Raw genomic sequence first — 137,892 nt, forward strand, 5'->3', positions numbered from 1 at the left:
ACAATTGAATCTGCTCATAAAGGGTTAATCTATTCACACACTTACAATATTGGGCGAGCGTCCAATAAACACAAAATCACCATATTGACTGTCAGAATAAGCAGCACCAATAAAATCAAATAAAATAAATACTAGCAAGCTGGAACAATGACACAATCGACGCAAAATAAATTCCCCCCATGACGCCTCTTCCTCGTTTACGAGGAGGGCTTATAGGAACACAAGAGAAAAAAACATTTATCTCTAATTTAATTAAAGCTCAACACATGACATCTTAGTTACTTGAATGGGACTAACAAAACTAATATACAAGGTAAAATTGGATATGGTCTCTCTTTACTTTAAGTCACAAAGGGAGATGATAATTTGTCCGTAGAAAAGATCACGTCCATAACTCTCACTCCCGACATCAATCATTGTGCAAGAGAAACACTACAGGACCATTCTACCTCGAAAGCTTTAAGACCTTAATCATAACCAAAATTCCTTTTACAAACATAAATAATATACGACGAATCAAGTCGAATTCAAGTCAACCACCGACATCCACATATGATGAAGCAATGTTGATGACCTAACATACATAATTTCTTTATATGAGGCATTATTATATACAGTCAAAAAAAGTGTGAATGGATATATATATATGACGATTACTGAAAAATATAATTTTTTTTTATAATAATGGTACTTGGGAAACAAAATTTAAAAGAAAAACCTCTCACTCGTTCTCTCTCGTACTACCTTTAATTTTTTTTATCAATAACATTACATCTAATTCTAATTTATATTCTTTACACTATTATATTCCACGAATTTTCGACTTTTTTGTTTCTGAATTTCACAGAATTTCGTAAACGAAAATGTATCAGTTCTTCGTTACAGGAAAACGCCAAACTTAAGTGAAGGAAAAATTACAAAGATACCATAAAAGAACTCATTCCGGGTTTTCGCGTCTACTTGTGGTCACCACACCATCATGCTATTGCAAAGGCAGGAATGTGCACGTTAATTGCCCGCTGCAGCGCATTGAAGCCTCCCCCGTCTTAATCTTTCCTGGGGCGACAAAGAAGACAAGCTTTAGACCGTAGTAGCAGAGTTAGGATTGGCATTGGTGTTCTGAAGCATTAGCTGCTGCTCGGCGGAGGAGGAGACGCCACCGCCACCGCCGCCGCTGCCTCCCTGTATGAGCTCGAGCTCTCTTTGTCGGAGCAGCAGCGCCATGCGGTCGTTCTCAAGGCGGAGGCGTTCGTTCTCCAGCTTCATGCGCTCCATCTCGCGTTCCTTGTTAGTGCTGAAGCGGAGCCATTTGAAGCGCTGGCGCTCCAGTTGGAAGGCCCGGCATTGGTACGCCACCCGCTGCTCCTCCAGCTCCGCTGCCTTCCTCTTCAGCCACTGCCGTTGCGGCTGCTCACCCCCGCCGGACATGGCCACCATCTCGGACCGCAACTGCTGCACGGAGCTGGATGGCGACGACAGCGTCAGTGAGAGCGGAGGGGAGGCTGACGTCTGAGACGCCGTCTTCCTGTGCTTCTTGGTGTCCTCGTCCTCCCCCACCTCGTCGTGCTTGTGTTGGTGGTGGTGCCCGAAGCGCTTATGGTTGTGTCCTTCCATGTCGTCGTCATCATCATCATCCTCGTCATCGTAGTCGTCATCGTCCTCGCTGTCCACATCATCGTCATCGTCCATATCTTCCGCCATTCCCTCCTCGTCGGCGACGATGGCGGCCCTGCTACCTCCTGCGACCTTCCTCGTGGACAGTGCCGTGTCAGCTCGGCCAGGCGGGTGGTGGAAGCAGTGCTGCTGCTGATCTGAGGAATGGGGCGGCGGCATCTGCGGAGGGGGAGGGGCGGCGCAGGCGGAGTAAGCTCCAGCGTTGTGGTAGGCGCACATCTCGCGGAAGAAGAGGTGCTTGGAGTTGAGGAGCTTGCGGGCTTCCTCCTTAGCCTTGGGGGAGAGGTCCATGGTCTCGAGGAGAGCCTGGTTCTCCACCACCCGGCAGGCCGTTCCCTTGCCAAGGAGGTCGTTCACCCGCTTGTATCGCTTGTTCAGGTCGTTGAACTTGTCCTCGCACTGCTGCGGCGACACGAAGAACCCCTTGTCCATCATTGCCCGCGACACCGACTTCCACTTCCCCTTCTTCTGCAGCAGCGCCGACGCCGATGCCGATGCCGCCGCCGCCGCCGCCGCCGCGGACGACGACTTCTTGCCCTTTGCAACCGAGCCCTGGGGTTGCTGCTGCTCCCCCTCCGCCCCACCGCCGTCGTCCCCCACGCGGTAGACCACCTGGATGAGGAGCCGGACCATACCGTCGGTCCACTTCATCCGCTGCCACGGAGAGGCCGACGGCGACGGGTGCGACATCCCTCCCCGCCGCACCTGGTCATCGACCTCGTCCCCGTATCTGGGCTCCTCCTCGGAACTCATGGCCGGCTGCTGTTTATCCCTGACGTGGCCAAACGGGGGCACGTACTGGGCGTGCCTCACGGGGTGCTGCTCGGCCTGGCGGTCGCCGTCACTGGCTGTCGGAGCCTGGAACGGCAGCATGTGGTGCGTCTGCTGGAGCTGGTGATGAAGCAGCGGCTGCTGTTGCTGCTGCATCTGTTGGTGAGGGTGGAGAGACATGTCCAGGCCTAGCAATCCTCCAGAGCCCATGCTGGTGGGCAGCATTCCCCCGGGCACGCCATTCCCTCCATCCATCTTCATCATTCACTTCCTACAAGTATCAATTACGACACTAATGCTCTCGCTGTTCTTCCCTTCGCTGCCCTACCTTTTCATGGGGCGGCCGCCGAGCCGGTAAAGCGCGCGAGACAACGAAACCCCGAGGGTCGCAAAGTCTCCGAAGCACCCAGGAGCGTGAAGATCATATAGCTCAGTTCTCTGAAAGGTGCGTCTACTGCTGCGTCACGACTTCTACTCCTACGTCGCAGCTCTTCGTTGGCGGACCGCAGAAATCACATAAAAGAAATGTCAGAAAACGAAAGGGAAACGGAGGATACCATGAGCAGAGCGCCGCCCGCTTCGATGGGCATCGCTCCCATGTCCTTCTGCGGGGCGTGGAGCTGTGAGTGCCGCCGGTTTTTGAGGTGGTAAAGTACGTACGTGGTTTTCGGAATCGGAGGGACGGGGAGGGATCACAACCTCGCATTCCATCGGTTTCAGTCGCATGTTTTCCAACTTCCTGTGGGTGAAGTTGGTGGACTCGGCTGCGTCTACCTCCGACAGCGAACAGACGGCCGTCATGTCCAATTGGCTCGAAGAAGTGACGGGCATCCCCCGTGCGAGGTCCAATGACATCCCGATTTCGGTGGTCCGTGGCGGAGAGCATGCAGCAAAAGGTCGTCTCGCAATAAGAAAGTTGGGGTCCAAGCAGCAATGCGTAACTCCTGTTACCCGAAACCGCCGCGGAAAAATGCCCATGGTTTTCCCTGCCCGCGGACTGTTTCGAAATCCACAGGTTTCTCGAGGCAGGGTTTTTTATTGGATCGATGGGATCGATCATATAACCCTAGGAAAAGCCACACACCGTATGCATATTTGTATATCCACACACGTCCTGGTGTTGAGATACTGACAGTGTAAACAGAACTAGAGTTTGGTTTGTGGCTTACTTGTCTCGGTGGAGCCGCCTGGTATCGTGCTGAGGCGAGAGAGACAACCATTCATTCCACTGAGGATTATTCCAGTCGATCTGGATGCATTGTAGGAGTGCATGAGAGTATGCCAACATGATGTGTTCATCCTAACCAAGTGTCGTATTACCTGGTGGTCATAATCTCGATGCAGATACATGTAGGGCCACGAAGGTTGAGTTGCAGATTCGGTTGCACCTAAAAGCAATTGAAATCAAGAGTGTCACTTCTCTAATGAGACATCAAGAGTGGTACTTTACCTGCAAATGTGCATATGCTTCACCTTATTTTTTGGATAATCAAGCAAAGTATTTGACCAGTATCAGCTATACTTATCCTCATCATTTGCGGGGAAGAAAAAGACAAAAGAAGCTGAACAAATGCGTAAGCTACAATTCTTTATTCTCACATATCTAGTAAAGAAATGGCAACAACTCACAAATCAAGTAAATCCCTCGGCCTCTCCTGTTGTAGCCAGATGAGCTCACAACATCCAACAGTTAGCAAATAGGTAAAATTAAACTAGTAGTTGTGTATGTAGTAGTATGTTCTTAAAAGGTCAACAGCAAGACAAGCACAGTTCAAAAACGCAAGCCTTTAGCAAACTTGGGCATGACCATCATATTTAGTGACTTCGAAAGGAAACAGCTAAAGTTATGCATATACTCAATGATTAAAAAGGAGATATGGATCGAAGTTAGACGCACCTAAGTGGACGCGGTAGATTTTGCCATTGTCCACCTGGTAGGTAAGAGTCAACTCGAGCAAGTTCCACAGTGATATCTTGGATTCCAACCTACGTTTACATTTTACATATTCATATAGGACACCTAAACTAAAATAAAGCGTATATGGAGAATACCAAGTTGTTTATTGAGAATAGTCATGCTGACAATCCGTTTGTCAGTGTCATCATTCCCTTCACCCTTCACGGTAGAATTCGCTGTCAACGCACGATGTTCCTGAGGGTGAAGTCGAATTCTTTTCATTTCCTTTGTTATAAAAAGTCAGAAAAAGACACCGAGAAACTAGAAAAGGACATACGATCATTAAGAGAACAACGTCGATGGCATATTTAATATGGTTTCAGAGGTTCCTATACCAACATCCTCTTTAGGTACATACAGCTCTGACTTCAGTACCAACATGCATGGTAACTATTAGTGGAGATAGAATACAAGAAATATTAACCCAAAGTACTTGAAAGTCATGATTATCACAGAGCAAAAGAGGTTGAAGATCTGGCTAATGCAACACACAAAAAATATGCTACAAAAGAAAAGGAACAAGTCGAATGACAAGATAGACACAACGCGTATGAAAATAGAAAACGGATGCATTCTTTCAGGTAATCAGTGAACACTATTTTCTGATGCAATAGCATGCTATTTTGCCCGTAAACAACAACCAGTAGGTATGGCATCCGTAAACAAATAGGGATGAAGATCACCAAAATCTATTGAATATCAATGGGAGAGATATATTAACAAATTAACTTTAGATTGTAACAAATTAAGTAGGTAGTATGGCATATACAACTAGCTTTTGCATGCTGATGTCTTGAAAAGAGCATGTAGATAGTGACCTTCAAAATTCAAACAGAAGGTAAAGGAATTAGCCACTAGCTGTGCAAAACCTGGGTAACAGGGCATCTTCAAGATTCACACAGAAGAAAACAATAAGAAGGAACAAGCAACTAGTGCCACAACTAGTAGCTGGCCAATTAGAACCATGAAATGCTAGAGATGACCTTTTATAGTCCGACTTAGACAACAATAAGAGTAACATGAGCCTTGGACTTAGCAACGGGGTTGTTGTCTTAACAGATCTTTGAGCAATCTATGCCAGTGTCTAGTCATGCTCACTCGGTAAGTGGTAAACCCCCCACAGAAGCAAGTTCTTGTGAACTCTAATGTATCTAAGACAACCAACCATATGGTTAATAGATCCAATGGTGAAAAATATATCTAATTCTAGGTTGAGCCATCAATGGGCCTACGCTATTGCTACTGATAAAATTAAAGCCATCGTTTTCCCAAAATAGGCAATGCTCTAGGAATTGGACAAGAATGGTCATTATCGATTAGCAGAATTCATACTCTAGAAGAAGAGTTAAATAGTTCTTTCAAATAGGTGCTGGAAACTAATGATCCCATCATACCTTCACTTTAGGTCCTTAGCTTTTAGGTAATCCACAGACTGCAATACCTGATGAAAGATGAGTAATCTTATCAGTTGGGCAGCAACACAAATCTTATCAACAAAAGTGTTATCATCCCCTTCCAACCAAAACACATTTCTCATGTGAAGGCCAAAAGTCAACTACCCAAATTTGGCAAGCATTAAACAACCCCAATTGTATTGCAAGTGAGAGGAATGCTATGAAACCTTGTTGTTGCTCATCCCCTACTAAAATAAGCAAGAAAGGGTATCAAAGGACTCTCTATTGTGAAGGTTCATCAATCAAAGTGAGATTTCTTTAATGTTTACATTCTCGTAGGGATCCATTACTTTTAGCCGATCATTTATGGGATGACACTCTATTATCAACTGTTCTGCTATGATGATAAAACTAGAACATTCTGCATTCCGTATGTGATTCTAAACCGTACATAATTATCAGCAGCATCCAACTGAAGGGGCATAAGGGCAGGTACCTGTCTACGGGTGAGCCTTTGGAAGGACGCTCCTAATTATTGTTCCATAGACTTTACAAGTGGAGAAGTGAGTGAGCCGCTTATTCTCTGAGCAACACCTAATCAGCAACAAAATTGAAGAAAAAGATATCAGCGGCAATTGGACAGTCAAACTGAGGAAGTGCAAGTGACTCTTAAATTTGGAAGCGTCGACGAAATTGCTGAGATGGCATCAAGCGGACGAGTGTTGTGATATGCCGGCGTGCAGATCGCATGATCGTCTGTGCAGCAAAAAGGAAAAGAACAAACCCGCAAAAGGGCATCAGATTCTTCTCTCGTTGTTTAAGGAGAAACACCAAGAACACACAGCGAGCATACATGCAGATCTTAAGAAAAAAATCAGGGCAAGAGGAGGCTAAGGTGGGGTGGTGGTGGATGGGAGACGAACCACATCGGACATCCTGATGAGGACCCCGAGCCTGGAGTTGTACTTGATGTTGAGGCGGTGGAAGTGGATTCGACCGACCCAGGGGTGTCCGGAGATGCTGCTGCTGCTGCTCTGCCTGGCGGGCCGGCTCCAAGATGTGCTTGATCTCGTCGCTGTAGGCGTTCACCGCGAACTCGGTGAGGAGGGTCTCCCCCATCTGCTTCTCGCAGAGTTGGGATCCGATGAAGCCCTCCGCCCCGATCATGAAGATCACCATGGGCCGGATGGGATTCCGCTGCAGATCCACCGTCCTCCCTCATCATCGCGATTCCCCTTCCAGCGACTTTCACCTCACCTCATCATCCCTCGCATCGCGGAAGACGGAAAAAGAGAGAAATCCGGAACGAAGTGCTGCAAGCAAGATCAAGGTAGGAGCGCGATTACCTCCTCTGGCTGACTTCCTTTCGTCAGGGAAAGAGAGGGAAGCCGGGCGGGATATCGAGCGTGCACCAGCACGAAGCGTACCTGTCTATTTGAACGCAATTGCTGGTGGGTCCCCAAGACTGTTATCAAGGTGAATGAACGACCCCTGAAAAGCTTAAGGGCCGACGTCACCCCTGGCAGGCCCTATAGTAACCCATGATGTCTTCCACTTCCTCGTTATAGGCCTCAGAAGTTGCACATACCATAATTGGCCTCCATCGGAGGAGATGTTGCGAGCGGGGCGAATGGCGATGGCGGAGATTAGAACGAACCGACAGGATAACCCCGATGTTTAGGTATCCAAAGCTCATGAACCTGTGTTGTAGAAGATATATGTCGAATAAGTTCTGTAATCTCGTTCCTGAGCAAGAAACAATGAATGCTGCAAAGCCCTACGAGATGATGATGGAAGGATGAATATTATTGAGCAATAAAATGCACATCTAAACTTCACAGCTTCGGTTCAAGCATCGATTCACTAACAGCAGGAACTATTTTTCCTGCATCCAAAATAAAGCTCTCGATGAGTAAATAGACAAACAAAAACAATAGTATGAAAATGATAGATTTTCATGGGCATCTGTATCGTGGGTCCAATATTTACATACTAAACCATATAAAAACGAGAAAAGAGAGGCAAAATTGGCCATGGCTGGTGATGACAAACAGCCTTTTACACGAGCCAAAAGCTTACCCCAAGAGAGACAAAAGGAAGCCAAGAATAGGAACATGATCTTTTTGCGCATTACTGCCAAAACATCCAAGTAAAACCACAACTCAAGATGCAATGCCTTGGGGTAGCCCTCAGAAGAACTGCCGAAGCCATGGAGAGTTGGCTGCATCTTTCTCCAGTTCATTCCTCAGTTTACAAACATGTTCCATGGCCTGTTTCAAGTCCATCTTATCTAAAGGCAAGGCAGAGAACTCCTCCAGAAAGCGATGAGCTCGAGCTGCACCACTAGACATGTCATCAGGATTACATACTCGCTTACGTTTACACCCGACCTGGAAATTAAAAAGAGATTGATCAGTATAAAAATTCAGTCACAACATGACACATTTATGCTAGCAGCATAATAGTATCATGTGGTAATTTTATTGATGACTCACTACGTATGCCAACAGGGAAAAGATCAACTTTGTTCTCTGTTTTGGGGTTCACTCAGATCAGATGAAATATTTTAAACATGAATGATGGGTCATGGAATACACTTATGAGAGACTGCTTTCACCATAGAACTAGATTCGGGAGTAGGTAGCTGATATTGTAAAAATTGGTCTAAATTGACTTGAAAGGAAACATTAACAAGATGGTCAAGAAATGCATTTATATTTATAGTCCATGGTTTCGGTTCATGAGTCAGCTGTCTGTAACTCAAGACTCAAAGTCACATGCCTAACTGGAAACTAATGTGCTCCACAAAGATAAGATTGAAAGGTCAAGCTCATGAATGTTGGAAGAGGTATATAGGTACATATATGTCAAGAAGGTGACTCTTTTTCTCTTGGGAGGGGATGAAGCTTCTCAAAGAAAAGCAACTCATACTGTAGTATAAAAAGCTATTTGAAGGGCGATCAGACAGTTGATACACTGTCGTCAAACAATTCAAAGAGAAGAAAGCTATTCAACGTGTTTGTGCAGTATTCGTAACTTGAAAAAAAAATTGATATTGAAAAAACAATGATATTCATTATCAATTTATATTGAAAGGTCTTGATTGTCATGATATTGAAAAAAAAATTTGATATTCATCATCAGATGTTGATGAGTGAAGCATTAAAAAATATGTTTACAACTTTTAACTTCCATGATCAAAAGAGCAGTTCCTTCACATAAATGCAATAGACAAGAGAATGAGCAATGTGAATAACGACACAATATTATGTCTCACAAAAGTAAAGTTGAGTCAAATTGAGTCAGATTCTTATCTTAGTCCTATTATGCACGTAGATTATGTTAAAAAAGTTCAAGTTGACAAGAACTAAATTTTTAGATCTGGATGTCAATGTAGGTAGATGTTCTAAGTTCATGAATTTTACTGCATTCGAATTGTTGCAATATGGTTTTATGGTCTTCCTGCATAAAAATGAACCTTACTGATACATAATAATAAAAAATATTGAAAAAGGTCCCTTTGGAATATAGTTTAGATCATTGAATCTCCCCATGCACGAGACACGTGGAGACTTATTCCAGAATGAGTCTGACCACAATCTCCAATCTTTCTTCAACTTTTTGCTAATTACTTTTTCTTCTTCTGGTTAATTTAATTATTCAACAAAACTTTTGCCATTTGCCTTGTTGCATGATCTTTTTATACTAATTGATGCGACTCACTGGTAAAGTTGGATTCTTACGGTTACACACTGACCTTATCTAATTCAACAAAATTAGGTAATGTGATATAAGAACATTGGTCAACGATCAGGAAACATGCAGGCTCATGCAATCAAAAGTACATGCTGTCAGTGAAAATTTCTTTCTGTGGCAAACCTCTTTCTCTGAACCATCACTAATGTTAGATGGCTGAGAAAAATCTTCCAGTTCCTCAGCTTTCCTTCTAGCAAGATTTACAACGTCTTCAGGAAAATTTGCAAGTTCTGCCACATGAATACCAAAACTTTGATCACAAGCACCAGGTTCAACCTGAAAAATTGGAAAAGTTCACAGAAGATAAACAAACAAAATTGAAAACAATCAACGACTAAATTCAGTATGATGGTAGATAAAAGTCATTTGAAATGATTTAAAATAAATAAATAATTGAGTCAATCTCCTCCCTTGAACTTATAATCAGCCATGATATGCAGAGGGCATCAAGGTACTTTTGAGTTTTGACTGTGGTCCTCAATGGGGAGGTAACTGCTCATAATTTCATCAATCAATTTAGAACCTTTTTCATAACAATTATATATCACACTGAGAATAAAATGGGTGGGTGATGCTTATAATAGGATGCATTATAGGCATGAACATGATATGTGATTCTTAACTCGTCAGAGTATAAACATGTTCATTCGTCATTCATTCTAACACCATAAGATATAGTTGAGATTTAGAAAAAGAGATTATAAAAGTAAGGGCCAAGGAATGATAATTAAACTCTATCCCCACTAGATAATCTAAAAGCAACTTGTGTTGCAGATCTAAAGCTTTAATGTGTGTCAAACCAAGTTATTGTCAAAGTTGAACACTAAATTCTTTCAAAAGTTCTGGATATATGGATATATGAGACCTATGGATAGAACAGAATTTACAAGTCAACTTAATGGACTTTAAACTAAAGATTTTTCTTGAGCTCATGCATCATTTGTCAGCTACAAGGACTCCTAAAATTTGTATAACCTAGATAAGTGTATGATTTTTTTTTTTAAATAAGTGTATTGATCAACTAACATGGGAGATGCTTCAACAATTTAAAAGTTTCTTAACATTATAGATCGAACATATCATGAACTAATGTACCAGAAAAATGATGAACATAGTTTTTAGCTATATATATTACCACAGAAAGATAGAAAGTATCTTCATTGCTTGATATTAAACCACTGCAAGCTAATCATTCACCTTGTACATCATAGTCAACTTCCGACTTGATGGATCTATGTGCGCTCCAACATGATAATTTGCTACTCCAACGGAGGACAGATTTGGACAATCATGAGCATTTGCATGAGCTAGTGATGTGAGTTCATGGAAGTGAGTTGCAAACAGAGTTGGCGCCCTAGTAACCTCCACAAGATGCTCACAAATAGCCCAAGCCAAGCCTGAATTAAGATTAACTAAATCAAGACAAATCCAGAGAGAATCCAAGGATCAAATGTTACATTTCGTAAAACCAGTCTCTGAATTTCATGCAAATCTTCAGCTCCAGTATGACATGATGTGATAAACATGAATGGAAGAACATACCATGGCAAAGATAATGATCAAACTTGTCCCCTAAAGCAGTATAAATTTAGCAATTTGAAGGGATAAATATCACATTATCATAAACAAGAGAAACAAACAGACAAATGTCTTTCCTTCACATTAACTAAAAAGGCAATCCATTGTAGCCCCAACTCCCAAGAATTTTTGACTTGACACAAAGTAGTCAATTTCAGCCCATCTTGAGTTTTGAGCTTTAGGTTAATAAATTATTGCTGCAAATTTGCTGTCCCAGAATTAAATATCATACAAATCAAAATGTGAGTAGTTCACTGGTCTGCTAATGTTGACTTGGAATGACACTTTAATATGGACTATTGTATTCCCAAATAACTTGACAATTCACATGATCATGTCTAGGACTCAAATATTGCATTTAAAAATTTGTGGAGTCATAGATGATGGATAGTACAATAACTATTCTATCAACTTCAGTAAAGACGAGGGAACTAAAGCGTGTAATCTGTGTAACAATTCCTGACAGTAGCCGTGCTACAGCCATAGTTCAACTTTAGAAAACCTACCTAAAAGGTTGGCTCCAAGAAGAGACAACTATGGAGACCATGGTCTTAGTTTTCCTCCGCACACGTCATATGATGGTCACATGTCAACAAGATACAGCATGGATATGTGACAATCAACACATGCCAACACACTAATGGTATGATAGACTCCAATGCCAATACATGTAGACATGGTGCCACTGTATTGGAAGTTGGAACTCTCCAAAACTACATGACAGATACTCCCAACCGATATGGTAGGATGATGGCACTTGGGAGATTATGTACCAAAGTTAGTTTTATGTTAGGCAGGGACTTCAACTTGATTTATCTCAGCACCCATGCATGGTTACGGAATCACCCATACATGCAGAGTTGATGATAGGATCATTTGGGAACTTTTATATCCTTTATGCTCAATTTGCTATCAACTAGGCTTTTATATCCAGCAGCTTGATTATACTGTGCTCTAAAAACATCAGATTTGACCTCATTAGTGTTTGGGTATCTTTAAGCTATCATAGGTTATCTTGGGTTCATTTACGTCAACCAAGCATGCAATCACATTGACGTACAAAGAAAAGAATTGAAGATCAAGAAATAGAAATGTGATTTCAAATGTCAAGTTGGTGCACCAAGCAGCATTAAATAGGTGCATGATAGGAAGCAACAAGATCAGAGGAACCTTGAAACTTTTGGCATCCAAGAGAAACCTGAAATTTCAGAGCAAACTTTTGAGTTCCTGAATGTCCTTTTTTCTTTTGAAGTTGTATATCAAGCTTGGGATATAAGATCTTTAGGGCAAGGGTCACCATTTTGGGTACTGGACCTGTTTCGGTGACCTAGTCAAACCGATACATACCGATAAGTACTGTATGGACCGTCATTTCAAAGAGGAAGAAAAAGAAGGATAAGAGGAAGGGAGGGTTGAGGAAGAGAAGGAAGGAGAGGAAGTGGAGGAAGAAGAGGAAGCAGTAGAGAAGGCAGAAGAAGAAGAAATAAGAGAAAGAGAAGAGGTGGAAGTATACCTAGGAGATAGACACTAGCAAGATGAAAGAAGAGGCAACAGTGGAGCACCACAAGAAGATGGCAGCAGCAAGAACTTGCCAAGCAATGACAACGACAGTAGCATTGCAAGAAGAGGGCTCATGAGTTGCTATTTAAGGTTTTTTTCTTTTTTAATACTATAATGGACGGGCCCCACTGCTATTTTAGGCTTCTTTTTTATTTTTCCCTAAGTTGGATCAGACCACCCGAAACGAAGGTGGTCTGTACTGGTCCACATCCAGACCAATAAGTAACGCCCAAGTCCACATACCAGTCTTCGTACGAACCAATACATAACACTCATTTTGTACCCTTTCAGGCGATACAACAATCACTGTGATAATATGACATAGTGCTTTTAAAAATTGACAACTACACACGAGTAAACAATGTATTGACACATTAATCAACTAAGAATGTTGCATAACATATGAGTAAACATTAATCAACTTCATCACTTGGTTAGCCCCATGATTGAAAATTAGTGCCAAATACATCCATTCACATACAATGAATGATTGCTATGAAAACGCAATAGAACTCCAAAAACAACAAGAAAGAAAAAAAAGAAGAAGGGGAAATGTAAATATCAACTCAACCAATACAAGAAAATGATAAACGGGCAGAATAAGCAACAGATAATGATATAATATAGTAAAGATGAGATAAAGAAACGGACAAACCAAATCCATCGTAAGTTGATGTTCCACGGCCTAACTCATCAATAATTATTAGTGACTTCTCAGATGCGCCCTTTAAGATTGAAGCAGTCTCCAGCATTTCTTGCATGAAGGTGGAAACGCCACGAAGCTGCAAAACCAACACAAACTTTCAATATTTGAAAGAAAAAAATATATCTGAAGCACCACCTATTAGTCATAATCATAACCTTAACTGTAAGATCCCACAAGGGATATGAGCTATGGTGTACATACTACATACTATATGTCATCATGCACACTTAATATGTGAAGTGCCTTGTGAGCACTCTAATTAACAGCAAATAATGACAAATATGGCAGTTGAGTATAATAAGTTAGTGGTGTATAGGCCATGCTCTGACCTAATGTGCATCCAAATGAACATTAATCACAGGAGAGATGGAGCACTAAAGATGATGGCATTAGCATGCTTAGAGTGATGGCCTCTCTGGAATCACTACATCACCATTAGGGTTCCCTGGTGATTCAATATGCAATAGTGAGGACACTGGGGGCATAAATTGTGAAGATTGTGGTAATCCCAATCAGTCTCATGTGATTGTAGGTTATGATGTAAATAGTATATTAATGATTATTCAGTCTTGAAAAATACTTCCAAGTGCTTCTTTTTGAAACAAGATCCATGTAATTTCATGCATGAATCATGATGTTAACTAAAGCCAATAGACAGCTCTGAAACCCTTGGTTCATAGTTTATACCACAGATGTTTTAGAATGTTAAGCATGTTTTATTGAAACACATTGGAAGATGGAGCAAAGAAATTGAATTGTACTATTGGAACTTGGTGTAAACAGATATGGAGAGAAATTGCAATTGTATTCATTTTATAAACTTAAAATTGGCTGATTACCTTAGTCCTAATACACCAACAAATAACTTTTCCACAACTCATTACCCTAAGCTTTTGGAATGTTCCTTATACTAATTCCTTCTGATTGTGATAAGAAAAAGTAACATATGTATCATTTCATAACAACTCATAACTCCTACCCCTTAACAAGCCATATAAGAGCCAAACATAGTCCCAACAATTTTGTACATACTATCACTGCTCAATTCTCAAAAAAAAAACACAATAGGCATTAAAAGGATTCTACCGATACTCATCCACCTAGAATATTTGGCTCAATCCAGAGCATAAGTCCAGATGAATTCAATTTGTATATTTTGGGAAAATAAACAATGTCAGATTCATCGAAATCCTAAAGTCTACCATTTAATACATCAATTACTATTAGTAATTTAATATGTTCATTAGTTGTCAGTCGGTGACTGATTCTTTTACTCAAAAGTTGACTGTTAAGTTCCATCTTAATTCTTATAGAATCAGCTCCAAAATCTACAGTGAAGTCAATATACGGTTCTCAGTTGCCAGAACTTACATCATATGCTCATACTTCATATATTTATCAGGAATTCTGCTTTTCTGCACATAAGACTAAGAACTTTAAGGATTTGTAACAAACTTACCTGGCAATCACCAGCCCCAACACGAGCAAAGATACAATCACGTATGCTTATGGTTGCCCTCTCACATGGAACAAAGCAACCAACTTGTGCCATCAATACATTGACACCAACCTGGATATTGACAAGTTGAAGAAAAGAGTGCAAACATCAGATGCATTTCAAGTTTATGTACAACAAGAACTCATAAGGACTTTATAAATTTGTATATAAGAAAATGTGTTACGTCAAATTCATAACTGAAAAGGAAGTTATTCTTGATATCAAAAACTTGTCATTGGGTAAGACAGCCATGAATATAATCCACCCTCTCAAGTACAATTAAGAAAACCATTAGTTCAGTGAAGTACATACAATCTAAAATACAAAGGACTCAAAAAAGGAATATCCTTATTAATGAAATTTACAGAGAATTCCAGCACACGAGATCTTTTTTAGAAAGAACATTACTAATGATTATCTAAATTCCACAATTGAAAGGCTTCAAGTAGCCTTTTAGGATGTTTTTGAAGGAAGATCAGGAAAGATGACAGGAAAAATAAACTCAATAAAATGGTGAAATAATGTAGGAAAAAGTTAATGAAGCCTGTTGTACAAGAGAAAAGGTATGAAAGAAAACATGTTCATATGACTGGTGAGGATTGGGATTTTTCCACATGACGATTAAAAAGAAAAGTTGGAAAGTCAAACAAAATCCCAACTATTGAAAACTGATACACTATTTTAAATTTAAAAATAAGAATCATCACAGGTCAGTATGGCTTGAAATGTACCAATGACAAGAAGGTACTAGCACATGACATTATAACAAATGTCAGTTCGGCTGGCATATGGCTTGGCCAATTTTTGGCTTGCGCCAACCAGTTTGACATGAGATGGCATCATACCAAAAAAGGTGCTGCCACACACCCAAACCACGATACAAGAGATTGGTTTTTGGCTTGTTCTGACCAGTATGTAGCTTTTGTTTCCTTTAAAACAAAAGCTGCATAGATAAAGGACTATTGTTCCACTCCTAAAATATTTAGATGGTAATTAGCATTAGGTATATTCAATTTTGTGTCTTTTTTTTTCTGTGGGGAACTTTATGAGGTAGGTGGCCTTTTTTCTCTATGATATCCCAACTGTGAAATTCTCAATCAAGCATTTTGTGAACAACTATTCCGAAAGAAAGTTGCTCGTAGAGGCCAGCCACAAAGATTTTTGGTTTAAAGAGGGATTCAGGAGCCTCTCCATATAGGAGCAAAAGGTATTTATTACTGTCAAAAGTCGAAGAAGACAAACAGAATGGTCTAATGGGTCCATCTAAGCTAATTTTCCAACCAATGTAATGCTAAACAATACAAAGAGCTGATGCATCTATTTCATGTTCAAGGTTACAGAGTGCTAATGCCAGACTTTGCATGCATGACAAGGAAAAAATTTGATTACAGACAGACACCAATCACCAATTAGCCAATACATCTACTTCACATTTTGTGAACACCTATTCCGAAAGAAAGTTGCTTGTAGAGGCCAAGAAAGTTGCTCGTAGAGGCCAGCCACAGAGATTTTTGTTTTAAAGAGGGATTCAGGAGCTTCTCCATAAAGGAGCAAAAGTTATTTATTACAGACAGACACAAATCACCGATTAGCCAATACATCTACTTCATAGTTGTTACTGCTCAACTGATGACACTGAATGGTGTCTTAAATCTAATTAATTCATATGTTCTATCTGACCCATAATCACACTTTTAGCATCCAACATTCCAAAAAGTACTTGCATTGTAATGTCAAAAACATCCAAGAATATTGCAATTATCCTAGACAATGCTAGGATTACATTTTTCACATCCGTGGCTTCAGATTCCATACTACCTGATGTAGATCAGTCATGTAAGATGTAATTTTAAGCTTGAAAAGCAACCATTAAGGTTGTTGACTCAGCTAAAGATAAACTGGTCCAACACATGAAAAAGTTGTAAATGCATTCCACCAATTCTAATAATGATTATGGCAGCAAAATGTCATACCTGCCGTATAAATGTTGATTTACCACCCATATTAGGTCCTGTTATGATCTGAAACCAGCTCTTTCCACGGACCTACATATAACAAACCAGAGAAAATAGAGTTATGAGAAAAATCAATTAATAAATTGGGTAAGGATATTCTGCAGGTATATGGAGCGCTTACGAGTTTACAATCATTAGGAATGAAATTCACACCATCCTGAGCCTCCACACAAGGATGTCTGCTTCCTTCTAGTATAATATCCCCTTGATCCTGCAGGTATGTTATAACAATATCATCACATGTCCCTTTTAAGGGACATAAACAGAATCAGAGCAAAAATGTCTCACCGAGGGAGTAATATCCGGTCTAACATATGGAATAGGACAACTGGTTGCCAAATCAGCAAAGCTCAGCAGAACATCTATCTCAGCTAGAATTGCTGCAACAGCTTCAAATACCTTTCAAAAAAGGTCAAACAATTCAAACTGCGATACTTTACTTATGATAAACTTTGAAATATCAGCTTAAGTACCTCAGAAAAAGTAGCTGAAGTATCAACTACTCGAGCAACAATCCCTTTCTGGCAACTCGTGTAATCACTCAGTAATTTTTGGTACTGATCTCCCAACTTCTTTAACTTGGAATTTGTAAATTTTATACCATCCTTCCGTGTTTCTAGGACAATATAATGGTTAGTAAGCTTTTTTCTTACCTTTTGTTCCTCTTTCTTTGTGATCCTAAAAGCATGTCCAAACTGTGTTCCTTTCTCCAACTTCAATGCCTTATCAAGAGAAAGATCAAGATCATTTGCTGCTTGTTTATGCAAGTCAGTTATTTGTTGTTCTATGGCAGTGAGCTCATTCTTCAGTGCAGCTAAGTTTGGATCATAACCAGGTGATATCATGTATTCGCCATTCTCAAGTTGATCAAGATCAACAGAGACTTCAACAAGAGCAATGAACTTATTTAGCCTTTCCTCATCCATCCAAAAATTTAAGGGCTCTGAATACCTTTTCCTTATCAGTGATGAAAATTGTCCTTCATAATGCTCCAGCACATCTCGGATGTATGGCAGTCTGATGCTTGACTAGTCATGGAAGACAATTTGACACAAGAGATAGTTATATAATAGATACAAACCGAAAAGTAAATAAAAAATAGTAGAGCCAATAACCAAATATTCATCTTAAATAGGGTATTTTCAAAGAAATCAAAGGCATGATAAATATTTACCTGATACAATTTTATGACTGGTGGCAAATTAGCTGTTTTTTTCTTCAGAGCATGTGTCAATCGTTCAATATCTGAAATTCTCTTCAGATGTTGCCTTAACCCTTGGCGAAGCTCTGCATCCTCCACAAATGCCTGAACCAAATCTAACCTATGAATGATCTCATGTACATCAAGCAATGGTTGCTTGAGCCACCTATTAAGCAACCGTTTGCCCATGCCAGCAGTACATGTTCTATTCATCAGACCAAACAAACTAAAGTTTTTATTTAAATCTGTTTTGCTCTCAAGGACATTTAGTGCTCTCACGGCAGCATAATCTAATCTCATGTAATTATCTAAATTGTACTTTTCAATGGTAAAGTTTCCATAGTTGCTATCATCTGCAAGCAATTCCACATAGGATATCAATGCCCCTAGGGCACCCAGTGCATAATCAAATCCAGAAAGCAAATCTCGAACAGGTTCAACTGACCCTCTGATGATCCTACCAAGATCCTGCACCAAATCTCTTGACTTGAACTCAGATTTCTTTCTCTCTGTAAGAAGAACATTACATCTGGACAGTGAATTATAAAGAGGTTTAAGTTCTGTTGATCTTCCACATTCCACGGGTAAAAGGCATTCCTTACAACCAAGAGCAATCAAAACTGATTCAGTATTTGTAAATTGGCTATCATCAAGGAACTCAACTGTACCGAGTTTCCTTTTGGTCATATCCACAAAACCTAGTCCCACAGTGCACTGATTTTCACGGAAGACAGGAAACAATGCAACTGTAACTGGGGAATCCTGCATGTCATTGTTGGCAAACAAAATATCTTCAAAACTACCAACATTTCCAGGTGTTCCTGTTTTCGTCAAATTCCAGTTTGATCCACTTCCTTCATATAGCTCTAATGTGTGATCTGTCCTCTCCAGCAAAAGATCACGAGCAATAGCCTCAAACATGTTTTTATTTACACTAACACTAGAAATTCCCTCTGAACCACTACCTAATTGTCTCAAAGCAGTAGTTGTGTGGTAATATGTCCTTGCAATAAATGTAGCATTTTCACCATGAACAGTATAATAATCCTGGTAAAGTACAGCTCAAAAATTAAAGGTGGAGTTATAACAAATCTTCTGACAAAATAATCTAAATAGCTCAAGTAGTTCCGAAATAGTACACTAGATTCCTATGCCAATATAAAATGCACACGTAGTAATATGTGAGACTTGGTTGACAAACTAGAGAATCTTGTATCATTTGTGAGTACAAAAATTATATATATAATATTATATATTATTATTATATATAATATATTATATGTATATTATATATATACATATATATATATATATATTATATATCCATCAACACCATCCAAGACAGTTATACAACATGATGCATGACACAAAGTAAAGAAGGTTCCATTGGAGTCTGAATAAAGTTTTTTAACTGGCTGCCAATTTGACATTAAGGTTGATGCTTATTTAGAATAAAGCAAAGATATTTAAGTGCCATGTTGAGGTAAACCAAGCATAGACTGATATGACACATATGCCCTAACCGAATGTGGTTAAGACCAAATCTGAGATCCAAGACACAAAGGTGGCCTTTGTTAAGTGTATGATACGATTCACACAGGGCTTGTGGTCAATATGAATGATTCCTTGGATTACCAAACAACAATATGAAAGATTTTGTTTTCCTAGTTCTCTTCTTCCCTTGAAGTGGAATTTAAATAATTCCTTATTGCCTCAGATACCAATGGGTTGAAACATCAATTAATACCTTTGTTTGTCATGCCTCACCCTCCATTACAAGTTTTTGTCCATGCTGATGATTGTGGCTCACTCCACTAGTCAACTTGAGGAAGAATTTATCGAAGTGGTAACTAATAAGGGATGAACATCAAGCATTCCATTGATCAAATCAGGGTCAATCTTCCTGATTTATCAAGTATCTTATCTCCTTCAGGTTGTCTTGATTTGGTACCGTTACATCAGAGAAACTAAATGAATTCTTTCAATACAGTAGTTGATAACTTGACAATGGTATAACATGTATGGGAATAAACAGTAGCTGTGTATGAAGTCAACCATTGTTTAAGGACCTAAGTTTCCTTGTACATGAAGATAACACTGTGATTAAGGGTTGCCTTCAATCTATGCAACACATATCAAGTGGTCTGATGACTTCTATGGCAGTGAGTGAGACTTGAAAAACACAAAAGTCCTAACCTGTTATAAAGTTGATGCCATGGTTTTAGTAATGTTGAACTAGTTGGTTTCATCATTGAAATACTAATTTCCACCTGTACCCCAATCTGTTCAACCCTCTCTCTCTCTCTCTCTCTCTCTCTCTCTCTCTCTCTTCTTGAATGTGTATGCTAGCTTAGTTGGTAAAGACTTTAACAGTTTATAGCAATAGATCGAATCTCGCATTCGCTATTTACCCTTTAAAAAAAAAAGTTGTTGAAGAGTAATGATATGGAATATAAAATGTCGTCACACGTACTAACTAAAGAGGTATATTGGTAAATTGATGATGAATGAAAGTTTCTAAGTAATCCTTTGGTATTTTAAAGATAGGAAAAACTATGCTCCATTTATGCACTTACCTGATTGGACAGTCCGATCATGGTGTTTTGTCCATAGACATTTACATTTTGCTAAAAATTAATCCAGATATATGGTGTCTACTATTCATTCAGGTTTCAAGGTGTGACCAGATAGACTTATTTGCACATGAGAAAGTGTGACTTCCATCCATGTAGTAAGAGAATGAAAGTGGTATGGAGACTTCGCATTATTATCACAGAGAAACATGTCAAGTTTATTTTCAGATGTTCCTTGCTGTGTCACTTACTGTTACATGAAAATAGTGGCTACAAAAGATACTAAATAAAGCACTAGAAGAGAGCGTTATCTGAATCCAACAAATTGCAAAAACAATTGGCTAAGGCAAGGTCCACACAACAAGTAACGAGAAGAGCATAGCAATGAGGAGTAAGAACTCGTCAAAACAGGAAACAAGTTAAAGCTCGCGATTTGGAAGGAACAGCCTCCAGATGTCTCATCCCTGAGTGAAAAGATGTAAAGGCTCATGTTGTTCGAATAGGCAAACGAACTCACCCGGCGATCAAAGAAGCGCACGGCCCTGGGATCCTACAAGAACAAGAACCGGCCCATGTTCAGTTGGCTAATAGGGTTTAGCAAAAAAGCCAGATGAAGGACAACAAGGCAAGAAAGCGTACAGCGGGAAGGGCTTTGAAGAAAGATATGAAACCCTGCGCCTGCCTGGCATCTGAAGCCCGAGAACCAATAAACCATCAAAAGCAAAGAAGAAAGAGGATGAAAGGGGGATCAAGAACCCGCAGAAAAGAAATACCTAATTTGAGCTCGGGCAATTTGTTGGCTGCCGGCGAATCGCTAGCCGTCATTTTTCTCTGGCAAAGAAGCGAGCAGTTTGGGGGCACAGAGAAGCGGGGCGGGGGGTGGTGGTTTCCTCAGGCCGTCATTGGCAACATATATCTAGCAATCGACGAGGCACCGATGGGAAATCGCGCTGTGGCGGGAAAGCTTGGCGGAGAGGGGACGAGAGAGATGGCATTGGGATTCGCGTTGAGTCCGGCCCGTCCGAGGCGGCCAGGCTTTTAATGGGCCATTTCGAAAGTCCGTGGGCCGAGGCCAGAATGGGCTGCTTTGCCGGGCTAGCAAAGAAGAACCTGAAACTATGTAGTGGCAAACTTGCAATATACAGATAAACTAATATGGATTATTACTGGATTGTGATTTTTATTTTTATTTTTCCATAAATGGATAAGTGGTAATACGATAAAGTCTTTACGAGCTAACCTAACTCACACGTTCAAGATTTAAATTCTGATAAATCCTTATATACATTGTGATCGGATTAATATTTTAGATATAAAAATTTATCGAATGAATTTTCAAACCATCCATCGTGATAAATGAGTCTAATACATCGCTGTTTCGGATTGATGGTGAAAACAAACAAATAGAATATACAAGGAATAGATATTGATCGTCGACGAGAGAGTAGTCATAATACAAACCCAAAGGCTTCAAACGTATCCATCATGCATTAATCGCTCCATAATAAAAGACATGCCGTGCCGTGCCGTCCCGGTTATGCATGTGTGTGTAACGTAGAATACACCTACAGAGTTCCCAATGCCAACACGAACGTGAAGAAACTTGTACGTGTGCTTCTCTTTCTTCTTGCTTTGGCAGGGATTGCACGGACTCGGCAGGTTGGAGTTCCAAGTTGCCAAGGTAGCATACACACAGACAAGCAATGAAGAAAGCGTGCAGGTTGAAGCGATTATTCGTATCATGCGAGCTTAATGAACACTTCCAGCTTCAAAGAATGGGATCAACCAACAAGATGTCGATCGCTCACCACCTACAGGGACATCATCGCTCAGTGGTGCAACGGGTTCGGCCCGGTGGGGACGACTCGCTTCTCCGCACCGTACCGAGAGTCGATCTCGTCGCCACCGGGTTGGTCCGCGGATGAATGCGTAGTTTGCTTGCGATGATGGTGGTGAGGGCGGTGACGGTGGTGATGGCGATAATGGCTGGTGTGGGTGAACGCCGAGGGATCGAACTTATAAGACACCAGCAGCTTCCGGGGGACTGACGAGGGACTGATCCGCCGCCTGGACCTCAGATGGCTCCACCCGTGAATCAAGAACAAGAGGATGGTGAGCCAGAGGAGCCCGATAAGGGCAGACCTCCTCAAGGCCATGGAGGAGGGGGTGAAGGGTGGAGGAGAGGGGGACAAGTCATGGATAACGAGATCTAGAGAGAAGGGTTCCTGTGTGTGACAGCTTGACCTGGGTAGTCCGGAGCGAGAGGTATATGAACTCGGGAGCTGCATTTGCTTACTCGTGACTCCATCAATTGGGTTTCTTTAAATGCGTTCGAGTCTTTTGGGGCCTCAGAACGCGGGGAGTCGGGAAGCAGGAGCTACACATTGGTCGTCCCTTCTGCCACCGAGCTTCCTTGACGTTGAAGAAAGACAGCGGAGCGTAGTCATCGGTCGAGCCTCGACACATGCTTACTGATGGGGCAACCATGGCTTGAGAGAGAGAGAGGGAGAGAAGTTGGTCGGTCGACTACCGGGTAGAGGTGCGGGATCTCAGGCTGTGATGTCAGTGCATTGGGGTTGAGGGTGGACTTCTCCTTCGAGGAGTATTGCTTCTCGCTGCTTTACTTGGAAACAACTACTGCCACTGTTCTTGAGAAGCACGAGTTGCATGGAGGTTGGAAATATGATCAATTGTTCATCTTGATCTTGAAGAGATTTAAACTCTGCCAAAGTGATACCCAAAGTTCTTTAAGCTAAACTAAGTTTTTTCATTGAGAGCATTTGATAAAGCAGAATTAATGGGTAAATTATAAATTACTTAATGTAGTTAATTACTTTTAGTATCTTAATAGTTATATTTTCAAAAATTATATCGAGATCCTTATACTTATAAAAGTAAAACATTTGATTCGATTGCTCAAATTAAACTCTTCACTCTAAACATTTGATTTTTAACACTATAAAATTATTTTTTAATATTATATATAAATCTAAATATTTTATTTTCGTAAGTATAATGATCCTAATATAATATTAAAAAAATATAAAGATCAAAATGCTAAAAATAATTAATTATAAAGGATAATATATAATTAATCTCAGTATTAATTAAATTTTGAATGAGAAACTACAAGTGTTAAAAATATAGTAAATATATAAACACAATCAGATACATGCAGACACCTTTGATAATGATAGATTGTTCCCATAGCAACACTCAGACTGACTTTTTATGGTGTATTCTATGTTGCTTGGCCACGAGATTTATGCTAATGAAGACTGTTGATTGAACAATGATAGACACCTTGACTTTATAATTGAAATCGAATCACTTAAAACAATGTTCAGAATTTTAGTATTAGGAGCATGACAGACGGACATTGCTAACAGAGTCCTAATGGAATGTTGTACATCATTTAAACACACCAAGGGATCGATGACCAGTAACGACGACTAAAACACACATCAAACCAGTTATCAGTGTCGCCACGAGGAGAAACTGCTTCCTTTCTTCCCTGGAATGATCATGCTGGAGTCAGCATTTATGATCGTCTTCCCTTCCCATGTTTCTCTCAACAATTTTATCAGAAAGGGTGCTCAAGATGCACTCCTTGATCTCTTTGAACCGCTCCGCAGAAACAGATGCCACCTCATCGAGGAACCTCCATAGTGTATCTTCAGATGTTTCCTGGTAATCCTTCCTTCGTTTCACCACCATGTAGCCACCGAGTTCCCATGCTGCTGGATTAATTTGCATTTCAAGAAACTCCTGGTTCACTTCTCCACGAGTTCGTTTCTCAGCGTAACACTAGCGAATTCATTTTGATATACAAGATGGTGAATAAAGCATTAGGAATTAATGCAAATACAAACAACTCTTTAAATCAAATTGCAGCCGACTAAGATTACCTGCAGTAGGAGGAATATTCGTTTGCCGGCATCAGATATGATGACATTGTAGGGGATGTCATTATCCTGTAGGAAAATGCAGGCTATAGAGACAGCAATTGATAGATCCTCCAGGTTGCTTCCACCTCCAAAAACAAGACCTCTTACAGGATAATGTGAGAGTTGAAAGATCTCTACCCCACTTGCCAGAGTCATAATTCTTTGAGTAGGAGCCTTTTCAACTGGGAACGCTCCCACCAGGTAGAAAGCCTGACGTCACAAAGTCAGCCAGAAAAATATAAAGTTCAGCCACGAGTTCGAATAAAACACCAACCGTTGTATCAATAGATCAGCAACCTGAAAGTGGAGGTGGTTAATGGTCGCAAAGGCACCAAGACTGTTATAAGCCACTCTAAAGTAGGGAGTTTCAGCCTCTCTTGCCACGTACACAGCAAGTGAGAAGCTCTGTTCATCAAGCCTTTGAGGTAAGCAGTCCAATATGCGAGGAATCAGGAGTACATGACCATAATCTATTGGGCTGACCTGCAAAAACACAAGTTCTCATAATATTTAGTTATATATATCAGATAATAGTATAATCAGTAGTAGCAGCCAAACGATATGCACATTGATGGCAATAACATTAGGGGATTCCGAAGCTGCGATTGGAGTATTTTCAAAAAAACCCCTGTCGTCATTCTCACTCTCTTCAAATCTAATTAGCATTTCCTCTTGCGCAATTTTTGTGAAGTTAAACTTTTTCCCATCAAAGGGTTGCAGAACTCTATCGATTCTGAACTCAGTTGGTCTTTTCTTGAGGTCACGCCCTTCAATTAACTGTAAAATAAAACCATAATCTCCTGAAAGTATCTGCAAAGAAAAAAAAAAGGACATCCAAGAATATTAACATCACAAAGGTACCCAAAGTGATCGATTCACCTCATGAGAGCAAAGAACATCTTGACCTTGGTTTCATAGGCATTGACATCATGATGGAACAGCCGTCTAACCTTGCGATCGTCCCACTACAATAACATGTAACATAATTAAGCTCATTTGCAGAAAATCCATATCATTGACATCTAACTCCTCTACCTCTTTAAGAAGCCTATCAAGGAATGTGGACTGAGGCTCAATCTTCTCCGATGAGCAACCAGAATCCTTTTCTGCCTTGCTGAAATAATAAAGAGGAAGCCCGATCCCTATCCAATGAACTCAACCATATCAATTTCAAACATTTAAGTACTCAGAACTCTTAATAAAACAGTTTAAAAATAAGCAAACCGAACATACTAAGAAATCTGGCTGTGGCTTTTCAACAAACATGTGATTTGCATTGTCTGGTAGCAGATTGAGTGCATGCATGTTACAGATCTAGTATAACTCACAATCTGGTTGTTTGGTTCCAAAAAAACTAGGTTAAATTTTCAATACGATGCAGGAAGTGGGGAAATCTCACTGCAAGATCCAAGAAAAGCATGAATCATGAACACCAGAATCCTACATTACAATCGCCGGGGAGTTCAGGAAGCACATATCAGGTCGGCAACAAGAACTGCAACTTCTGATTGACCAAAGCTACGATGCATTCGACTCCAACGCCTGATATGGAAAAGTATAGGCAGTACATTTTGGGATGGGATGCAGGGAATTACCTTGAAGGAGACAGCTGCGGCCGCTTTTCTCCTCGCCATGTTGCCCCTGAGTGGGTTGGTAGACAGACATCGCCGAGACTCTCACTCCCACTTCTCCTCCCTCTAGATGGCGATAAGGTTCTATATATATAATACAGTATACACTTGGTGAGGCCAAGCCCATGTTCTTGTCGCAGATGAGAACACATTGTTCAAATGGGCCTCCAAAATACAAGATATCAGTAGTAAGAGTGTGAGGAAAGAAGCCTCCCACAACTAAGCCAAGGCAATGCCGACGAGTGCTTCTTCCCCGCCAGCGACAAGTGCTCCCATTCCTCGTCTGAAGAAACCGCCTGATCCTCCTCCTCCCCTCCCCCCCTTCTCCTGAGCTCCTCCTCCAAGGCCCCGCTACTGAAGGGGCATCTCCCTCTTCGGGAGCAGCCTCTTCTCCCCTCGACAAAAGCCAAACTCGCACTGCTACCTCCTTGCAAGCGCATAAAGTCTCACCCTTTTGGGCAAGCCTCCTCAGGCAATCCTCTTCAGATGACCCTTGGCGTTTCGACACGGAGCTGGCAGAGAAGATCGCTAGGATTCAAAAGAGCTCCAAGCACGTCGCGGTCCTAAATCCAGAGGAAGTGCAGAATGCAAGGAGTCACTGACAACTCTACAAATTTTTCGGCAAAGCACGCCCTTTGGAGTTCATCAAAGGTAAGCTTCTGGCCTTGTGGAAGCTACAAGCAGATGTCCAGGTCATTGACGTTGCGGCAGGCTACCTGTGTTTCCGATTCCGGTCGGAGGCTGACCCGACGAACACTCTTACAGGGGAGCCATGGTTCCTTCGCGGACATGCTCTCAACCTCTTCCCAAGGAGAGCAAACTTCCGACCTTTGAAGGAAAACGTAAAGTCTGCCCCCAATCTGGATCCATCTTCCTAGCCTCCCCATTGAACTGATGTACCATCGCGCTCTCCTCCAAATCGCCGATAGCATTGGATCAGCTGTCAAAGTTGATGCTGTCACCACCTCTGGAACTAGAGCGAGGTATGCTAGGGTTTGCATCATGCTTGACTTCTCCCATTCCATCCCTCAAGGAATCTGGGTTCGAATAGGTGATTCTCATTTCTTTCAATCAGTTACGTATGAAAGCCTATCCAATTTTTGTTTCACCTGCAGGCTTGTTGGCCATAAAATCGATCAATGCAACCAAAGCAAGCCGCCGGAGCAAACGGCCGCCCCTGGCAAGGATGCCGCAGGTGGGCATTGGCTCTGTTACAGAGATTGGCACGAACGGAGAACACCCACTGTACGGGCCCTGGTTCAAAGGCCAACACAAATCCTGTTACAGTAGTCGTTTTGGCGCAACATCGGTCCACTCCAGCGCCTCACCTCAGCCCACTGAACCCGCTCCGGCCACCTCGCAGCCTGGTGAATCCCGTACCAAACGGGCCTTTGCTTTCTCCTGTTTCCCGCCATCCCGTTCCATCTTCGGGTCACCCTTTCAAACCAGCATTAAACCCCGATGGTGCTTCCCCAGATTGTATTAGTTCTTCCCCTCCTTTCCAATACTGCGTCATTGGAGATGCGCCCCTCCACCCTGACATGCCACCGGTGCTAACGTCTTAGGATGCCGCCTACTCGACTGTCACACCCTCCTTTGTAAAGGGACGACAACCCCTCGCCCACCCTGCAAACAAGCACAACCCCGTTTCCTCACGCTTCTCTAGATGTCATCGCCTCGCCCCATTTCCTCACCAACACATCCCCCCAAACCCATTCTCCATTATCCCTCAACCCACATTCTCTAGATGGAGCAGTTTGCCCGGCTTAAGGTCGGTCTGGTGGAATCATCGTCGCTTGGAACCCCGGTACTCTCAAAGCTTCCCCTGTTAGTATCTCACAACATTCTTTGCACTTAATGGTGGAATAGAGAGGTACGCACCCCTGACCTCTCTCAGCAGTCTACATAATTACTGATGCTTCTCAACGCAATGCTCACTGGCGTTTTCTTTCGAATTTTGATCTCTCGGATCTACCTTGGTTGATTTGTGTGGATTTTAACTGTCTTAATTCTACTTCTAATAAACTGGGGGGTGATACACCCTTCTTATCCTGTTTTTCTAGACAGATTCACCTGAAAATGGCTTGCTAAAGCCAAGATCAATTGTCTCAGGGATGCTGATAAAACACCAGCTTCTTCCATAACACAATCAGACAAAGGAGATCTATTTATATTCACCACATTAAGAGGGAGGATGGATCCATGGTGGAGGACTTGGCCTCTATATCCTCTGTTTTCACTGACATGATCTCGCTCTTGTCTCTGCAAGAGTTCGTATTCTAGACCTTTGTCCAAGGAAAGTTTTGTGTTTTCGTTTTATGTTTCATCTTTTATATCAACTCTCTTTATATGGCTTGGGTTATTCATCAAGTTACACTCAAGTTGTTCCCTTCCTTGACTTGCATTGAGTTATTGAGTTATGATGGTTCTTGCTGTCATCATTTTACGACTTAGTTATTTGTTGAGTCTGATCTTCATTTCGGCTTCAAGTGTGTTTTCATTTGTATTGTCCTAGATCGCTCCTCACTTGATCTTGCAATATATTATCAAATGCGAGATCATTATCATAATCTTGTTAACTGGCCGACCCTCCCCAGACACTCACCAATCCTTTCACCTTCAATGAATTCCATCTCGCCTTAATGGGCATGGGATGAGCCCTCAGCCCCTCTATCATGCTTTCAATGAGATTCATACCACATCCACCCTTCCTTCTTGGATCAAAATTAATCTGGTTTTCATTCCCTAAATCCCTAATCCTTCCGAGGATTCAAACTAAAGACTCATCTCTCTCTGCAGTATCCTTATCTAAAGAATAGACTCGAGCTCCTTTTTGATTTGGTTATTGAACAAAATCAATTTGCTTTCAATACCGTCATATCCATCCGCAATAACATATCAATCGGATATAAATTGGCCCACTCCATGTTTCTCTCCCGGATCCGTTTCAGTATCTCATTGACCATCTTCTCATTTTTGATAGATAGAGATTCCCTTCAAATTGGTTTAAAAGCTCCAGGGTTGAGGCAGGGGTCCCTCTCTCTTCCCTCCTCTTCCTCATGGTCTAACAAAACCTCACCAATATGCCTGAGGAATTTGTAGCTAAAAAGATCACATCTGATCATGGTTTGTAATATCGTACCATACCGCTCGATACAGGTGGTACGAATTGAGCCAATAGAGGATTGATATGGGCAGTACGTCAATACACTTTAGTGTAGCTATCGTGCCGATAGCTGATCGGTATACCGGTATGGTATGGTATTTAGAATCTTACCTTTGACAACATTAAAGGGGTAAGATCTTTCACCTTATTTTCCAAACCTCATTAAAGGCCTCAACATCTATTCCTCCGTAACTGGACTCCAAATCAACAAGAGTAAGTCAGCTGTCCTTCCCAAGTCCTGTAGTCCTGATACCAAATATAGGAATTGCAACATCCTAGAGATTAGAGAGAGGGATCCTGGCCTCTAAACAATCTGGGAGCTTACGTCCACTACTGTCGGTTCCCTATCAGGTTTCAGGACCTTCTCACCCAAAAAGCTCTCAACAGATTCAATGATTGGAATTGAGGGGCCTGTGATATCACAAGCAGGCAAAACTATTCTAATCATTCCCTTGCACATGCTCATGAACACCTGGATCTCTGATAAACACATATCTACTATTTCTAAATTCTCTTGTTGCTTTTTCCTGAAACCCTTATCAGTCTCACAACAAAATATCCCCCATCAGTTTGAACTGCATCACCAGTCCGAAAGCTGAAGGTAATCTAGGAATTAGGGAGATTATATTGATCAAAACCACTATCTGCACCAAGAAACTTCTATCCCTTCCTAACAACTCTTCTAACCTTTCAGCTAGACTCCTATCGACCAAATATAGTGTCATTCACCCATGGCAGACACCCAACAGCAAGAAAAACCATCGCAACGTCCTCGACAGATCCAAGCTGGGATTTAGGAAAATCCTCAATCTGGAACGACCCTTGAATCACTAATAGTCTCCTCTCCTACTGTCTTGCATTCATTAATCGGGACACTCTCAACTCATATCGGTGGGTTAGTGATCTCATGAACAGTAACCTTTGGAACATCAGCCTATTTGATTCTCTCTTTCGCCATGAACTCACCCAGGCCATCCTCTCCATATTCCTCCTTTTCAATCCCAATTATTATTTATGAGTCTGCCTACTGGCTTGGGTGGATGGTGATGTAGCTACCTGTGATTCCTCGAGTCAAAAATTTTCTTTGGAAGCTCCGGTGAGAAAAAAAGCTCCCCACCTCTGAATTCATTGCCCCTTTCTTGCATAATTATATATCTACCTCTTGCTCTTGCAACTCCAGTCAAGATTCGGTTAAACTTAAACATATCTTCGTAAAATGAACTACTGGCATCTTGCTAGCTCCAAACTATCTTACAGCTTTCGTCTCTTTTGGCTTTTGGAGGAAGGGGATGAGCTTGACTTTCACAAGGACTCTTATTGCAAATTATCTTTGGCTTATTTGGAAACATATGAATGAAGCCAAATCATCCATACCCCCTTTAACTTCACTCTTTATTGAGATAGCTCTTTTCCTTCTCTGCAGGATCAAGAACCCTAGTGGCAGGCACTTCCTCCTCCTCCTCCTCCTCCACAACACTGAAGACGTCAGAGCTGTCTCACTGCGTAGGCTCAAAGATCCTTGAAGTCTTCGCGGATTCTATGACCCTTGGGAACATCCCAACCAAACGTTCCAACATCCTGTACCCCTTCTGCAAGGATATTTTGTACTTGGCTTCTGCTGTGCATGTCACTCACTGTAGTCATATCAGCAGAACAATCAACACAATAGCTCACAGCATAATTAATTTTGCCAGACTGGCAATTCTTTTTATTTTTCTTAGAGGCGACCCACCACCACCACCACCACCACCTAATATCCTGTGTGGTTTCTTTTTAGATTAAAGCATATTTTCTCTTTAAAAAAAGGGTGGGGATATTATTTCGAGTGTATTATTTAGACAAGTGGGACCCACTGACGTTAGTGATTGACGAGGCATGTCGAGTGTAATTATTTCTTTCAATCATGAAAATCATTATTTATCGTATCATTTGTACTTCGATTGTAACACCGATGTACTCATAATTCAACCGTGTTATTTTACCTGTCACCATCAGAATTACGTTCCTAATTATCCCACGTCACCTTAAGTGTTATTCCAATCACTATCAACCCGTGAACGTTATCCAACAATCCGGACGCTGAGTTGTAGTGATGTGATTCATCCAAATCACGTGTATGATCTCCGAATTCTATCCCAGCACGGCACGTCACGTCAAAAGAGCAATCGAATCATTGTTCTGCGGTGGGTGGTAACTAACGCCGCGCCGTACGGTTCACGAGAGCCGTTGGATGGCGTCCGTTCACGTGAATCCATCGGTCGGTCGGATCCACGAAAAGGAACGCGTCTCATAATATCTCCGCTGTAGCTGCTCAATTATTGGACCATTCTTTAGCCGCAAAAAGACAAATAGAGACGCAGCAGAGAGTGCAGTTAACTTGCGGCAGGTCGATACCGACCGACCGCTATATGAGCACGACATGAAGTGAGAGGAGGAGAAGAAGAAGAAGAAGAGAGGGAAGGTACGGATGGCTATGATGTGGTCGTCAGCCTCCGCCACCGCCGTCACCACGCTGCCGACGAGGCCCATCCCTGGAAGCTACGGCCCGCCGCTGGTGGGCCCCCTCAAGGACCGCCTCGACTACTTCTGGTTTCAGGGACCGGAGACCTTCTTCCGCAGCCGGATGGCCACCCACAAGAGCACCGTGTTCCGCACCAACATGCCCCCCACCTTCCCCTTCTTCGTTGGAGTCGACCCCCGCGTGGTCACCGTCCTCGACTGCACATCCTTCTCCGCCCTCTTCGACCTCGAGGTCGTGGAGAAGAAGAACATTCTCATCGGGGACTACATGCCCAGCCTCAGCTTCACCGGCGACACCCGCGTCGTCGTGTACCTCGACCCCTCCGAGCCCGACCACGCCCGCGTCAAGAGCTTCTGCTTGGAACTCCTCAGGCGCGGCGCCAAGACCTGGGTCTCCTCGTTCCTCTCCAATCTCGATGTCATGCTCGCCACCATAGAGCAGGGGATCGCCAAGGATGGCTCCGCCGGCTTATTCGGCCCGCTGCAGAAGTGCATCTTCGCGTTCCTCTGCAAGACCATCATCGGGGCCGACCCGTCGGTGTCGCCCGACGTGGGAGAAAATGGCTTCGTCATGCTCGACAAGTGGCTCGCGCTGCAGCTCCTCCCGACGGTGAAGGTCGGGGCCATCCCGCAACCCCTGGAGGAGATCCTCCTCCACTCCTTCCCCCTCCCCTTCTTCCTCGTGAGCCGCGATTACCGGAAGCTGTACGAATTCGTCGAGAAGCAAGGCCAAGAGGTTGTCCAGCGAGCGGAAACCGAGCACGGGCTCAGCAAGCACGACGCCATCAACAACATCTTGTTCGTCCTAGGATTCAACGCCTTCGGCGGCTTCTCGGTCTTCTTCCCCACGCTCCTGACCACCATAGGGAGGGACAAGACGGGCCTGCGGGAGAAGCTCAAGGACGAGGTGCGCAGGGTCATGAAGAGTAGAGGGGAGAAGCGGCCGAGCTTCGAGACGGTGCGGGAGATGGAGCTGGTGCGATCGACGGTGTACGAGGTCCTGCGGCTGAACCCGCCGGTGCCGCTGCAGTACGGGCGGGCGCGCACCGACTTCACGCTGAACTCCCACGACGCGGCGTTCAAGGTTGAGAAGGGGGAGTTGCTGTGCGGGTACCAGCCGCTGGTGATGCGGGATCCAGCGGTGTTCGACGACCCGGAGACGTTCGCCCCGGAAAGGTTCATGGGCAGCGGGAAGGAGCTGCTCAAGTACGTCTTCTGGTCCAACGGGCCGGAGACGGGTACGCCGACGCCGGCCAACAAGCAGTGCGCCGCGAAGGACTACGTGGTGGAGACGGCGTGCCTGCTGATGGCGGAGATCTTCTACCGCTACGACGAGTTCGTGTGCGCCGACGACGCCATCTCCGTGACGAAGCTGGATAGAGCGACAGAAAGGGAGTAAACGGTATTCAAGTCGGAAGCGACATAAGGAGACGGCCAACTCCACCGTTCCTAATTCAAGTCGTACTCCAAATCGGTATTCATATCATCGTTCCATTGGGGTGATGAAGAGATAAATAAAATTTGACGTTGCAGGAGGCTACATGCAAACTGCTTTCAAATAAAACTAGTAATGTGACACCTTGGTTGATTGATGTTTGTAAGTTGGGCGACTGTTTTCTCAATTCAATCCCGCCTGAGGTAGGTGAGTGTGGGTACTGAGTGGTCAAAAAAATGATCTTCCAATTCATTGTGTTGAAAATAAGCTTTTATATATGATCATGAAAGGACTATTTATTTCATGAAATATTTTATAAGGAGGTAACCTCTAATCGCTTTCAACAATCTCTTCTTGATCTTTTATTCATTCGGGTGACAAAAGGGGACAATCTCTAATCGTTTATCTTGGATCCTTATCCACATGGACAAACAAGTAAGGGGTGGCCCTTGTTTTCTCCTTCCACCTTGGACACCATGTGGAAGCCATGTGTCGGGTGATTATTGACTGATGATCTCTCCCTATCTTTTGTATTCCCCCCCCCCCCCCCCCCCCACTAAGGCAGAACTTTATTAGGAGGGATCCAAAGTACAACATCTAGGTCATCCAATATATTAAGTTTAGACCACATCAATTATTCTCCAATGCCGAGTATTAGGTGAACGTTGACAAGGTTAGGGGGCATCTAACTCGTGCCTCGAATTAATAGACTCCATCCCTCAATAAAGGGTTATCCCTTGCCGATGGGTTATTCTCAATAGCAGATCAATCTTTGTCGACGTGAACTCGACTCTCCTTTAAGTGTAGAGGACGACAATAATGGGTATCGGTTCCCCGACCTCTACGGCTTGGTGGTGACGAGAAGGGCCGACCTCCCTAGTTCGGTGAGGATCACAAGTGAGGGGTTCGAGGGCTATTATTGGGTTTCGCGATCTTCATGCCTCGGGCAGAGGGGGTCGGATTTTCTGACCTCCATGACTCGAGAGAAGGGGATCGGGATTTCTCGACCTCCACACCTCAGGTAGAGGAGGGGTTCGGGCTTCTCGATCTCCCTGGCTCAATGAGGATTGTAGTGAGGGGTGCGAGGGCTGTTGTTGCATTTTCTCATTGCCACGCCTCATGCAAAGGAGGGGGGGTCAGGTTTCTCAACCTCCACACCACGGGTGGAGAGGGACTCGACCTCCATGTCTTGGGTGAAGGAGGGACCTGACCTCCATGACTTGGGTAAAGGAGGGGATCATGATTTCTCGACCTCTATACCTTGGATAGTGTTAGGGGTTGGGTTTCTTGACCTCCACGTCTCGGTAGAGGAGGGACCATACCTCCACGACTTGGGCGAAAGAGGGGATCTGAATTTTCCAACCTCTATACCTAGGGCAAATTTAGGGGTTAAGTTTCCTGACCTCCATGCATCGGGCGTAGGAGGGGGTTAAGTTTCCCGACCTCCAAACCTCAGGCAGAGGAGGGACCCGACCTCTATGTCTCGGGTGGAGGGACTTGACCTTCACGATTCAAGAGAAGGAGGGGGTTGTCTCTGCTTGAGTTGCTCGTTATTATTATTTTTTTTTTCAGGCCGATGGGCTATGTTAGGCAGTGGTCTTCCCACCCGGAGTAAAGGAGGGGTTGGTGCTTGACCCCTCTATTTTGGGCACTTATTCTCTTGTATCTCCTACCACTATGAGTTTCTTGTTACATAAGTTGGGTTTTTTTGACTCACGTGCCTCAAACACATTTTGTCTTGTACCTTTCATAATATAAGGTTTTCTTTCACATAGGTCAGGTTTTTTTGACTCACACGTCTCAGGCATATTTTATTTTGTGCCTTTCGCTGTACCGAGTTTCCTCTTATATAGGTTGTGTTTTTTCGAACTGTGTCTCGAGCACATATTATCTTATCTCTCTCGTCATAGCATGTTTCCTCTTACATGGGTTAGGTTTTCCCGGCTCATGCGTCTTATGTATATTGTCTTGTGCCTCATGTTGTGATAGATTTTTTCTTACGCGTCTCAAGTACATTTTGTCTTATGCCTCTCGTCGTTATAGGTTTCCTCTCATCGGCACAGGTTTCTTCTTACGCGGGTCAGGTTTTTCCTACTCATGCATCTTTGACACATTTTATTTTAGACCTCTCGTCATTGCAAGTTTCCTCTTATGTCGATCGCGTTTTCTCGACTCATACATCTCGAGCAGATTTTATCTTGTGCCTCCCGTCGTGATGAATTTCCTCTTATACTTGGGTCAAGTTTTTCCAACTTACATGCCTCAGTATATTTTGTCTTGTGCCTCTCGCCATAGCATAATTTTTCTTACACGTGACAAGTTTCTTCTTACGCAAGTCAAATTTTATTGACTCATGCACTTTTATGCTCTTCGAGGTGATCTTTGCACATCGATCACTTTTACTCCAATTCGATAAAGTTTGATTTATAAGTCCCTTAACCCGATCACCACCAATTATTGATTGATGTTTGTAATTAGATTTTCAAGCCAAAATAAGTAGGGTGATTGTCCAAAAAAATGTATCAATTATTTTTCTTTTTCAGATGATATCTTTTTTTATATAATTTTAAATCATCATATCCTATTTTAAAAATTCTAAAAATACCCTCAAAAGTTATCATGTATTTTTTCATTCAAATTTAAAAATGTTTGCCAACCATTCATAGTGTTTTGTGGGTTGATTTTTATCCACAAAAAAAATACTATATAATATTTTAAAAATATTATATAATATTTAAAAACACTATATAGTGTTTTATTTTAAATATATTATATAATATTTTACAAATAAAAACTAATCCATAAAACATTATAAACAGTTGGCGAAATTTTTTGGATTTCATAAAAAAACATAACTTAAAAAAAACATTTTTGAAATATTATAAATAAAGAATGACGTTTTGGGAATTACAAAATGGGATACCATATAAAAAACAATCCAAAATAAATATATTTTCCCGTACAATCGCCAAATAAGTTCATATTCCAAGTTATGTGTGCAAAAAATGTATTATTATAAGCGCCATATTTTAATTTTAATAATTAAAAATATGTTATTCAAAATACAGCCAAAATTGAAAATCAAAGAAATACAACGGCATGGTCGTCACATGTGATTAGAAAATATATAAGAAATAAACATTTCAGGACTCATGATTTCCACCTGTTACTTGAAACCATTAAACATTTCAGGACAGTGACTTACTGGATTCCTTTCCTTGTTGACAGATCTTTTTAAGTTGCTGGAAAGCGATGAATATATGAAACCATTCTGCAGCAGCTGAATTAGCTTATCAGCCCACACAACACACACCAGTGGCACACTGACACCTTGCTACCAGACGGCCGGATCGTCACTCGGGAACCGGAAGCTGGGCTTTTAAGACTCGATCCGAGTCCCTTTTGTTCCCTCGTGTTCAGAATGGTACACGCATGTCCAAACGAACACGAGGTTCACATGCGAAATGCGACAAAGTCGCGCGCAAGGAAAAGTCTTCTTCCACGCAACATCTTTCACATTATTAAATGCTCATGAAAAGGTTAAAAAACTTGCGACGGAGACGCGCCAGGAAAAGACTTATTCCATGCATCATCCTCCATTAAATGCTCATGAAGAAACGGTGAAAGAATATGCGAGAAAGTCGGGCAAGGAAAAGACCTTTTCCTCGCATCATCCTTCGTTAAATGCTCATGAAAAGTCGAAAGAAGATGCCAACCAGCCCAGTAATCACATGAAGAAACAGAGGGGATAAAAGATGATTTCCACCATTTTCTCATAAGAAAATAGAAACAAAATTATTGATAATTTCATAAATTTTTTATCAATTAAACTAATTATTATGATGAAATCTTGAAACCCTCGACTAAATCATACGAGTCATAATTTCATCAAAACTCTGTAATAAATCATTTTTTCCTGGAAGTGAGTACAAGATCTTTTTCATCAGAACATGATATTAGTACGACTACATGGAAAGCAAGGAATTCATACATAGAAACAAACAAGAAAGCAAAAAGCCAAAAACAAAAGTGATAAGACCAATATGATGTCGTACCTCGATAACAGAGAACCTTTTGAGTTCTTCGATGCAAACCCAATGCAGAAAAAGATATTATACACCGGGATGACAGCATTGATTAGTAGTAAGATGGTACGGAATTTGGCTCTTATGGACCTACAGTCAGACTTGCGTAGTGGGCATTCGTATTCACTTGGATCTGTAGTTTGTCAATACGAACCAGAATGTTCCAAAACGCCAAAATGTTAGTCCCGTAGTCGCCTCAGCCGATCACCTCAATTGAATATATAATCAAAATTTCCAAGATTCCATCGGCTTCATGTTGTCAAGATTCTCGTCAATTTGTAGACCTGCCAATATGCCAGTATTCAGCCACATCGTTCCTGGAATGAAAATAGATAGATCAAGTTCTTCAGTCTTACTGCCTACCTGGGCGCTTCTACGAGGCAATGACACTTCCAACGAGTTTCTGTGGCCATCAGTCCTGCAAAGTAACAACATAAATATATCGATAAATTCTGTAGATGGAGTAAAGAAAGTCAAATCAAAACCCTCGTGTTCCCAAGGCCTGGAATAATCAGTCAGCTCTATACAGGTGAGGAAAGTCTTTCGAGGATAGGAGAGATTCACACTGCGGTTGATAGCCAAGGAGAACCATGTCCCCAACATAACAGGGATGTGGAGAAATAACCTTTTAAAAGGAACCCACATTCCTGAAACGGGGATATGAAAATTTAACCTTGGGTTATGTAATGCCCTCCAAGACTTCTCTTCTCACCATAATTTCTTATCGATACTTGAAGACTGGTGTCTCTTAAGAACAAACAGATGCTAGAAACTTGTAATTTAAGATGAACACCTTTTGGTGCTAGTCCTTTGAAGATACAGGTCTCTCTTAAGCATCCCGAGTCCTCCGTAACTGACTTCATCAGTATTGAGTATTAACTGAAACAAAGCAATTCATTACGTCATCAAGCATTTTTTTTGTTTGCTTCAGAAAAGCAAATGATAGCTAACTAACATCAGAAAAGCAAAGGTTTTCATCATTACACAAAATAAGTACTAAAAGGAACAGAATCCCACCTAACAAGTCTAAAACCCCACAGATTCATGTTGGGGCTAAGGGTCAACTGGCACAAAATTATAAATTTGTCAAACGTATTTCAAATATGATCCACATCATGTTCTGTGGGTAGATTGGATCAATATTGATCTGTTCTAGGACATAGATTGACCTGCATCTAACCGCGTCGGTCAATACACTGCGATCCACTTTGGTAAGTGCTATACAATAAGAACAAGATGGTTTGTCACCTGAAATTCATTAGAGCAGTATGTACCACCTTTTCTAATAGGTATGGTTCAATATGGTAGTCCATACTATTAAATCCATCACATGTTCCGTTTCTCTGTTTACATTTCTTCTGCTTGTTTATCATTTATGGTATTTCAGGAAATTGCCAAGTAGTGGGATTCACATAGTACCTGATATTCCCCTGCTTCTTCTACACCGACACAATAAGCTTCATAACAAATTGTAGGATGAAAGTTGAACACAAAAAATAGCGGTCCTCTGTTGTAGGATATAACCTATATGAAAATTGTTAGTAGTTTTTCAGTATCAGATATACTAAAGGCCTAAAACATTAAGCTAGCATGAATACAAGTAATGCAACTTTCATAGCAGAATTGTTCCACATGTAAGAAGTTTTATTTTTCGAACAAAACCAGAAAATAAAAGACGTTCATGTTTTAATCTAAAGTTTTCCCATTTGCTGACAAAAGCCTTGATAGCATGAGCAACAAATAAGCACATAGCACTGCATGAGCACAATAAACCTAAAATACTTAAGAGCAACTTCATAATGCTTTTAAAGCGTCTTTTTATGGTATATATCAATGTTTTGAGGACAGTGTCATTTCTACCACAAATGGGGCAACAGCTAATATATAGTAAGATTAATTGTATCTACGGGATGTTTTGAGGACAGCGAATGAGGTTAATTGTATCTACAGGATGTCTATGCCCGAACAACGAAGTTGATCGGTGAGATGGAAAAATAGTCAATATAACTTAGCTGCAGACATATAAATCAATAGGAAACCTCATACCATGTTAGAGTCATTAATATGGTGCACCTTTGGTGGTCCACTTGAAAGTATATTCTCATCCTCATCTATCCTCATCATATCCTGCAAAATGTAAAATACGCACAAATATTCCAGTTCAACACTGAACAACTGACATATAAGCATGTGTATCTTTGCCTGACATCAACAATGTTATCAATAAGTAAAGTATGCACAAAAAATAAAGACAGACATGTTGCATTACTATGAACAAAGAAAAATCTATAGTTTATACTTTATAGTAAAACTTTGTTGTAGATTTTGTGTGAGGTAGAAGTCTGAAAGATGAGAAATACCTACAACAACCTTCAACTGCTTTCTACCTGCTTCCAACAGAATTTTCTTTTCCCATGTTCCTAATTTTCTGATGCACAGATCAGGTACAATAACTCTTGACCAATTAACACTTGTTCAAAGGACCTCAAAATGTTTTAGTTCAACTGGTTGACCAAACAATGCACCAGGTTGAAAAACACAATCAAAGGTATGTGATGCTTAACATCCACATCAAGGTTTTCAATTTAGAGGCATGTCCTCCAAGCCAGCATGTAGCAACTTAAAAGCAGTTGCATATGGTTCAAATTTTGGAGTATAAAATTAAAATAATGGATAAAAACACCAAAATGTGACAGTGAGAATGCAATCTAAATGGAAAGGATAAAGGATTAATATAGCTACAGATTCATTTTAGATAAGTAATCCAATTAAAAATTGATTTTCTTTCTGTAAAAAGTCTTGCACATCCAATTGCAATATATTATCTAAAGTCATATTTATTCATGATTCCATCTGGATCTTATCCACAAAAATCAATCACTTGATACACCAATATGTATCAAAGAGGAAGAAGGAGAAGAGGAACAAAGAAGAGAAGGTGGTACAGGAAAAGGATAGTGACGGGGAAGAGGAAAGAAGAAGGAGATGGAGAAAGAGGAAGAGGAAGGAAGAAGAGGAGGCGGTGGAGGAAGAGGAGAGAAGAAGTGGCAGTGGAGGAAGAGGAGAGAAGGAAGAAGAGGTGGTGGAGGAAAAACATTTCAGACCATTCATAACTTCGTTGTGCTTGAGAAGTTCTTTTTGTTATATAGATTGAATCAGGCCACCTGAAATGGGGGTTCCAACTCGGACCAGTAAATGCCAGTTGGTGTGGTGAAAAACAGGCAAAATTGCAATCCACGGTCACACTCGAGCACTATTTTGTTATTGTATGCGATGATCATTCCAGATGATACATTCCATAGTACTTGTCAAAGGGCTGAAATAGTAAATTAGTATATCAAACAGGCATTTCTGATTAAACAGAGTAGTAACCTTAGCAAATATCAACCACAGAAGACATAGAGTATATAAAATGACTACTCAAATTTAATCATACAAACTTGAGTAAGATATTAGACTGAAATGCTTACCTTATCAAAATTAAAAAGTTGCCAGTGCACTTCATCCATTAACAAATCCCATTGACGGTTTGCCAAAGCAAATGAAAACTTGTTGCTTGGGACTGGAAACTCAACTCTCTATTAAAATAACAAAATCAGAAGAATTGATATTTAACGTTAAAAAAGACAATGACATGCCTTTAAAGAGAGAAATGAAGACAACCAGCACAAGATAACACAATATAAAAAAATCTCACATTTGGGTGTGCAAATTCATTTCCCATAAAATTGAGGTAAGCACTTCCACTCATTGTAAATGTCAGTAACTTGATCATCTGAAATATGAAGTTGAAAATTAAAATATGCAAGAAGTAACAATTCCAGATCAAGATAATTTGCATGGATATCTCTTGTATGCACACCTGAAAATAAAGTTTCTAACATCCTGGGCAAGATAAAGAAAGTTATTGCAAATAAATCTCTATACAAGACTAGTAACATTTTCAGTGACACAGCATATGCTGAATTAGGGTTTAGCATATGTAGGAAGTCGAATATTATCATAGTAAACCTATGCTTAAATTTCAACTAAATACATAAAGGGTATACCCAGTACATGAGACTTCCGCTAAAGCAAGGTCTAGGAGGGTCAACGTATGTAGCTTTACCTAGAAATTGTTATCATGACTCTACTATGTAAGACCCCTGTTCCACATTGGAAGTGGGCAAAAAGAATAGATTGATTTATATGAACCTAATGGGTATACTACCATTAATTTGATTACAAGTATTTTGACTCAGTGGTTCATGCTCAGCTCAATGAAAACAATAGGTCAGTTATATAAACCTAGTATTGAGGCAATAATGAGAGGCTCAAGTAGGAAAGGATTGATGGGCATAAATCCTAAACATCTTGGTAGTTATGATTAGTCTTAAACATTACAGACCAGTGAAGACTCTTCATACTAAGGGTAGCTACATAGGGCTTGATAATGATCGGCCAGATTTCTTTCTCCATTTTGACCACAACAAGGATTCAATAATTAAAGTTAATCCTCTAATCAAGTAAGCAAACCACAGACAATCTAAGATAGACTCTTGGCCTTATTTTTCTCTCTAGAGTCTGAACAAAAACAAACAATGACAAGAACTACCAGAAAGCATGAGACTAGAGAAACAAGAACCTATACACCTTGTTCTCCCTCTGCACAGTATGAGACAGGAGAATCTTAGCAGTAATTACAACAAAAAAAAAGCATACTAGCAGGTTAGAAATTATTAATTAATCATTTTTCACTATCAGAAAGCTGTATAATTTCAAAATTAGGAGACTAAAGCAATATTAGAAATGACAAACTATCATGCATTGCAATTAGAATGACATCAGAAGTAAATTAGTTGCTATTAACATACCTTATGCAGTGAAGCTCCCCTAAATAGAACATTATCAGATTCAATGATTTGCTCATCAGCCTTGCTGAACAAAATTTCCGCAAAGGACCGCCCTCCTGATATTGACTGTCTTACAATGTAATTGACATTAATAAGTGGTCATTACTGAAAAATTAACTTGAAACACATCTAAATATTGAGACCAAGTTCATTCATGTAAAAAATGTACAATTCTGGGTATTAGTTAAGTTACTGTAACATCTTTTAAAGACACTGCTTTTATTTGTCCAGTCCTTTCTGATTTTCATTCATGACTGCCGTTCTGTTATATTTTTCTTTATGCTTGGGTAGATGCACATTTTTTGTTTATCTTCCTAAATATAACAGGATTTAGCATTGTGCAAAAGAAAAGTCATATTTTCTCTCAGACCATTAATCACTCAGATTGATGAGTATTTGATGTAGAGAGAAAGAGATAGAACCAATAAAAAACATTTTTCTTGGAGTGACAAGTAAGCACTTTTGGAGGTATCCCTCTTTTTATCAGACAGATCTGTCAACTGATAATATCCAGAACAACTTGGATGATCAACAAAGGTAACGCCAAGGTTGACATTGAATATGTCTAGCTCTGATAGAGACTTGGAGTGACATAATATGTATACTTAATCAAAGGCCAGCATGTCTGCATGATGTATTAAACGTTTTAGCTATACAGACATAACATGACCAAATCATGCAAAACTTGTATTTTGGCTATAGCAAAAAAGTAAATCTCTTCATGCATTTTAAAATTTGACAAAACCAAACTAAATAGTGTGACCTGGACAACATGACAGCCAGTGCAGAGAATCCATTAGTGTATACATATTTAATTTATGATTAACATGATTGAATAAATTACTTTAGTTGGAACCAATTTTCTCATAACAAATATAACAGACAAATTCATCAGGAGTCATAAACCTCAAAAAGAAAATTAAATAGCACAGGACACTAACTATAATTGATTAAATGGCAACAGAAGCAAACATTTTATGTATCAGGCCAATACCTGATTATGATTCTCAGCATACAAAAGCATCTTATGATGGCTTTGTTGGTTGGTCAAAAGCACACTCACAATCTGCACCAGTTATATAATTAAACAAAGATGCAATTTGTGGGTTATTAGACATAAACTATAAAAATTATCATCACAACTTTGCTGAAAGATAAACTGCTCAGTATTTATTAGTAAGATAACTTGCACACCAAAAAAATAACCACAAATAAGTTTGCAATATTTTTTTCATATATAGAATAACATAAAAAACCATGTCAATCATAAATTCATTCTAAAAAATTTTATTTTAAAAATTCTTTCAAACAGTATCTACTAGAGTTAAGCAATTACAGGATATTCACAATAAATTGAAAGCAATTAAAGTACCATTAAAATGGGTTAGATATTATTAACAACAAAGATGCAGAAAAGGAATTTGAGGTTGAAGAAATGGTTGCAACTTGCAAGTAGATACTACAAAAATTTATACCAAAGAAGAGAGTGTTACTACTGCTTATGCTTGTCAACTATGCACTGCCAAGTAAATCAAGAGAGACATTTCAGAAGGCTTGGATCAGATAAATAAGAAATCTAGATAGTCAAAATGTTCATAAGAGACAAATGCTTATATGGGCAAAAACACAAATAAATAGTAGACATGAAGGTGATTGACATGAGAACAAATGAAAATAAAGAATATTTATATATTGCATTTGTCATCAATCAATTTAAGAAGAAAGACATTCGATTACATGTGAAGTGCAGATATAGTTGTCACCTGTTTTTCTTTTTCTTTAAACCAATTGCATAGATGAACTTGCCAATAAAGATTGTAGCCACACAATTCAAGAATACAATGCAAGTCAAGGGGAAAAAAACTGAGATGAAAATGACAATATCTCATGTGGATGTTCATAACTAATCATACAACTTATGAGTAAAAGAAACACTGGATCCAATGGTTTGGGGCAGGGGGTTTTGATAAAATTATGGTGCAATGAGGTCCAAGAAGCAACTAGCACCCAATGGGCTTGTCATAAATATGGCAAATATATATAAATTTTTGTAAGATACAAAATGGAAGGATAAGAGAAAAAAAATTATTGATGATACTAACTAAAATAACATAATCATAGCTCTAATATGGGGAACAAAGGATAACCAAGGCCAAATGAACTAAAAAGAAATCAATGTTTTCATTAATAAAAAATCATACCATTTCATACTACAAGACTTACAATTTACCCACTATAAATATAGATTTACTTAAGCCTTGAGCAAACAAAAAGGAAAAAAAATCTGTCCAACAAAATTTTACTAAAATGTTACCATATTGAGAATCCTCCCCAAATTCTGATGACCTCAACTACAACACACTTAGGTACCCTTTTAAAGCTGTGAAAATGTAACTAGTCTGAACTAAGCATTGTCGTTGCCCAGTCTGGAACATAGTATTTACCAATGAACCAACTTTCTTGCCCGTCTCTCTTCCTCGATACCATCATGTACCGATGTATCATGTGTTAGTATACCAGCATGGACTAGACCAATACCAATTTGGCTATGAACCATAAAGGGTCCGGTGCTGAAAATAGCATCTCTTAGTCCAAACTCCAAACTAGCTAAAATAGACTTCAATCACAATAAAACACCAATCCTAATAATATGTGACTAACTCTGAACGAATATACTCTAAAACATTAAGAAAAAGTCTCTTAACATCGACTCAATAATGGAAATCAATTCAACTTGACCTCTGAACTAAGAAAAGAACAAACTAAGCTTGATCTCAAAGTCATGGTTGCATCGTTATAAATGAGGCAAATGATGAGGGAACTGAATAGTGAAGATTTAACTCATTATGATTATTTTGCTATGTGGTTTTCCAATCACATATTTATCATAATTCACAACAGAAGTAATTAATGCACAATTGTAACCCGATCAGTTGAGCCAAATCTATACATGTTAGGGTGCTAGAAATTTTAAAGCAGAACAGTAGGAATTGGGTAAAAGATTAGGATTTCTATCCTTATATCTTGCATGAAATGTTTCTCCTAGTACACTAAGCTTTCATTTTGAAGGTGCTAAAACATCCTTTTCAAAATCTCAACCGACGGATCAAATGTGCAAAGGGTGTACAAGTCCACATTCACAAGTGATCCTTTCAACTCAAGTTGAAATCTTCAAAGGTACAAAAAAGATGCAACAGTATAATCAAGTAGTAACCCATCAAGTAGCCAAGGATAGTTTGAAGGTTAAACATATGGCTTTTCAGTATGACATGGCAGCTATCTTAACAAAAGTAGGTTGAGAAACCTTATTCATGCTCCAGTCCTGATCAGGGACATTCTCAAGAAGCCACAGCCACAACTCAGAAACTGAAAAGTTGATCCAGTAGTCAAATCCCAAGCCACCTTGAGTTGTTGGTTCACATAATCCAGGATAAAATGTGGCCTACATTATAAAAGAAAGAAAAGTTTAGAGTTAGAATAAACTCAACATTATTGTTAGCTTTCACATTTCTGATGTATATATTTGTTTCATAGCTATCCAGCTAAAAAAAGAATAATAGTGTGAAGTGTGAACAATAAAAAACAGTAGTTTCTTTGTTTACTGAGTTATCAGCATTATAGCATAAGAAGACAATCACCTTCCATGATACCTCCTCCTGAGAGAAAAAAAAATGATGTATTGTATTCGTACTTTATACTAGTTGTTTCTATTCCATGCAATTTAAGAGAACAGTCAAATCAGTAATTTTGATGATGTTCACTTGGTTTTGTACAAGGAAGTCCAACTACTTATATGGCACATAATTACCCATTCACCAACAACAAGAAGCTACAGAGTCCCAGTTGACATAGTTACCAGGAATTAAAAAAAAAAAATCTCAATAACAAAGGAAAGGAAAGTAATAGCATAAATAAATCAGGTAAAGGTATATCAAGCCAAGGTTCGTCGTACCGTAACATACCACTCAGTATGGGCGATATGTACTAGTCCGACAGGGGACCAGTATAGGTGGTACATCGGTATGCCCCCATGTACTGTGTATTGGTATGCTCAGTATAACTCGGTATATATCATACTGATTGTGGGTTGGTACACCGATACAGACTGGTAAGGCAAACCATGTATCAAGGTTCCATATTAAAATTTACATACCATGGCTTAATGCTTGTATGAGGTGGTATGTACCTATTGGACGGTCTCGAAAAGGATATACACGATACTGCCTGTATAAGATGCACCAGACTGGTCTAAGCCTATTGCAAACAGATGCATTGGATAAGTTCATAAATTGAACATGTCTGATGGTTCAATAAATAGAACTTCTGAAGTCATATTTAACAATTCAATTTGGGCTTGGTGAGACAGTCTTCTCAAAGTGGCAGCCATAAGAAAAAGGAGAAGAAAAGGAGGTCAATGAATCTGTACAAGCAAAATGCCTGAGACTTGTTCTTTGTCTTTCTCTATTTCCTCTTTTTTTATAATCTATTCTTTCTCTGTGGTTGCTTGTGTCAGTGTAAATTTTGCACAATACCACTCAGTTGCATGATTGGTCAGCACTTGGTATGGACCACAGAAGTGGGGATTCTTAGCTTTAAGGTATGCAATTTCGTACCGTACCAAAGTTTCGACGTTCGCTCGGTACGGTACGAAATTGTATACCGAGCGATATACCGAACAGTATATATATATATATATATAAGGCGACGGCACGTCGCCTGTTATAAAAAATATATATATTTTTTATTTTATTTTTTCGTTCCGCCCAGTAACGGGCGGTCCGTGTACCGGTAAGCTGACGGACCGGTACGTACCGGGCGGTATTATTCGAAATTGCATATCTAGTTAGCTTGCATTTAGATCAAAACTACTCAAAAGCCAATTTCTCATGTTACTGACAGAATCAACTTCTTGAAACTATCATTTTATTGCAACAAATGCAATAGCAATTGACATTCATCCATCATGACAATTGAGAAATGTAGTTGCTACAACATCCAAAACAATAATTTACCAAGTACCAGGTGATATGAAAATCATAAGCTCTGCTGGATCCAAGATATATGAACTGCAAAGTTTTAACCTAAGATGTAGACATCCAAACAAACTTATCAGTCCTGAGTTCCACCTGATAACATGGGTCTGGATCCTCAAACTGACCCATTAAAATAAGGTATGGACCCTCAATAAGTACACAATACTGTGAAGTGTGAACATAACCTGATATGTGATCCATATCTGCATTTGGATATCATCATTACTTATTGGATATGGGTTAGGATCCTAGGCAAATCTTACTGAGGTCTCACTTGGTAACACCCTTTTAAAACTTCCTCCATCAAATTCCAAGAGAAGAGTACAGGTAAGAGATATACAAGCAACTTTAGTGTATGATTCTCAATTATTATCCTGATAGTAACATTTTTAGAATGAATCTAATAGAATTTCAAGTGATGACTTGGTTCAGGAATAAACATAGTCATCTATGCATAAGTTCTTGCTCTTTGAATTCACTGAAGCAAAAATTGAAGCTATGCTGGTATTTATTTTGCTGAGATGACTTTAAAAAATGTGTATTATGATGATATATGTTGTATTAAGAGGACGTGAACTTCTTTTTAAGTCTCAGAAGATATTATAATGTGAAATGTGAAAAATAATTATGGATTAATCTCATAGAAATGACTCTAAGCAAAGACAAACACAACAGAAGTTTCACGTTTGTAGGTTTCTCTCTGTGCTCCACTCTGATCACTATATCAGTTAGGAGACTTGGACCATTATTAGCAAGGAAGAAGACATTACCTGATGCAAATGCTCCTCTTCCATCTATGGTTTGCCTTATCTATATGCTTTGGAGATAGATCCACCCTCAATACTCTCATAAAGAGTGCCAACTCACATCGTCTGAGAACATTGATGTGATGTCATAATGGAAGACATCAACTAATGGCATAGAATGATTGAGATGCATGGAAATTGAGAGCAATGCAGGCGATACGGGCTAACTGATGCAGTGAATATATTTGGTGGTATATTAACTGCGAACCAGCATGGGATAAGTTGTGGTAACTGAACATCGACAAGAAAGTCCATGACAGGCCACTACCACAAGCTCAAGGCTTCTTGCTAGCAAAGAGTATCATCAGTTTCCAAATAAAAATCTGCAGTTCTTTCTTGAAAAACCTTGCCTCTTTCAATTGCTAAATAGGAAAATAGTCAAATACAACTATGTTTAGTTTGTTTCTTAAATCATCTTCATGGACTACAAGCATTACAGCTTCTGATCAAAAGACATTAATTATGTCTAGTACTATTAGTTCGATACTTTTTAATATTGCTCAATTTTTCATACATCTAGTATTATTAGTTCATTAATCCCTGTCGATGGCAGACTCAGAAAGATGGGTTCAATAACATCCTAAGCACATTAATTATGAACATGCAACCCTAGTCTCATTTCACTCTTTCTATCATTTATATCTTCACCTATCTTCTTTTGCTTATATCTTGCTTTCAGTAATTTTGACCTCCTCTTCATAGGACTTAATTTAATTCATCTTATTCTAAACAACAGTTTCGATTTTGGAGAGATAAACCAAAAGCCATAGATTCTAGGCAAGTTGGGCATAACATGAGACACAGTGAGTCTATTCACCTAGTATAGAAAACCAATTTACCACAAGAAGATAGAAATCCAACGAAAGAATGGTAACTTACATCTTCTGCAATTGTGATGATATCTGGATAAAGTTCATGCAGCATCTCATTTGCTAGAATAAGGTACAATAAAGCGTCTTTGTCAACATATTGATTGCAATACCTGAAAGACACGAAGATCATGGATGGTATAGCAGAACTAGAATCAATTGTTCATAAAAATCTTCCAAAAATATGGCAGACAAAAAATATATATCTTAACAATCCAACCCAAAATAGTTAGGACTTTACAGTTTTTTTGTTGTTGTTGTAGCCAAATAAAGGAAACTGAAAATTGCATTCTCTGACTTCTCCAACCAAGCTATTCTTCTTTAATATATAGAGATAAAGCTAAGATTAATGTCTTTAAAAGTGCTAGGAGCTCCAGAATATTAAATTTTAAAAAATATACATTCCAATTGATAAATATGATCATAAAAATAAAAATGACACAATAAGGTTTCTACTTTCTACTAATGGAGAACTATGCTAAATAGGTTTCTAACTAGTGCTAATAGTTCTAAAGAGTGGACCAAATATGGTGCTAAACAGTTCTAACCAATCCTAAACAGTTTCAAGAGGGAATTGAAAAGATGAGGAATCAACAGCTGTGGAGGAAGAAGAGGGTGGTCGACGAAGCTGCGGATGAAGGCAACGGTGGCGGTGGACGAAGCTATGGACAAAGGCAGTGAAGGATTAAGTTGCGGACAAAAGCGGCAATGGCAGGCGAAGGCAATGGCGGCGAACAAAGATGCAAACAAAGAGGTGGCAGCGACAGACAGCTGTAGCAACAGACGAAGGCGACTGTTGGGGCAGGTTTTACGTTAGGGTACATTAGTTGGTTTGTTGAACTTACTCATTCAATTGAACCACGCTTGAATCCCCAACCCAATTTCACACAGGCACTGGCCCGAGGAACTCGGCGCCTGTGGCGCTTCATCGAAATGCCTTGCTTGGGGGTTTTGCAAGGCGCTTAGGCTTTTCAGGGTCATAGGCTAAGAAACTTTGTTGATCAGAAAGCATGAGGTTACAACCTGAAGGCTTTCGGGGGTCATAGGCTGAGGTTCTATATGCTGGTCCAGTACAAATTTCGAAAACCTACCGCATCAATGTGATAATGATATACTGAGAAGTAAAAAGGAACTGGCCTATTGCAGATGGCATTGGCTCAAGGCAGCTATAAACCCATATTGGTATTGTAAGATGCATGCATCTGAGAAGTTTCTTTACATTTTTAGTAAAGCTTAAAAGATTTTCATAAAGACTAACTAAACCCTATCATTTTTATTCTCCCCAAAGAAACATGACAAACACTTAAGAACAGCAACTCCTGCTTTAACTTGTTAAATATTCTCCATGCTACATTTTTTTTATGCAGGACAAGTATGTAGATTGATGTAGGACATGTAAATGGGTAGCATCTCAAGTCTAGGTTATAAGTTAAAAGCAAGAAGAAAAATGAAAAGAAAAAAAACTAGTGTTGTAAGGTGAAGCAACTCCCTGGGAGCCACAGTGGCACTAATGTTAAATGCCCTCACGGCTTAGTTTTGGCAAAAGATCAATCAGATTGATACATGGCTACCACTGTGTTTTTATCCAAAAATAGATGCTATCCCCATCATCGAGTAAAAATTCTATTCCACTTTTTTTTTCATTTTTTGCTAAGGCAATCAGGGGTGTTATAGATTTGCAGATTCATTTTCTGAGTCTGTGAAAAAAGATGAAAGTACCATGGAGCTAATGGAAGCAAGGAAGGCAACTGATATGAGATCAAAACTTATCTGCGGTGGTTCTTAAGAACATAATTATCTGCATTTGGAATTTGTTCCTGAAATTTTATCACTATGGGTTTATTGTTGCTGCTCTACGTTCTAATTTTCCTTTGGGTATATCTTCTATGTTATAGATACTGATATTCTCATCTTGTTCTCTTTTTTGTTTATTTTTTCTATATTGTAGTACGTATTCCATGTCCTTCATTAATCAGGATTAACAAATTCTCATGTTTGTTTAAAAAAAAACCTTCTTGCTAGTGTAAGATCCTTAAGACAGTTTTATAAGTTTAGGATCAGCCTCAAGAATTGAAGCTTTTAGCTAAATCAAAGCTCTAATACATATAAACATGGGCGAAGGTACACAAATAGATATCAGTGCATGTCCTAATGTACTGGAGTTTATGCAGCAGAATACAAGTAGAAAGAAAGGTAGAAAAGAAGATAAAAGCAATACGAGCTCATGTAAGGCTTTACACATATCATGCCATGTGTGAAAGAAGAAAACGTCTTCTTGAATCAATAACTTCACCATGCATGAAAGAAGAAAGGTCTTCTTGAATCAATAATTTTTTTCAACATGTTACTGAAATTGTGAATGCCAAAACAATTGTCCTTGATTCGATCCTTAGTACTCATCCATTTCACCTATATTTCAAAAACCTCTTCTTCCATAGGCAATTTAGGCTCATTCAGTCATGGATCTAAAAGAATTTGATTATCCATATCTTTCTTTGTGGTTTTGCAAAAGCTCTCTGTCCTCAAAAATTTCTGGCAAGAATTGAGTTTGTCTGCTTCCAGAATCAAATTATTCTTTTCCTAATATTATCAACAATTCTCAGTCCAAGAACCCCATGAAACATTTTATTGTTAAAATAATCTAGGATTTGAACTTTTCCATGTCTACAAGGAAATATTAGAAAAAGAAATGTTTGTTCTGAACCAGCATGATGAGCCCATACTTATTGGAAAATTTGGATACACGTAAGATTAATATGAAAACTCATCTGGGCACAGCTTTTTCAAAATTGTGCCTAAAAGATATAATTCTCATGCAATTTATTATATCACGTTTTAATATAAATATATCCAGTTAAGTAACTTTTTCCGTAAGCTGAACTTTTTCCATAAGACTAGTGGCCAGCCTTCAAGAAAGATGAAAAACTTCAAATCCACATGAAGATCATGTCTCAAGTATGAAAAACAGATTCATGTTACACAGCTGGTTTTATTCTAGTGTAAGTTGATCAAGAGTGCGCAAAACTTACTCCTCGATGTCACCAGTAAATGTAGCAAAACCATTATGAGTATACATCATTGATGGGAGTGAGTGAAACTGGAAGCCATCAACCTGATATTCTGCAACCCACCTTTCAAAATGCATTGATTAGATCAAAAGATGAAAGAAGATGAAATCTAGAGCAAAGGTTGGATTGTAGAAAGTACCACTTCAAGTTTGACAAAAGAAAGTGCAACACATCAACATCACCATATTTGAACATCCTGGTACCCCAATATTTATGATGACCCCGTTTACCTGTCAGAAAAAGGTCGTAGTCAGGAAATGACTTGACACAAATAAAAAATATCAGCATGATTTATCTGCATCTACTGATCAACAAGGTCAATGATTCATTGAAACATATAGTTCAATTGCTCTGAGAAAGCAATGGTGTGCTGGTGCAAAACTGATCCAAGAAAGAAATCCCTGTTTGGAAGTATTGCACATTCTAAGAGATGATGGAAGCACATAAAAATGGTTCTAGATGTCTCAGGTTCAATCAAGACAAATGCATAAAGAAAGATAATAACCAAGCGCTAAAAGAGTAAGAGTAAGGCGAGATGTAAAGCAGACAAATCGCTATCATCAATTTCAGTGGATAGAAAAATGAAGCAAAATAGTTCACACCAGTATGGAAGTAGCAATCATTTGATCCATCAAATAGTGACAACCCAGCTGATTCATCTGCTGAAGCATAGGAATGAACAACATCTAGAAACACTAGAATTCCAAGCCCTGTCGAAAGAAATGCAAATGGTTATACAGCCAGCAAACAAGATAGATAAAACTAACATAATGGACCAACAAAGAGAGACAGGTGAGTAGTGTGATAGAGGAAAAAGAAGGTACAAGAAGCAGAAGGGTAGAGCAAAACAAAGAGAGTGAGTTTAAATCTAACATCATGAAAGAGAAGACATCAGTCATTTTATTGTTCAATTTGTCTTTGTCCCTAATGTCATGGACAAGTTATTATTTGTAGTTTTTCTTAATCTTGAATGATATCTCTTCTCATCATTTAGTATTTTGTCTTTTGTTGCCGCTTCATATGTTCTGCTGGTCTGTGTAGTATTATACACCTTAGTATTTATCAGTTCATGAATTTATATCCATTACAAAGGAGGTTGGTTCTTGTTATTTTTCTGCTTATCACCAGAGCAAGTACAAATAACACCATGTATACTTGGAGGTCAGTCCTTCAAGATTATCTATTTCCAAAATAAGGATAAGATCTAATTTTTTCTCAGATCAATATGAATCACATGTTTAAAAAATAAAAGAGAGAATGAGGGGCACAAAGATCAAAACCAAAAATCCAGAAAGACAGCATAAATTGAAAAAACTTCGAAAACCTTAAAAAATTATGGTAATTAGCTGGAAAGTAACAATCTAATGCCTCCAGAAGATCCATGAAGTATCTAAATAAAACATATGAAACAAAAGGCCATAATGTGGTTGATGCATAAACCACATAAACAACATGGTGGTACAATATGTTGTCTGAAATCCGAGACTGCAAATGAGCATAAACCACAGAAACAACATAACAACACAAAATGAGCAGACAATAATTGATGCTAATATATATAAGGTTGTTAAACATATGTACAAGGATCTATAAGTAACTAGGGTTTTCCAGCATAAGCATATTAAGAAACAGTCAGCTTCATGAAGCATAAGAAAATAGAAAAGCCCGTTCCAATGCAGAGAAAATTGCATCCTACAATTACTCATTATTGATCTGATCTTGGTCATGACTTCTCATTTCAAGGCATCCAGACTGAGCACTGAATTTGGGTTAACTGGTACCCATAAATGGATGACAAAACCCATAAAAAACTAGATCCAGTTGAAAATCATAAGAGAGTTAATATTTAATATGACTTGCTACTCAGACATTAGACACATCATACATAACTCTCACAAATGATGATACACAGTATTCAAAATTTTCAGGCTAAAACCAACCTTATCCATCATATATTGAAACCTTGTAACAACAAAGCAAAAAACTGTCCTAATAGCATACCATGTGCCTCATCAACCAACTGCTTGAAGTCATCAGGAGTCCCAAATCTACTACTAACAGCAAAAAAATTTGTAACCTGAAATTAAAAATAGACTAAATGTGTCAAGAAAAACAAATGCAATAGACTATGTAACTGACAAGCATGTTTTTGAGATAAATTACTTGTCACAAACTTGCAATATTACAGATATTAATACTTCCCTAGTACTTCATATGGAACTAAAACTGGATGATATTGTCTCATGATGCCAATTGATCCTGCTGTATCTTAAATCATATGAAGGGACTCATGTAGGTACATGGAAAGTACTCCATAGTATACGATACCATAATTTCACATGAAAACAAGTGAGTAAACATACACCATTTATCTTGTAAACCAAGGTTTATATTCAACAAGTAGGAGGCACAACACACAAAAAGAATCAGTTTTCCCAATCATCATGGCTAACATACCAAAAATACACATTTTAGAGCTAGTGGCAAAGCAAAAACATACAGGTATTCTTAATTGATCTTACTTCAAAATAAACAGTTACTACTTATAATTTATTTAAAACTATTGAACACCAAAAATAGTTTATTTGTTAATATACTTAGTAACATTTTGGGGTAAGAGGTGTGCCCCTTTTTCAATTTAAAGGAGTTAAGTTTCTTTAAGAGATCTTAATGAACCAACAAAGTAAATTAAATAGTGCCCGATATAACAAAAATTCCGTAAGGCAATAATATGTTACATAGTGTTAGTATGTAAATTTTTGTACAGAAAAGTAAACATAATACAGAAACATTTAGAATCAAAATAACATAGGTCACTATTCTGCTGATTTAATTATAATCCTGATTCATGGAGTATTCTGATAAGATAATAAAATGGATCCAATTGAGCATGATTCACTAATCATGGAATGCGGTTTTGCCCGGACCAATACTAAACAGGCAGTATGTGCTGATCCGGGCATGAATCTATGTATATGGACCGACCCCGTTTCGAGCAGTTTGTTCCGACCAATAAAAAAAAGAAAAAAACTATTCACTAGTTTAGAATTGTGTTCATGAGCCCGCTTCCCTACACACGCAGAACCCATGAGGCATTGTTGTTTCCTGTCGCCGCACATCAATTTCAGTTATGCTTCCTCCTCTCCTCCTCATCCTCTTCCTCCATCATTTCCTCTTCTTCCTTCTTCATCCTCCTCTTCCTCCACCGTCTTCTCTTCTTCCTTCCTCATCCTTCCTCCTTTTGCATCCTCTTCCTCCACCGCCATTTGTTCCTTCCTTTTCTCCTTTGGTATGTACTCACATGTTGTATGTCCACACATCGATACCAATCAATACATACCAATCCGGCTAGGAGCCTAGGACCAACACTATTTGATTGGTATGAGACGACAAACATTACTATTGATCATTAGAGAGAGCAACAGCTAGGGTAGATTATAATCCAATTTAAACAAAGATTTTTTAACTTATGCTTCCAACATCAAATGTACTCTAACCAATATATAAAGAACTCTATATATTATAACACAAAATAATGAAACACATGGTTTGCAATTTTGTATATCGCTACTATACCAATTACAGCTTGGACCGGTACTTTACCAAAGGTATCGAGTGTTGATACAACAATTTTATATATGTACCATGTTTCCAGAAAATCCTAAAAAATATTTTAAAATAACTCCTCGGTACAAGGCCTATACCATCCTGTATTGAGTGGTACAGTCCCTATATCAGACATGCGTTCAGTGTACCCCGGGAATAGGATGGTACAGGTTTTGTACCGGACAAACTGCCCAGTTTACCCTGATCTGCATACGGTAAGCTATCAGACCTGTACCATACCGTATCAGGAGGTATCTCAAACCTCGAGAAAACATAATATAACTTAAACTAACACTAATCCATCATTGATTTAATAATATAACTTGATTTAGGTTGTTATCTAGGTCAGCAAATCGTTAATTGATCCAATGTGGTTCTAACCAAATAAAGTCTGAAACACAATCTAGATCGACTCCATTGATGTCCTAAAGAGTGTTACCTACTAAATAAGCAAATATATCTTTGCTGATAGGATGTGGGCCCCATTCATATAATTAATATAACTCATTTCTGGTGAAAGCCAGATGGTAATTTCTATGTGCATGCTTTATAGATGTGAAATTTCATTTTTGGGATATATACACTGAAGGGATCAATAGTTTAATCGAAGGAATAAAATATGAAAGTTAAATGTAAATTGTACCTCTATTTCACATTCAGTCAAAAGCTATACTCTTAAGGTAAGAAATTTAGTGTATATCAAAAAGGGTATAAAAGTGATATCAAATGTGTTGAAAATAAAATTTTTGGCATCCCTCTTACTCTCTTTTAAGAGTATATTAGATTTTCTTTTATGGAACCTTCAATTGGCAAGAAAAGGTACAATCTCACAGCTCATACTAACTAATTCATAGTGCCTAAATTTTTCACTTAATTTGCAATTTCTGATCGACATGCCACTATTGCATGAGCTTTATAAATAAAACATTAACTACTAGTACAACTGGACAAGGTTGATTTACTATTACCACTATCTGTCAACTTCTTAAAAATACAATTACAGAAGCATCAGAAGTTGAAACAACTCTCCAACTGATAAAATAAAGGTCCATTTGAATTTCTTCTTTATTCTGTTTTAAAAATGAAGAGCATAAATTAGTTGTTTTTTTACTTTTAAGAAACACTATTCATAGTCTTAATTCTAAATCAAGTGGTCTCTGATCTTAAAGGACACATCTAATGGTCATAAGGAGGAAAGGGAAGCAAAAGAACAACACAGGTAACGATTAAAAACAAATGTAAACATAGTCTACTAGACATGTTTTCTGCAATGGTTTCCCAACCAAACACATTAAGATAAAAGAACCAACAAAATGACTAAAATGGCTCATTTTTACTGCATAATGAATAGAAAGCAGAAATGTTCTTGTTCTGTAAAGAATTTAACATAATATTAACTATTAAGAACCTGAAGAACACAAAACTTAATACTTGGTCAACTTGAGAATAAGCAACTCACTTTGTAACCAACAGAAGAATAGTCCCAATGCTCAACAACCCCAAATAACTGGATAGCATTGTATCCTGCATTTTTCACATGTGGAAGAACCTGAAAGAAAAGGCAAACATGAAATACACGATGAGGCACACTACTTTACTAGGTTTTTACCTTGGAAGTAAACTCATTAAAGGATGATATTTTTGGTTCCGATCCACTTATCCCAACATGGCACTCATATATACGAAGAGACTTTGGAGTTTTGGGCCTCTTATACTTCCACTTGTACATATCCTCTGGAGGAGGTTCCCAATAAACTGCATAAGCTTCTTTTCCATCTGCTTCTGAGAGGTAGTCATCAGTAAGAACAAAGCTAATCCAACCATATCCAGTTAAAATCTGGTATCCCATTGTTTACCACTACAAAATAGAGTTTAGAAAAACATTATGGAAAACTAGAGAACTAATCATCAAGTGTATGTAACCTCTCTGTCACCAGCCATTTGAGAATTATGGCACAAACTTCAGTTGATGGATAATGCACAATAAATACTGGATGATAACTCTTCTAGAACATCCACCACTATCCAAGATAATAGTATCATCATAACACATCCAAATACCGCAAAATTCTCTAATTGCTAAGTCTATTTGAATATCCTCTTTTCACATTGACTTCCAACTAAGGCCGTATCCAACTTGGATGTAATAGGGTTTCTAGTACTATTAGTTCATTTACAGAAATTTTCACATTCTCATCATCAAGATACCTTTTTTCCAGTTCCAAACTGATCTGCAAAAGATGCTTCATAACTCTGATTAGCTTTTCTGCAAATTAAAGTTTCTAATTTTCTCTTGGTTGGAGTTCAAAACAAAGTTCTTGTGACATACTATAAATCATTTAGTTCAGATCCAGTTCTAACTTTTTGATGACAACAGACGGACAAAGTTACTTTTTGACATCCTACAAATCATGATCCCAGACCCCAAACATGACCATGCAATTCTTTCTTGGAAAGAGTTCATAAGGAGAATGTCAACAGTCAAGGAGCTGCCTCATCCCCAAGCAACAGATAAAACATAGATTTTTAGTGCAAACCTAAAGTCTCTCAAATTAGAGAAATTCCATTTTAGGAAAATAACTTTATGTCAGATAAAGAAGTTAGCCATGATGTAAAGAATCCAGGAAATTTCTGAGCGATGTATCTGTAATAGAAAATGTTATTTACGTATTAAGAGCTAAATAAGCACCGAAATACACAATTACTCTGGGGCTTTTGGTTTCTGAAAAGCTAAATGTTTCAAAACAAATTAAACATGTATTTTTGAATATCAGAACACATTTTCAGATGTATGCAACCATCAAAGCCCCCTCAATTGTAGGTTAGCCGAAGTAACAAGATCATCTATCAATGCAAATTATATAAGTTTCACACATCAGGTAAAGGTAGAATATTGTTTAGAACACTTGAAAGTATCATGATGGACAAAATGAAGTTGCTGTGAACTAAAAGGTCAGAAATAAACAGAAGGGTAACTCTATGATAGACTAAGAAGCATATGAGTGTACCTGGTAGAACATATGTAGCCCAAGCTGGAACTCTTTCCAATGCTCCATCAGGAGTATTAAAATAAACTTTATACCTACTTCCATGTGAAATAGCGGGCATGTATTTTTTCAACCATGCCTTACATCCTTTTCGCATTTCTATCCAGTAAGAAAGAGGAGGTTTCTTAGATTTAAATTTCTCTGCTGATACTGGATCACCTTTAACACTGAAGATATCAAACTCCTTCCCATCATCAATGACATCAAAGCGAGGCCTGTCGTTGACATGATCAAATTTTGAGACTTCTTTCCATTGCTTGTAACGTGTTTCAGCATCAAGTATTTCACCTAGTTCTTCATCAGTCTGGGGACTATTGGGGCCAAACATCTGTTCATACAACTTAGAAACCATCTCCATACGTGACTTACGGGGCCAAACCTCTCCAGGTTCCCAATATTCATCATTTATTCTTCTAAGAAGTTCTTCAACATTAATATTACCGTCACCTTTGTCATAATCATCCATATAATTGTACTCTTGAAAGAAATATTCATCTGGTTCTTCACCATCTCTTAGCTTATCTTCAAGAATGACAAACCAATAACCAAAATCATCATGCCCTAAGTGTCCATCTCTTGCACTATTTTCTGTTGCTGACCATCCATTGAAGTCACCAACAAGCGAACAATATCGAGCACCTAAATAAGAATATTTCAACTGACTGTGTACTTACAGCATCACAAATTCATAAATTTGATTCCTATCTAGAGCAACCATTAAATTTAAAGTAATCCTAAGAATGAGGCTTCATCAACTATAAATATAAGATCTTAAATATGAAGGAAAAGTGCAACAAAAAAGTCTTAAATAAAGAATAAGATTCCAACAGCAAGAAGTATGATATAAATAGATTCAAGGCAATGCATTTGTATTTAATTTAAAACCTTAAATAAAGACAGCCAAATACATGAGTGACGATTGAATTAAATAAAAACTATAATCAAATATTGCATCTTATAAATAAACAAGGAAAGAATCATTAGAATATTAAATACCAAAAGAAAGTTACTCCATAATAATGACCAGAAACAGAAGTAAACATAACTCTTTTTACCAAAAATGTGTGCACTAGAACAGAGGCTAAAACAAAGAAAACATTTCTTGTCTACAGGATTTTTTTTTGGGTCAATGCTGCTTTTCTTTTTATTTCCTTATATGTGATGATGAACGTATTGTCACGGACAAACTTCTAAACAAGGTGTTTGATGTAATGCTTATGTATGTCCGTGTCGTTTGGCATGTTCATGCCTTGTACAGAATGTAAAGGGGCAACCGAAGGCTTATAAGTCCCATTTTAGTTGGGTTGGTGGCCTCTTTAGGCTTGTAAATAAAGGTTGTGTCATGTAGACACGTGCGAGAGCTTTTCGGTCTGTAATGGACCATTTTACCCTTTGTTGTGCCACTGTTCAGAGCTTGTAAAGTCTGTTTGTAATTTGCTTTGTCTATGAAGTGTTTTTCGGACATGTTTGCTTGTGGATCCCGTTTGAGGCGTTCTCTTTAACCCGTTCTCTCTTTTGTTGGTCCTAAGGGACAATGGGAGGCTTCGGGGAGGCTGACCTTTGCGGACGGACGCGCAAGGGTGCCGCACGACTTAGGCAAAACCAGCTAAGTCCGTGTCATATGGTATCAGAGCGGGACAAGCACTCATAGAAACACTTGACATGCAAACGTGGGGGACCTAACGGGGCTGCGTTGAGGGCAGTCAGCACATGCGCGACCGTTTGAGGGAAAACGGGCATGGAGATGTAGGGAAAAGAGTCGCTCAGAGGAGCGGGCATCTGAGATTGGCATTCAGAGGAATGACCAACCCTTCGCGCAAGAGGCACCACGAGAACAGGCAAGCTTGGAAGAATCTGGAGCGCACAAAGGTTGGGATGGCTGAGTTTGAGCTACGGCTCAACGTTGACAACTTTACTTGATGGTGCTCAAGGCAAGCGAGGCGCTTGGCAAAAGGACGAGACCATGCAAAGTGGAATGAGTTGCTCAGCGACCGAAAGAGTTGTGCAAAGCTCACAGAGGTGAGGGGAATTGCTAACTCGAAGAATTCGGTACTCATGCATGGGCTTGTATGCGGACGATGGATTGTTCGTGGCCATCCCAAGGCGACCGAGACTCGGCGCCATGGAGCATTGAAACTTTCTCTTCGGCATGCGAAGGATACGTCCGGAGGAGGCTGAAGTGTGCAACGAGTTCAGCATGTTGCTAGGCCTGGAGGGGTGCAGCGGTAGCTGTATTGACGTGGAGGCGCAATCTAGCAAGTGCGTTTGCAAGAGGCAGAACAATGCACAGTTTGTTCAGCAGATCGGAGTAGTCCAAGGGGATGGTGGTCTCCGAAACGAAGAGAGATGTTGCTCCAACGGGACAGTTATCCAGGAGGGATAAGTCTCGGCTCTCCAGAGGGAGAATCATGTGAGACGGACTTCACATGTTGAGGAGGAGTACCTCACAAACAACAACTCCACGAAGCTCAATGGACCGAGCAAGCAACGAGGAGTTGTCACATGATCTCGCTCGAGAGAATGCATGGGTGGATGCATTGCGAGATCAAGTGGGGGAGCGACCTGAAGCAACTTAAATGAAGGCACACTTAGAGTCGATATGGAGATCGGACTCAAGGGAGGGCTGACCCGTGGAATGGTGGGCGTGAGGGCCACCATCAACTCAATGCAAAAAAAAAAAAACGAGGAGCGGAGCAACTTGGGGGTAACTTGGCGAAGTACTCAAGCCGCTTGAAGGGAGCCAGCATAGAAGTTGGAACATGGAGCAGAGGCACAGTGCTTTCCTTAGACAGAGGTCAAGGACATGAACTCTTGCAGAGGCAAGAGTAAGATCATGTTGTTCCATGGGTCCTTCATTCTGACGGAGCAGACTCATCTTGCATGGTGCCAAAGACGAAGGGAGCTTCGGGGTACATGCACCTTATCTCGGAGGAGCATTTGATGGAGGAACTAAGGCGACTCAATTTGCGGAGGCGAAATTGAGTTCAGAAGGCCTTAGCACGGGGCAAGAGGATGCAGAGGCGGGTACTCTTGAAGAATATGCCATAGTGTTGCCATTCGAGTTGCTATGAAGGAAGCGGTGCGCAGCGGAGATTGTGCTGGTAGGGGCAGAGGCCCAGGATCCAGGCAATGGTGCACAATTTACAGCGAAGTCGGTGGACTTCGGGAGCTTCTAGGCGACGGACTGTCCTAGAGCGGTGCTTCATCTAGGTGTGACCCAAGAGTGGGTGGATGAAGGTCGATTGCCAAAGGAGCGAACAAAATCGAAGGTGGAGGAGACCCTGCGATGTATTGGCAGAGGCCACACATGGAGGGTTCACAATTCGAGTTTATTCCACAAGGATCAGAATGCAATGGAGATGTCACCAGGAGGCGACATGGTGCAGCGGATCGTGGTGGAATAGTTCGTGGCAATGCGACACACACGACACAGTCCCGGGAGGGACTAGATCATATGGAGGTATGATCGGGAGCTACTGGGAGCTCCGCTTTGGTGAACAACACGACGGCAAGAAGGGCTATGGATTCAAGGAGTGAAGGCCATGGTACCGCACAGGCGGGTCTTCCGGGCGTGCACCGAATTTTGCATCGGATGAAAACCTTGGTCATCAGCATATGGGGGCTGGGTTCCACCAAGGGAAAAGTTCGAATGCAAGTACCAGTGAGTCCCATGAGAGGGACTTGATCATGCAGAGGTATGATCGAAGCAGCTGGAGAGTTGGACTGCTCCAGAGCTCATATTCGCTTAAGGGAGCCCGACAAGTCAGAGGACAAGGTCGAGTAAGCGAACGTTGCTACCAAGGAAGCTAAGGAGAACAGAATCGGTGCAAACCCTACAATGTGATGGCAGAGGCCATGCATGGGAGTTGCAGTCTGTCTTTCCATCGAACAAACAGACTGCTTGGAGAACACAGAGGTGTTGAAGCAGGAGGTCGAAAGGGGCGAGGAAGCGACGACAAGTCCAGAGGGACTTAGCTACCCAAAATCAAGCAATCAGTGAGAATGGAGGTGGACTCAGAGGAGTATCACAGAGACATATCTACTGATTGTGAAAAAAAGGGATTCAGAGGCGAGGCGACGGATAGTAGCGCCATGGGCATGGCAGCGCCATGGTACCGCAGAGGCGGGACTTTCGTGAAAGTCATTGATCCCTTGCTCTCACGGAGGGAGAGTGCTTGGTCGTGAAAGGGGCTGAGGAGGTGGAGCATGCAGAGGCAATCTCCAAGTACCGAGACAAGGCTGAAGGGCAGAGGCCAAGAAACTTCGTAAGACCGGTGTCAACAAGTTTCTCATCAAGATAGCCGTAAGTGAAGGACTTCGGGTCATGCAAGAGTGCACGACCAAGGAACGAAGCAAGCAGTACGCGGTGCTGTACCTTTGCTACTCAGTGTAGTAGGCGGCAGGGTTGATGGAGAAGACGGTACAATCCCAGAGGCGACCTCATCTATCAGAGAATTACTCCAAGTTGGGGTGAAAACTTCCTGCATTCCAGAAGTTCAATGGCATTGAGAAGGTGAATCACAGTAGCTAACTCAACGCAAGGAGTGCAAACACTTCAAGTGCTTCAGAAGTGTGAGCAAAGAGCAGGCGAAGACCAGTAACCAGCTCGATGCATGAAGTACAACCTCGAGGAGGCGGGCGAAGTCAAGTAACCTTTGCCTTCTCAACTCTTAAGAGAATGGGCGAAACCGAGTACCCCAGTTCTCTTATCTATCTAGCAGAGGAGCTCTGCACAAGTTCAAAAGACCCTTCGAAGATAATGGAAGACAATAGTTGTCAAATCCTTACCAACGGTGATCAGTGCTACTGAGAGTAGATTGTCCGCCTCATTTCCCAACGAAATGCCAATCGAAAGCGGAAGTGATGCGAACCTACTTGGATGTGACAACTAACTGAAAGAAGAGTCAATGAGCAGATTTTGTGGAGGAAGGACCCAAAACTTCAGAAGTTTGCGAGGCGATGCTCGTTAAAGCTCCAACAAGCATCCACCCAGTTCAAGCAGCATGTGGAAATTTTGAGAGACTGGCGCAGTAAGGATGGTCTTTTTCCTTCATTTGGGGGATCCGTAAGAATCAACAATGATCAACACAACTCAGCCAACCCCACACCAGAGTCAAGAGTCATTGGTGAGTTGAAGCAGCATGGCGGATCAAAGGTTCGACTACTTAGAAACAGCAGCGGAGAGCAGCTGGGAGCCAGGAGGCGCATTGCAGCTAAAGCAGAAGATTGAAGACTCAGCAAAGGTGAAGAGTTGCAGTGTTCACAAAGGCTTCGACGAGGACGTCGAAGGGATAAGTGGGGGAGAATGTCACGGACAAACTTCTAAACAAGGTGTTTGATGTAATGCTTATGTATGTCCGTGTCGTTTGGCATGTTCATGCCTTGTACAGAATGTAAAGGGGCAGCCGAAGGCTTATAAGTCCCATTTTAGTTGGGTTGGTGGCCTCTTTAGGCTTGTAAATAAAGGTTGTGTCATGTAGACACGTGCGAGAGCTTTTCGGTCTGTAATTGACCATTTTACCCTTTGTTGTGCCACTGTTCAGAGCTTGTAAAGTCTGTTTGTAATTTGCTTTGTCTATGAAGTGTTTTTCGGACATGTTTGCTTGTGGATCCCGTTTGAGGCGTTCTCTTTAACCCGTTCTCTCTTTTGTTGGTCCTAAGGGACAATGGGAGGCTTCGGGGAGGCTGACCTTTGCGGACGGACGCGCAAGGGTGCCGCACGACTTAGGCAAAACCAGCTAAGTCCGTGTCAGTATGGCATGATACAGCCAAGGATTAGATGCATCTTGATCATGGCATTGTATTTCTATAATTCTTACAAGAACCAGAAGCTGCCGATGGAACACTGTTCCAAGGTTCATAACTCTTGCAAGCGTAATAGGAGTTCAAATGTTTCAGCTGTAAAATTTGAAGTATTCTGGCAACAAGAAAATCTTGTAATGACTCTTAAATCAACGTGATAATACCTGGGGCCCACTCCATGTAGTCCACCCGATGCTGCCTATGCCTATGCATGCCCAAAATTTCATACCTATTTTATCAAGCAAGACGTGGGCATATCAGGTGACAGCTCCGCCATAACCAAGTTAAGCCAAATTTGATAAGAAGGAAACTTTTTTCATATAAGGGTACCAAACATCAACAGATCTTGAGAAACTCACCCCGAAGCTGACTCCTTCAGATCTATAAACCGAGAGTATAACTCAAATCTGCGGTCCTTCAAGGCCTTGTACCTGGAGACAGCGTCAAGAAACAAGAACGGAGTGAGAAGAGTAACGAGTAAACCCACAGCGGAAGCACAAGGAAAGATGAGGGTCGCAGAGCACCGCTCACGAAGGAACTGAGCAAAACCGCGGTGGGAGATGGCGAACTTGGAGAGAAAGCCAATGGGGTCAACGTCCGGCTCTGATTTCCCGCTGAAGGAACGGCGCGGCGGCTTTCGCTGCCTCTGCTGCGTAGAGGCCGACTTGTCCTTAGGGGTGGAGCAGCACTTCCACTTTCCCTGGGGGCCGGCACGGCTCCTTCCATGGCCATCGCTGCTGCTGAGATGGGACGGAATAGCGAGAAACGTGGGGCGGTGGTTCAGAGGGAGCAGAAAAGTAGTGGTGAGGACGAGAGCAGAGGAGGAGGTCATCGCGGTGGTGGTTCCGAATATGGACGAGACAGAAATCGAGGCGTATTTGGGTTCTACTACCACCGCAGGCGACGGCCACTCTATTAGGAGGAATAGGGCGTTTGGTGATAAGCCTGCCGCCTCTGTAATAATTTGAAAGAGCGCAAAAATCTCGTTTCCCCTATATATATATATATATATATATATATATATATATATATATATATATATATATATATATAGATAATGTGAACTGAATTAAAAATAAATAAATCTTAAGCATAATAAGTAGGGCAAATTGGCATAAAAAGTTCCTATTTTAAAAAAAAATTCAAGTAACACCTCCTTTTTCAAAAAAAATTATAGAATATTTTTTTTGATAAATGATGATATTGCTCCTATCATCGTCTTGTATCAGTACACGTTAATCCTTGCCTCTTCTCCCTTGTTCCTCTACTATTATCGTTGCCCTCACTTTCATCATCTTCGCCCTCGTGCCTTCTCCTTCTTCACTTACAACACCTCCTCTAAGGTTAGTGATAGTAATGATAGAGACGATGGGTAAAGGGGCAACTTGTGCACCCTTGCTCTTACTTGAACCCCTTTTGCTAAGGTAATGACGGAGGCAGCTAGCAAAGGGCAATGCGACAACAACGAAGACAATTGATCATGTGTGCTGCAAAGATAGTGAGATAGAGACAATTATGAGAAAAGAATGAATGATCGCATAGGCCATCGTCAATGAAAGAGGGTGAGAGACCCATGTGCAGAAGCTGCACGAAGGTGACTTAGGTGACAAGGGTGCACGAATCACTATCAATGACATTAGAAAAGGGTAAGACGAGGGTGGCGAGCAAACGGTAGGATATATTTAACCATACTATGATTAAAATTTAAAATAAAAAAACCAATTTAGTTGAAACCATTTACTACTTCAAGTTGGTCAATTGTATATGTCCTCACCGTTACAATTCATGATATTTAGTAATAATCCCGTTGTCGAGACTTCTTTTTATATATTCCTCCTACAAGATTATTTCCTCATCACTTAGAAACTTGAAATATATTCTTTCTTAACATTTTATGATGTTACTTGATTGAAAAAAAAAAAAAAAAAGGCAGAGGTCCTAAATTGTGGCATTTGATAAGAACAATGCAAAAAAATGGTATCAGAAGAAAAAATTTACCGCATTACGTAGCGAGAATTTATGATGCAAATGTCATATCCTAAGATAAAACTGCATTCCAAACATATTAGTAATATGGAAGAGTGCGAACAAGAAATCATGAGTATTCTAAGCATGGTCTGCAGTACCGGACCGTACCATCTGGTACGAGCGATACGTACCGATCTGACAGGCTTCCGGTACACGGACCGTCTATTACCGATCTGACACTGTAGCAGCACTGTAGCACTGTAGCAGTGCTACAGTACTCAGCACGCCTAAATATACCGAGCGGTACACCTGGGTGTACCGCTCGATATACCGTACCGTACCGGTACCGAGCCCAGGTCGAAACTCCGGTACGGTACAGTATTGCGGACCTTGATTCTAAGTACCTCGTAGCCACACATTGTTCGGTGCCAAACACGAAGACAGCACTCCTGATCATGAAATTTTACTGGTAAATTATTCCCCCGACATTCTAATAGTTAAAAAAGAGATATATTGGTACCAAGAAAAAACCAGTTTTATCGAAACTATTTACCAACAACATATGCATATGGCAAGCCACAAGTTTTCTTGATAAGTTAGAATGCTCGCTCAACACCAAACACTCACAAACTGAAGCACCACACAATTAAGCAACAGATTTAGCTAGCAAGAGCATGGTTATGTAGCTGAGAATTACTGGTGATTACCTGTATAGCTACATAGTGAACTAAAGATTTGCTCTGCTGGAAAGAGGAAGGTCACACCGAATACAGAAGAAATTAATAGTCTCTTTTACAACATGTTTTGTGCTTGATGTTCTCATGTTCAGAGTTGATAAATAAAACCATCTAACAATCTGTTGAAAGCATGGAATTTTAGGTCAGGAAAGTATAAGAGAATGCTCACTGGCTTTTGTCCTTCTTTAGGTACTCTCTTGCACCAAATATCGTCGATCCAATCCGAACATTTGTACTCCCCATTTCAATCTGCAGAGAAACACAAACTATGTCATGCTGGAGTATTCTAGCACAAGAATGGTTTAAAGTCAGATGTAAGTTGACATTTAGTAATGTGCACAGGTCAATTCAGTTCAACCAGAGGAACTTCTAGACAAAACTAAATTTGTTAAGTTTCTACAATCATAAACCAAAATGATCCAAAGTAATGGGAAAAAGAAGAAAGAAAAAATCTAAAAAGACTCTAGTTTAACTTGTGGTTCAATTTCCTCAGCCAAGCCCATTCTAACCCTAGTGTCATAATCACGACAATAAATTAGCTCTTATATTTTTGCATCATCTACCATTCTACATTTCTGCTATGACCAAATCAACACAACAAATCTTGCTTCTTATTTGCCATAGGCTCTAACCCTATTACTTACAGCTTGCTCAAAGTCGGCAGACATTCCCATAGACAGCTCACACTGCTCTTCTGGTATCCCAAGCTCCTTACACACCTCAGTCCTACAATTTGATAGTGTCTGCTCCCATACAAATATAACTGTTAACAAAAACATGGAAAATAATTGTAGTATGATCACTTGAAAAAACATTACCTCGAAGTTTTCTGGAGTGGAAGAGTAGTCCAGCATCCCAATTGTCATTAGACCAGCAAAAATGAGGTTTGGGCACCCAAGTTTCACATGCTTCACCAGTTGGACACAATATGAAGGATCAACACCAAATTTTGCTGCAAAATATTGCATAATCTTTCAGTAATCTGCCATATCACCAAGAAAGAGCAAAGAGCATCTAGTTTAGTTCTTTCAATTGTCAAGCATCATTACATGCTGTCAGATATTATTTTTAAACAAGGTTTGGCAAATGGCAACCAAGTTGGATATCCTTAGCTTGTTGGACAATCTCTCAAACATTTACATATAATCAAACAAATGTCTAATGCCCTATGTTCAAGATAAATATTTCACTGGGTTACTTATCTATCAGATTGCACTGGCAATAAGCATTTAGATATTTGGAATCTTGCTTGTAGGTACTCTAAATATTGAAAATCATTTTAATGGTTTGTACTTTGTAGTCATTTGGTTGACCTGTCAATAATATCAATATTGAATGCAATTGATTGCCAATTTTGTTGTCATATGAGCCCGTGCTGTCTAAGACATTTGAAGACAATGATTTTGTTAGGATCGAGAGTACTAAGAGGGGGGGGGGGGGGGGTGAATTAGTGCAGCGGAAATCTTTCAGCGATTAAAAATGAAAGCTGCGTTCGTTCGATAAAAACGATTTCGATGTAAAAGCCGATTTTAAGATTACTTAAGATTAAGCGCAGTTTTACTTCTTAACGCAGTTTACGTCTAAACCCAGTTTGCGTCTAAGCGCAGTTTACGTCTAAACGCAGTTTGCGTCTAAACACAATTTACGTTTAAATGCAGTTTGCGTCTAAACGCAGTTTTACGTCTAAACGCAGATTTACGTCTAAACGCAGATTTACGTCTAAACTCAGTTTACGTCTAAAACGCAGTTTTACGTTTAAACGTAGTTTGCGTCTAAACGTAGTTTTACGTCTAAACGCAGATTTACGTCTAAACTCAGTTTACGTCTAAAACGTCTAAACGCAGTTTGGGCAGTTTTACGTCTAAACGTAATTTTACGTCTAGACGCAGTTTCAAAGGGATCTGAACTTAGAAACTCATTCGTAAAAGCGCAGAAGACAGTTTTGCAGAATCAAGGCGTAAACGTAAACTGCAATGTAAATATCGTACGAAAACACTGGTTTACGTCTGAAAGCAGATTCGGACAGATCAGCACTTAGAAACTTGTTCGTGAAGGCGCAGAAGACAGTTTTGCAGAATCAAAACGTAAATGTAAACTGTAATGTACGAAAACACCGATTTACGTCTGAATGCAGATTCGGAAAGAACAGCACTTAGAACTTGTTCGTAAAAGCGCAGAGAGCAGTAGTTATGAAGGAGGTTTGCAGTAATGATAAAGTGCTCAAAATAAACGCAAACCAGAGATTTAGAGTGGTTCGGTCAGTCTTGACCTACTCCACTTTTGGCTTCCTCCACCGACGAGGTCACCGACGTCAACTAGAGGCCTTCCTTTAATAGGCGAAGGCCAACTGCCCTTTTACAGTTTCTCTCCTTTTGACAGGCTCAGGAGACAACCTTTACAGACCTTTCTCTCCTCACTTTACAACTCAAAACTTGAAGAACAGAAGGAGGAGACTTAAAGGCTTTACAACACTTTTGAGCTCTTAGAATCACAGAAAAGATCAAGATTTCGGTGTAGGTCTGTATCTTTTCAGTGCCGAATGGGTGGGGTATTTATAGGCCCCAACCCAATTCAAATTTGGAGCTCAAAACGATCAAATCCCGGAATTCCGGGATCAGGCGGTTGCACCTCTTGACTGGAGAGGTTGCACCGCCTGGCAGAGCTCGAAGACTGAGCCCAGGCGGTTGCACCTCTCTGTCAGGGGCGGTTGCACCGCCTGAGTCTGGCTCGGAGACTGAGCCCCAGGCGGTGCCACCTCTTGACTGAGGCGGTTGCACCTCTCTGCCAGAGCTCGAAGACCGAGCTCAGGCGGTGCCACCTCTCTGTCAGGGAGGTTGCACCGCCCAGTCTTGCTCGAAGACTGAGCTCAGGCGGTGCCACCTCCTGGCTGGGGCGGTTGCACCGCCCAGTCTCGCTGGGAGACTTAGCCCAAGCGGTGCCACCTCTTGGCTGGGGCGGTGCCACCTCTTTCACTATTTCAGCTCACTTGGTTTGGCTCCAAACTTGGCCCAAACCAGTCCGAACTTGGGCCTAATTGGCCCCTACTTGGGTTATAGGATTAACACCTAATCCTAACCCTAATTAACGTGCTAACTATGATTTTAAAGACATTTTCTAAGCCATTACAAAGTCCGCAAGTCAAGACTTCTTCTGGCGAGCTTCCGGCAAACTTCCGGCGGTCTTCCGATGAACTCTCGGAAATCATTCTGCGGACTCCCCGGCAAGCTCCTAGACTTCACGATTTGTTCTTAGCGAGTTCCAACGAGCTTCTTCGGCAAGCTCCGATCTTTCTTGGCGAGCTGCGCGAACTCCCAACGAACCTTCAGACTTCCGTCGAACTCTCGAACTCGCAACAAATCCTTCGCGCTTGACTCTGACACTTTGTTTCGCTTTATGTCTTCATCGTTATCATAGTTAATCCTGCACAATTAAAACAAAACTTCGATCGAGACAATTAATCCTAAGCAATTAACCAAGTTGTCCGGCATGTCATTGGTCCCTCGACGTTTCGTCCGATTCTTCGGCGCATCGTCCTTTCCTGCAGCCTATTGCCCAATCGGCCTGTTGACTCCGCAACTCCGATATCCTTGGCACAATACCCGCTCTTCTTGGCCCGATGCCCGAGTCCACGGCCCGAAGCCTTCTGTCGATACGTCGACCGATCCACCGGCCCGACGTCCAATCTTTTGACATGTTCCTCCGGCACAACATGATTTTCCTGCTTTAATTGTCTCATCCTGATCGAGGCATCCTGCGTCACTCAAAACGCAGATTAAATCATAAACATATATCAAGTAGTTTCATCATCAAAATACGAGATTCAACAAATTTAAGTATATATTACAAACAAAAAGAGAGTGTATATTACAAACAAAAAGAGTATCATAAAAGACAATATAGTCAGAAAGCAACTTATAGCATAAATGCCATGATAAATGCTTATTTTCAAAGAAATGAATGATGTGGCAATGTTATCATGCAAGTAACTTATTTTACTACTGACATTCTTCTCCACTAGTATTCACTTGCACCAAGACCTTCAGAGGCTTCCTTCCCAAGCTAGCAACCATACGATCAAGATGATTAGCAATCTGTAGATTACAAAAAAAGATAGATATTGTTACTTATAGCTAGAGATGATAGAGCTGCAGATATAATGCTAACTCTTCTCTTTCTTTTCTTTACAAAACAAAGTATGGTGGTTTAAATGATTAAATAGCAGAAACATTAATACAGAGCACCGTGGAGCAAAATGGCAGACTTTGCTAATAATTGCCATTTTATTCGATCCTTTATGAACTAGCAGATAAAGACATTAAACAAGATGGGGATCAGAAATATTACTCCTTTAAGGGAACCACACTTGTATGAACCTGCACGGTTTCTGTGATACTCTTTTTTCTTTGCGGCTTGTACTTTGAGTTCGATTGAACTGTGATATGTAGATGTTGTGGTCGGTTGACGTGAATCGATAAGATTTAGTGTGTGAAAAGAGATAGAGGAATATCTAAGAAATTTTAGTACAAATAACAAAAAGAGAGTTGAAGATTCTTGATTTAACTAGAGATATCACCTTATGGTGGAAAAGATCCACACAGTCAACTCCAAATACTTGGGACATTATGGCATGCTTTTTGTTGATGTTTTTAAATGTCTCTTAAACCTGTAAAAATCCCACCTTGTGTCTGTCTTTGGCACTTAATAGAAACATGGTAATCCAAACATGGAAATCTTGGACTTTTTCTTTGGAAAATATCATGCTTCTTACTTTAGTTGCATATGCATTATGCAAAACAAAGGGTAAAAAGACAATGAATTTGAATTTAAATGAACTACTCATGCAATTGAGTTTACCTTTTCATCATCTACGCTCTCAACCATATCAAGATTTGGAACACCAGCTGCATTATGAACAACAGAGGCTTACATTCTAAACAATATAAAAAGACACTAAAAAATTAAGACAACAGTAAAATTATGTCACTAGACCATTTTACAGTCCTACAAAATTGCATATCAGATGGGACATAGATATGCAATTCCAACTTACTTTTTTGAGAGTTGGATCAAGATCAACTGTCTTGGCAGTTTCTTGATATGCATGGATAGCCTAATTACATTTTCTTTCATGGAGAACTATCAATGTTGAGAAACAGAAGAATTTTTCAGTGGGATGCACAAAAGTTAATCCAGACATTCCAAATGGTACATTATGAACTTTACTTCCATTAAATGGTAATTTAAAGTTTATAGTACTCATCATTGAACATATTATTGAACTGGTGTTATGCAAAACAAACAAAAGCAACGAGCAAGAAAAAAAAGATCTGTAATATCAATAAAAGTCTCAACAATAGACCATCTCCTATACCTGCAAGAATTTTAAAGAGTTACTTTTTATGTCAAGATGAATAAGTTGCTAGGGTCATATAAAGGAACAAATCAACTTAAGACAAACTTGATAGTCATTAGAAGAATACCAAGAAGGGATTTCACTTTGTTGCTTTGCAAGTTACCAATGAAATGCCACTCAATGTCCGAAGGAAGCTGAAAAAGGCCCAAAAAAAAAAAGGGTAAAATTTTACATATAAAAATGATTTTAGCAGAGAATTTTTACAAATGACAGTTGAGGCCCCAAGTTTTTTTAATTCAAGTACAAGAAACGGTTCAATATTCTGTGACAATTTTGGCTACTAAAACACTACTAGAAAGCATTTAAACAAGTATCTCATTGACTAAATCCCATAGTCAAGGAATGGTATTGCTAAAACTATTGTCAACATGGGACAACAATCCCAGAATCTGCCATTACGATGTATACTATTTTGTATGTATCTGTCTCATATATCAGAAATATAGAGTATACATAGATTGCAAGTCAAAATTGTTCTTAGCTTGAACCAAAGATATTAATTAGTCAATGGAAGAAGCACCCGCACTCATCATGCTCAAAATTCTAGCACTTTAATCTTGATTGCTTCATTGGAAGCTTTGTTTTTATTGTAAAAACCTTCCAGTCTAAGATTATTATTATTTTTTTTTTTTGGCAAAGAGTAAGTGAAGAATGCGGGATTCAAACCTAGGACCTTGCAATGAACAGTCAAAGTCTTTACCAGCTAAGCTAGTTAATACCTTCAGCAGAATAAAAATAACTATATATTGCTGGAAACTTCTGCACATCTGATAACCCCAACTACTCCCTGAACAGAATAAAAATAAATATATATATTGTTAGAAACTTCCTCGACAGACTATTGTGATCTGCAATTTCAATTCTCTCCATGCTTCCAAATATTTCAAGCATTCAACTGAACAAGCATAAAGTAACTAAAACTCATTGATCCATCAAAGTTCACATTCCTATCCTTCTACAGATATGGAACTACCTAACTTTAGTCTTCATGGATTGTCCAAGATTTGAACTTCAAATTGATACTTCCTGGTCGATTGTCGTCACCATCCTATGCCGCATCGATTTCATTGATTAAAACAAAGTTCCGAAAGCTACAGTGGAGCAATTTCCAAGAACAGAAAGATTAGGGTTGTGGACTTCTTCCCAGGTAAGATGTTATTTTGCATCATCTTATTCAGGGAAGCAATAAACAAAAGAGCGTATATTACACTGATCGAGGCAGGCTTCTTGAAACATTCAAACACCGAATCAAACTTGATATAGAATGCATCTTGTTAAATCTAGGTCGCAGATGTATCTGAAGTCTTTCAGGCGAAGAAAGAAGGGGAAGGATAAAGAAATTGGGGAACCTGAGGAGCCTTCTCGACGATCTCCTGGACGTAATTCTCACCGAAGCAGCGGTGGCCGACGTCGTAGACCTGGCGGATGAGGGATACGGGCTTCGTCTTGCTGACCGCCACCACTCGAACCTGCTCCGGCGACCGACCGCATCGCTCCGCCGCCTGCTGGGCCCGGGCGAGCACCGAGCGGAGGGCCGTCGCGGCGGCCCCTTCCGTGGCTGGAGCAGACATGATGGCGCCGGGCCCGTCCGCACCAGAGGACTCGCTCACCTGCGCCGTAGGGATGCACCGCGATGGTGGTAACTATGTGGCGGACGAACGACGCTGCGTGGTGGCGACTCGATCGACCCGTCCGCGTTATGATGACGGAGCCGAGTGAAGTGGGTGATCTTGTAATTTTACACTCACGTCGTCGGACCGGGACGCCCCCCGGTTTGGGCTCCACAAATTCGCGACGAGCGGGTCGAGTCAACATAAATATTTTCTATGGAGACATCTGAATTAGATTTGTGTATTATTACGCAAGCAAGCAATTCATGTCTGCCTGTAATAATTTTTTTCTATTTTTATTAATAAAAATATATGAATAATTTCAATTCAAATTTTATCAATATGTCACTTATATCATATATATTTTTTATTTCGGAATTTGAGTAGCAGTCCAACTAATGATGGCTAATATACATGATAATTGTACACCACTGTAACTCGGGTCAAATATATTGTGCCATCGGACTGTTTTAATATTTATCAAAATATAATTAATTATTCGTACACACGAGTAGTCCCAACGCTTAATACCCAAATTCATCTTCAGATCAAGCATGATATGTTGACGTAAAACAAGAAAAATATGTCTAATACATGTAGGAAAAGAAGATCTCCACGACAAAAAAAGAAAAAAAAAAAAAAGGAATCTAAAATAGACGATTCTCATTGCTTTGGACCCCACAAGTCACCACGCTATTTTTCCTTATTTTTCTTAGATACCAGACGAGAGCTCCGATCCCGACTGCACCCGCCACCGAAACAGTGGCCGTCCCTGAGAAGAAGACGATGCTTCTCGTTACACGCAGAAGAAGTCTTCCAAATGCAAAACATCCATACTGATAAACCGATCCTTACCTGCAATGACTGCAGCTGATGCTCGACGCCCTCTGTACGTGCCATCTACCGTGCAACACACAGATTCAATTAGCAAATAAATGCTTTTAACTGTGCTAAAGAAAAGAGTCCGAACGTAACAGATGAAGGGTTGCAACGTTCGTGATTTGTTCAGAGGATGCTATGTCATTTGATCAACGTTTTGGAAATTCGAGCTAAAACACATATGAGAGAACGGAAAAAAGCGATGCTACGGAGATGCTTTACTGGGCGAAGAAGCCACCATAATAAAGCGCTTTATGTCTTCCTTTATTTTACTTCCTTTTTAGATTCTTAATGCAACTATATATCTCTGCAAAAGCTAAAAGTTACCCTGCAATTAGCTAGAAGAACTACTTAATTAATTACGTGCAAAGTTACCTGTGCAGTAGGTGGTGGCGTTGCCTTCGTCGCAGAGACAGAGGAAGCTCCTCGACTGCGTCTCGAACCCGCAGGTTCCCCCGCCCCGCCTGACGTCCTCGCACTGAAGGCACCTCGTCGTCACCGGGATCTCGAAGTCCACCCGAATGCCGTACTCCGGGACCTGGTCGTACGGCGGGAAGTTGGCGCCCACCGTCCTCCAGTACACGCTCGCGTACGTGGAGCAGTGCTGCAGCAGGAGCCTCAGCGACTCCGACGCCTTGGGGTAGTAGGAGCAGCAGCTAGTCCGCCGGTCCGCCAGCGCGTCGGGACACTCGGGCGGGTTGCGGCACAGGTACGCGGCGCTGTCGCAGGCCGAGTCGCAGCGGTCGGGGAAGCGCTCGCAGAACGCGGGCTTGGGCTCCACGATGACGGACTCGCCGCTGCAGTTGAAGAAGAGGTAGTCGTTCTTGGACGAGAGCGAGAAGCGGGTGCTGGTGTCGAGGCTGAAGGGGTTGGCCGCGCGCCGGAGCACGGCGTCGTCGGTGCCGGAGGAGCGGCAGCTCCACATGGACGGGTCGTTGACGACGAGGTGGGGGTCGGTGTAGTCGACGGCGGCGACGGGGTACGTCCCCGAGGGTGTGCGGAGGAATAGGCGGGAGGAGTTGGCGCAGATGAGCATGTTGCGGTAGTAGGGGCTGCCGCAGCCGTCGTCGATGCCGAGGGGGTAGCGGATGGGGATGGCGCCGCAGGACGTACGGCAGAGACTGGACTGTGCCAAGGTGTGGGTATCGATCGAAAGGAAAACGATGACGGCGACGAGGAGCGGGGAGAGGAAGTCCATTGTGGACGATGAGAAGGGAAGACGAGGCGTTGCAGTGGTGTGTCATGGTCGGAAGGAGGTGTTAAGAGGCAAAGGTGGAGGATAAAGAGCGCTTCTGAAGGTTCTCTGTCGATGCACTTTGCTTTCTTTTCTTGCTTTCGTTGTTGTACGTTCTGCTTTCGGTTCCTTATATATATATGTATACATATATATATATGTATACATATATATATATGTATACATATATATATATATGTATACATATATATGTACTATATATGTATTATATATATATATATGTATTATATATATATATATATGTATTATATAGATATATGTATTATATTTATATATGTATTATGTATATATGCATTATATATATATATGTATTATATAGATATATGTATTATATTTATATATGTATTATATATATATAATTGGAGAAGAAAATTAATCATATAAATTGCTGTAATAATTTGGGAATGGATAAATATCATTATCCGTTGAAGATAGTAAATCAACAAAATTCAATATAATCAGATCTAATCAATCTACTGTATATACAAATTGCTGTACTAATTTGGAAATGGATAAATATCATCTAAAAGCAGATTTAGAAGATACTAAATCAGCAAATTTTATATTAGAAGATCTATTTAATCACATCTCATCCAATCATATACGATCAACGAAATCAAGAGTAACAACACAATCGATTCCGCGAGCTCTTCTCAACGAAAGAGGGGAAGAAAAACCTCTGGACGAGCCCCCTTATTTACACGGCAAGAGAACACTCTGTGAAGCATCATCTCTTGGACGCAAAGCAAATCCCGTTGCCACATTCTCACCTGCTTTCCTTTCTCCTCACTCTGAACACAATAGCCATCCTTGCTTGTTGTTGGCTTCCATGGGGACTTCCGCTGGGCTCCGTTCTCGCGGGGCACTCTTTGTGGTCGCCTGTTGTTGTCTTCTCTCTTTGGTATGCAGCGGAGGCAACCCAAAGACCAGATCGGCAGTGGGAGACCCTGGGATGAAAAGAGACGGACTAAGGGTGGCTTTGGAGGCCTGGAACTTCTGCAATGAGGTCGGAGAAGAAGCCCCCGGCATGGGCAGCCCCCGCCTCGCTGACTGCTTCGACATCGGTCTGTATCACTCTTTCTTTTAATGGGCGACATTCTTCGCCTGCGTCCCGACAAGTCACAGTTTGAGTGATTGCCGGATTTGTGTTGCAGTAAACAAGACGGAGGTGGGGCACAAGGTAGCCGACAAGGACAACAGGCTCGGCTTCGGCGATGATATCCCGGAAGTGCCACCGAAAAGCCTCAAGAACGTCGACCTCTATGCCGTCCAGAAGGAGCTCTACTTGGGGAAGAAGTGCGAGGTCGCTGATGACAAGACGCCCTGGCAGTTTTGGATGATCATGCTCAAGAACGGGAATCTGGACACTTCCGCCGCCCTGTGCCCCAAGGACGGCAACAAGGTCGGCCCGTTTCCGCCGGAGTCGAGGTTCCCCTGCTTCGGTAAGGGGTGCATGAACCAGCCACTGGTGTTCCACGACAGTACCATCTTGAACGGCACCAAGCTTTCAGGGAGGTTCTACGGCACTTACGATCTCGATGGTGATATCGGCGAGGAAGTTGACAACGCCTCCTACTTCTCGGTGTCATGGGAGAAGGAGCTGGGGAAGGGTGGTTGGTCCTTCCACCATGTCCTCAAGACCACTAAGTCGTACCCCTGGCTCATGCTCTACCTGAGGTCCGACGCCACGAGGGGCTTCTCTGGCGGATACCACTATGAAACCAGAGGGATGACCACAATAGTAAGCCACTCAATTCCTCTCTCTCTCTTTGTCTACCTTCCCTTGCAGAGACAACATCGAGAGTCTCATTTGCGATGCAGATCCCGGAATCGCCCAACTTCAAGGTGAGGTTGACGCTGGACATCAAAAGAGGCGGAGGTTCGGCGAGCCAGTTCTACTTGATGGACATGGGCAGCTGCTGGAAGAACAACGGCGATCCCTGCGACGGGGACGTGACGAGCGACGTCACCCGGTACAGCGAGATGATACTGAATCCCCAAACCGAGAAGTGGTGCCGGGCGGACAGCCTCCATGAGTGCCCCCCTTACCACACCTTACCCAACGGGACTCGGATTCACCGGACTGACACTGCCAACTTCCCCTACGATGCCTATCATGTGTACTGCTCCCCAGGGAACGCCCTGAATCCGGAGAAGCCCTACAGGTCCTGCGACCCTTACAGCAACCCCCAGCCGCAGGAGATCCTTCAGATCCTGCCTCATGCGGCGTGGGCGGAGTACGGGTACCCAACGAAGCCGGGCGAGGGTTGGGTTGGTGATCCCAGGACCTGGGAGCTCGATGTGGGAAGGCTGTCCCAGTCTCTCTACTTCTATCAGGTTATGCCGTCTCTCTCTCTCTCTCTCTCCTCTCTCTCTCTCTCTCTCTCTGTGTTTGCTAACCTTCATTCACGATGACTGATACTGGGCATTGTAAGTAGGACCCTAACACAACCGCAGCGAAGAGGAAGTGGACTTCGCTCGATGTTGGCACGGAGATCTACAAGAGTGATGATGCTGCCGCTGAGTGGATTCTGAGCGACTTTGACATCATTGTTCCTCAGTGACATCATTGTCACTGCATCTTAGACGTTGCTGTTTCATAGACATTGATGTTGTCTCTTCAATAATAGACTCTTCATCGGACCAATTTCATGGACGTTGATGTTGTCTCTCTTTATTCCAATTTCATAGTACAGGAACATATCCAGCTTTGAATAATCAAAAAGAAAAGATGTCATCGTTAAGGATTAATAATAAGCGTTTATTAGAACAGATTCCATAATCTAACTTATCCAAAATCGTCTCTATTTGGAACAAGAGATATTGGAACTCTAACCAGTTCAAAGAATGGTAAAGACACATGGGAACTCTTAGCGAGTTCAAAGAATGGTATAGGGTGGAAAACCGAGCAAGTAGAAGAACCAAAATAATCCTGGCTGGAGGTAACTCCCAAACGAATAACCTCCTTGAGAAGGTTGTCCAGTGAAGATGCATCATTGCTATATACGATCCTGCACATACAAAAAGAGAAGCTCATGATCAAGATAAAGGAGGTGGTGTTCTCTGAACTTTACAGCTAGGAAGTTTTAGACAGTACAAAGGCAATAGAGGACCACTTTGGAGAATAAATATTTAGAGACACAGTAGATGCGGACAGAAGTTAGTATCATTGGCATGTGACTGATGAATTCAGCATTGCTTTCTATTGCTAGTTTCTGTTTGTGGGTCCTGATAGTCAGCAAGAGGGATGGATTAAATGAGGAGGATTTCTATCAAAGGGATGAAGAAATGAAAATTTTCTGGTCTATGGGTAATTTTCTTGAAGAAAGTATATGCTTCAACCCAAGGGCAAAGTAAATCTTTTTAAATGGTGGTGAACGAACTGTGTAAGCCAAAGAAAACCTTAAAAAAGAAAAATTAGCTTGCCTGTGTGGTGAATAGACTGAAAGAGAAACCCCAAATGAGTTCCCAATTATTTTTGAATTTCAAGATAATTATATGAAGACACATATAAGTAATTAGATTTATCTGAAAAGTAATAATTTTATCTAAAGGCTTAACATAGAACAGATTCCTGAACTATCAAATCTTTGTTACCTATAACAGTAAAACAAAGAGGGAAACACAAAATAGAAGCATGAGTAGATTATGTGCTAAACTTGTTAAGTCTGATGCTATATGTCACCTCTCCTTGGAAAATTATGTGTAGATTATCATAGAGAAACTTGAAATTTCAAGCAGAAATAGACTGCCTGACATACCTGATCTGAATACAAGTTGTAAAGAATAAAAACGCCCTTGAAACTGGTTCAGGTGTTTCCGGCTAGAAGAGGATCGTAGTCATAAGTTTCATCAGCTTTTACAAACCTGTCATAAGTTCTAGCTTTACGTGAAGCATACCTAATTTGTTTCCTGAACCTGGAAATCTCATGCATGATATACAGGTTAGAGATCCAAAGCCAAATTCCATGAGCAGAAATCATTAACATGTAAATAAGATATTTCAGCTGAAACATGCAAAACATGCTTCTGAAATAACATCTTATTTGATTCTTTATCATATATAACATCCCTAAAAACTTAAAGCATGCAAAAGCTTAGTAAGTTTAAATTTCGAGTCTTATCGTGTCAGTTTCATCTAGCAGAGGTTGGGTTTGACTTGGAGCTCAATAAATTTCAGAAGGCATAATAAAATGCATTTCAGCATTGAGCATTAAATTGTACCAAAAGAAACCACTTACAGTGACTTTTCTTTTTCTCATTGTATCTCATTTTCGCTTCATTCCTCGCCTGTGGGCGTCCAGGTTCGAGATTGGAATCCCATGTTGACTCACCTGTGAGGAACGTTGGTGATACCCCACGGTCCTGGTAATCAGCCGCACTACTTTCTCCAGTCAAGTTTGAAAGAGAAAGAGAAACAGTTGGGCAGACGTTTCCAGTGTGGAAAATGAAGTTGCCACTTCTGTTATTATCGACATTTATAAATGATGGATCTGCATTGCTGCTCCCTATCTGCCCAGCATTGGTTGGCTGAAACATGTCAGATGACTGAAGAGCCATGCAATCTTGTTGTACTGAAGATGAGATCTGTAGCCAGTATATAACATTGATCATAAGAAATAGATCAAAACATTGTCTACTATATAATTTGTACATGAATAAAGGAAATCTGTGGCCGTTAGAAGATTCATAAATAGAAGTATTCTATCTCAAAGTATGAAGTTCTAATGTAAACAAGAGAAGTTGCAGATTGCACCTGCTTCAAAGTGGCTGTTGCCTCAAAACTAGAAACAAACTATATACATTATGATTAACACCGTTCCAATTTACTATATTCTCTGTAAGAAATTTGTTAGTTGAAGAAAATACAGAGGTGGGATAACATAGCAGAAAGTTCGGACTCTTACATCCAAACCCATAACTATGTAATACTGAAGCTATCAGATACAGAGCACTTCCATCCGTTCTGATGCATGTTTCATTAATTCTGCAGACCTAATGAAATAAGCAAGAAAAAACAACCAATTGTTCTGCTGAAGCAAAATTAAGAAAAACTGACAAGTAATTCAAAAAAAATTGAAAGCAAATGAGTTGTAGTGACATATTACTAAAGCAGAGATTCTAATGTCTGAATTAGAAGAAAAGCAAAAAAGAAAAATATAAAAAAGAGCCCAATCTTAACCAACAAGTAGAGCTGATATAAAGTTAGAAAAAAGAGGAAACCTCTAATGTGCTCTTGATTCTGCAACAGACAAATTCTTCCCCATGACAAAGCCATCTAATTCTGTATCCAGAAATGGAAGTTAAAGCCAGCGATGCCAGTGCTAAAACCTTGACAAAGCTCGCCGTCATAACATATCCCAAGATCGCTGAGAGCTGGAAATCCCATCTGTCATCACATTGTATAAATGTTATAGTACAACAGACTTACATTTCAGATTTCAGAGTATATTCTCCTCAAAAAATATTATACAACATGAAGAAAATCTAAATACTGAGCATGCCCAATCATCTTGTAATAACATCATGACATTCCGGATTAACAACATAGGCTCAATGCACAAATAAATATATGTGTTTGCTCCACTTTCAAAGAGATAGACAAGGATGACATAATAGCAAGTATTGTGAATAAAAGTTTCCTATCGACTGGACGATATTCTTGGAATCACTAAAAACAAGGTGGAAAAGAAATACTGGTATTTGATCTGAGACTTTCAAGTAAAGGAATGGCCATCATATTGAGTGTGTCAAAATAGCCAATGCAAACATTAATTAGTCAAATTAGAAATTAAATGTTTGTAGAATAGAAATTTGCACCTTTTATTTACCAAGACAGAGAACCACAATTGGTACTACAAAATGAGATGATGTAATGCGCTTGCTGAGAAAGTCAATAGAAAGATAACCTTGGGCAGATTGCATTCCCTGTGAAAGAAACCCTGTTGCTCTGGTCCACAGGGAGGCACCGAATTGGATTCAGGTGGTGCCATCGACGGAGAAGAAGCAACGGCCACCCACGGATCAAATTTCGCGACCGAGTTCGCGTGCCCATCCAACATGCCCGAGCTCACAGCCTGCCCGGCGCCCCAGCAGTTACTCGCACAATTCTGGTCGATGGTCATCATCGCCATCTTATCCAAGCCGCCTTCCTGAGGAGGAGTGTTGTTCGAGAGGCCCAGCAGCGAGGACCACATTGCGGAGAGCTCGGGTGGGGCGGGGCAACCGGAGTAGAAGCTCAGGGGGCGGTGGCGATGGCCGGGGCCGCAACCGCCGGCGTCGGTCCGGCCCGGTAGCAGGACTGGCAGAGGGAGTGGCGGTCGTCGAGGCATCCGACGGCAGCGGGCTGGGTGAGGCAACGGTCGCAGATGAGGGCGCGGAGGTGGCGGTGGGAGAGGGCGTTGGCGGAGTGGATGAAGGCGTCACAGGGGAGGCAGAGGCGGGCGGCGTCAGACTTGCAGTAGACGAGGCCACGCTGGGCACCTCACAGCTCGCACAACGGCTCCATGGCCGGCCAAACAGAATCCCTCCGCAAAGCCTAGGAAGAGGAGAGCATGCGGGAAGGAGGTGAAGTAGGTGGGTATGATGGGAGAAGGGGAGAAAACGGAAAGACCATCGGAGCAATTGGCTAGGGCAGGGAAGCCGGGTGGAGCGGTGGGAAGAAGAATGGAGCGACCGAGGGGCGGTTTGTTGGGGAAGGCCTTCGCGGGAAGAGCGGGGGAGGAGGGAGCGTGGAGGCGGAGCAAATGGCCAACAAACCGACCTTACCGGGATATTTACCATCTTCCGAGACTCAACTCGGCCGCTCCATTTGCTTGCGTGGCACGTGCTGATGTGTTCGAAGATATTTGTTATACGGTCCGGAAGATAGTTTACCCTCTCCCCTGGCAAAGGAACGTCGCCTGGGCCCCGATGGATTTCCCACAATCTATGCACTTCTTCTCCTGGGTTTAACCCGGCCGGGTCGCCAAATGCGGTGGACACGTTTCTCCGGCCTGGTTTTGTCCCTAACCGGGCCGTTTATTGGGCCATCACTTTTCTGTTAGTCATTTAAAATTCAAATTAAACATCATGCCGCTTGGAATTTATCATACCATATCAAAATAAGGTTTTGAAGAATTTCTATAATTAAACTTACAATCATAATATTCACAAAACATCATCATAAAAAATATATATATATGACTATCATTTTTGTGGGTCATTATTATGGGCGTGCACATGGAGGATTTCTGGGTCAAAACCTACGAGTGTTAAAATGGAATTAGAAAACCAAATCAAAACTAATTAATAATTAGTTTATTTTAAAAAAAATTTCAATTTATAGTCACTCTTCTTTGATTTGATTAATTTATTCGAATTGAATTGAATCAATTTTAATTTAAAAAGTATTAGTCTATTTAAATTTATCATCTTAAGTGATTCAAATTGATTAATTAATTTAATTTAATCGAATCGATTTTATTTAATATATATTATTTAAAATTATAAATCGATTAATCAATGTTGTGGGGAATGTATCGTCAATTGTTAACTGGTCAGGTTCGGTCTAGACCCGAAGGTGTAAGGTCATCTGAGGTGGATCCGCATGAACATTTTGTGAAGTAATTGAGGGGGTACCAAGGCATCCGAGGTAGATTCGAGGATCTGATGTGGTCCCAAAGTCAAACCGAGGTGGGGGTTTGGCTCCTTGTTGGGTTCTTGCATGAAGTCAGTGTCATGTGAGAGCTTTCTGATCCAACCCCTCCAACTCTCAAGTTAGCTTTTGGGATAGAATTACTTGGGCTAGCGCGGGGGGTTGGTTTTTATACTTGTCTAGTCGAAAAAATCACATGTAATAATCATAATGCCTTCTTTTTAACATTTTGTCTATATGATCGATAGGCTTGTAACGATCGTAATGTCTTTCATTGACGTTTTATTCATGAGGACGATAGACTTGTAACGATTGTAAAGCCTTTCCCATGGTGTCTTGTCCACGGGGATGACATATCCGAATGACCTTTTATGATATGTCGCCTATGGGAGGGGGGATCCGAAAGGATGCCCATAGATGACTATCCACATAAGTCGATTGGGCCAGCCCGAATGGCTTCCATGTTGCTGCTTATGGCAGGTGACTCGATCCTTGTCTTTTACATTGGTGCTTTTGTAGCGATCAGCTAATGGGATGAGATTGGCTGCCATAATATTTCCTATGAACTGGTTAATGAATCTGGATTATCAATTTTGAATTATTTCTTATTTGTATCTTTCTTATCTTAATCAAAAGCTCTCAATGATTTAGTCAAAATTGGTATGAACACCCCTTTCAAAACCGCATGCAAGCGTCGACAATATGTCTCTATCGCACTAGTGTACAAAATCGACAGCCCATGGTGAGGGCCAACATCCAACTAAATGGAGGTGACGTCCTACGTTTCTATGCCGATGGGTGGTTGAGCGAGCCAAAAGGAAAACGTGTTGGATCTAAGAGCGTGGCGAAGCTGTGGTCTCTTTTCCCTCGTGTTGACTGTTGTGGGGGCTCACTCAAAATGAGAGGAGAGAGAGGAAGGAGATGATTGGCTCGAGAGCGATAAGCTGCTCCTTGCCTTTGAGTCATCGTTTAAGTTCAGCATGCATTTGTGATTGGTGTTGCAGATCAAATGAAAGAATGTCCGTGCAAAGAACCCATGCAGGGGAAGGGGAAGTCAATGCAGAACAACTGTCAGACCTTGGAAAGTTGCAATTGACTAATGCCTAGAATTATCCTTCATCATTATCAAAGGTTCCTAAGTCGAGATGAAACGATTAGTAGCACAATGTGTTGTTGCTTTGATGATGTTGTCGTGGAGTTATCATGATTTGATTTGGTATCGAAAGCACAAGCTTGTCCGAAGGGCCCATAAGGGGTCACGAGAGGATGCTGGAGCGGGGAGCAAATCCGATTGATATGATTCCAAGGTGCGTCTTAGTTTCGTCGAGGTCCTTACACAAATGGTTAGCATTGGGGGATGTTATTGACCTGACCTCTTTGATGGTAAAATTAGTTAGGAGGTAAAAATAATAGAGATGTTTACCCCTTTAGGCTTTGGAGCTAGTTTTTATACCTAAGTGGTCGATGGAGTGTGACTAGCGGCTAGTCAGGGAGCTCTTTACGTTGTTCAAGGACTTATCTATGTCAAGGGTTGGTGAGCATGCCTCTTCAAGGGCAATGTCAGGAAAGGATGATCGCAAGAGCATCGTATGTAAGGGCTAGAGCATGTTTGAGACAAGCAAGGGAAGATCCCCTGTGTTAAGAGTTCGAAAAGAGAAAAAAAGAGAACTGAGCCATGTCGTCTAGGATTAAAAAATCCTATGTAGTTGAGCATGATAGTCTTCCTGAAAGATTGCTTGTGACAAGTGACCCATAAAAGAGAATCGAGAGAATGAGCCTTGTTGTCGGTGAATAATGCACCTTGTCATTGGCTCGTGTGACCCTTCCGGAGATGGAGGTGAACAAGGGTTTTAGGATCATGCTCTTGTTGATGGTTGTAGGTGAGGGGGCATCGGTTCTTCCGCACATGTTATTTCTCAAGTTATAATCCACGGTTGGGTGTCAATCGTATAATATTGATGTCATTATTTTCTATTACAATGTTTTACATGTCACCTGCGATCTTTTGGAGAAACGATTAGCTTTCGAAGAAAGTGTTGTTCTATGACGTGCTAAATCGAGATTTCGTTCCTACTCCATTTATTTCCTTCCCCCTGGACGAAAGGAAGCGCATGGAAGAAGCCACGTACGTAAAGTTCACAGCTTTCGCTCCGCAGTCGACGCTGCTTTCCGCAATGAATACCACCGCCCACCAACCTCGCCCACCCATCATTGCAACTCGCCCGGTCCCCATCGCGAGCACGTGGTGTGCTCGATCAAGTCGACAAGCAATAGTTTCGATGGATCACGATCAATGCGTCAAATCCAATTCTGACGTTATGGCTGACGCAGCGGTGGGAGATGTGCTGGCGTAACGCAACCTCAGAATCGAAGCATGTGGTTAGGGGGAAAAGTGGCAGAGAGATAGGGAGGAGAAACGATCTTAAGCACTGTTCGGCGTGCAGTCAAGACGGCTCACACCGTCCTCTCCGTGTCACAACAAGAAATAGTGTCTCGTGGTTGGAGTGTTGTCGTCGTCGGCCTGACGTTGGATGAGGTTTGCGAAACACGGTGCGGGTGACCTCATCCCCCATGCGTTACTCCCTCGTTGTTAGGTGGTACGCCTCTTGGCTCATCCGAGGAGGACCTCTCTGCGTTCGACACTTGCGTAAGAAAGCTCACACTCAACCGAGTCTCAATCGCGCTGCTATATATGTTACGACACTGCCAAAACTAGCCAGTCGTACAACATTAATCTCTCGTTTATCCACCTCGCCGAATGGAAATCGGTGGGTGGCGACGAGGCCGTGTCATCGGCCGTGGCTCCTCCGCCACCGTCTCGCTCGCCACAGCTTTGGACTCCGGAGCGGTTTTCGCGGTCAAGTGCGCGGAGCTCGGTCGCTCTGCCATCCTGCAGCGGGAGCAGAGGATCCTGTCTTCCCTCCGTTCTCCTTACGTTGTATCTTGCCTCGGGTTCGACATCAGCTCACACGGGTCTACCGGCGGTCTCTACTATAATCTCTTCCTGGAGTATGCTCCGAGGGGCTCGCTGTCGGACGAGATCGGGAAGCAGGGAGGTCGGCTCGATGAGGCCGCGATTCGATGCTACAGCTGTGAGATCCTGAGAGGGTTGGTGTATCTTCACTCGCAAGGAGTCGTCCACTGCGACGTCAAAGGCCGGAACGTCCTGGTTGGGACCGACGGGCACGCCAAGATTGCCGACTTGGGGTGCGCGCGCTTGATTGCTCAGGAGGATGAAGAGGGGTTGAGGGGCACGCCCATGTTCATGGCTCCGGAGGTCGCCCGCGGAGAAGAGCAGGGTCCCCCGGCCGACGTGTGGGCGCTGGGCTGCACTATCATTGAGATGGCCACCGGTGGCCCCGCTTGGCCGGGCGTCTCCGATCCCATCGCCGCGATTCATCGAGTTGCATTCTCCCCGGACGTGCCGGCTTTTCCGAGCTGGCTCTCTGGGGAGGGAAAGGACTTCTTGAGCAAGTGCTTGAAGAGGGATCCCAGGGAGCGGTGGACGGCGGAGCAGCTCCTCCAGCATGAATTCGTGGCTTCTTCGTCCATAACTTCTCCGTCGAAGTCAGATACAGATCGCCGCTGCGTCTCCCCGAAGAGCACGCTCGACCTGGCATTCTGGGAGTCACTGCCCGACCAAGACGAGGAACCATCCCAACACCCATTCTGTGATCCGTCGGCAAGAATCCAACAGCTTGTCAGCAGCAGCAGCCCTACTTGGACATGGGACGACAACTGGGTGGCGGTCAGAAGCACCGACAAGGAACGCGGTGCCGCACCAAGTTGTCCTGCCACCGAGAGCAGCAGCAGAGACGAATCACTCAATAGCATCATGCTAAACGGTAATTGTGTAATCAATAGCCATAGTGATTGTTATAGTACAAGCTTTGCACAAGTAGCAGAGGAAGAAATGCAGCAGTTTGTGACCTGCAAACCAGAGGTTATGTCTTCCAAAATTGGTTATGTTACAGTAAACTATGGGCAGAATGTCCGATTCAAGATTTCCTATTGGATCTGTTCAATCGATCTTTATCTTTTTCGCTTTCTCTCTCTTAACGTCTTCATTCCTCTCTGCTCGAATGCATCAAGAATCCTGGCTCTTAAACAGAGCTAGTAGCTCTGTTCTAGTCGACATGGGTGTCACTCGAAGCTTCCATGTGTCGTGAAAGGACACAGGAGCTCAATTAAACGGGTAATTAACTTACCCTAAATTAAAATCTAACATATATTACATACAAGAAGAAAAGGAATAAAATTTAAGTACCATTCACAACAAACATAAATTTGGTACAAAGACAAATGAAAAGATGGTGCAACAGTGGTTGCGAAGATGGAAGCATGAGCTAAGATGCCCAATTCAGGGCTTGATTAGATGATGGGATAAGAAGCCCTAATGGCAAGACCACACAGTCCTTCCTTTTCAGCGACGTCCTTCTTGAGAAGAATGTAGCCGTCATCACCCCACAACGTGCCCCATGAATTCTTAGCTATCCAATACGCAGCCCCATTCTTATCTGTTCCATAACCCACGAGAGTGACTTCATGATTGAGGTTGGTCCCACAAGGCCCGTCGAAGATGCCACCTGTGTAGAACTGGAACTCGTGGGAGTCAATGGAGACGGAAACTGGCTGGTTGGCCACTGCGTTCATGAGTAACTTCTCGTTGTTCGTGGGAACAATCTCGTAGCCGGTTATGGAGACGGCATGGTCCGATTGCTTGGGTGCGTCGCAGGCGACCCGATTAGGTTCGTACGGGTAGTTCTCTTCCGTCGTGATGCCTCCATTGGAGAAGACGTAGGAGAATGCTTGGTAATGCAGACCTCCGAGACATCCATCATCGTTGTGGTCACAAGCAAACAGTTGTTGCTCCGACAAAGATATCAGGCTCCCCCTCACGATCTTGTTGATGCCTTCTATCGATGCTACTGCAGAGAATGCCCAGCAAGATCCTGCATGTTCCATGCACCGAAACGGAGTAAACCATAGGCGATAGGGCCACGACAAGTCCTCAAAGAATTAATTGAATGGGAATGGAAGAGTTGCAGGAGGAGTCGTCCTAACCGCACGAATGTTGGTCCTTGACAGGGGTCACTGCGTCCTCATTCCGCCAATCGATGCTACTGGGAGCAATCACTTTCGCGTATCGGAAAGGGTGCAATCCAGGATAAGAGCCGGCTGATGGCCTCAGTCCTGTGGTGGTGTAGGCAGCAAGGAATTCTTCCTTGGTGAGGTCTGCGAAGCGGTTGAGGCCGACGGTGTAGCTGCGGTTCCCGGCTTGGCGGAAGGCGTTCACGAAGTCCAGGTTCCTGGTGAACACCCCAAGGCGATATGACTTCTCGGATTCGTTCGCGTACGTTCGCCCATGCTGAGCTATCCATTGCTCGAACATGTCGGTCGGACCGGTGCCGGAGACCGCTGACCAACGCAACGAGCCATAGAGAAGGAAGAAAAGCGCTGCAATCTTGAACGCGGAATCCATGCTGGTTTGATGTCGGGGAAGTGAGGTGCACGCGAGAGTCTAAATAGAGTGAACACGTTTTCGTTGCATGATATTTTAGGTAATCACCAGATTTTTTATTTTTTTGAATTAAAATTGTATAATTTTAGTTTTGCGGTTACCTAAATTCCTTGCATATATAACCCAAAAAGGAAAATTAATTCATGGTTTGAAATCTAGTTCCTATTAGAAATAAAATAAAAATAAAATATATAATTAATCAAATATTTAGTTATTTCTTTCCTTAGGGAGAATCCTCTCTTCTTTTATTTAATAATGGGTAGACCTTTCTATCATTATTAAGTTGGAACATTCCCTATCGCAACCATATTGGTTCGTTAGAGACCACCTATATTCTCTTATGGAAATGAGTTCCTAGCTGTGATATGATAAATCGAATTTGTTCCAGGTTTACCTCTAAACTTTCTAAACCCAGCCATTTTAGCTCAAATTATTGTCAAAATTAGTATCTTTTTAAACATTGACTAGGTTCTTACCTTGTCCTCATTATCATCAATTTAGCTATAATTATCCAAGGTACCTTTATATTATCCGTCTATAGAGGATCAATCTAACTGCAACCTTATCCAATTCCCAAATCCCAAATGACATGTAAAAGAAGTAAATTGATTGGTTTGAAAATAGCAATGGAAAAGTGTCGATGAAAAGTGACTAGCTTTAAAACAATTTAGTAAATACACCGTATGTAAAATAAAAAATAAAAACTTTAGAAAATAAATAAATAGTCATAAATTTACAAGCGATAGCTCATCGGGTATCGAGTATGTTTGCAAGTTTCTATAGACTTTACATGTAAACTTATGAATCCAATCAACGCTCAACGCTCAACGCTACATTTAACCCACATCTAGTCTTGTGCTATTTGGATAGTTCTGAGGTAGATAGTTGACGTTTCGCACCGCATCATAGCCTATAGAAAATAGGCTATGACCTATATAAACTAGGCTATTATGGGATAATTTCATTCATTTTGGTGAGGAAAAAAGAAAAAAATAAGGACTTTAGAAGGTGAATTGAATAGTCGTAAATCCATAAGTGACTACTCACCAAGTGTCAGGAGTGTTGGTAAATTTTAATAGGCTTAACGTACAAACTTATGAATCCAATCAACACCCAACTATTACGAACGATCATTGTATACCCACATCATCTTCAATTAGCGAACCGTTCACCATTTTTCCATGCTTGTACAAATACTTGGCAGCATGTTTTGCCTTAATTTTATGTATTTTTGCTTAAAAAATGTAAGCAAGAATAGTTTGCAACGCTGTAGTGTGATCGCTCACCATGGCCTATTTACTGCAGATCATGGTGCGATATGAAATGTTAGCCAACTCAGACCCCCTAGAACCCCTTGGGTGGCACAGAGGTGGATAAGGCTTTGGTGTAGTGTCAGATATTGATCAGTTTATATAAGTCCGTATGTTAAGTTGGTGGGGGGAACTTGCCATCATGCTTGACACCTGATGAGTAGTCGTTTGTGGTTTTGTGACTATTCATTTTGCCTTCTAAAGTCCTTATTTTCTCATTCCTCTCTTTTATCTCTTATGCACAAAGTGTTTACTAAATTGCTTGTAAAGTTATCTTCTTCATGAGATATCAAGATTTATTCATTGCTCGCCTTTAAACTAATCAACTTGCTCTTTTTATAGATCTTATGAGACCTAAGCGAGGTTGCAACTACTACTCATAAGTGCCCCGCAAGCCAATAACGTAAGTGATGGTACATGTGATATGATACGTAGTCTTTTTAGTTATTATTATTATGATATTTTTTTTCATTTTATATTGCTTGATGCATAAATATATTGTGATGTTCATGGATTTGTGCAATCTGAATCAGATCATAATGAGACCACGATAATAAGACTAATTCACCTTTAAACACAAGCCATAAATAATCTTGATCATAGATTACTCGAGAGGGATATCGAGATAATTAGATAGACTAGTGTGCTATATATCCGTCTATATGATGGAGGTGGCTGGTCTTATAACTTCTCGTATGGAAACATTAGGACTACAATATAGGTGCTTATTAGAGAATGAGTTCGTTGATTGATTCGCTCACGGAATGCTTGATGGTTGATGATACTTCATTATCAAATAGTAATTTCATCATCCTAGTAGTGTACTTGGTTCTTAGACTTAAGATACCAAGGATATCTTATATGAGTACTCCACTCTTTGATACCAAACTTATAGGTTTGAAAGTTTCAAATCTAGTATAGTCGGTCATCAAGAGTGGTGACCAACCTTACAAGGGCTATTGAGTATCGATAAAGGATTATTCGCTCTCAGTATCATGAGAGAAATATCTCGTATGTTCTTAGTAAGATAAATTATTGGTCAAGGTTATTCAGATTGAGAGAGAAAGAGTTATCCGGGTGAATCCGATTAGAGTGAGACTCGAGGAGAAACCATATGAGCCTGACAGCACTGTACCTAATATACGATCTTTGAGATATTAGATGGATAAGACACTATAGGTACATAGTAACCGAGGATATATATATCCAAAGAATTAGATTCCCTTATATCATCTAGGGATTATGGTGTAGTGACATAGTACATCCATAGTTAACAAGTCGAGTGAATTATTATGAAGATAAAAATTTATTAAATTGGAAGAAGTTATAACAGGTATGACTCACGACTAGCTCGATATTGGACCTAGAGAGTCACATACATGTGGTAGGTGTTTAAGAGATATCCGTCGGATATCTCTTAACGAATAGAGGTTCAAATAAGAGATATCCGTCGGAGCCCCATATCTTATTGGATATCCATTAAGCCCATGAATTATTGGATCATATATATAAGATTAAATAAGAGCTAATAAGAGATTATTGGATAGAGATTCACTAATTTAAGAGGCTTGGTTAGTTAGATAGAGATTCTGTGCTCAATAGGGTAGGATACATTAGGGCTAAGTTGACAAGGGACCTCTATAAATAAGAGAGAACCAAAGGGTCATAGGTTAGGCTTTTTGATTGTCGTCTCCTATTCTTCTCTCCTATTCTCTTCTTCATATAGCAGGTGTAGAGATTTGGTTAGTGATTTGAGGAGCATCTGTAAGGAAATATAGGGGTGACATCACATGCGCAGCGGAAGAACATGAAACAAAAATCCCAAATTTCTCAAAAGGTGTTCATCATCATGTAAAGATTGGTGCACAAAAACCCATGAAATTAAAAACCACGTGTGAGACTAATCATGAATGTACCTGAAGCCTCTCCAAGCTTTTATTTCGTCCTCTCTATAAGGTACACTTTGTAATTCCTCTTAGAGTACCCATCATTGCCATAGTGGAAGCATTGTCTTTTGCCTTTTATCGGGTTTTTCCTAGCAACCTTTGTTTTACCTGGTCTGCCCTTACCCTTCTTAAGGGACTTTTCTGTCTTCATTTTCTTTTTGATCTCACCAACATAGAGAACTGGCTTCTCTTTCTTGATAGTGCTCTCTGCCTCCCTCAATATATTGAGAAGCTCAGGAAGAGTCACCTCAAGCTTGTTCATTTGAAAATTCATTATGAACTAAGAAAGAAATCTAGTAGGGACTGAAGTATAAGATCCACACATAAGTTATCCTTTAGGGCCATCCCTAAACTTATGAGTTTCTCTATCTACTCAATCATCTTTAGGACATGGTTTTTAACCGGTGTCCCCTTAGTCATCCTGACCTAGAAGAGACTCTTGAATATCTAATATTATTGAGTCTTTCTCTGTTCCTCAAATAATTTATGGAAATACAAGAGAAGATCTGACATCCATTTTTCATATTGTCTTTATAACTCAAGAGTCATGGAGTCCAACATGTAACATTGAGCAAGAGTGGAGTTATCTATGTACTTCACGTAGTAAGCAATCTTATCCTCGCTTACCCTTTCCTCGAGCTTAGGCATCACTATATCAAGGACATACATGATTTTCTCCGTCGTGAGAATGATTCTCAGGTTGTAGAGCCAATTGGTATAATTTGGACTAGTGAGGCGATTAACATCAAGTATACCACATATGGGATTTAAAAGTAATATTTTCTAACAAACAGGAGATGTAGCATAAATAAATAACATATAGATTTTTACAGAAAAATGAATAATCAAAATATGAACTTCTATCTTGACATGCTCTTACTATTTTTCTAGCGAGTCATGCGACACACTCAATATGTAAAATCAAAGTCTCCAATAGACTTTTAGTGGGTATAGGGATCCACTCAGCGTCTTAGTATAATCTCGAAGGACTTTGACTAATCACACTATACCCAAAGTGATATGCATCTCTTATCGATCACAACTTCTTATGATTCCTGTTCTGTTCGACCTTCGAACCACCATGGCATCGACGGACTTGACCAAGCATACTATGTCCTCAGGTCACCGATGATATCTCTATATCGTAGGCAAGATAGCAAATTATAATATAGGTGAGTCTTAGGGACTCGACCAATACAACAAACATTGGGAATCGGTTCCTACCTATAACGATGGAAGGCTACGTGGGTCAATCTAATTATCTCATGTTTACCGACTTAATATTATCGAGAGAGGGGATCTTGATTCGATCTCCTATAACATATCACACACATACATATTTAATATATCTCTACATCGTATGTATGCAACAATGCATCTCCATGCCCTGTGATCATCCATCTCGTCCTCATCGGTTCCGTCGATATCTCAGCACATCTTGATGCGTCACAATCGTTTATCTCGACCTCGTGGGTCCCGCTATCGCTTCCATGCTCCCGCCATGTCTCCTTGTGTAATTACAACATAATCACAAGCACATAAGCCTGACAATGAATAAGAAATAAATTGGAGGCTCGTAGGCCCCAATAATAATAATCACATCACAAGTATACACAAATCACATAGTGTATTTACATGTACATATACATTACATGTAAATGTAATAATAATATATATGTACATATCACCATGCAGGACTACTAGATAATAATAATAATAGTTAATTAAACTTTTTAATTAACTAATAATTTTTCTAAAATTAGGGACATGTAAGAAATTTTTTGAATTTTGAAAGGAATTTTGATAATTTGGACAAAAAAGATAGACCTCAAAATTTTTAAAATTTCGAGGGGTAAAACTGTTATTTTTTAAAAACCTAAACCCCTTCCCTACGCTTGCTGCCTTGTGGTCGTTGCCACCCTGTTGCGAGCGTAGTGTCCACAAGCGCTATCGCCCCCACAGGCATCGCCCTTGCGGGCGTTGCTGTGGGTGTCGTTCGCCCTTGTGGGCAGGCTGCCGACTACTATAGATGGCCAAGGCTACGAGTAATCTTTGGCCATTCTGCGAGCATAGCAAGGGCAGCAATAGTTGCTACCTTTTCACCCTTTTGCGTTAATAGTTTTGAAGATAAAAAACTTTTCTAAAAACACATGCAATTCAAAATCAATCTTTCGTACGAACAACCTGGCTTTGATACTACTGTAGAAATCTAGGGGTGACATCACATGTGCAGCGGAAGAACATAAAACAAAAAACTTAAATTTTTCAAAAGGTGTTCATCGTCATGCGAAGATTTATGCGCAAAAACCCACAAAATTAGAAATCATGTGTGAGATAATTGTGTTACCTAAGGAGATCGTATATCCTTGAAATCCTACAGATCTGTGGGTGAGAATGATGTGGTCAAGCGTCCTCCTCTCTAACAGTAATCCAAATGACAAGGGTTGTGAATATACTACTAGTCATAGGTGCCTTATAAGCTAATCACATGAGTGATGATACATGTGACATGGTATGCAATCTTTTTATTTATTATTATCATGACATTTTCTCACTTGATACATTAATAGATTTGCTAGTAGTTTCCTCCTCATACCTAGATCTGCTATAGCAAAGCTTATAGACTATGTTATCTAGAGAGAACCTCTGTGTCTTCCCTTTCTTTTGTATTGCTCACGAAGTTGGCTCTTTCTTTTATTCTTTCTCTTATTTTTCTATAATAAAAATTATATATACTTTTAAAAATAATATATTCATTTAAAGTGGTCAAGAATTATCTATCAATGAGGGGATATCACACCCTTATTAATTTTTTTTTATAATTTTATAATGTTTAAATTAATTTTATAAAAATTATATTTTTACCAATATATATTAATATTATTTAATATTATTAATAATTATTTATTTTGGACTGGTTTAATATTGACTTAAACCGATCCAATATATTGGTTCATTTGTATTCAATTTAAAAGTATAAAAGGGAAAAAAAGAAGGAAAAAAAAAGTTGATGACACTTTCGTAAATGTTTAAAAGTAGGTGCATCGTAAAAAAAAAAAAACAAAAAACAAAAAACAACAGTTGAGAGCATTATTGATATTTCTAAAGAAGTTGCGCTTTATAATATTATCATTCAAGATTTTTAGGTGCGTGATTCTTATAATTAAACTTACGCTGTTGATTTAAATGATGATTGTTCATGCACAATTTTTATTATCTAATCTATGCTGTTCCTGCATGATTTTTAGGAGAAGAGTTTATGATATATAAATTTGGGTTGATGATATCTTAAGTTTATAATTTGTAATAAACAATCAATTAAAAAATTCAATTATTTTTAACATGTGTTTATATTTAAATCTTATATGCACGCCTTCAGCTTTTTAAGTTAATCTTTCGATTTGAAAATACAAAGGATTGAAGTTGAAATTGAAATTAAAATTAGGGATTCGGGGTCGACCCTTAGTTAGCCGCGGTTTTAGGTTGTCCAAGGGCCGCCACCCAACGGCTCGACTCAGCCTGCGATCTGCGGCTCAGCATTACTTACGGCTCGGCCCCACCCTGGTGTCGTACGTGACGCCATCGATGATAGACCGAACGAGCTGTGGAGTGCACCGATAAATCTCTTCTTTATTTTCTTAAAAATAGCTTTCACAGCAAATATAAATTTGGGACAAAGACAATTGAAAAGATGGTGCAATTGCAAAGATGGAAAGCATGAGCTGCCAATTTGGGACGTAACTGATGAATTCAGTGTTGCAACGATGGTTGCGGAGATGGAAGCATGATCTATAAGAAGCCCAATTCAGGGCTTTGATTAGATGATGGGATAAGAAGCCCTCAAGGTAAGACCACACTGTCCTTCCTTTTCAGCGACGTCCTTCTTGAAACGAATGTAGCCGTGATCACCCCACCAGGCGCCCCATGAATTCTTAGCTATCCAATACGCAACCCCATTCTCGTCTGTTCCATAACCCACGAAAGTGACATCATGATCGAGGTTGGTCCCACAAGGCCCGTCGAAGATGCCACCTTTGTAGAACCGGAACGTGTGGGCGTCAACGGAGACGGAAACTGGCTGGTTAGCCACTGCGTTCATGAGTAACGTCTCGTTGTTCGTGGGAACCATCGCGTAGCCGGTTATGGAGACGGCATGGTCCGATTGCTTGGTGGAGTTGCAGGCGACCTGATGCGGTTGGTACGGATAATTCCCTTCCGTCGTGATGCCTCCACTGGAGACGACGTAGGAGAATGCTCGGTAATGCAGACCGCCGCTACATCCAGCATCGTAGTGGTCACAGGCAAACACTTGTTGCTCCGACAAAGATATCAGGCTCCCCTTCACGATCTTGTTGATGCCTTCTATCGATGCTATTGCAGAGAATGCCCAGCAAGATCCTGCATGTTCCATGCACCGAAACGGAGTAGACCATAGGCGATAGGGCCACGACAAGCCCTCAAAGAATTAGTTGGATGGGAATGTAAGAGTTGCAGGAGGCGGAGTCCTTACCGCACTGAGCTTGGTTCTTGACAGGGGTCACTGCTCCCTCATTCCGCCAATCGATGCTACTGGGAGCAGTCACATTCGCGTACTGGAAAGGCATCAATCCAGGATAAGAGCCGTCTGATGGACTCAGTCCGGTGCTGGTGTAGGTGGCAAGGAATTCTTCGTCGGTGAGGTCTGCGAAGTGGTTGAGGCCGACGGTGTAGCTGCGGTTCCCGGCTTGGCGGAAGGCGTTCACGTAGTCCAGGTTCCTGGTGAACACCCCAAGGCGATATGACTTCTCGGATTCGTTCGCGTAAGTTCGCCCGTACTGAGCTATCCACTGCTCGAACATGTCGACGGCAGTCATTGGACTGGTGCCGGAGACCGCTGACCAACGCCACGAGCCACAGAGAAGGAAGAAAAGCGCTGCAATCTTGAACGCGGAAGCCATGCTGGTTTGATGTCCGGGAAGTGAGGTACACGCAAGAGTATAAATAGAGTGAACACGTTTCCGTTGCATGTTATTTTAGGTTATCACCGGATTTTTATTGTTATTTTTGAATTAAAATTGTATAATTTTAGTTTTGCGATTAACGAATTTGTTTGCATATATTAACCTAATATTGAAAATTAATTCACGGTTTGAAATATAATTCCTATTCATGCGGACAAGTTAGAAACAAAATAAAAATAATCTAATCAAAATTTTAATTATTTCTTTCCTTAGGGAGAATGTTCCCTCGTTTATTTAATAATGGGTAGATCCTTCTATTATTGTTAAGTTGGAACATTCTCACTCGCTACCATATTGGTTTATAGGCACCCCCTTATTCTCCCTTGGAAATGAGTTCTTAGATGTGCTATAATGGATCGAATTTGTTCCCTCCTGTATCTTGCTTCGAGTTTTACCTCCAAACTTTCTCAACCCAGCTATTTTGGCTCAAATTGTAGCCATAATTAATATCTTTTCAAACATTGACTAGATTCTTACCTTATACTAATTGTCACTAATTTAATTGAAATTATCCAAATCATGAGGTATCCTTACGCTATCCATATACAGTCTAGTAACAACCTCGCTTAGGTCCTGAAGGACATATAAAATAGTAAATTAATTGATTCTATAAATGAACAACGGACAAGTCCCGATGTCTCACAAATTGATCAACCTTAAAAGCAATTCAGTAAATACTTGATATTTAAAAAATAAAAAATAAAAAAATAAGGACTTTAGAAGGCAAACGAATAATCATAAATCCACAGTGATTGCTCATCGAGGGCATTAACAAGTTTTCGTAGGTTTAATATACAAATTTATGAATCCAATCAATACTCAATACTATCCAAATTTCCATCCAGCCCTATGTCACTTGGATGGTTTTAGGGCATTGAGATAACTGACATTTGGTACTATATGTAGTTTATAGAATATAGACAATGACATAAAAACTAAGTTATTATGGGATAATTTTATCCATTCTAACGAGTGATCGTCGTATACTTTTATAAATTATTCTTGCTTATAGTTTTTAAAACAAAAAAAAAAGGTAAAATATGATTTCAAATATATATATAAACAAACAAAAGTAATAAACGATCAATTAATGATGGTGTTGAGGTGTGTAACATTATCAATGATATCATGATACATTTATTTACGTTTATGTTCTTCATCTTTCTAAATTGGTTCCTCAATGCATATGTTGAAGCTTGTTTCTTTCGATCTCTACCTTTTAAAATTTTAACTAATATTTATTTTAAATATGATAGTTGGAAATTAGACATTCTCTAGAAAAATAAAAAATTTGGTTGATACCCCCACCCAAGTCCCTAACCAAAGCCCTAAAACAATAAATCTTTCACTAGCATCATGATGTTCTTATAACTTTTGAACTTGTGACAAATGTAGAGATCTGCGTAGTCTATTTTCCCAAACACTATGATCCTAGTGTCAGAAATAGGATCACCAACTAGCTTAAAATCCTTGAGAAGAGCCTAACCTATCGAATACTTAGCAAAACGTAATCTTTGACAAATCCCTAACCAAAATATAAGGTTGGTATAGAGTTTTGATCTCTCAATCGAGAAAAATGACCTTAGTCAATTCTGTGATCAAACCTTTTTTTCCTACCTATCTCTTCCTAAACACTTATATCTCTCAATCTTTATTCAAACATATGACGTATATTACTCAAAATTTTTTGAAACTCTGACCTTAATAAGAACAAAATGAGATTAATCCGTTAGGACACTGCTTCCCTCCTGAGCCCTTTGGATGTTTCGATCTTCATGACCTTATTATTGTTAAAATTTTTATCATCATCAATAGACTTGTTCCTCTTATGAACAATAATAAATCCTTTTACGTTAAGATTTTTCATTTTAAATTTGGTAACCTTCATCCTTGGGTTGATTCACATAAATGGAACTTCTTTTGATCTTAAATTTGGTAACCTTCATCCTTGGGTTGATTGACATAATGAAAACTTCTTAGCTTTGGCACTTCTACCTCTTTTTGGTACGGTCCTCGAATTGATAATATCTCATTTTCTAGATATCTTATTACTTTAAAATTTCTGATCTTTTTCTCCAAAATCAGCGGGACAGCCACTTTCTAAACTTTTCCACCCCTTGCTGGTTGAGAGAATAAGGCATATAAGCATCTAAAAATGATTTCTTATGAGGGCCAATGGATCTGGAGTCCAAGTCCCCTTTGAGCTCTCTTTTGGCCAATGGTACTCACTATTTTAGATCCTGTAATGAATCTAACATGGATGTTTGGCTCGGTTCCCAGTTAGAAAGTATTATAGAAGCTCTCATTATTATTCCTATGCTGTTCCTGCATGATTTTTTGGAGAAGAATTTATGATATAAATTCGGGTCGATGATATCTTCAGTTTAGAATTTGTAATAAACAATCAATTAAAAAACTAAATTATTTTTAACAGAGTTTATATTTAAATCTTATGTTCACGCCTTCAGCTTTTCTTTTAAGTTAATCTTTCTATTTGAAAGAAAAAAAGGCTTGAAATTGAAATTAAAATTAGGGATTCGGGTCCGACCCGAGTCAGACCGGTCGCCGAAAACAGGTCAGACCCAGGCGGGCTTGAGGTTGTCCAAGGCCCGCGACCAAACGGCTCGACTCAACCGGCTGGCGTGGTTGGGCGTAGCCTGCGATCTGCGGATCAGCTTTACTTACGCCTCAGCCCCACCCTGGTGTCATGCGTGACGCCATCTATGATAGACCGAACGAGCTGTTCTTTATTTTCTTAAAAATAGCTTTCACAGCAAATATAAATTTGGGAGAAAGACAAATGAAAAGATGGTGCATTTGCGAAGATGGAAAGCTTGAGCTGCCAATTTAGGCCCTACTTAGATGATGGGATAAGAAGCGCGGATGGCAAGACCACACAGTCCTTCCTTTTGAGCAACGTCCTTCTTGAGCAGAATGTAGCCGTGATCACCCCACGACGTGCCCCATGAATTCTTAGCTATCCAATACGCAGTCCCATTCTCATCTGTTCCGTAGCCCACGAGAGCGGCTTCATGATTCAGGTACGTATCACAAGGCCCGTCGAAGATCCCACCTGCGTAGAACTGGAACTCGCTGGCATCGATGGAGACGGAGACTGGCTGGTTGGCCACTGCATTCATGAGTAACTTCTCGTCGTTCGTGGGAACGATCCCGTAGCCGGTTATGGAGACGGCAAGGTCCGATTGCTTGGTGGAGTTGCAGGTGGACACATTCGGGTGGTACGGATAGTTCGCTTCCGTCGTGATGCCTCCATTGGAGACGACGTATGAGAATGCATGGTAATGCAGACCTCCGCTACATCCATTATCGTTGTCGTCACAGGCGAGCAGTTGTTGCTCCGACAAAGGTATGAGGCTCCCCTTCGCGATCTTGTTGATGCTTTCCATCGATGCTACAGCAGAGAATGCCCAACAAGCTCCTGGATGTACCATGCACCGAAACGAGGAAAACCATAGGCGATAGGGCCACGACAGGCCCTCAAATAATTAATTGGATGGGAATGGAAGAGCTGCAGGAGGACGAGTCCTTACCGCACGTTGTTTGGTCCTTGACAGGGGTCACCGCTCCCTTATTCCGCCAATCGATGCTACTGGGAGCAGTCATATTCACGTACCGGAAAGGCTGCAACCCTGGATATGAGGCGTCTGATGGCCTCATGCGTCCGGTGGCGTAGGTAGAAAGGAATTCTTCCTTTGTGAGGTCCGCGAAGCGGTTGAGGCCGATGGTGTAGCTGCGTCCCCCGGCTTGGAGGAAGGCGTTCACGTGCTCCATGTTCCTGGTGAACACACCAAGGCGATATAACTTTTCGGCTTTGTCCTCGTACGCTCGCCCGTGCTGAGCTATCCACTGCTCGAACATGTCGACGGGAGTGCTGCCTAAGGTTGTCTGCCAACCCCACCAGCCGTAGACGAGGAATAACAGCGCTACAATCTTGAGTGCACAATCCATGCTGGTTCATATCACGAGTCTAATATATATAAATATATTAATAGAAATAAAATAGAAAGAAGAAGATTGCATTGATTGAAACAATACACAATACTCCATATTTATACATGTTTGGAAAGAGGAATTTTCCTCAACAGAGGAGGATTTTCCTCAACAAAGGAGGATTTTCCTCAACAGATTTATGAGATCTTGGTTGTTGTTGAGGTTGTTATCGCGGGAGATCTTTGACCATGAAAGTGATTTGCGGGTGAGAGGCTTCGTGAGAGAGTCCACTAGTTAGTTGATCAGCCGTATGTGCATGAGAAACACGTAGTTATGTCTGACAACTTATTCTCATATTGAAATACTGGATCGATGCATAGATAAGTGGCTCTGACATTATTACAAGGAGTAGAGTTGATGTTAATGTCAAGTTCCTTGACGAGATTCATGACTCAATTGAGTTCTGCAGTAGCGGTGGTACTGACACGGTATTCAGCTTTACTTGTAGAACATGCAACTGTCTTTTGCTTCTTAGAACTCTAACTTATTGGATTAGGTCCAAGGAAGAGAATATACCCCGATGTGAATGTTTTGTCATTAAAATTCCCTGCCCAATCGGGAGGAATGTTTGCGAAAAAAGAGGCCATGATTGATAGTCCCGTGAAGATATCGTAATATTCATTTGACTGCAGACCAATGCATAGTAGATGGTCGATGCATGAATTGGGATAATTTACTGACCGTAAATGAGATATCTAGACGGGTGAGAGATAAATACTGTGAGGAGCCAAGGACTTGACGGTATTGAGTTGGGTCTGTAGCAGGGCTTCCATCACATAGTTTGAGCGATTCGCCAGTAGACAGAGGTGTTGTAACTGTCTTTGCATCTTGCATGTTTGTTTTAGATAATAGATCTTGAATATACTTTCATTGTGATAGGAAGAGCCCGGAAGATGTGTATGTTCCTTCCACTCCCAAAAAATAGCTCAAGGTTCCTAGATCATTAAGGGAGAATCGATCAGCTAAATGCTTAAGGAATGCCTTGATTTCCATAGGATTATTACTCGTGACAATAATATCATCCACATATACTAGAAGATATAATATATTGCCACTTTGGTAACGAAAAAATAAAGAGATATCGGACTTTAGAGTTGATGAAGCCAATTGATGCCAAAAACGAGCCAAGTTCGGTGTATCAAGCTCTTGGAGCCTGAGAAGTCCATAAATAGCTTTTTGTAGTTTACAAACATGCTTTGGATATTGAAGGTGGATGAAGCCAGGAGGTTGCTACATGAAGACATCGTCAGTTAGGGTCCCCTGTAGAATGGCATTGATAACGTCGAGTTGACGTAAATGCCAACCTTTTGAGATAACTAAACTCAAAATAAGTCGGATTGTTATAAGTTTAACAATAGGGCTGAATGTCTCTGTGAAGTCAACACCAGGTCGTTGATGAAACCCTTTGGCCACTTGACACGCTTTATATCTAGCTACAGATCCATCTGGGTTCTGCTTAATTCGAAAGACCCACTTACACCCGATGATATTTTGTGTGGGATGAGAGGGTACAAGGGTCCATGTAGAATTATAGATGAGTGGATCATATTCTTCACACATAGCTTTACGCTAGTATGGAGATTTTTGAGCTTGAGTAATTGTGGTAGGTTCAGTGGTCTCTGACGAGGATGTTGTGATGGTTTATAGGTCAAGGATTTGTCGTAGTTTAAAGACACCACTTTTGGAGTGTGTTGTCATTGGTTGTCCAGGGGCAATAGAGTGTGTTGTAGGTATGGGCGGTGGAGGGGCACAGATTAGGGTAGGTTGAGAGACTTCAGTGTCATTGGTCCTAGAAAAGGATAAAGGTAGTGATAATGATTCCGAGGGAATGCCTTCAATCATAGGAGAACCTTATGAAGAAGGGAGAGTCACAATGGAGGGGGTGAGGAGTTGTTGCATCGGGAGAAGGAGAGAGTGTGGATCCTGAGGAGAAGGATTAGATGATATTATGGGAGACTCGATTGACGGGATTGATGACGTACTCCAGTAATATATATGTGATGAAGTAGGTCGCATAGTAGGAGACTCAGGGTTGTGAAACGGAAAGGTAGTCTCTATAAAAATAACATGACGGGACATAAAGGCTATTCAAGATTGGGGTTCATAGCATCGAAAGGCATTATGGTCAAGAGAGTATCTAATGAAAACGCAAGGTTTAGATTTTGATGTTAACTTATGTAAGGCATAGGGACGAAGCCATGGATAATATAAACATCCAAACACTTTGAGTTTTTGAAGGTTTCGGGATTTGTGAAATAATTTTTCAAATGATGACTTGTACTCAAGGACAGGAGTGAGCATATGATTAATGAGGTAGACGACAGTTTGAAATACTGCAGTCCAAAAAGTTGGTGGTAGAGAGGCTTGGTGTAGGAGTGTGAGACAAGTTTTAACTATATGTCGATGTTTGCGTTCAGTAGAGCCGACGAGTTGAGGAGTGTGTAGAGGTGACTTGAGGTGTTGTATACCAATTCAATTGATGTATGATTCAATTGATGTATGATTCTATTTACAGAATTGAGAAACAGAGATGAGGTTTCAGTTGATATGGGGTGTACACAAAACGTCATCTAGCGTAAACGAAGTGCTATGTGAATTAAGCATTGTAGAACCAGTATGAGTAATGGAGAGTCCGTTACCGTCACCGATGATGATGACTTCGTTTCCACTATAGTCATTTTGGATGGACAAGTTTTGTAAATCAAAGGTGATGTGATGAGATGCGCTAGAGTCCACAATCCAATTTTGATGATTAGTGGTCGGAGTAGCTGTAAGATTTGTTTGAGGCCAAAACGACTGAGGAGGAAGTCTGGGTCGAGTTCTATAGACTTTTGCAGAGTGGCCAACTTTATCACATAGCTGGTAGATAACTCTTTGTTGATTTGTGTGATCAGGACGCCAGGGTTGAGGATAATTGAAGTAGCCGCCTTGATGGTTGTAATTGAAATGTTTCGGAGATTGAGGAGGGGATGTTTGTTTGGAGCCCACAAGTTTAGGAGACATGCTGGCCAAACCTTTGTTAATAGTTTTGTTGTATTGGTTGCTCTTCTTCTTAGATTTTTGACTAACTTGAGCTGTGATGGATGGTCTTGGCAACTTATCCTCACGCTTGAGATATATCTCATAGTCAGTCAACTTGTCATAGAGTTTTTCAAATGACACTGGTGAATCACGTGTACATATTGCTATTGCCAATTCCTTGTACTTGTCTCCTAGGCCGTTGAGGATATGGACAGTAACTTCTTCATCACTGAGGGAATGACCTATCAAGGCCAAGTTATCGATGATAATCCTTATGTTATGTAGATAATCAGTAATAGTACTTCCCTCTTGTTTTATTGTCATGAGACTGGATAGGAGAATAAGCATATGAGTGCGAGAACGATTGGCTAGGGTGGTTTGCAACTTGCATCAAGCTTCAGTAGTAGTGTCAAATGAAGAAATGAGTGGAGCGAGGGATCTAGCGACCGAGGCTTGAATAGCTTGAAGGATGAGACAATCCTGGTGTAACCATAATTTATGGTCCGGATTTGGTACTGGACTGGGTGTGCCTGGGATGTTGAGCATCGCTGGTAGACAATGAAGAAAGCCATCAACATAGCCTAGAAGATTATAGCCAAATATTAGATTAGAGAATTGAGCACGCCAAGATGCATAGTTGTCACCTTTGGATAATTTGAAGGGGTGAGGATTGCTGCATTTATGGAGTTAAGGCCTGTATGTGGGAAAGTATTGCGGTTCTCTGCAGGAACAGTAATAGGAGCATCAGATATAGATGATGAGGACATATGGAGGATATGTATCAATAAGTGAGAGCAACTAGAAGTCTGCAGCAATGACAATGATCAGGGAGGAAGAGATATTGGTGGCAAATGGGTTGTGGGTTATGGTGGCAAATAGGTTGTGGGTTGTTGATCAATATTGACAATGATCAATATTGTGTAAAGTTACGGATCTCTGTGCAGCAGTGCTGCAGCCTTTGTGCAGCAGTTCTGTAGTTGGAAACTTGGAAATGGTTTCAAATGCTGCTTGTCGAGGTGAAGAAGGTAGAGCAGGGGACAACAACTTGGGAGAAGAGTAGATCACTACTGCTACAGTTGCTGTGGCTACGGCGACAAAGAGGGTTGCTGCGGCTACAGCAGAGAGGGCATCGATTCTGCTTCTGCAGGAAGAGGTAGAGGAAGGGCGGCGGTAAAAAATGCTGCCGGCGTAGGGAGGAAAAGAAGGCACGGCATAGTGGCCCTTGTTCGGCTTCGAAGGAGGCCGATGCAATGATCCTAAATGATGCCCGTGGAAAATGCTGCAATGATAAGAGCTCTCGCCGTGAAGGCCACTTCTAAACATCTCGAAGTAGACCCATCTTCTTACTGGACTCCACCGAATCTTGGCTCCTCCTACTGCCTCGTGGACTGTGACTCCATCTCAGTCGCTCCCCCCTCTATCGCTGCTTTCACCGTGACCGTACCGCACTCGGCGTCGCCATCAGATGTGGCAATTTTCCTTGGTGAAAGGCGATAGCAACAGCGACATCTTCCTTCATCGAGCTCTGATACCATGAAAGAAATAAAATAGAAAGAAGAAGATTGCATTGATTGAAACAATACACAATACTCCATATTTATACATGTTTGGAAGGAAGAATTTTCCTCAACAGAGGAGGATTTTCCTCATGTAATTGGGGAGATCTTGGCAGGTTGTTATCGCGAGATATCTTTGATTGTTATTATATATATATATATATATATATATATATATATAATATAATTATAATTATTATATATAATATAATAATAATAATAATAATAATAATAATAATTGTTATTATTATTATTATTATTATTATTATTATTATTATTATTATTATTATTATTATTATTATTATTATAATGTAGAGAGAAGGGAGGATGTTTCTGTTGCTCGATGTTTGACTCACGGGCAATCTTGTCTGAGCCGGCCACATTGGATGCACCATCCAAAGTAATTCAGTTGTTTGAATAATTGGCTTCTTTCTTGTACTGTTATAATTATGTATTCGTTTGTTTTGATGCCGATGAAGTCGAGTTCAATAATGTCATTCAGGATATGTCAAGCGTTGTAGATAAATCTAATATCACTTAGATAGTTCCAACATAATTAATTAGAGTATGTATGTGAATCGGGACGCAGAGAGACGTACCCACAGGACGAGAAACTTAGAAGATTAAGATAGGATCCATTTAGAGGTATATTCGAAACCTTTTGATGAATGATATAACTTTCTAATTTAGTATAATATTAAAAGAAGTTTAATACGAGGGAGTTTGAATGATAGTGTTAGGGAAAAATATTATTGATATTTTGGTTAATCCAATGTGGTCCAGTATGCGTATGATTGTCCAAAGTGTATTTGATGTGAATACACTCTACTCCCAAGGTGCCACATGAATGAAGATCGAGGTTGAGAGAGATTTTTCGATTTGATCCCTTCAATTCTTTAGTTAGTAATTAGATGTATATGAATATGGATGCAAGTACTCGAGAAGTTTTTCCTCTTTCTTTGTGTTTATACCTGTAAAAGGAGACTTGCTATTTCCTTGCTATTATTTTTCTCCTCATAAATGATAAGGAATTTTATGGTTGTCTATCTTATCATCAATGATGAGAAGGAAGTTTTATTTTTATTTTTATTTTTTTATCATAAATGATAAAAAAAGTAATTTATGATTATTTTTCTCATTATAAATGATTAAAAGGAAGCTTCATCTTATTTTCCCTCGTAGGGTGCCATGTGATAGTGACATGTCAAATGACTAGCTGTTAGTATATCCTCTACCATTGTCCTCCTTGAATATGTGCTTTGGGGCCCTTTCGAGGTTGACTCGAAGTGCAATATTTAATTTATCTGATACATGAGCATTTTAGATTTCCTCTTGCAGGTCGGGTTTTCCTGACGCATGCATCTTGAGTACATTTTACCTTGTGCTTCCGTTGTAACATATTTTTCTTAATGTAGGTTAGATTTTCCTAACTTGTGTCCTGAGCACATTTTACCTTGTGCCTCTACTATGACAGTTTTTTCTTCACGTTAGTCGGGTTTTCCTAACTCATGTATCTTGAGTATATTTTACCTTATGTCTCTACCATAAGAAATTTTCTTCGTGCGGGTTAAGTTTTTCTTACTCATATATCACGAGCACATTTGGGTTTGTGCCTCTACTGTAATGGATTTATCTTTACGTGGGTTAAGGTTTCTCGACTCATATGTCTCAGGTGTATTTGGCCTTACACTTTTGCCAGAAAAGATTTTTTTTCACACAGGTTAGGGTTTTTCTAACCTCGCGTCTTGGGTGCATTTAGTATTGTGCCTCCACCATAGTGGATTTATTTTTACATGGGCCAGGATTTCTCAATTCACCCGTTTCGAGTGCATTTGATCTTACGCCTCCATCGTAGCGGGTTTCTCTTTATGTATGTGGGGTTTTCTCGACTCATACTTCTCAAGCGTATTTGGCCTTGCGCTTCTACCGTGGTGGATTTACCTTGGAATAAGTCATATTTCTCGACTCATGCCTTTGGCATATTTGGTCATGTGCCTCCATTATAGAGGATATACCTTAATACGAGTCGAGTTTCTCGACCCACATGCCTTGGGTGTTGGAAAATCTTGGGGGAGACATCACATGCGCAGCGGAAGAACATAAAACAAAATCCTCTATTCCCAAAGAGATGTTCGTCGTTATGCGAAAATTGGTATGCAAAAATTCATGAAACTTAAAACTGTATATAAGATAAATTATGTTACATAGGGAGATCGTATATCCCTGAATTCTTATAGATCTCTAGGAGAGGGTGAAGGAGGTTAAGCGCCCTCCTCTCTAGCGGTGATCTACATAGTGGGGCTACGACGACGCTCCTCAAAACTCCAGGCCTACTCTGAGGTGGAGAGGGGGAGGAGAATAGGAGAGGCAAGCAGAGTCTCTAGCATATGAACCACTGAATCCCTCCTATTTATAAAGGACCCCTATCAACTTAACTCCAATGGATCCACCCCTTATTGGGTATTGGATCTTCATCCAACTACCCAAGTCTCTTAGAATAGTGGATCTCTATCTAATAATCTCTCATGGGCTCTTATTCGATCTCATCCATATGATCCAATAATTCAAGGGCTTATTGGATATCCAATAAAATTGGGGCTCCGGCTAATATCTCATATTCGAACCTCTACTCATCGCAACGCCTACCATATGTGTGTTATACTCTAGGTCCAATATCGAGCTGACCGTGAGTCATACCTGTTAGAACTCCTTCTGGCTCAGTGAATTAATATCTCCATAATAATTCACTTGACTTATCGACTACGGATGTACTATGCCACTACGCCATAGCCCACAGATGATATAGGAGAATCCAATCTATTGGACCTGTATGTCCTTAGTTACAATATACCTACAGTCTCTCATCTATCTAATAACCCAGAGACTGTATACTGGGCATGGTGTTGTCAGACCCATACGATTTCTACTCGAGTCTTGCTCTAATCGGATTCTCCTGGAGAACTTTTTTTCTCTCAATCCGAATAACCCTGGCTAAGGATTTATCTTAGCAAGAATACATAGGATATTCCTCTCATGATACCGAGAGTGGATGATCCTCTATCGACACTCAATAGTCCTCGTAAGATTGATTGTCACTCCCGATAAGTTTGATATCAAAGAATGGAGCACTCATACAGAATATCCTTGGTATCTCAAATCTAAGGACCAGATACAACACTAGGACTATGAAATCGCTATCTAACAATAAGGCATCATCAACCATCCAACATTCTGTAAGCGGATCAATCAGTGAACTTATTCTCCAATGAGCACTTGTACTTATCCCTAGTGTCCCTATACGAGCAACTATGAGACCAGTTGCATCTATCATATAGACGGGTATATAGCATACCAGTCTATCCAGTTATCTCGATCTCCCTCTCGAGTAACCTATAATCAGAATTATTTAGAATCTGTGTTTAAAGGTGAATTGGTCTTATTATCATAATCTCATCATGATCCGATTCCCATCGTACAGATCCAAGAATATCACTATATATATATATGTATATATATATATATATGTATATATATATATATATGTATATATGTAACAAGCGATATAAAGTGATAAATGTCAAAAAATAATAAGCAAAAAGACTACGTGTCAAGTCACATGTGTCATCACTCACGTGATTGACTTGTAGGGCACATATGACTAGCATTGGGCATATTTGGCTCTACACCTCTATCGTGATAGATTACCTTAGTGCGAGTTAGGTTTCTCGACTCACATGCCTTGGACACATTTAGCCCTATGCTTCCATCATCATAGATTTACCTTGGTGTGGGTCGGGTTTTTCGACTCTTATGCCTTGGACACATTTGGCCCTATGCTTCCATCATGATAGATTTACCTTGGCGTGGGTCGGGTTTTCCGTCTCACATGCCTTAGGCATATTTGAACTCATGCTTCCACTATGGTGGATTTACTTTTGTGCGGGTCGGGTTTCTCGACTCACACACCTTAAGTATATTTGGCCTTACACCTCTGTTATAGTGAATATACCTTAGTGTGGGTTGGATTTCTCGACTCACACGCCTCAAGCACATTTGGCTCGATGCCTTTACCGTAGTTGATTTACCTTGGCATAGGTTGGGTTTTTCAACTCACACCTAAGGCACATCTGACCCTGACCCTCCACCGTGGTAGATATACCTTGGCATGGGTCGAGTTTTCTGACTTACATGCCTCAGGCATATTGTACATCCGCCGTGATATATTTATCTTAATGTGGTTCGGGTTTCTCGACTCACATGCCTCAGGTATATTTGGCTCTATGCCTCTATCGTGGTTAGCTTTAAATTCTTTCTCTGCTATGATAGGTTTCAAGTCCTTTGTCTATTGTAGCAGATTTCGAATCTCCCTGCCGTGGTGGATTTCGAGTTCTCACTCTGCCATGTTGAATTTTAAGTCATATCTCCTTCATGACAAGTGACGCCAAGGATGTCCTATGTAAGTACTCCACTTTTTGATACCGGACTAATAGATTTGAAAGTTTCAAATCTAGTACAACCAGTTATTGGAGTGATAGCTAACTTTATAAGAGCTATTGAGTGTCGATAGATAATCATTCGCTCTTAGTATCACGAAAGAAATATCCTATGTTCTTGCTCAAACAAATCCTTAATATGCTCTCACTTGATATGCTCTCACTATTCATGAGAGGAATAATCAAGATATAGACTTCTATCTTGACATGCTCTCACTATTTTTCTAGTGAGTCATGCGATACCCTCAATATGTGAAACGAAAGTCTCCAATAGACTTTTAGTGGGTAACAAGATCTAATCAGCATCTTAGTATAACCTTGAGGGACTCGACTAATCACACTAAGCTCAAAAGATAGGCAACTCTTGCCGATCACAACTTCTTATGATTCCCATCTTGTTTGGCCTTTGAACCACCATGGCCTCGAGGGACTTGACCAAGTATACTATATCTTCAGGTCACTAGTGATATCTCTATGTTGTAGGTAAAATAGCGAATTACAATATAGGTAAGTCTCGAGAGACTCGACCAACACAACCTACATCAGAAATCGGTTCCTACCTATAACGATGGAAGGCCACGTGGGTCAATCTAATTGTCTCACGTTTACCAACTTAATATTATCGAGAGAGGAAATTTTGATTCAGTCTCCTATAACATGTCAAACACATACATATTTAATATATATCTACATCGCATGTTTGCAACGATGCATCTCCATGCCCCATGATCATCTATCTCGTCCTTATAGGTTCCGTCGATATCTCGATGCATCTCGATGCGTTGCAATCGTCCGTCTCTATCTCGTGAGTCTCGCTATCGCTTCCGCGCTCTCACTGTATCTCCTTGTGTAATTATAATATAATCGCAGGCACACAAGCCGAACAATGAATGAGAAATAAATTGGAGGCTCATAGGCCCCAATAATAATAATCATATCATAAGTATACACACATCACATGGTGCATGATTATCCGTCCAAATCATACATCACATATACATATCACCATGTAGGACTACTAGATAATAATAATAGTTAATTAATTTATTTAATTAACTAATTTTTTTTTTTCTAAATTAGGCATATGCAAGGAATTTTCTGAATTATGAGGGGTATTTTGATAATTTGGACAAAAAAGATAGACCTCAAAATTTTTAAAATTTTGAGGGGTAAAACTATTATTTTTTAAAAACCCTAAACCTCTTCCCTGTGCTTGTTGCCTTGCGATTGTTGTCACCCCTTGCGGGTGCCGCTATGGGTGCCATTTGCTCTTGTGAGCAAGCCGCCCGTAGGCATCGCCTATGTGGTTGCTTGCATGCGGTCTGCAGGCTGTCGACTACCGTAGATGGCCAAGGCTACGAGCAGCCTTTGGCTATTCTACGAGCGCAATAAGGGCAATAACAATTGCTACCTTTTCTCCCTTTTGCGTCAATAGTTTTGACGATAAAAAGCTTTTTCAAAAATATACACAGTTCAAAATCAATCTTTCACATGAATAACCTAACTTTGGTACTACTATAGAGAAATCTAAGGGCGACATCACATGTGCAGTGGAAGAACATAAAACAAAAAATTCTAATTTTTCAAAAGGTGTTCATCGTCATGCGAAATTGGAAATCACGTGTGAGATAGTTATGTTACCTAAGGAAATCGTATATCCCTAAAATCTTACAAATCTGTGGGAGAGGATGAAGGAGGTCAAACGTCATCCTCTCTAGTGATGATCCACACGACAAGGCTATGAATAAACTACTAGTCATAGGTGCCCTACAAGCCAATAATATTAGTGATGATATATGTGATACGATACATAATTTTTTTGTTTATTATTATTATGACATTTTCTCACTTGATGCATAAATAGATCTACTACTAGTTTCCTCCTCATAACTAGATTTGCTATAGTAAAGCTTATAGACTATGTTCTTTGGAGAGAATCTCCATGTCTTCCATTTCTTTTGTACTGTTGATGAAGTTAACTCTTCTTTTTATCTTTCATCTTATTTTTTTATAATAGAAAAAATATATATATATTTTTTAAAATAATCTATTCATTTAAAGTGGTCAAGAATAATTATCTATCAATGAGGGGATGTCACTCCCTTATTAATTTATTTATAATTTTATAATGTTTAAATTAATTTTATAAATTTTTTTTATCAATATATTAATATTATTTAATTTTATTAACAATTACTTATTTTGGACTGGTTTAATATTGAGTTAAACCGATCCAATGTCTTGGTTCATTTGCATTCAATTTAAAAGTTTAAAAGGGAGAAAAAAGAAGGAAAAAAAATTTGATGACACTTTCGTAAATGTATAAAGTAGGTGCATCGTTAAAAAAAAAAAACAACAGTCAGAGAGCATTATTGATATCTCTAAAGAAGTTGCCCTTTATAATATTATCATTCAAGATTTTGAGGATTTAAATTTTGTTGTTCGTGCGTGATTCTTATAATTAAACTTATGCCGTTGATTTAAATGATGATTGTTCATGCACAATTTTTATTATCTAATCTATGCTGTTCCTGCATGATTTTTAGGAGAAGAGTTTATGATATAAATTTGGGTTGATGATATCTTAAGTTTTGAGTTTGTAATACACAATCAATTAAAAAATTCAATTATTTTTAACATGAGTTTATATTTAAATCTTATATGCACGCCTTCAGCTTTTTTTTAAAGTTAATCTTTCTATTTGAAAAAAAGGCTTGAGATTGAAATTAAAATTAGGGATTCAGGTCCGACCCGAGTCAGACCGGTCCCGGAAACAGGTCAGACCAAGCCGACCCAGGCGGGCTTGAGGTTGTCCAAGGCCCGCGACCAAACGGCTCGACTCAACCGGCTGGCGTGGTTACGCCTCGGCCCCACCCTGGTGTCATGCGTGACGCCATCTATGATAGACCGAACGAACTGTGAAGTGCGCCGATAAATCTCTTCTTTATTTTCTTAAAAATAGCTTTCACAGCAAATACAAATTTGGGAGAAAGACATATGAAAAGATGGTGCATTTGCGAAGATGGAAAGCTTGAGCTGCCAATTTAGGCCTTACTTAGATGATGGGATAAGAAGCGCGGATGGCAAGACCACACAGTCCTTCCTTTTGAGCAACGTCCTTCTTGAGCAGAATGTAGCCGTGATCACCCCACGACGTGCCCCATGAATTCTTAGCTATCCAATACGCAGTCCCATTCTCATCTGTTCCGTAGCCCACGAGAGTGACTTCATGATTCAGGTACGTATCACAAGGCCCGTCGAAGATCCCACCTGCGTAGAACTGGAACTCGCCGGCATCGATGGAGACGGAGACTGGTTGGTTGGCCACTGCATTCATGAGTAACTTCTCGTCGTTCGTGGGAACGATCCCGTAGCCGGTTATGGAGACGGCATGGTCCGATTGCTTGGTGGAGTTGCAGGTGGACTCATTCGGTTGGTACGGATAGTTCGCTTCAGTCGTGATGCCTCCATTGGAGACGACGTATGAGAATGCTCGGTAATGCAGACCTCCGCCACATCCATCATCGTTGTCGTCACAGGCGAGCAGTTGTTGCTCCGACAAAGGTATGAGGCTCCCCTTCGCGATCATGTTGATGCTTTCCATCGATGCTACAGCAGAGAATGCCCAACAAGATCCTGCATGTACCATGCACCGAAACGAGGAAAACCATAGGCGATAGGGCCACGACAGGCCCTCAAATAATTAATTGGATGGGAATGGAAGAGCTGCAGGAGGAGGAGTTCTTACCGCACGTTTCTTGGTCCTTGACAGGGGTCACCACTCCCTTATTCCGCCAATCGATGCTACTGGGAGCAGTCATATTCACGTACCGGAAAGGCTCCAACCCTGGATATGAGGCGTCTGATGGCCTCATGCGTCCGGTGGTGTAGGTAGCAAGGAATTCTTCCTTTGTGAGGTCCGCGAAGCGGTTGAGGCCGATGGTGTAGCTGTGTCCCCCGGCTTGGAGGAAGGCGTTCACGTGCTCCATGTTCCTGGTGAACACACCAAGGCGATATAACTTTTCGGCTTTGTCCTCGTACGCTCGCCCGTGCTGAGCTATCCACTGCTCGAACATGTCGACGGGAGTGCTGCCTAAGGTCGTCCGCCAACCCCACCAGCCATAGGCGAGGAATAACAGCGCTCCAATCTTGAGTGCACAATCCATGCTGGTTCATATCAAGTTCTTGCAGGAGTCTAATATATATATATAGAGAGAGAAGAGAGGGTGGGGGCGCGAGGGAAGGGCAGAGAGAAGGGAGGACGTTTCTGTTGCGAGCAATCTTGTTTGAGCCGGCTACATTGGACGCACCGTCCAAAGTAATTCGGTTGTTTCATTAATTGGCTTCTTTCTTGTAATGTTATAATTATGTATTCGTTTGTTTTGATGCCGATGAAGTCGAGTTCAATGATGTCATTCAGAATATGTCAAGCGATGTAGATAAATCTAATATCACTTCGATGGTTCCGACATAATTAATTAGAGTATATATGTGAATCGGGATGTCTTGAAGGGAGAGATGTGCCCACGTAACGAGAAACTTAGAATATTAAGATAGGATCCATTTAGAGGTATATTCGAAACCTTTTGATGAATGATGTAACTTTCTAATTTAGTCTAATATTAAAAGGAATTTAATACGAGGGAGTTTGAACGATAGTGTTAGAAAAAAATATTATTGATATTTTGGTTAATCCGATGTGGTCCGGATCTATGCGTAGGATTGTCCAGAGTATTTCTGAGGTGAAAACACTCTGTTCCTAAGGTGCCACGTCCATGAAGATCAAGGTTGAGTGAGATTTTTCGATTTGATCCCTCAAATGCTTTAATTAGTAATTCAATGTATATGAGTATGAATGTAAATAGTTAAAAGAAGTTCTTCCTCTTTCTCTTTGTTTGTACCCATAAAAGGAAACTTACGATTATTTTTCTCCTCATAAATGATGAGAAGGATTTTTATGATTGTCTATCTTATCATTAATGATGAGAAGAAAGTTTTATTTTTCTTGTCATAAATGATAAGAAGGAAGCTTACGATTGTTTTTCTCATCATAAATGATAAAAAGGAAACTTCATCCCCCCACATAGTGTGCCATGTGGCAGTGACATGTCAGATGACTAGTCGTTAGTATATCCTATATCAGTGTCCTCCTTGAAGGTGTGCTTTGGGACTCTTTCGAGGTTAACTCGAAGTGCGATATTTAATTTATCCGATACATGAGCATTCGAGATTTCCTCTTGTAGGTCGGTTTTTCCCGACGCGTGTATCTCATGTATATTTTACCTTGTACCTCTATTGTAACATATTTTTCTTTATGCATGTTAGATTTTCCTAACTTGAGCACATTTTACCTTGTGCTTCTACTGTGGTAGATTTTTCTTCACATTGATCGGGTTTTCCTAACTCATGTATCTTGAGCATATTTTACCTTATGTCTCCATTGTAAAAATTTTTCTTCATGTAGGTTAGATTTTTCTTACTCATATATCGCGAACATATTTAGGTTTGTGCCTCTACTGTAACGGATTTCTTTTCACGTGAGTCAGGATTTCTCGACTCACATGTCTCAAGTGCATTTAGCCTTACACCTTTGCCATAGTGGATTTCTTTTCACACAAGTTGGGTTTTTCTAACCATACGTCTTGGGTGCATTTAGCATTATGCCTCCACCATAATAGATTTATTTTTACATGGGCCAGGATTTCCTAACTCATGTGTCTCGAGTTTATTTGACCTTACGCCTCCATCGTAGCGGATTTCTCTTTATATAGGTCAGGTTTTTCCGACTCATACTTCTCAAGCGCATTTGGCCTTGTGCTTCCACCATGGTGGATTTACCTTGGCATGAGTCATGTTTCACGACTCATGCCTCTAGTATATTTAGTCTTATGCCTCCATCGTGGCGGATATACCTTAGTACGAGTCGGGTTTCCCAACTCACACGCCTTAGGCACATTTGGCTCTACGCCTCTATCATGATCGATTTACCTTAGTGCGAGTTGGGTTTCTCGACTCACATGCCTTGCACACATTTGGCCTTATGCTTCCATTATGATATATTTACCTTAGTGTGGGTCGAGTTTTTCGACTCATATGCCTTGGACACAATCAGCCCTATGCTTCTATCATGATAGATTTACCTTAGTGTGGACTAAGTTTTCCGACTCACATGCCTCAAGCACATTTGGACTCGTGCCTCCACTATGGTGGATTTACCTTATATGGGTTAGGTTTCTCAACTCACACACCTCAAGCACATTTGGCCTTGTGCCTCTGTTATGGTGAATATATATTAGTGTAGGTTGAGTTTCTCGACTCACACGCCTCAAACACATTTGGCTTAGTGCCTTCACCGTGGTTGATTTACCTTAGTATAGGTCAAATTTTTTAACTCACGCCTTAAGCACATCTGACCCTGACCCTCCACCGTGGTAGATATACCTTGGCATAGGTCGAGTTTTCTGACTTACATGCCTTGAGCATATTGTGTCTCCACCATGATTGCTTCATCTTAATGTGGGTCGGGTTTCTTGACTCACATGTCTCGGGTATATTTGGTTCTATGCCTCTATCGTGGTTAGTTTCAAATTCTTTCTCCGCTATGGTAGGTTTCAAGTCCTTTGTCTATTATGGTAGATTTCGAATCTCCCTACCATCGTGGATTTCGAGTTCTCACTCTTCCATGATGAATTTTAAGTCCTCTCCCCATCGTGACAGGTCTTTGACCTTCCCACTATAGTAGGCCTCTTGGAATTTACTCTTAAAGGGACACTTGTCTTGATCGTAGGAGGAGAGAGATCGATTTTCTCCTTATAAATCCTCTTGCCCTATAGGATGAGATTCATTCCTCCATACAAGCCTCTAGAGTCTAGAGTCATTCAAGTCTCGAGAGTTCTCAACCTCACCCCTAGGGCTTTCTTAAGAGCATCTTCTTCTCTCACCCCAGTTCTCGATAAGGCGTGTTAGTCTTCGAGTCATTCATCCCAGCATTAGTTTTTCTCTTTTGTCTCAGGTCAGGATGTCTCTTCTCTCTCGTACAAGTTCTTCTTGATACTTTAGCTACAAGTTCGTCGAGATTTGTGCTCCGTCTTCAGACAGTCCAAATTGAAGGAGGTCACATCCTCTTCATCAAAAGGGGTCCCTCTCATGAACTTGAGGGTTCTTTCGGGAGGAATTAAACTCTCTTTTCTTCTTTTATAGCTAGCATTTTAAAAATACTCTTTCGATCAATACCCTAGGTCCAATAGGACAACATTCGTTGCTGAGGGGTGCTACTCATAAGTACCCTACAAGCCAATCACATGAGTCATGACATGTGTGACATGACACACACTCTTTTTACTTATTATATTATTATGATATTCTCTCACTTTATATTTCTTATTACATATGTATATTGTGATGTCCATGGATATGTGCATTGGGAATCAGATTGTGATGAGATCATGATAATGAGACCGATTTACCTTTAAACACAAACCCTAAATAATCCTAGCCATAGGTTACTCAAGAGAGATATTAAGATAACTGGATAGATTGGTGTGTTATATACTCATCCATATGATGGAGATAGTTCGTCTCATAACTGCTCGTGTGGGGACACTAAGGATATAGTGCAAGTGCTCATTGGAGAATGAGTTCACTGATTGATCTGCTCACGAAATACTAGATGGTTGATGATGCCTTATTGTCAAACAACGATTTCGTAGTCTTAGTAGTGTCTATAGTCCTTAGACCTAAGACACTAAGGATATCTTATATAAGTACTCCACTCTTTGATACTAGACTTATAGGTTTAAAAGTTTCAAATATAGTACAACTGGTTATTGGGAGTGACAGCTAACCTTACGAGGGCTATTGAGTGTCGATAAAGAATCATCCGCTCTCAGTATCATGAGAGGAATATCATGTGTATTCTTGCTCAAACAAATCCTTGGCCAAGGTCATTCGAATTGAAAGAGAAAGAGTTCTCTGGGAGAATCCGATTAGAGCGTGATTCGAGGAGAAACCGTATGAGCCTGACAACACTGTGCCCGGTATATGATTTTTGAGATTTTAGATGGATGAAGGACTAAATGTACATGGTAATTGAGGATAGATAAATCCAAAGGATTGAATTCCCCTATATCGTTTGGGGACTATGGCGTAGTGACCTGGTATGTCCGTTGTTGATGAATCGAGAAATTAATATGGAGATAATAATTCACCGAGCCAGAAAGTGTTTTGATATGTATGACTCATGGCAAGTTCGATATTGGGCCTAGAAGGTCACATGCATATGGTATGTATTGCGATAAGTAGAGGTTTAGATATGAGATATCCATTGGAGCTCATATCTTATTGGATATCCAATAAGCTTAAGAATTATTGGATCCCATGGATGAGATCCAATAAGGGCTAATAAGAGATTGTTGGGTAGAGACTAACTAATCTAAGAGGTTTGGGTAATTGGATGGAGATCCAATACCCAATAGGGCAAAATCTATTAGGGTTAAGTATGAGCCTCTATAAATATGAGGGAACTCAAGGCCCATAGGTCGGGGCTTCTTGGTTATCACCTTTTGTTTTCAGTAACGTTGCACCTTTTGTTGTCCCGAGGCAATATGTTTGATCTTGGATGACTTCGACGATTTGGTAGAGCCCTTCCCAATTCAGTGCTAGCTTCCCTCGGGACTTGGTTGGGTCATTAACCTCAGCCTATCAGACCACTGGGTCCCCTAATATGATCCCCTCGAGGGTGAATTCCTTAGTTATAAAGCTTGGCCACTGCTCTTTTATATCTCAGCAACCGTAGATGTGCTTTGGCTCTAACTTCATCGATTAGGTCGAGTCTAGCTCGAAGTCTCTCTTCAAAGGTTTTTTTACTGAAGTTCTAAACCTAAGGTATTGAAAATACTATCTTGGGAGGCTAAGAGCCTTGCTCAGAATAGAGGAGGAGAACTACGGTAATTATACGAGGTATACTTTAGCTTCTCAAATGCCTCATGACACTTCGCAATCCATAAGAAACCTTTAGATTTTTCAATGCATAGAAGAAGGGTAGGCACTTATCATCGGACTAGGATAGGAACTGACTAAGTGTTGCTATTTGCCCTGTTAACTATTGCACTTTCTTTATCGTTCGAGGTGGATGCATTTTCGATATGACTCCAACCTTTTTGAGGTTTGTGTCTATTCCTCTTTGGTGACTAATGAATCTGAGAAATTTTCTCAAACTAACTCTAAAAACACACTTGGATGGGTTAAGGTGCATATTATAACCCTTAAAAACCTAAAATATCTTAGCCAAATCCACTAGATGTGAGTCGGTTGTTTTGCTTTTGACTATCATGTCTTTCACATACACCTTGACGTTTCTCTGGTTTAATACATAAACATTTTATCCACCATCCTTTGGCATATTGCCCTCACATTTTTCAATTCAAACAGCATGATTCTATAATAGTATCTGTCTTGGTTTGTGATAAAAGAGGTATGTTCTTGAACATGAGGTGTCATCCTTATTTAGTTATATCTTAAAAATGTATCCATAAATGTGAGGAGCTCATGGCCTTAGGTAACATCAACCAATTGATCGATTCGGGGAAGAAGGTAATTATCCTTCGAACATACTTTATAGCAATTTGTTTAATCAATACAGATTCTCTAATTTTTATTAGATTTTTTAACCAATACAACGTCAGCAAACCATTGGGAGTACTACACTTCCACAATAAACTGTGCTCTTAGTAGCTTATCCACCTCATCGCTAATCGCTTGCTTGCATTCGAGAGTAAACTAACGAGGCTTTTATTTCACAGTTCGAACCTCGGGGAAGATATTTCGATGGTGTTGGTTCATGTCATAGTCTATTCTTGGCATGTCTCTCGATGACCATTTGAACATCTCGACATTTTCCCTAAGAAAATCGGGTAACTACACTCGCTTCTCCTTTGGGAGTGTCGCCTTGACCTTGATGACCTTATCAAGATGGGCTTTGTCTAGAGGTTCTTCAACTAATGACCCTATTGGCTTGGGATGTGATAAGGGCCTAGTGAAATCTCGGGGGTCCAACAACGGTGTCTTGGGCTGAGCCTTCTTTGTAAGGAGACTACCGTTAGATAACACTAATAAGACTCCTTCGAAGTACTCAGCTCCTCGACGCTAGTTTTTATTGGGAACTTCATCATCATATGATAGGTTGACACCATAGCCCTCAGCCTATTAAGTATGGGTCAGCATATAATTGTGTTGTATGCCGAGGGGATTTCAACCACCATAAACTTGGTCATCAACATTTTGAAGCAGGGTTCATTACCGAATGTGATGTGCAGGCTTATGGTCTCAAGAGGGGTGATGAAGTCACTCATGAACCCCATCAGTGAAGAAGCTATAGGATGAGATCATTAGCCAAGAGCCTAAGTTTTTGAAAAGTGTCAAGTAGAGGATGTCGGTGGAGCTACTTGTGTCGATCATGACTGTCCTTACTCTGGTGTTAATCATTCTTACGGAGACCACTAAGGCATCAGCATAGTTTGGGTCGAGGTATTCCATTGTCTCATCCTTGAAGGTTATTTCCGAATGGTCTTCTGACCTCGGGTGCTTCTCGATGGTGGCTTAGGCATATGTTTTGTGACCCAAGGTGTTGTCCCCTCCTGAGATAGATCTCCCAATGATGATATTGATTTACCTCTCTACTAAGCCCTTAGGTCGGGGCAAAGGTTTCCGAGGTCTCCGGAAGAACCATAATGAATGAGCTCCTCGATTTGTTTATTTAAATCATAACAGTCTTCCGTATCGTGGTCATAGTCAAGGTAGAAAGTGATAGTACTTGGATTTATCCATCCTTTCCAATGGTATCTTCATCGGTTGAGGGTCCTTCAAGAACCCTTTTTTCCTTGTCTCTAAGAAGACCTTAGTTCTTATCATGTTAATGGGGATCAACTCGAGTCATAGACGAGACTACTTAGGTCGATCTTGTTTTCTTTGTTGAGGTGACATTGGGGTTGGAACTAACAGTGGTTGCACTTACCATAGCCTCTTACACATCTCGCGGTTACTTAATACCATCACCTTGATGGTTGTGTATTGGTTGGCCCTTTGGTGGACATCGAGTATAATCTTTAGCTACCTCTCCACTAATGATTAGAAAAAAAGAGAGGGCTTGAGCCCCATCATGAAAGGCTTGAATCATGAGTAGTAGATGAGCTTTTTGCATACTTCAGATTTCGTTGGTGAATTGAGCGATGAAATCGAAGAGTGTCTCTTCCTCCCCTTACTTGGCTTCGAGCAACATTATCGTCGATGGCATCAGACATACATTCATGAGGAAGTAAAGTTTGAACTCTTTTGCAAGCTAAGCAAAGGGGCCGACCAAGAGTGACTTCATATAAGTGTACCACTCTTGTGCCAAGCCTCTCAACATTACTAGGAACATGCAACATTTTAGAGCATCCAAGGTGTCACAGAGAAACATCTGGGTGTATAAGGCTGTAATGTGTTCAACCGGGTCGGTACTACCATTAAAGGCTTCCTATGATGAGAGGTGGAAGTTGGCCGAGATTGGTTTCTCTTAGATATTCTAGGTGAATGGGGATCGACCCGAGGTGGGATCAATCAGATTCTCCCTCTTAGACTATTGGAACTCCCATCGTATCTTATCTAGGCATTGGTCCATTTGTCTTAGTTGGAGCCTTAAGGAACCATTTATTTAATCCACCGATTGAGTTTTGAATTTGGGCGGAGCAGAGTGGTGGTGCAATGATGTGTTGAACTCTACCATTAGAGAGCGAGGTGCTCCTTGTGCTGGTAGTTTTGCACACCTTGGGCAATCATGAGATGTTGATATCATGTCAGTCAGGAGGATTCTAACAAGTCTCGACGCAAGTGGTGGTTGAGGTGTATATTGTGGCTAAGATGATGATATTGCTTATTGGGCTAGCTGAGGCAAGAGTCGGACAATAGACTGCAATATGCTTGTAAGCATCTACGCTTGATGGGTGAGGTTTAGGAACATTTCAGTAAGGACGAGCATGTGGCTCAAGTTCGTCCTTAGGGGTGAGGGGTTGGGTCATTGAACAAGCGCTAGTACCTCACCGATGTCTACATCAAAGTGGACGCATCCATATGTGGAAAGGATGATAGTTGCCCCTCCTAAGTAAAAGTGCTTTGGGTTAGAGGTACGACCTTATTGTTAGAGCATTTGTTTAAAGGATTGACGAGTTGACATTTATATGATATCAAACCTTTCTTCTAAAGCCAAAATGTTAGGAGAAAATATCATTAACGTTTTGGTCAATCCGATATGATCTAGACCCATATGCTTAGGATTGTTTGAATTGTCTCCAAGGTGTAAACATCGTGGTCTCGAGGTGCCATCTATGCGAAGACCGAGATTGTACGAGGTTTCATGACCCGGACACTCAAGTTAGTAATTTGAGATATGTATGGACGCGAGTAGTCAAGATAAGTTTTTTCCTTTATTTGTGTTAAAAGTGAACTTGAATACATAGTCGTAAAGAGTATAAAGGAAATTTATGATTATCTTTCTCCTCATAAATGACAAGAAGAAAATTTATAGTTGTCTATCTCGTCATTAATGATGAGAAGGAAGTGTGTGATTATCTTTCTCATCATAAATAACAAAAAAAAAAATATCTTATCCTTTCTTATTGGGTGTCTCGTGATAGTGACATGTCAAATGATTCCCGGATCTCTTAATAAATAGGCCAAGACAAGTTAAACAAGTAGTTCAAATAAACAAGAGTTCCTTTGGTAGAAGGAACATGACTACATCTAAATGTAGTAGCTAAATATAAGAGGAACAAATTTTTTGATGGTAATTACTAATATTAAAATAGATTTTGACTATTTGATCAGCATGCTGATTCAAAGTCAATCAAGGTCTTACTTCGCATCTATTTTAGCATGGTGTTGGAAAGTTCGAGTTCACTTGATTCAGGATATGCTTAAAACCTCACAAAATTTGCATTTGGGCATGCTTAACAAAGTCTCTCCGAAGGTAGCTTTTGATTAGGTGGTGTCAGTGAAATGCAAGTTTCTAAGAGCCCAATGCACTAACACTGTGAATCTCTTTGAGAATATGCCTGAAAAGTTTTATGTAGTGAAATTTTGTATCATTATATTAAATGTCATGGTTTAATACTGGAAGCTGTTATCAAATACGAAGAATATGAGCGTGAGTATGGTTGTAACGTTTCACTAGTCAAGCTATATCAATCACCTGATAATGAGACTAGCAGTATTGAGTGTAATGCATGCAGGCTAAAGCGAGGGATTGGAGTTCCCAAGTGAAGTGTTCGGAAACTAGAGAGGCATTCAATACTGTAACTTCTGTACGCAGATCACCAACTTCACCGATTGGCGCGCCGCACTCGTCACGGGAATCCCACAAATGATGGAATGCCAGTTCATTCTTAGCAAAAGGGAGCGCCCCCTGTTGATTCTCTAACACTGCAGGACTGCAGCACCCAGTTCGAAGAGTTTGGTCAGAGGATTCGAGGGGCTTGAAAGCTCTCATGGCCGCTCTCGGTGATCCCAGTCGACGGCGGGCGCCGCTGGCGCTGGCGTTAGAAACCCTGCTCTTGCTCCTCGTAGCCGCCGTAGCCGTCATCGGCTTGTGCGCGACGGCGGCCGTGAGAAAGAAGAGAAACCGTAGTGATAAGCAAACCGGGGAGGTGCTTCTGTCGACTTGGAAAGCTCTCAAGAAGGCTCTGGTAATGTCGCTGCATGGGGGGGAAGGGGAGGATGTGGTGGAATCAGAGGACAGCCAGGTGGAGCCAGAAGCAGAGGAAAGGGGCACGCCAGTGTTGCCACTGTGGAAGAGGAGGATACTGATGGGGGAGAGATGTGAGCTGCCGCAGTTCAGTGGTCTCATTCTCTACGACGAGGGCGGGCGTCCCATCTGCAGCAACTCCAGCCATGGCACTCTTTTTGAGGTGAGCGATAACTCCTTAAGCTTGACCGATCACCATGAGTGGACGATCAGATCATCCAACTCTCATACATTTGCTGGTTATTCTGCAGATCAAACCAACACCGGCTGTGACCACCCTCAAGGATTTACTTTAATTGCTGTGTGGTTTACAGAATTTCTTGAGCTGTAGAAGATGAGCAGTGCTTCTTCGGGTAGTACTCGAAACATGTGATACATTCTCCGCTGTTTCCTGAAATCTCTGATGCATACTTGTTACTACAAAACAGAGACGATCGGTAGCATAAGATCTTCTCAACCTTAACTTTGATTGACACCGCCTGTCTTTCTACTTCTTGTGCCGCCGGGTTTTTCACGTGCATGGACGCAATTCTTGACCCTCCAATGACGACGCGTAGAACACCGACGAGAGCCCCACGCGGCGAGGACCAGATCAGAAGAATTCGCGTAACATTCCACGCCTTCCTTTTGGGAATCAAATTGCCAACCGAGCGTGAGAAAGAGAAAATTCCGAGCATCAATGAGGAAAATAAAATTGATGCAATTCTCTCTTTCATTTAAACAAATGAATCATGTAATAGACTAGCAAAAAAAAAAAAAGAGGGTATATAATTTAAGAATCAATCACAGATTTAAGTATATGATTTGAATATATGATCGAGAAAAATTATTTAAATTCTTTTTTTATATTTTTTATAATAATTTTTTAAAATTATTTATGGTATCAAAGCCCTCTTGCTTGGGCTCTTTCTTCCTCGCCCTTCCTATTGTTGTTTTATAGTTCTTGTTTCCAACTTTTAAAGTCTAGAGTTGCACCAAAGATGAAGACATACGACTCCTCTCTATCGATCTCCTAGTGCAATCTGCTCTACGGTAGATCTATTCTACTTTGCTAATACAATCAACCTCCTCTAATGATCGACCTACTTTTTTTTATGATTCTCCATTGCTATTTAGTTTTGCTCGACAAGCATTCCCTCTACTCCACTAGTGCTTACTACCTAGCATCTTCATTGGCATTTTCTCCCTTTCTCATCGACCACCAAACTCATTAGCATCCAAGATCCATGGTCGATCTCTCAGTGATAATCCACTGCCTTCCACCATCCTCTCAATTGCGCCATCAACATTCATAATCAAATGAATGACTTAGGAGGGGAAGGAAAATATCACCCTCTTCTTCACACCCTAGATCAGATCATTGGACGAGAACATCGCCTCCATGCTCTAGTTTCTAGACCATAGTGGCCTACTATATGCAGACTCTTTAGTGGTTGATCTCACCACTTCTTGGTCAGTAACTCCGTCGACTAATCCACCTCCAACGATCGCAGCCACCAACGATGCTCATCAACAACTTGTGATCAATGGAGATTTGAGAAGGACGGCTCCTCAAAACTCCATTATTGGTAGTTTTACAAATTTGATCTCTTCTGTGAGATTAGATACTCTCCTATGCATTTTTTAAATTTGATCTCCTTCAACAGATCAGATATCCATTATCGATGCATCCAAATTAAATTATAAGTTGATATCAAATTTTCTTTATTAGATCATATCATCTTCTCAACATGTCTTCCTTACACTCCAATTATATTATTTCCTAAGGAAACAATAGTTCATCTCAATCTACAAAACTTATATCGTCAATAAAATAACTCTAATCCTCTTCAATCTCAACAAAGGTAGTAATTATACATCTTGGCATACACAAATTAACAATCTTCACTTTGGATATAATATATTAGGCTACATCGATAGCTCTCTTAATTATCCACTAGAAAAGATCCAAATGTTAGGAGAACTCATCCTAATGATAAATCTCAATCACAAGTTATAGTTACGACAATATTATCTTATCTTTCAAGCCATTTAAGCATCAATCACTAGCTCAATAGCACTAATCTCTTCATATGACACCATAGTAGAAGCATCATCCAACTTACAAACTACCCTCATTAATCACTTTCGCACTTGCACACCAAGTGTTTTATCTATTTTGATAAAAATGACATAAGAGGAAAGTATTATAATGGATTATATGTAAAATCTAAATGTTATTATAAATAGTTTAACTTTAATAAGTCATCCCTTGAGAGATGAAGTCATTACTATACCTAATTAGTCTCCAGCAAACATCATAACTGCTCTAACTACTCATCTAAATAATTAGATTATTAAATATATTTTTTCTTATTATATCACGTCTGATTTACAGAATTTATTCATCTACATTAATTATGGTGGTAATGAAGACATCTTGGTGATGATAATAGAATTTTTGTCACTCACATTGGTTCCATAATACTTAATTCACACACAAACACTTTTACACTCAATAATATTTTATGTACTTATATTAAAAAAAAATTATTTTTATCTCTTAATTTTATAAATAAAATAATACTTCTATTGAGTTCTTTTCTGATTTGTTTCTTGTAAAGGATTTAAACACGGGGGCATGCTTTATCCAAGATTAGAATAAAGATAATATTTATGAATGACCGTTAACTTCATAAATCATCCAATTAATCATTCTTCTTTAGTTGCTACTTTAATTAATGAATGTGTGGCCTTATCGCCTTATATAATTCTCCATTCAAAAACAGCTAATTTATCATTAAAATTACAATTCATTATGATGCTTACCTTAGTAATAAAAGCCGCATACTACCTTTTAAAATATCTTTCATACCATATTTCAAACCAATTGAAATTATTTATACTGATGTTTAAGACCCTACCCCCAACTACTTTCTTGAATAATTACAGACTACTCTTGGAACATCTTTCATATCCTATTTTAAACCAATTAAAATTATTTATACAAATGTCTAAACTCCTACACCAACTACTTTCTTTGATAATTTCATATTTTATGTTATTTTCATAGATTACTTCACTAAATATATATAGCTATATCCTCTTAAACACAAATCTTAAGTCACCATAGTCCTTATTCATTTTAGAAAGGTGATTGAGAACTTCTTATAGTTTATCATTAAAATAATTTACTTTATTGGAGGAGGTAAATACTAAACTCTAACAATTTATCTCTTATCAAATAATATACAACATCTAGTTATCATCGCACATACCTCAACTAGTTAACTCTATCAAACGAAAGCACTGTCATATAGTTGAAATTAGTTTCACTCTCCTACACTAAGCCTTCATACTATTAATATTTTAGCCTTTTAAACTATGGTCTACCTTCTTAATTGCATGCTTATCTCAATTCTACAATACTAATTACCATTTGAAAAGTTATTTTATAAAATTTTAAAAACTTAAAGTATTTGATTGTTTGTATTATCTCTAGCTACGCCTCTACGCTTTATACAAGTTAACATCAAAATCTATGCTTTTTATTTTCATTAGATACTCTATTGAATATAATACTTTTTGATATTATGATCCTCAAACTTAAAATATCTTTGTATTACATCATCAGACCAAAATGCTTAAGCTGAAGTTGATAGTAGTAATCTTGCCCACTTTCGATGTGGGACTAATCAGGGATGTTACAATCACCCCCTGACTCCGTCTACGGGTAGCCCTTTCTTACTCGAGCCCCCTCACTATGCCCAAATGTTAGGTCGGCTTTTTATTTTCATTAGATACTCTATTGAATATAATACTTTTTGATATTATGATCCTCAAACTTAAAATATCTTTGTATTACATCATCAGACCAAAATGCTTAAGCTGAAGTTGATAGTAGTAATCTTGCCCACTTTCGATGTGGGACTAATCAGGGATGTTACAATCACCCCGGATGTTACAATCACCCCCTGACTCCGTCTACGGGTAGCCCTTTCTTACTCGAGCCCCCTCACTATGCCCAAATGTTAGGTCGGCTCTGATACCAAATGTCAAGACCCGAGGGGCTAACTGGCCTATCAACTTCGTTTGGTCTAAACCACTGACCAAAATGCTTAAGTTGAAATTGATAGTAGTACACTCATCAGACCCTTATAAGCCAATCTTAGTCTTGCCCACTTTCGATGTGGGACTAATCAGGAATGTTACAATCACAAAAAAATGTCTTTGTCCTCTCCTTGATCAAGTGACACCGAAGTGCATTAGCTTGATCATATACATGTCTTTAACTCTTAACTAATTCTTATATCTTCAACACAATCCAATAATACTATCGAGCCTTAGATATCACATAGAAACATGCTCCAAAAATGACATCTTCAAATTACGTTAAATCATTTATCTTCAAACTACCACAAACTCTCAACCTAACCCTATCAAACCCACAACCATCACTTAACACAAAAAATCTTCACATTAGCACAAAGTCATGTGTGAGAAATATGATACCTTACTTCATAACGCCATATTGACCCTTGTACCATCTCACCTCATACAAAATATCATCGGATATAATTAATTCTTTCAAATTAAATAGAACCTAAATGAGTACATTGTCAGATACAAAATATGTCTAGTGGCCAAAGGATTTCAGTAATGACCAGTTATTAATTTTACAAAAACCTTTAGTTTAGTTGTTAAATTGATGATATTTTGACTCATTATGAGTTTGGCTATCACTCAACGGTGGTTTGTATGCTAACTAAATATTAATAATATTTTTTATATGGGATCTTAGCTGAAGATGTTTTTGTATAATCCCCCTGGCTTTATCCACCTTTAATATCTAAACCATGTTTGTAAACTATGAAAAGTTATTTATGAATTTTGCTAAGCTTCAAGAGCCTAGTATATCAAAGTTAACTTATTTTTCATGTTAGCCGACTTCATCAACTCCGAATATGACACCTCTTCCTATGGCAATAAAATGGATATATTATATATCTATTAGTATATGTAAAATATATTATTATCATAGGTAATAATTCTATAGAGATTAAGTAATTCTTTAAGTAATTGGTAAATTGATTCTCCATTAAAGAATCAAAGACCTAGGAACCTATTTGGGAGTGAAAGCAATGTTTATATCTTCTAGGCTTTTCTATATCAAAAGAAGTATATTCGAGATCTATTATCAAAATGAATATTTAGAATGCTAAGAAAGTTGTCACCCACCCTCTACTACTGAATCACTTCAATTATATGATGACGACTGTACTAAAGATCTCATACAGTATCGACAAGTATTTAATTCTTTATAGTATTTATCTCACAAGTTCAGATATTTCATTTATAATCAATAAATTATCATAATTCATGCATTTGGTGCCAATTGGTTTGCACTAAAACGTATCATACGATATCTAAAAGAAACTCTCTAAACTTTTTCTTCATAAACACTCATTAATTTAACCCCATGCCTGCGGATTGAGCAGGCAACACTAATGATTGAACATCTATGTCAGCCTACATTATCTTTTTTTGAAGCAAATCTAATTAGTTAGAGTTCTAAGAAATAAAATATAATCACAAAATCCATCACAGAAGTTGAATACTGTGTCATTACCACTGTTGTTGAACTCAATTGAGTCACCAATTTGTTACAGAAACTTAGCATCACATCCCTATATATAATATACTATGATAATATTGTTGTTACTTACCTATACTCTAACATAATATCCCACTCTCGTATGAAATATATTACCATTAACTTTTACTTTGTTAAAGATCTAATTATCATATATCAACTATATATTTCTCATATCCATATTATTAATCAACAAATATACTTCCTCACAAAATCTCTCATTCCTAACATATTAATAGAAACTCAATATTATAAGAGCATGATAGAATATCATGATAAAGACAAATATAAAATAATAAATTTGTATTACTTATATGTTTTAATCCTCATTCAATGAATCAATCACACAAGTGCATGATTTGAATGCATAATTAAAAAAAAAATCCTTCAAAATCTTTATAAATACATATTATCTCAATCAATAATATCATCCCTTTCACAATACATTGTATTCAACCTCATGCAGCCGCAAGAACAGTTCCCTCTGTTGATCATCGCTAGCTGCAGGATTTGTGAGGAGTAATGTTGCTGTTGTTGACGTTATTGCTGCTACCATTGTTGTTGTTGAAACACTGATGATTACCGCCGATGATGGACTTGATGGCGGCGGCCAGCGCGGCCGTGAAGTTTGGGTCGGTTGTTATGGCAGCGGTCGCCGCTTTCACCGTTTCAGCTGCTGAGGGTGACGGCATCACCAAGTGGGTCTTTTGGTGTGGGAACTGGGTGGCGGCCATCTCCGGTGACGTTTGGAGTAGTGTCTGGCCAAAGAGCTGCGGCAGGGACGGAGGCTGAGGCGGAGCGCCGAATGCTGGAGAAACGCCGGGGAAGGGAACACTGAACGGGCCTGTAGGTGGCCTTTGGTACTGCAAAGGGTTTGGGTTTTTGGTGAGATCCAACGTGACGGTCGGAAACGGAGCCGACGCCGATACGGTCGCCACGCTCGATGAGCAAGGCAGAGAAGTTCGTGCTAGGAAGTTTGAGTTCATCAGTCCGTCGGTGCTCCACATCGAACCCGAGAGGAGCATCGACGCTGCAGCTGAGGTGGTCGACGCCATGGCCATCGCGGCCGGTGGGAGCGGATGGTTGTGAGTGCCTTCGTAAGTGGTTATCAGGATCGACCGATCATCGGCACACCTTTGAACCTAATCGAGCATGCCGTGAATCAATTAGACTTACGTGCGTGCGATCCACAAACGAACAACTACTACAGTACAAAGAGATGGGCATATACTTGTTTGCGGACGGGGCAAGCGCTTGCCATTGTGCATCTGTAGTAAGCTCTGGGGCATGGGTTTCCCTTCGCCATCTTTTGCCCATACTTCCTCCATTGACATCCGTCGGTAATCTACGAGACAGTTGGAGCATTACTCAGCTGATCGATGAACGCTGTTGTGTGTAGGTGCAGATCGACGTAATGGTTATGGAGTACTTACCATGGGCGCCTCCGATCGAGCTCGAACAGAAACACGGGCTTTCCTCATGGTGGCTTCTTGAGCTTGGTTTGTGGGGTTCAATTTGAGGGCTTTGTTGGGGTTCCAGGTTTGATCGCTGGTGCTTCTACCATCGTTCTTGTGTAGGTCGTAACCCATCGATCCTACTTCAACGTTAGCCGGTGGCGACGCGGAGCGATCAGGGCTAGCGGTCGACGAGTTCGACGGCTCTACATCGTTGACTGCTGGACCCAGATCCATGAACTGCTTCGGGACAAGCACTCCGCCATGGCCGTCATTCTTGGCATCCGTCTTTACATCCATGGCCTGAACGATAACTCGACTCATTAGCTCGGTTCCTCTAATGAATTGGATATGGGTTTTGCTGTGTATACAGATATGACCAATCTTACCTCATGTTCTTGCGGGGTTTCATGGTTCTGGTGGCTCCTCTGTTGCATCAGTGTGGCCAGATGCATCTGAAGTGCGTTGAAGTTGGTGGTCACTTGGCTCAGAATTCCCCTCAGCTTCTGGTTCTCCTCGTTCATGCGTGCCAGCTCCGCTTGCATGGCTGCCAGCTGAATCGAAAGAGTCCAGAAATCCAATATAATCCACTCAAAAAATAAAAGAAAAAAAAACGAATAAAATTCTCCTGCAGTTTGGTAGAACTTCGAACCTCGTTCTTCCCTTCCTCATCATCTTCATTCCGAGACAATCCATCATCCACCGTCGATTGATCGCTGCCCGTGTTGCCAGTGTGCAGGTGCAATCCAGTCTAAATATGCAAACAAGAATTAACAATTTGTGCCATCCCAGACTTCTCTATACAGAGTTGTGGGGACGGTAATTACTAACCTGAATTGTGAGATCTTCCTTCTTAATCCTAGTGAGACTTGGCACCTTGAGATCCAGATCCGGTTCGACTAGGCTCGTCATATCTTTCTTCTCACCCGAGAAGAAATCCATCTCATTCGCCACGACCCGATCGTTGCTCACCTCATCTTTCGCTTCCACCACCATCGGAGCATCTATGAGGGGGTTTAGGCTGATCGGAAACTCGATGGCGGTGCTGATCGAGTGGTGGCCGCCGGAGTCCATAGGCTGTTGGCGCTTGAGTACGCCACCACGGCTGCCCAAAGAGGAAGCGAGAGAAAGAGGACCCGATGTGCCACCGTGTGTCATCAAATAAACGCGATTGGATTGACCAAAGATGGAAGAGGAGAGATAAGAAGTGTGAAGCCTTTATTTGGCGAGACGGCAAGGTTCATAAATAGAGAGGGGGAGTAACAGTGACATCAGACGATGCGTCAGTGGAAGGGGGAGGGAATTCCGAGAGGCTTTCGACCAACGATGTGACCGCTTCAATGCCTCCGGTTGGCCCGGCGTCTTCGACGTGACAGAGAAGAGAGAGAGAGGAGCGAGATATATTTACAGAACAGGTCAACTCCTTTGACTCGGTTTATCACCGCTCCGTTGGCCGTCTCGCCAAGGCAGGAAACACGGAAACCCCTTCACGAAGAAGGTTGGCCGGCTTAATTCAAAGCATGCTCGACGAGAGGATTCCGAGTTCCCGTCCCGGCCGAGACACGACGACTCCATCTTCGTCGTTGAGCTAATGGGAAAGGGCGGGGCACCCCCATGTTTGACCCACTTATACGCGGCCACATAGGGCTGGCTCTATACGTGAACAGAAAGGACCTATTCCTTCGGACGTAACGTCGTCGTCGGCATCTCGAACTGTGTGTTATTACAAGGAGCAGTAGCTGTTCTATTGAGAATATTCATTGATCATGAGATGAAGAGATATTCCGGAAAAATAATCTTATATTGTTCAAAATGACAAAAAAATACATTATTAGATTTGATTGGTAATCTGATAATTTAAAATTTTGAATTAAATTAGATATATATTCATCATGATCATAATAACTTAAACTAATACTTACAAAATTTTTGACATACTTTGATGGTGGTTTTGTTGAATCTGCGGCAGCATAGTCTTCCGTTGATCTGAAGCAATCTGTGTCTTTTGGAAAGCCAACGCAAGTAGCTCATTTCCTCTGAATTCCCGCCGGCAACAACGACGACCTCCGTTGTTTCGTTGACTGGGACGGACACCAGAGGCCACGATTTCTTCCGGTTGTCAGCTGATTGCATGGTCGGTCGTGCATGAAATTAACTAGCGAACGCCAATCTGAGGCTGAAAAGTCAACCGAGACCGGATCCGCTCGCTACCTCTTGATCCAAGGTGCCAAATGTCAACTGTCCCAGATCATCTTGGATCGGTATTTTATCTTCTTCTATCCCAGCTCAGTCGTCCTTCTCTCAAGAATAATATTGTAATCCGAGTACAGAAATGGAAAATGTTAATGAAGCCTCTCTCCTTTGAATTCTGCTCCTCCATCGGTGGATCTGGTCATCAAGTGGTCAACCAAGCCAGAGCCGTTTCTGTGCCACACTAAAATAACACGATGGTCAACGTTACCGAAACAATATCCTTCAAACCTCGCCGTTCCGCCACAGAAAAAGTCAACATAGCATGTTATGGTACGCAAGTCTAACATACGGCCGCTATAGATTTCAATCCAGATGTGCGATGAAGGTGGCATCGGTCTTTCGTACGCGGACTCTGCGGAGAACTCCGCCCGGCTCGTACGCAAATGTGGACGAACCTGGCACCTGGGGTCCACGGCTGAAGTGGACATGACATCATCCAACGGTCTGCAGAGAGTAGAATTGGCATGCGAATCTAATTAAAGAACTTATCATAGATTACACCACCAGACAACAGACAGGAATTCAAACAAGAACAATCAATCCGAGGCATTCGGCATCAATGGAGTGTTTCCAATTATTTAATTATACCAGTAAAATTACAGATGTACGATAGATTTTGTCATAGACTCTGGAGAAGGTCTACATATTTCACAGTACACATGCATGCGCAGACCAGAGTTTGCTACTTCGGCTTCAGCTTTAGGGATGCGCTGCAGATTACAAACAATGTTTTACATTAAGATGAGCTCAATCTGCTTGCAACTGAGAGATGGAAGAAGTCATCGTACCTGTTGATACAGTATCGTTTTCCTGTTGGTGGTGGCCCATCATCAAAAACATGACCAAGATGGGCATCGCAGGCAGCACAAAGAACCTCATTCCTAGGCATGAAGATGATTGACATGTCCAGCTTGGATTTCACGTTGTTGCCAATTGGTTCATAGTAGGATGGCCAACCTGTGCCACTGTCAAATTTGGTGTTTGATCTGGAAAACAGACAGGCCAAAATCAATAAACAATGCAAGCGATTGATGCCATTTCACGGTTATTAAAGCAAAATCATAAGCGTATACGATACATACTCAAACAAAGGTGTATCACAACATATACAGTGGTAGGTTCCAGGGGTTTTGGTGTTCCAGTATTCCCTGTTTGTCAAGCATACCAAGTAAGATCACCGTAAAAAAATTACTACAAGACAATTTAAGGTTGTCAGCCCGTCAGAAAAATGAAAAGAAAAAAAAAACCAGAAAATAAAGGCAATAGAAAATAAAAGATTTACCCAGTGAAGGCCCTCTCGGTACCCTTTTGACGAGTTATGTAATATTGTTCCTTGGTGAGTTGCTTTTTCCACTCCTCATCACTCAATGAGGCAGGATTGACATTAGCTGGCTCTGAAAATAATATTCAGTGGAGAAATATAGAAAGCCTCAACTTCTAGGAACAAAAAAGGTGATGAGATTTATATAGCATGAGCATGCAAGTCAAGGAAATACCTGTCACCAATATTATCCTTCTACACCTTGTTCAGAGATGACTCTAAAGAATCGCATATCTATTTTCCTATGTTAAACTACAGCCCTTCTCTACTCTAGTCCAAAAGGTTAGGCAATTCATAAATGCTGAATGCCTGTGTGATCTCAGGATAATATTACCTGAATACGAGGCAAATCAAGCCAGACCGACATACCAACAGAATTGAAAGACATAATATCATGGTCATTCATGCCAGCTTGAACATCAAAGTCACAGGCACAATCTGATCTAACCTTAGGCTGGAGGAGCAAGCATGTTAAACGGTGCTTTGAAATGATTCCATTGCACTACTGCCATACTCATTTAGTTGGGCTTCATATGAAACCGTACCTTCTCATGCATGACATAAAAACTCAGATATCCAAAGGCAGGCCAACTAGTTGATGTCATGCCACATGCAATTGGGTCCTGCCATGCCGCTTATATGGGAGGCACATAGTTTTCCATGGCAACATACCTTGTCTGTCAGGGAAGTATTAGTACCCTTTTTTCTTTGACAACATATTCTACTTGCATTTAACTCTCTCTACTTTGTTAGGAAGGTAATGCTATAAAATTTACATGGACAACGAAAAGGTGAGAGATCCAAACATGAATATCTTAATTTCTCAGGTTGGTACTCTCTATATTAAGGTATTGAAACAGTTGCTCAGGCATGACAGGAAGTTTTTGAAACAGTGGAAGATCTCAAGCGTGTGCCTTCTGTAAACATTTCTTTTGCACAAAGTGATCCATTGTACAACTAATCACAAGTAGAATCACAAATCAAAGAATATTCTGGCAGCCTAGCAAACTTAAATAACACTGAACATAATAAAGTTTAGATATGTCATACGTTTTGTCTGATCGATTTTGAGTTCATCAGGGTCCTTCAAAACTTAAAAAACATTTTTTCCATATCCATGCCTCTGGTAACAAGGCAATTTGGCAGGAGGAGGAGGATGTGATGTAGAGTACATACTCACTTTCTTCTACGGACCAATTTGTCACTTTCCTGAGTCATCATCAAACCAATCCTTTCATAACCAAAATAATTAACGATGCTCACTTCTTGCTCCAAAGAAGCCTAGTATTAGGTAATTGCATCAGACCATGAACATCTTATTTTCTTGTGACAAAATCCAAGTACCTAACCGGGACGAGCAACTTTATGTTTCATTCAAATCTTGCGTAGGCATACATTCAACACGCAATCAACCTCATAAAAAATTGAACTGAAAAGTTTGGTTAAATTTCTTTTCAGAAGTCACATGCTGAAGAGTTCTTTACTAAAATCATTGTAATTTCTCAATGTACAAACAGAATCAAACTACTTGATGTATAATCCTAGTTCAATAACATCTCAAAGAATATGGATCATATCCTAGCAAGTATTGCCATTTTGTCTGGAATAGGGGCGTACTGATACCATTTCTGGCACAGCACAATCCATGGCATGGCAATTGGCATGCACTTGTGTTGTTGACCCCAGAAATCGGCCTAGTTATACATCGGTACCTCTACCGAGGGTTTCCCAGACGGGGCGTGTCGGTACCTTTCTAGCGCGATAAGTTTCAATTGTCGCCCTACATCAAGAAGCTTAAGCGGTTCTACGATTGATCATCCACACAAGCAAGCAAAAGATTCCGAATGGATATAAGCGTGAAAGAATTACGAAGTGTGGTACACGGGAGAGAATAAACAGGGGCAGAGAGCAGGGTACCGCTGACCTTGGACTTGGTCCGGTCTCTGGGAGGAGGAGGAGGAGCCCATAGCGGGGGCGGACGAGCGCCTCCGGTGGCTGCCGAACTTGACGGCTCGGGAGATGCGGAGGATAGCGGGGAATTGGGAAAAAGGCTTGGGGGCGGCAGTGGGATAAAGGTTGGTCGAACCTGGCACAGAACGCAGCGCCGCACGTGCGGCCATCGCGCCCAACAGAAACTCCTGCGATCAAGGCAAGATCGAACCGGAGCGAGAGTTAGAGACATATATTTCCACGGCTTGAGTGGCGGAGATATCGCCGCGTAGCTCATTACATCGTTCGACGAAAGCAGAGTACGTGCGTCCACAAGGATCACACACGAGGGGTTCCAAACGTGTGGCTTGACTCGGGTTCCCATGTCTTCAGTTCCGCTAAAAGAGATACGCCTCACAACTTAGAAGCCCACATCTCACGGCCCACGGCCCAATTTACAAGGCGGGTCCACGATCGCGACTTAAGTCGTCAGTCAGGCCAGAAACAGCGCTCAGTTGCTTTTCACGACTCGGGACGTAAGTAGCGCCGTAGGTGGAACACCTTCTATGTGGGTTTTGTCTGG

General features: G+C 40.7%; 16 protein-coding genes and 1 long non-coding RNA gene across 24 annotated transcripts; 4 read left to right on the forward strand and 13 right to left on the reverse strand.

The window, feature by feature from the left end:
- Positions 1 to 839: 839 nt before the first annotated feature.
- Positions 840 to 7,667, reverse strand: LOC103987728 (uncharacterized). Its single transcript, XM_065187197.1, has 10 exons — positions 7,578 to 7,667; positions 7,224 to 7,496; positions 6,720 to 7,109; positions 6,293 to 6,552; positions 5,797 to 5,843; positions 4,498 to 4,597; positions 4,343 to 4,431; positions 3,766 to 3,833; positions 3,615 to 3,694; positions 840 to 3,511 (listed from the first exon to the last, which is right to left on the reverse strand). The coding sequence occupies exon 10, from the start codon at positions 2,707 to 2,709 to the stop codon at positions 1,081 to 1,083; it is 1,629 nt and encodes a 542-aa protein (XP_065043269.1). The 5' UTR covers positions 2,710 to 3,511; positions 3,615 to 3,694; positions 3,766 to 3,833; positions 4,343 to 4,431; positions 4,498 to 4,597; positions 5,797 to 5,843; positions 6,293 to 6,552; positions 6,720 to 7,109; positions 7,224 to 7,496; positions 7,578 to 7,667; the 3' UTR covers positions 840 to 1,080.
- A 66-nt stretch (positions 7,668 to 7,733) lies between these two features.
- LOC103987730 (DNA mismatch repair protein MSH2) lies at positions 7,734 to 21,610 on the reverse strand. Its single transcript, XM_009406116.3, has 13 exons — positions 21,457 to 21,610; positions 21,323 to 21,372; positions 21,201 to 21,233; positions 18,084 to 19,157; positions 17,383 to 17,937; positions 17,198 to 17,308; positions 17,031 to 17,120; positions 16,868 to 16,939; positions 14,856 to 14,966; positions 13,346 to 13,472; positions 10,750 to 10,949; positions 9,676 to 9,828; positions 7,734 to 8,186 (listed from the first exon to the last, which is right to left on the reverse strand). The coding sequence occupies exons 1-13, from the start codon at positions 21,506 to 21,508 to the stop codon at positions 7,986 to 7,988; spliced, it is 2,829 nt and encodes a 942-aa protein (XP_009404391.2). The 5' UTR covers positions 21,509 to 21,610; the 3' UTR covers positions 7,734 to 7,985.
- Positions 21,611 to 23,968: 2,358 nt separating this feature from the next.
- On the reverse strand, positions 23,969 to 26,382 carry LOC135676244 (GDP-L-galactose phosphorylase 1-like). The gene is made up of 7 exons (XM_065187199.1): positions 26,226 to 26,382; positions 25,666 to 25,772; positions 25,536 to 25,595; positions 25,198 to 25,440; positions 24,928 to 25,113; positions 24,592 to 24,840; positions 23,969 to 24,490 (listed from the first exon to the last, which is right to left on the reverse strand). The coding sequence occupies exons 1-7, from the start codon at positions 26,293 to 26,295 to the stop codon at positions 24,218 to 24,220; spliced, it is 1,188 nt and encodes a 395-aa protein (XP_065043271.1). The 5' UTR covers positions 26,296 to 26,382; the 3' UTR covers positions 23,969 to 24,217.
- A 100-nt stretch (positions 26,383 to 26,482) lies between these two features.
- On the forward strand, positions 26,483 to 31,138 carry LOC103987733 (uncharacterized). 2 transcript variants are annotated; one of them, XR_001978840.2, is made up of 4 exons: positions 26,486 to 26,912; positions 27,027 to 27,244; positions 27,377 to 28,531; positions 30,851 to 31,138. It is a non-coding gene; the product is annotated as an uncharacterized LOC103987733 (long non-coding RNA). The 2 variants fall into 2 exon arrangements; XR_671919.3 differs by having other exon boundaries at positions 26,483 to 26,912; positions 27,377 to 31,138.
- A 686-nt stretch (positions 31,139 to 31,824) lies between these two features.
- LOC135676243 (fatty acid hydroperoxide lyase, chloroplastic-like) lies at positions 31,825 to 33,535 on the forward strand. Its single transcript, XM_065187198.1, has one exon. The coding sequence runs from the start codon at positions 31,895 to 31,897 to the stop codon at positions 33,344 to 33,346; it is 1,452 nt and encodes a 483-aa protein (XP_065043270.1). The 5' UTR covers positions 31,825 to 31,894; the 3' UTR covers positions 33,347 to 33,535.
- Positions 33,536 to 37,305: 3,770 nt separating this feature from the next.
- LOC103987735 (1,4-alpha-glucan-branching enzyme 3, chloroplastic/amyloplastic) lies at positions 37,306 to 65,563 on the reverse strand. Of its 4 annotated transcripts, none has more exons than XM_009406122.3 (21): positions 65,115 to 65,563; positions 64,950 to 65,021; positions 64,755 to 64,819; positions 58,750 to 59,427; positions 57,351 to 57,517; positions 57,201 to 57,290; positions 54,137 to 54,212; positions 52,738 to 52,845; positions 52,275 to 52,365; positions 52,097 to 52,198; positions 49,078 to 49,180; positions 45,664 to 45,801; positions 43,354 to 43,425; positions 42,321 to 42,425; positions 41,165 to 41,242; positions 40,938 to 41,045; positions 39,514 to 39,594; positions 38,887 to 38,991; positions 38,261 to 38,346; positions 37,831 to 37,885; positions 37,306 to 37,751 (listed from the first exon to the last, which is right to left on the reverse strand). In XM_009406122.3, exons 1-21 carry the CDS (start codon positions 65,420 to 65,422, stop codon positions 37,719 to 37,721), a joined length of 2,721 nt encoding a protein of 906 aa, XP_009404397.2. In that variant the 5' UTR covers positions 65,423 to 65,563; the 3' UTR covers positions 37,306 to 37,718. The 4 variants fall into 4 exon arrangements, with proteins under 4 accessions (XP_009404397.2, XP_009404396.2, XP_018682391.2 ...); XM_009406121.3 differs by having other exon boundaries at positions 57,351 to 57,523; XM_018826846.2 differs by having other exon boundaries at positions 57,351 to 57,523; positions 65,122 to 65,234.
- Positions 65,564 to 67,281: 1,718 nt separating this feature from the next.
- LOC135676246 (uncharacterized) lies at positions 67,282 to 74,448 on the reverse strand. Of its 2 annotated transcripts, XM_065187201.1 has the most exons (7): positions 74,058 to 74,428; positions 72,776 to 72,842; positions 72,150 to 72,196; positions 71,299 to 71,386; positions 68,114 to 68,247; positions 67,940 to 68,038; positions 67,282 to 67,544 (listed from the first exon to the last, which is right to left on the reverse strand). In XM_065187201.1, the coding sequence occupies exons 1-7, from the start codon at positions 74,277 to 74,279 to the stop codon at positions 67,461 to 67,463; spliced, it is 741 nt and encodes a 246-aa protein (XP_065043273.1). In that variant the 5' UTR covers positions 74,280 to 74,428; the 3' UTR covers positions 67,282 to 67,460. The 2 variants fall into 2 exon arrangements, with proteins under 2 accessions (XP_065043273.1, XP_065043274.1); XM_065187202.1 differs by lacking the exon at positions 67,940 to 68,038 and having other exon boundaries at positions 74,058 to 74,448.
- Positions 74,449 to 74,652: 204 nt separating this feature from the next.
- LOC135676248 (uncharacterized) lies at positions 74,653 to 76,435 on the reverse strand. Its single transcript, XM_065187205.1, has 3 exons — positions 75,573 to 76,435; positions 75,174 to 75,218; positions 74,653 to 75,090 (listed from the first exon to the last, which is right to left on the reverse strand). The coding sequence occupies exons 1-3, from the start codon at positions 76,393 to 76,395 to the stop codon at positions 74,966 to 74,968; spliced, it is 993 nt and encodes a 330-aa protein (XP_065043277.1). The 5' UTR covers positions 76,396 to 76,435; the 3' UTR covers positions 74,653 to 74,965.
- A 657-nt stretch (positions 76,436 to 77,092) lies between these two features.
- Positions 77,093 to 79,121, forward strand: LOC135676247 (uncharacterized). Its single transcript, XM_065187203.1, has 4 exons — positions 77,093 to 77,516; positions 77,607 to 78,193; positions 78,274 to 78,789; positions 78,891 to 79,121. Exons 1-4 carry the CDS (start codon positions 77,282 to 77,284, stop codon positions 79,014 to 79,016), a joined length of 1,464 nt encoding a protein of 487 aa, XP_065043275.1. The 5' UTR covers positions 77,093 to 77,281; the 3' UTR covers positions 79,017 to 79,121.
- A 63-nt stretch (positions 79,122 to 79,184) lies between these two features.
- LOC135676249 (uncharacterized) lies at positions 79,185 to 83,183 on the reverse strand. Of its 2 annotated transcripts, XR_010514213.1 has the most exons (5): positions 82,362 to 83,183; positions 81,676 to 81,841; positions 80,694 to 81,039; positions 80,214 to 80,370; positions 79,185 to 79,463 (listed from the first exon to the last, which is right to left on the reverse strand). XR_010514213.1 is itself a non-coding variant. In XM_065187206.1 (4 exons), the coding sequence occupies exons 1-4, from the start codon at positions 82,505 to 82,507 to the stop codon at positions 80,312 to 80,314; spliced, it is 717 nt and encodes a 238-aa protein (XP_065043278.1). In that variant the 5' UTR covers positions 82,508 to 83,183; the 3' UTR covers positions 79,185 to 80,311. The 2 variants fall into 2 exon arrangements, 1 of the variants encoding a protein (XP_065043278.1); XM_065187206.1 differs by having other exon boundaries at positions 79,185 to 80,370.
- Positions 83,184 to 86,727: 3,544 nt separating this feature from the next.
- LOC103988385 (mitogen-activated protein kinase kinase kinase 18-like) lies at positions 86,728 to 88,205 on the forward strand. The gene has a single exon (XM_009406921.3). It carries the CDS (start codon positions 86,847 to 86,849, stop codon positions 88,203 to 88,205), a length of 1,359 nt encoding a protein of 452 aa, XP_009405196.2. The 5' UTR covers positions 86,728 to 86,846.
- Positions 88,206 to 88,459: 254 nt separating this feature from the next.
- On the reverse strand, positions 88,460 to 89,570 carry LOC135677433 (zingipain-1-like). The gene is made up of 2 exons (XM_065189789.1): positions 89,153 to 89,570; positions 88,460 to 89,040 (listed from the first exon to the last, which is right to left on the reverse strand). The coding sequence occupies exons 1-2, from the start codon at positions 89,568 to 89,570 to the stop codon at positions 88,460 to 88,462; spliced, it is 999 nt and encodes a 332-aa protein (XP_065045861.1).
- A 7,112-nt stretch (positions 89,571 to 96,682) lies between these two features.
- On the reverse strand, positions 96,683 to 97,802 carry LOC135677434 (zingipain-1-like). Its single transcript, XM_065189790.1, has 2 exons — positions 97,376 to 97,802; positions 96,683 to 97,263 (listed from the first exon to the last, which is right to left on the reverse strand). The coding sequence occupies exons 1-2, from the start codon at positions 97,800 to 97,802 to the stop codon at positions 96,683 to 96,685; spliced, it is 1,008 nt and encodes a 335-aa protein (XP_065045862.1).
- A 2,921-nt stretch (positions 97,803 to 100,723) lies between these two features.
- On the reverse strand, positions 100,724 to 101,890 carry LOC135677713 (ervatamin-B-like). Its single transcript, XM_065190087.1, has 2 exons — positions 101,417 to 101,890; positions 100,724 to 101,304 (listed from the first exon to the last, which is right to left on the reverse strand). The coding sequence occupies exons 1-2, from the start codon at positions 101,832 to 101,834 to the stop codon at positions 100,724 to 100,726; spliced, it is 999 nt and encodes a 332-aa protein (XP_065046159.1). The 5' UTR covers positions 101,835 to 101,890.
- Positions 101,891 to 113,975: 12,085 nt separating this feature from the next.
- LOC135677435 (zingipain-1-like) lies at positions 113,976 to 115,112 on the reverse strand. The gene is made up of 2 exons (XM_065189791.1): positions 114,695 to 115,112; positions 113,976 to 114,582 (listed from the first exon to the last, which is right to left on the reverse strand). Exons 1-2 carry the CDS (start codon positions 115,110 to 115,112, stop codon positions 114,002 to 114,004), a joined length of 999 nt encoding a protein of 332 aa, XP_065045863.1. The 3' UTR covers positions 113,976 to 114,001.
- A 15,528-nt stretch (positions 115,113 to 130,640) lies between these two features.
- Positions 130,641 to 133,110, reverse strand: LOC103987741 (probable WRKY transcription factor 31). Its single transcript, XM_009406128.3, has 6 exons — positions 132,638 to 133,110; positions 132,459 to 132,557; positions 132,196 to 132,360; positions 131,786 to 132,109; positions 131,584 to 131,697; positions 130,641 to 131,494 (listed from the first exon to the last, which is right to left on the reverse strand). Exons 1-6 carry the CDS (start codon positions 132,962 to 132,964, stop codon positions 130,850 to 130,852), a joined length of 1,674 nt encoding a protein of 557 aa, XP_009404403.2. The 5' UTR covers positions 132,965 to 133,110; the 3' UTR covers positions 130,641 to 130,849.
- A 1,498-nt stretch (positions 133,111 to 134,608) lies between these two features.
- On the reverse strand, positions 134,609 to 137,539 carry LOC103987742 (peptide methionine sulfoxide reductase B1, chloroplastic). Of its 2 annotated transcripts, none has more exons than XM_065187207.1 (5): positions 137,305 to 137,539; positions 135,342 to 135,447; positions 135,142 to 135,207; positions 134,848 to 135,045; positions 134,609 to 134,769 (listed from the first exon to the last, which is right to left on the reverse strand). In XM_065187207.1, the coding sequence occupies exons 1-5, from the start codon at positions 137,498 to 137,500 to the stop codon at positions 134,742 to 134,744; spliced, it is 594 nt and encodes a 197-aa protein (XP_065043279.1). In that variant the 5' UTR covers positions 137,501 to 137,539; the 3' UTR covers positions 134,609 to 134,741. The 2 variants fall into 2 exon arrangements, with proteins under 2 accessions (XP_065043279.1, XP_009404405.2); XM_009406130.3 differs by having other exon boundaries at positions 135,342 to 135,453; positions 137,305 to 137,536.
- Positions 137,540 to 137,892: the final 353 nt, after the last annotated feature.

This window comes from Musa acuminata, chromosome BXJ1-6 (assembly GCF_036884655.1).
Source record: "Musa acuminata AAA Group cultivar baxijiao chromosome BXJ1-6, Cavendish_Baxijiao_AAA, whole genome shotgun sequence".
Classification (NCBI taxonomy): Eukaryota; Viridiplantae; Streptophyta; class Magnoliopsida; order Zingiberales; family Musaceae; genus Musa; species Musa acuminata.

What these genes read in the sequence shown, in the direction of transcription:
- LOC135677433 (XM_065189789.1), bottom strand. Translation starts at nt 89,570, where the DNA reads ATGGATTCCGCGTTCAAGATTGCAGCGCTTTTCTTCCTTCTCTATGGC. An exon ending in CAAGGACCAACATTCGTGCG is followed by an intron (nt 89,041 to 89,152) that starts GTTAGGACGACT and finishes TGGAACATGCAG; the next exon opens with GATCTTGCTGGGCATTCTCT.
- LOC135676248 (XM_065187205.1), bottom strand. Translation starts at nt 76,395, where the DNA reads ATGGACTTCCTCTCCCCGCTCCTCGTCGCCGTCATCGTTTTCCTTTCG. An exon ending in CGCCACCACCTACTGCACAG is followed by an intron (nt 75,219 to 75,572) that starts GTAACTTTGCAC and finishes GTTGCACGGTAG; the next exon opens with ATGGCACGTACAGAGGGCGT. An exon ending in ATCAGCTGCAGTCATTGCAG is followed by an intron (nt 75,091 to 75,173) that starts GTAAGGATCGGT and finishes TCTTCTTCTCAG; the next exon opens with GGACGGCCACTGTTTCGGTG.
- LOC135676247 (XM_065187203.1), top strand. Translation starts at nt 77,282, where the DNA reads ATGGGGACTTCCGCTGGGCTCCGTTCTCGCGGGGCACTCTTTGTGGTC. An exon ending in CGCTGACTGCTTCGACATCG is followed by an intron (nt 77,517 to 77,606) that starts GTCTGTATCACT and finishes TTTGTGTTGCAG; the next exon opens with TAAACAAGACGGAGGTGGGG. An exon ending in CCAGAGGGATGACCACAATA is followed by an intron (nt 78,194 to 78,273) that starts GTAAGCCACTCA and finishes TTTGCGATGCAG; the next exon opens with ATCCCGGAATCGCCCAACTT.
- LOC135677434 (XM_065189790.1), bottom strand. Translation starts at nt 97,802, where the DNA reads ATGGCTTCCGCGTTCAAGATTGCAGCGCTTTTCTTCCTTCTCTGTGGC. An exon ending in CAAGAACCAAGCTCAGTGCG is followed by an intron (nt 97,264 to 97,375) that starts GTAAGGACTCCG and finishes TGGAACATGCAG; the next exon opens with GATCTTGCTGGGCATTCTCT.
- LOC103987728 (XM_065187197.1), bottom strand. Translation starts at nt 2,709, where the DNA reads ATGATGAAGATGGATGGAGGGAATGGCGTGCCCGGGGGAATGCTGCCC.
- LOC135676244 (XM_065187199.1), bottom strand. Translation starts at nt 26,295, where the DNA reads ATGTCTGTCTACCAACCCACTCAGGGGCAACATGGCGAGGAGAAAAGC. An exon ending in TTGATAGGCTTCTTAAAGAG is followed by an intron (nt 25,596 to 25,665) that starts GTAGAGGAGTTA and finishes ATGTTATTGTAG; the next exon opens with TGGGACGATCGCAAGGTTAG. An exon ending in CTAATGTTATTGCCATCAAT is followed by an intron (nt 25,114 to 25,197) that starts GTGCATATCGTT and finishes GTGTTTTTGCAG; the next exon opens with GTCAGCCCAATAGATTATGG.
- LOC135677435 (XM_065189791.1), bottom strand. Translation starts at nt 115,112, where the DNA reads ATGGATTGTGCACTCAAGATTGGAGCGCTGTTATTCCTCGCCTATGGC. An exon ending in CAAGGACCAAGAAACGTGCG is followed by an intron (nt 114,583 to 114,694) that starts GTAAGAACTCCT and finishes TGGTACATGCAG; the next exon opens with GATCTTGTTGGGCATTCTCT.
- LOC135676246 (XM_065187201.1), bottom strand. Translation starts at nt 74,279, where the DNA reads ATGTCTGCTCCAGCCACGGAAGGGGCCGCCGCGACGGCCCTCCGCTCG. An exon ending in TCGTCGAGAAGGCTCCTCAG is followed by an intron (nt 72,843 to 74,057) that starts GTTCCCCAATTT and finishes GGCCTTTTTCAG; the next exon opens with CTTCCTTCGGACATTGAGTG. An exon ending in AGAGCGTAGATGATGAAAAG is followed by an intron (nt 71,387 to 72,149) that starts GTAAACTCAATT and finishes TGTAATCTACAG; the next exon opens with ATTGCTAATCATCTTGATCG.
- LOC135676249 (XM_065187206.1), bottom strand. Translation starts at nt 82,507, where the DNA reads ATGGGCACGCGAACTCGGTCGCGAAATTTGATCCGTGGGTGGCCGTTG. An exon ending in GGGAATGCAATCTGCCCAAG is followed by an intron (nt 81,842 to 82,361) that starts GTTATCTTTCTA and finishes ATGTGATGACAG; the next exon opens with ATGGGATTTCCAGCTCTCAG. An exon ending in GAATCAAGAGCACATTAGAG is followed by an intron (nt 81,040 to 81,675) that starts GTTTCCTCTTTT and finishes TACTGGCTACAG; the next exon opens with ATCTCATCTTCAGTACAACA.
- LOC103987735 (XM_009406121.3), bottom strand. Translation starts at nt 65,422, where the DNA reads ATGACCTCCTCCTCTGCTCTCGTCCTCACCACTACTTTTCTGCTCCCT. An exon ending in GCTCAGTTCCTTCGTGAGCG is followed by an intron (nt 65,022 to 65,114) that starts GTGCTCTGCGAC and finishes CGCTGTCTCCAG; the next exon opens with GTACAAGGCCTTGAAGGACC. An exon ending in GTTGGTTGATGAGGCACATG is followed by an intron (nt 52,846 to 54,136) that starts GTATGCTATTAG and finishes TTCTTTCGACAG; the next exon opens with GGCTTGGAATTCTAGTGTTT.
- LOC103988385 (XM_009406921.3), top strand. Translation starts at nt 86,847, where the DNA reads ATGGAAATCGGTGGGTGGCGACGAGGCCGTGTCATCGGCCGTGGCTCC.
- LOC135676243 (XM_065187198.1), top strand. Translation starts at nt 31,895, where the DNA reads ATGGCTATGATGTGGTCGTCAGCCTCCGCCACCGCCGTCACCACGCTG.
- LOC103987730 (XM_009406116.3), bottom strand. Translation starts at nt 21,508, where the DNA reads ATGACGGCTAGCGATTCGCCGGCAGCCAACAAATTGCCCGAGCTCAAA. An exon ending in TTGGGGCTGGTGATTGCCAG is followed by an intron (nt 13,473 to 14,855) that starts GTAAGTTTGTTA and finishes TTGGTTTTGCAG; the next exon opens with CTTCGTGGCGTTTCCACCTT. An exon ending in ATCAACTTACGATGGATTTG is followed by an intron (nt 10,950 to 13,345) that starts GTTTGTCCGTTT and finishes ATCTTAATTCAG; the next exon opens with GCTTGGCTTGGGCTATTTGT.
- LOC135677713 (XM_065190087.1), bottom strand. Translation starts at nt 101,834, where the DNA reads ATGGATTGTGCACTCAAGATTGTAGCGCTGTTATTCCTCGTCTACGGC. An exon ending in CAAGGACCAAACAACGTGCG is followed by an intron (nt 101,305 to 101,416) that starts GTAAGGACTCGT and finishes TGGTACATCCAG; the next exon opens with GAGCTTGTTGGGCATTCTCT.
- LOC103987741 (XM_009406128.3), bottom strand. Translation starts at nt 132,964, where the DNA reads ATGACACACGGTGGCACATCGGGTCCTCTTTCTCTCGCTTCCTCTTTG. An exon ending in AGGAAGATCTCACAATTCAG is followed by an intron (nt 132,558 to 132,637) that starts GTTAGTAATTAC and finishes TTGCATATTTAG; the next exon opens with ACTGGATTGCACCTGCACAC. An exon ending in CTTGCCCCGTCCGCAAACAA is followed by an intron (nt 131,495 to 131,583) that starts GTATATGCCCAT and finishes ATGCTCGATTAG; the next exon opens with GTTCAAAGGTGTGCCGATGA.
- LOC103987742 (XM_009406130.3), bottom strand. Translation starts at nt 137,500, where the DNA reads ATGGCCGCACGTGCGGCGCTGCGTTCTGTGCCAGGTTCGACCAACCTT. An exon ending in GAGACCGGACCAAGTCCAAG is followed by an intron (nt 135,454 to 137,304) that starts GTCAGCGGTACC and finishes TATTATTTTCAG; the next exon opens with AGCCAGCTAATGTCAATCCT. An exon ending in AAACGATACTGTATCAACAG is followed by an intron (nt 134,770 to 134,847) that starts GTACGATGACTT and finishes TGTAATCTGCAG; the next exon opens with CGCATCCCTAAAGCTGAAGC.